Source organism: Emydura macquarii, unplaced genomic scaffold, assembly GCF_026122565.2.
Source record: "Emydura macquarii macquarii isolate MOO-44397 ecotype Brisbane River unplaced genomic scaffold, CSIRO-AGI_Emac_v2 contig_561, whole genome shotgun sequence".
In the NCBI taxonomy this organism is placed as follows: domain Eukaryota; kingdom Metazoa; phylum Chordata; order Testudines; family Chelidae; genus Emydura; species Emydura macquarii.
Genome location: NW_027130698.1, coordinates 15,797,562 through 15,921,781, shown reverse-complemented (window position 1 = coordinate 15,921,781; position 124,220 = coordinate 15,797,562). Strand labels below are relative to the sequence as shown.

At 44.8% G+C, this 124,220-nt stretch overlaps 2 protein-coding genes across 5 annotated transcripts; both read left to right on the top strand.

Moving 5' to 3' along the window:
* Nucleotides 1-3,156: 3,156 nt before the first annotated feature.
* CA5A (carbonic anhydrase 5A) lies at nucleotides 3,157-31,078 on the top strand. 2 transcript variants are annotated; one of them, XM_067540219.1, is made up of 7 exons: nucleotides 3,157-3,218; nucleotides 13,236-13,433; nucleotides 19,529-19,647; nucleotides 20,475-20,570; nucleotides 20,729-20,791; nucleotides 24,888-25,043; nucleotides 27,102-31,078. In XM_067540219.1, the coding sequence occupies exons 1-7, from the start codon at nucleotides 3,182-3,184 to the stop codon at nucleotides 27,279-27,281; spliced, it is 849 nt and encodes a 282-aa protein (XP_067396320.1). In that variant the 5' UTR covers nucleotides 3,157-3,181; the 3' UTR covers nucleotides 27,282-31,078. The 2 variants fall into 2 exon arrangements, with proteins under 2 accessions (XP_067396320.1, XP_067396319.1); XM_067540218.1 differs by lacking the exon at nucleotides 3,157-3,218 and adding an exon at nucleotides 9,190-10,024.
* A 5,184-nt stretch (nucleotides 31,079-36,262) lies between these two features.
* Nucleotides 36,263-96,126, top strand: SLC7A5 (solute carrier family 7 member 5). Of its 3 annotated transcripts, none has more exons than XR_010918366.1 (11): nucleotides 36,263-37,111; nucleotides 57,037-57,162; nucleotides 77,202-77,307; nucleotides 78,425-78,469; nucleotides 79,906-80,029; nucleotides 81,207-81,310; nucleotides 83,829-83,925; nucleotides 84,934-85,083; nucleotides 87,046-87,223; nucleotides 88,996-89,278; nucleotides 90,820-96,126. XR_010918366.1 is itself a non-coding variant. In XM_067540217.1 (10 exons), exons 1-10 carry the CDS (start codon nucleotides 36,517-36,519, stop codon nucleotides 89,049-89,051), a joined length of 1,581 nt encoding a protein of 526 aa, XP_067396318.1. In that variant the 5' UTR covers nucleotides 36,263-36,516; the 3' UTR covers nucleotides 89,052-96,126. The 3 variants fall into 3 exon arrangements, 1 of the variants encoding a protein (XP_067396318.1); XR_010918365.1 differs by having other exon boundaries at nucleotides 89,558-96,126; XM_067540217.1 differs by having other exon boundaries at nucleotides 88,996-96,126.
* Nucleotides 96,127-124,220: the final 28,094 nt, after the last annotated feature.

Below are 124,220 nucleotides of genomic sequence, written 5' to 3'. Positions count from 1 at the left end.
TTTCAAGTGTAGATAAGCCCTCATTTTGTATTTTCTGAGGTTTTCTTTGCTACCATAAAAGCTGGAGACTTCTTTTTCAGACGAAAGCTGAGATTCTGAAAAAAATATAGTAGCTTCAGAGAACTGCTGGTATGGTCAGTGGGTGGGCAACAGTTGTTCCCAAGAACTGGTACCTAAAGAAGTACATTCAGAACATTTCTTCCTCTTTCAAGCCAAAACCGAGTGGGAATGTTCCAAATCAATAGCATGAATGAAAATCCTAATTTGAGCAACATTTTTCTCTGAGTAATATCATGGGTTTGGAGCTGGCTGGGGCTTACATAATGGCAGTACGCTAGTGTATGTTGAAAGAAAGCAAATATTTAATTCATTGCATCAGCTTTGCCCAGTGCAATCTGAAAAGTACATCCAGCAAAAGTGAAATTGACAGTGACAAAAAATGGATGGATTTTTATTTTCCATGATGAGAAAGAATGTGTCTCTATTGCACACAGTTCAGGGAGACAGCAGGCATTCAAACACCCAGAACAATGAGTATGCCTAACAGCCTGATCTTGCAGTTTTTTTGCAGGCAGAATTCTCACTGACTTAATTTGGTCTGTAGGCCCCTTGATTCCAGGCTGGTAATCGATGTATTAACAGAGGGGTAGCCGTGTTAGTCTGTATACAGCAAAAACAACGAGAGTCCTGTAGCACTTTAAAGACTAACACATTTAATTTCTAGGCATAAGCTTTCGTGGGCTGATGAAGTAGGTTGCATTTTTCAAGCTTTATTTTTCAAGCTTTATTTTACAAGTGGGAAGGGTAGAAGCTTACTTTCTATTTAAATTAATGCTGAGTGTCTGATGTAGTCACCTGACTTTAAGGAGAAGCCCAAATCTTGAGACTAATCATAAAATAATGAGTGGGCAGTACTGACTAAAACATTTATTTTATGAGGTAAAAACTGCATGGAGTTTGCAAACAAGCATAAGAAAAAGCAAGTCCGATGTGTGCTTGTTCTTTTTGATAATATTCCTTTTTATAGAGAAAGTCTGTTTAAATGATTAATAGTAATAGTCCTTATGTAACATTTTCCATCTTCAAAGTGCTCTGAAGACATTAATTAATCTAACTCATTAATTGAGAAAGGGATAAAAATATGGTACTGGATGGAGAAGCCTCTGAAAAGACAGATCAGCAAATATTTTTTAAACCCACTTGCTAAACTAGATTCACTGCAGGAAGCGTAAATTGGAAACTCCGGTGCATTTAACCAAAGCCATATTTGGCTGAAACCAAAAATAAGCTTGCTTCGGCTTCAAAACTTTGTTGACCGGGTCTTGGGTCCAAGGACATTTTGGAGAGCAGCTCTAAGCTTAGAAGTAGATACCAACGTATTGGATTTTGCAAAACATCCAAACCGTATGGCCATTTGTGTTGTACAGCCATGCAAAATGCCAGATCTACCTCCATGCATCTGTGCAGTGGAATGATGTTGATTTTTCACTAGCTGAGGATCTGGCCTGTACCATGCCAGTCATTGGTTCTCTCACCAATTGGTTAGGTGCTATTGTGGGGGAAAAAAATTAGACAAAGGCAGATGCTTGGATTTATTTGGTACGTTAGTTTCACACATAGACAAGCTTAGGGGTCAGCACAACGCAGTAGCATTCAGGGGCTATAATCTCCTGTGTAGGTCCTCTTCATCGTTCCTCTAATGTACAGCAACACAGGGAAGACTGAGGGCTTGAGCAAAAACAAAATAAAGCAACCCACATTTGACCTCACAATTTAATCAATGTCTTACAGTTGCTACCAATTCATAAATGACTGTATTTACCCTGAGCTTTCCTCAGAAAATACCCTTTCTTCCTTAAACACAGTTACAAATACATTCTTCCTGAAACTCTCCCTTTGATGCGCACATAATCGGGCAACTTCTGTAAGCGCTTATTTGAGACCTGTGAAAGGTGCTATCAGATCTTTAATGGTTCCCAGCTTTGCTTCCTCCAGGCCTGGTTGCTACTTTATGAATAGCCATAACAGAGTGAAACACTTGCCCAACCTTGCATATGATATCTGGCCTGAATGAAACCCTGCTCCAGAAGCTACTTGTTGTATCAGTACCACCACAGAAATTCAAAAGCCAAGTGAGCCTTATGAGGGGGAAATGAAGGGATTTATATACAGTCATATCATATAAAGCAATAGAGTTATTGGAAAAATATGTGAAAGAATAACAAGTGGGGAACAGCATCTTTGTGCTTTAATTCCTAAAAAATGCAGGACTGGAAAAATCCTACATCTGTTCCCAAATGGAAACACTACATCCTGATATAGGATTGAACTGCTGTGGAAAGGACAGTGAGGGAGACTTCCTTGATTCTGGAGAAGTTCATCCTCATCTCTAGATACTATGAAACTTCTTCTCCCCTGGGATGTCTTATCTCAGATAATTCTGAAGAGCAAATGTTTAGCCTTTGAAATGGATCAGATTGCACTGCATGGCGTATATTATTAAAATATTTTCTCCATCTTTTCTCCTGCAAGGGCTTTATATCCCCCTGCCTCAGTTGCCTTCTATAAATTTCTCATCTTGAATAAGAAGCAATCTACATATTTGTGATTGTTATAAAAACAAAATTAAGATTAACATCCCAAAAGCAACAGAATATGAAGATTTTTTGAAGCAAGTGTAATATTTATTAATAAGAAACCTTTCCTTCCATATGACAAGTAGATTTCTCTGAGTCTGCGGTGGTTGCAGAGTCAGACAAAAAGAGGCATGGAAAGCACATACAGAATAAAATAATCATCAGCTGGCCCTCCCCCCCTCCGAAAATACTTACAACCAATGAAAAAGACAGACCAGGGATGGGTTGAACTTTAACTGTTTGTTTGAGGTGGTTGTTACTTTTCCCCCTAAAGGAAGGTGTGTACCATGCACTCAGAATGGCTTATAAAAAGGATCGGAGATCCCTTGGTTATCTTAAAGCTGTACTTGCATACCTTTTTAGCTCTGCTTTGTATTGATAAGTTGTCAGGCTCTTGAAAGCTGCTTTGGCTGTAAGTCTGATTGAAGATTTCAAATGCCAGGATGGTACTAATGAATAGCATGAAGGTAATTAGTTTTGCACATTTATGCAAGCAGCTGAAAACTATCTGGGGTCAGCGACTAGTGCCAGCAAGACCCTGCAGCATGGCCACCTGCACTCATAGAAACAGGACTGCTGCATGTGAGTATATTTCATTTTAATTAAAATAGCGCTCTGAACACCTGTATGAGTCAGCAACCGCGAGTGCTACCAGAGAGGCATAGAAAATAAGAATAGTAAGCTTTGCTCTCCCTGTCTTTCTCATATGTCAGTAGAGACCAACAAAGGGAACTTGAGACCTTGAAAAGAGATTGCAAAAAAAAAAAAAAAAAAAAAGGAGAATTTCAAAAGATAATACGAGAGAAACTAGAGACGGAAAAGCCTTATGTTATCTGGACTATTTCCCTCACTCCTGGTGGTGTGAGATTAAAACCTCATTCTTCAGGATATGTGCAGTGAGGGCCAGTGGGTGTCATTGGGCTGGCTATGATTCTAAATTTTAACCACGCAAAGGGTGCAAAAGAAGTGTTTTTCCTGTCTGATGTTCTGGCTGATTTCTATGAAAGCACTATTTGTAAGTATAACTGAAACCACATTTAGGGCCAGATCCAAAGCCCATCCAAGTCAATGGAAAGATTCCTATTGACTTCAAAGAGCTCTGGATCAGGCTCATACAGATTAAAGATTGAAATGATTAATTTAGTAAAACAGAGTTTGATAGAAATATAGACCATAAAGCCCCCAAATTAGTTGTATAGAAGATCCACATTAAATTCCTTATTGAAACGCAAAACAATACTGGGTAATACAAAGGGTTCAGTGATGTCCAATACTATTAACATAACATATCTACAAATATGACTTGTGGTTGGGCTATTCATGAGGTAGGCATATCTAATCACTTGTATGGAGATTATGTCACAGGCTAATAACAAATAATAAGATCCTACATAGAGGCCTGGTCTACACTGCCAGTGAAATTCGGCGGTAGTCAACGGGAGTTTGCATACAGTAACTTGCATATCTCCCGTCGACTTCCTAACGGCTACTTACTGCGGCGACTCCACTGTGCTGCACTGATGGGAAATGCCCGCCCGTTGATGCAGCGCTATGCATCTTGCTGTGTTGACTTCCGGGTTCGATTGAGCAAGTCTTCACTGCTGTTCAGTCGAACCCGCAAAATCGATCCTGCACTGCCGGTGGTGCCACCATCAGTGTAGACATACCTTTGGGGAGGTGGTTTTATTAAATCGCCTTCTGGATCAATTGAGTGTGTCTTCACTGCCCCTCAATCGAACCAGAAAAATTGATCTGATGACAGTGACTTTGCTGCCGTCAGTGTAGACATAGCCATAGAAAGTGCCTTTCATCCAGAATATTCTTTTCATTCCTGTAAATGGATTAGTTGAGCTTTCTCAAAAAGACGGTTATGTCCCTGTTTGAATACCGAGAAAGGTGATACCTTGCTCAATTGAATAATCAAACAGTACTCTTTATATCCACCTAGGTGATAACCAAACAGTTTTATTTTACTTGGGTGGCAGAAAACAAAGCAGGATGCAGATGTTTAATAGTTTCTCATTCATAAGTGCATTTTGGCAGGTGACACCATAGAATAAATCTGCCATTGATTGCCTGGCATTTCAATAAGCCAGTTATTGTGAGATTAGTCTCCAAATGCAGTGATGCGTTATTGTATTATAAATCTTCCAGAGCATGGAAGTCTTACATAACATATAACATGCAAGATTCCTTGTCACTGAGCAATTCCATAATAATTCATAATGTAATATTATAAGGATGTAAATTACATTTGCAATGTTACCCTAATGAGTTTGAATTAATTTCCGCCAAATCATTCTTTTGTCTTCCACAGAACAGAAAAGTAAAGTTGGTTTGTGGGGTTCTAAAAACTTCAGTGAATAAAGTTGCACTAAATCCTCTTAGAACAGACAGAATAAGTTATACAATCAAGTGGCTCAACTTGTAACTACTGTATAGGCCTTTCAACTTCATTTTAAAATGTCCTTTACTTCTTAATCTGGAAAAAAATGCATACTCTCTCCAGCACCAAGTTTAGCACCAGGCCTTGTTAACATTGAAACGGATCCATAAGAAATATATTTTAAGCAATTCATTTCTAGCGCACAGTTTGAATTAGTCAGATGACAATATTTTTTTCCCTTTTCTGACCTTTTCAGTTGTTTTCTTAGCACAAGATGAGTCTGTTTAAAAATTTTTTACTTGCTACCCTGCCAGTTTTATTTCTATTAAGGCATGTCCAGGAAGCTTGACTCATTCCATTTAAAAAAAAAATAAAGGCACTGTTCACCTGTTTGAAGAAGAGTGATACGGTTTTAAAATCAGAAAGATCAGACCCTATCAGTTATTAGCTCTTCAAAGAGTTTAAGTGAATTCATTGACTATATGTAGCATGTTCAGAAATGTTTGCATGAGAGAGGGGAGCAGGGGTTTGAGAATCAGTTTGTCTAAAACTGATCTAAAACCAGAGGCCAGAATCTATCCTAATTTATGGTAAACCCAAGCCAAGCCCATTTAGGTAGGTGGGGTTTCACAGATGTAACCCTGAGTAGATTTGGTTCCTGATTTAGAGTAAGAGAGCATTACACTTAAAGAAAAGAGAGCACCTGGGTCTCAGAAGCCCAATTACCCCTTCCTCTTCACAGAGGTATCTGCACAGCAAAAGCTGTGCACAGAAGAGCCTGTCTGAGCTAGCTTGAATCCAGTTAGCACAAGTAACATAGTAGTGAAGACAGTGCAGTGCAGGCTTCAGCACAGGTAGTACAAACCTGGCACAGACCGTGTGTATGTACTCTGCTTGCTAGCCTGCCCTGAAGCCCGTGCTACGTTGTCTTCACTGCTATTATTTCCCATGCTAGCTGGATTCAAGCTAGCTTGTGCAGAGTGCTAGCTCAGAAATGCTACCCTGTGTATGGCTTTTGGTGCGTAGACATACCCAAAGATACAAATAACTCCTATTGGCTTTACCATAGCCACATGGAGAGAATCAGATCCCAGGAGCGATGTCTGATTCTTTTAGGACTGAAGGTTGGAACCACTGAAGTGGTTGAGGCTACTGACCCATCTGGTTCAGGATCCTACTTCTAACAGCAGTCAATTCCTGAAGCTGCAGAGAATGGTGAATTTCCCCATCTCCAATTTCTCAATCCAGCCAGCTATGCAATGCATGGTGTGGAGGTGGAGCAAGTCCTCCCTTCCCCACTGCAGGCGATCAGGTGACATCCTGACATTCTGAAACATGAGACTGGATTAAGATAATAGGTGATTCAGTTTGAGAGGTATGTACAAGTTACCTTTTAAATATATATATATATCAGTTCTATTAATGTGCTTGATGAATCACTACAGACAAAGCAAGTACCAGGCTTTTGGTTTCATCTGAGTAAGAAAAATGACATGAGATGTACACACAAATCACTTCTTCAGAAGACAACGAGTGCCCATGATGGCTTATAAGTAAAAGCGCCTAAGCTGATCTCAGCTGTCACAACAGTGCTGAGGGAGAGAAGTGATCTCTGAGGTCTGTTGCTGCTGTTCAGGGGGCAAAGATGCAATGTGCGTTCACATCAACCCACTCAGCTAAATGAGTGAGCAACTGCATTCTGCAACTAGGTGGAACTTTTGAGTGGTCCTCAAGGATAACCCCAGAGGGGATGCCTTGCTGTAGCCCTAGATCTGACAAAGGTGTGGCTGACTATGACAAGGTTCAGATCAGCAAATAAAGACCACAGCTATCCTTGCGATCCCCTGTCACAGCTAAAGTCACTGGAGGCCCGGAGGTTAGATTCCTAACAGAGAAGAAGTGGCTGATAGTGTGTTCTCCATAAAGACCCCAGAGTTCTGGAATGTCCTCTCACCCTTGGTTCAAAATAGCCCAGAATTTATTACTTTCAGGGCGCACTGCAGGGCCCATGAACTTAATCGGTTCTTTAAAGAGGTGTAGGTGAGCTCAGGTATTGGCCAATGTATGGGGTGCAGGGTAGTGTTTGAGTCGGTGCTGCAGCTAGAGGAGAAAGCTCAGCTGATTGCCCTGCATTTTGTTTTTGTAATTGGCTGGGCACCCAGAGCTTGTGAATAGGTGCTTTTTATTTCATCTCAGTCCAAATAAATTCACTTCTTTACTAGTCACCTATGAAGACACGTTGAATGACCCATGCTAGTGTTAGTCAAAGGTCCAAAACCTCCCCAAGATTTTGATACTACTAGGTAAGAAGTGGTCACATTCCACCAAAAATAGAGCACTAGAAAAAAACTACCAACAAACCAAAGCCAAAATACTTTAGGGCTAGATTTTTAGAACTGCATATGTGCAGAAATACAGTCCCATAATCTGGGAAAGTGATTACCACAACTGCACACACACAATTGTGGTAACTGCACACAAATGGCCGGGGAGTGAGATGTCTACTCAGCCATTTCCATGCTCCATGACCACAGCTGCATGCACAATTTCAGTAACAGTGTATCTGCAGGAAAGATTAAGCCCATATTAGCTTTACCCTGCCAGTTGGAATAACCTGCTTTTTATCTGGGCTGAGCCTCAGCCGTCACATTCTCATTCAGATTCCTATCTTAACCACACACTTTGGAAGTAAGGAGAAGCTCATCCTTTAACAATCTGTTGCTGCTTTACTGACAAGCTTACAGAACAGTTACATGTCAGTTACATACCATTTGATAAAAGTAAAGGCATTAGACTGTTTACATCAATAAACGGGCCTACAGTATAATCCAACACTGACATGAACTCAACAGAACTTTCAACATCTTGTCATGATGGAACATAGCCAGGTCATCAATGCTATCACCCAGCAAATCTAGACATTTATTGTGTGAGCCATAAAAAGAAATCAACCCATTCTGGAATTCTCTATTAACATTCAATCCAAATGAATTGTTTCGTTAGGATTCTTACCTATGCCACAGTTTCGTAGGATTCTTTATTTTGTTTTAGTTATATGTTTATTTATGTATTTTGTCTATTTGGAAGGTGTTGTCATGGAAAATACACCAGCTCAACATCAATGGAAAAAAATTTCCTCTAGCTGGGTGTGGTTCTCAAAACATTTGGCATTCCAAAATGTTTGACTTCCTGTTCTCACTGTTTTGCTTCAGAGCTGGTTACAGTGTGTTCTAGGGATTCCATGTAGAAACAAACCAAGATTCTTTATTAAACAGATCTTTTTAAAATGCCATTTCAGTGGAGAACATTGATCAACCATAAATCTTAGAACCAATTGGAATAATCATTTTATCCCTCACTGACATATAAATAGATCATTTTAATGTTCCTTCTTCTAATTCATACCCAAAATTCTTATTGATTTTCTTTTTCACAGGAGTCTCTAAGGAAATTAACAATTGAATGCTATCTTGTCTCTGCCAGAAGCAGATTTTGGTATATCCTTGAAAAGATGTAGGCCCCGATCCTAATCACAATTGCGGCAGTGTAAATCTAGAGTAAATCCAGTGATTTAAGAATTTACATTGCTCTACTTGTTATTAGAATCCAGCTCTCAAATTCTTCTCTATGAAGTTTGTATAAGTTATAATAACCATCAGGTAGTACATATGGCTCTGCACAGTTCAAACTTCAACATACATAAACAACAAGAGTGTTCCAACTTTTCTACTTTCAATGTGTCAACCTAGAACCAACTAGATCTTACCAATGATTGATTCTTGATTCTAAAGTATGAATAGTATAAATACACCAGTCTCAATACCTACACTATAGATTGCAGCCCACCTCTTTAGTAAATTTTGAAGATACTAAACAGTGTCTGTAAATAGCTTTCCCTAAGGCTTTTGATTCTAATGTCAGCACCAAATGTATTTTTCAAGAGTGATTTCAAAGAATTCTGATAAAATCCCTGCAGCTGCAACTTATTACAATTCAAAGACATATGAAGCAATTCAGGTAGTCTTAATCTATCAATCTCAATGAGCAAAAGGTGAAAAAAAATTAGGGCATAATGATGCCAGAGAATAAAGATGCACGCACGCACTCACTTACTTACTTGCACGGTACTTAAGGCAGATAGACAAGAACCTTACTCAAGAAGCCGTGTTGGGTCTTACATTAGACATGACAAAGAGGTAACAAACAAAGCAAAGGGTGGAAGGAAAGGACAAAAGTTACAATAGCCAAAGATCTTGAGTTAGACTGTAGTTGTATACATGGCATCTCAATTCATTTTTAAGAGGGTTTTTTGGGTTTGTTTTTGTGAACTGTATTATGTCTTTTTAGATCTAGCATTTAGGTCTATTGTGTGTCGGTCCAGCAGCCCTAAGACCATTCATCCACTAGGCGAGTGGCTAGAAGATTTACCTACCTGCTCTCAGGGCTCAAAGGAGGGGGGATGGATGAAACCTGCCAGTCCCTGAACAGTGGTGAAGAGGTAGATTACCACAGAGGGGCAGTGGGGGTAGAGTGCCCCCTCTTCTTCCCCCTGCACGAAGAGAGTGTTTGATCCCCTGCTGACCAAGGTTTAACGGCCAGGGTACCAGAGCACAAACCTTGTTCAGGGCTGGATCTGAAAGCGGGCTTACACCCCAGTGTACCAGGCCCTGGGAGAGTCTAGGGCCGCGGCCAGGGCGCCAGGCCCCCATCTGAGGCCCGAGGGCTGCCAGCTCCTCCCCCGGCTCGGGCGGGCGGGCCCAGGCCCGGGAAAGGCGGGGCCGGCTGAAGCGAAGGCAGGGCCTGGGCCGGCCCTGAGGAGCCACGGGCGGGTGCGGGACGAGTGGGACAGGGCGGCCCCGGCCCGCGGAGATGCTGCTGCTGCTGGGGCGGGCGCTGCGAACGGCCCTGGCGGCCTCGAGCCAACGCCTCAGCCCGGCCGCGCCGCGCGGGGCCAGACCCTGCAGCCTGGGCGCCTGCTGCTCCTACCGGCTCCGCGACGCCCGTGAGTGCGGCCCGCCGGGCCCTGCGGCCCTGCCCCCCCCCTCCCCGGCATCTCACCCCCGGGCCCTGCCCCCGCTCCGCTGGGAGCGCCCAGGCCTCCTTGCAGCCGCTCCCCGGGTAACCTGCCGCGGCCTCCCCTCACTTGGGCAGCCTGCACTTCCCATCCCCTGGGCCTGGAAACCTCCAGGCATCCTGAACCGTCCCCCCCCCCCCCGGGCACCTTGCACCCCCTCCCCTGGACACCCGGCACCCCGCCCTCGGGAGCCCCAGCGCACCCAGCACAGGGACACCCGGAGCGGCTGTATTCCCCTCCCTGCTCTAGGTCTCTCACTCCCCCACACCAGGTCCTGGGCTGATGCAGCCGCAGGCTCAGTGGTGTGTAAAGACCCTTTTTCTCCTGGTTCAGAACTGGTCTGGCGTCATTCCTAAAAGCCCCTTGTTCTGCATAAGTGCTGCTTCCCACTCCTCTATCGGGCTGTTCACCTTTCTTCGAAAACAAAACCCCCTCAGTCTCCTAATGATTCTGCTTTCTCTTCTTTACACAAGATTGCTTCTCAGTCTGCTTGTTGCCAGAGGCCACTTTTGAGGGGGGGAAATGCCAGACCACCGATCTTCTATGAAGATGCAATTTTAATGTGTGCCAACAGTCTGTCACACTTCTCTGAACTATTGCCTCTGAAGTGTTAATGTAGATACACACTGATTTTGATATAAGAGTGGTCATGGTTTCATGTGACCAGTTTGGCACAAGAGATAATTTGACGGCAGAAGTCATACTCTTCAGCTGTACTGCAGCATAGTTTCAGAGCCCTTCCTAGTACTGACTGCCACATCATTTCTTGCCATTCCAAAGCAATGCAAAAAGAGCTTCTTTAATATCACCACGTTTTCTGGCTTGGTTTCATTTTAAATTCACATTTGCAGTTCCACATTTTTGATAGACTGACAGTTCTTCAAAAGTTACATACAGTGGCTGTGATTTATAGCAGTTTGTTAATGATACTTTCCTGATTATGTTAACAATAACACTGGCTGGTTTATAAGTGAGCTGCAGCATTGCAAACTTCCTGGGGAGTCACCTTTAGCTTTTTAGTAAGTTTGCCTCTTGTTGAGGTGCTGGAGGGAAAACAGTTTAGTCACGTGTCACGGGAATGGTCTCTTACAATATTTCACCTTTCCTTTCACGTAAAATAAAATGAGGCTGGTAAATTTGTACCAATTCTTTTAATAGAGTAGCAGAGACCATCTCACTTCCAAGATTTTTATGACTAATTTTCAGACAAATTGGTAGATCAACAGAAATTTGTCTGTGGACCTCCAGTAGTCCACCGACCATGAGAACCACTGCCTTATAGTCATTTAGCACCCCTTACTTCCCAGATCCCGGCAGGTTTTGTCAGCCTCCTGATTCTCATTTCCTTACATGAGTTGAATATGATTCTCTGGAAACTGAGTACAAATGCATGAGACCCAATCCTGCAAGTTGATCAGCCTAGACAGCTCCCTGACATTGCTAGGTCTGCCTTTTCATTTCACCTTGGAGTTCAGAGATATTGCTGTAATGGATGCTTTAGAACTGCTTAATAGGGATCCATTACCAGTCATGTGTAAACATAAACAGAGAAGGGTGATGGGAAAAGTTCCAATTTTTATGGAGCCCTCCAAAAAATATTCTTGCTCTGCATTTGTCTCTGGAATTGCACTAATATCAATTGGTAGTACTGGTACATAAGTAGGCTTGGCAGAATTCAACTTGAATTTTTTTCTAATTGTGATGAATTTTTATCAATTTTTGAAAGTTTTTTCCCCCTAATTTTAACTTTATTTTCACAGTTGTGTGGGGTAGGGTTAGGACATTGCTGACCGTGGGGCTACAGGGGGCTATGCAGCTCAGGGGCCCAAGACACTGAGGTGCAGAGTGTGAGGGAGGCTGCAGTCATCCTGGCCCAGCAGACCAGAGACCCTGGACAGGACTGTAAAGTGAATGATGAGCTACAGCTGCTGATGAGGGCAACTTGCTGCTGAACAGTTCCTGGCCAGAGTTGACTCCCACACTCGTGGCTGGTGACAGCGGACCTGCTGAAGGCGTCCCTGCATGGCCGCAGAACCGTGACACAAGATGCCTCCGGGTGCAAGGGAGGCTGTGGCCCTGGCAGGGTATAACAGAGACCTCCAGCCAGGGCCGCAAGGAGGAGGGTGATTCCCTAGCTGTGGGGGAAGCCAGCTTACTGTTCACTGGTTCCTGCCTCAGGATGGAGGCATTCAGCAGTGGGGTGGCCTCCCCCATGCCCAGGATGACAATGACTCCTCCTTGCAGTCCTGGCTGCGGGGGGGGGGGGGTGAATGCTCCAGAGGCCAGGACCACAGCCTTCCCCTCACCTTGTTCCTGCAAGGATTGGGTGTCATCGGCCCCACTCACTCACCCACCAGCCACAATGTGGGAGCCATTCCCTGGCTTCAGCAGCAGGACGGCCTTTCCCGCAGCTCTAGACTTGTCCTCAGTGCAATCCTGATCAGAGGTCTCTGCTCCACTGGACCAGGACAAATGCGGCATCCTCCACACCTTGTTCTGGCTCACTGACTCCTGTAACAGCAAGGCTACAGAGGGTTCCCTGCACAGCCGGTGATCCCTGATCCCTGCAGGTACACCGACTTACCAACTGATCTATTTATTTTTGGTCAATTTCAGCGTGTCAGCTGAAATCCATGTTTACTGATAATTTATCAATTAAAATCGAATCTTGCCATGCCTATCCATAAGCAAAGATAAAGTGGCATGGCATTCTATAAGTCAAATAGAATCATAGAAGGTTAGAGTTGGAAGGGACCTCAGGCGGTCACCTAGTCCAGCCTCATGCTCAAAGCCGGACCAACCCCGACTAAATCATCTGAAACAGTGAAACAGAAGCCAGGTGTTACTGAAAATTGAGGAAAAATCAATCCCTGACAGATGAGAGAAAACAAAATCACTTTGAATAGTTTTATTATTGTAACAGACACAGCTATAAAGCCAGTCACTATGCTTCCCTGGGTAAATCTGAGTCATACATGTGGAATTTACTGTTTTCTTTATTTTCTTGTAGACCAGCTGATGTGAATCTAGCCTTTGAAAATCATATTCTGAGGCACTTTCTGTTGCCAAAAAGATCTATTGTATTCTGTCAAAAATTCTGTACAACATATTAGAGACTGATTCTATGTTCTGCTTCTAGTGCATCCGCTTTGGCAGAGCGAGCTTTCAATTCCTGGGGGCACTCGACAGTCTCCAATCGACATCCAGTGGAGAGACAGCGTTTATGACCCTTACCTGAAGCCGCTGACAATCCACTATGACCCATCCACATGCCTCTGCATCTGGAACAATGGGTACTCGTTTCTGGTTGAATTTGAAGATTCCATGGACAAATCAGGTAAGGAAAGCTGCATCAAGATCAGGTTGATGTGTTATTTCTGTCTGCAGCTGAAAAATCCTGTCCATGCCACACTGTAAGCACACACGCACTCTCTCTCTCTCTCTCTCGCTAAGAATAAGAAAACAAAGGCTGAAAACAAACTTAGAGTATAACCCTCTTCTAAAGAAGGTGCCTTCCTCCCTTCCCCCCATTACGGAATAGCTTCTCTCTAAGCAAGGATTCACCGTAATCAGTACTGCAACACATTGGCTCTGCATGAGCCCCACTAAAGCCCTGTATTAAGGGCTTAAGTGGTGCTTTCTGCAAGCCTCTGCACTTATTGCACAAGCCTTTATGTCCTTCCTTTTGATTTTACCTCATTATCTTTTTTAGGTATTGCTTGCATGCATGCATGTATGTATTTGATATACAATTGCAATTCTGGAATTAAACATTGTGAAATAATGGGCTGTTTATCTCTGTGGCACTGTTATCATAAAAGTAATGCATTTGAAATAATGTTCCAGAAAGATGCACTTGCCTTTTGAAGAGGACATTCTTCTGTTAGAACTATTTAATCTGAGTAAAATAAATAATGCTGATTTGGTAATGTTGTAGGCAAATATATGTGATCTTGTTGCTTTAAAAGAACCTTCAGCCTCTACCAATAGATAATAGCTAAATGCTTTACCTCTACCAGATACATTTTTAAATTGGACTGCAAATTCAAGTGAGTTTAAATTGAAGATATTACTACTAAAGTCAAAGTTTTTCATCCACTGATCCTCTTAAAATCTACTTGACCAACGTGTATCAGTGCAGTTTTCTATTACAGTTAGGTATGAATAGAATATTTAACATCTGTTAAGTAGCAGCAATTAGTCACAGATATTGGATAGCATTTGATTCACTCTTGTTATCCAAATTGTCAGTGTGGAAAGAGAATATTTAGATGTTGGATGAGTTCAGACCTTCCTAGTTAGAATCACAGGTGGTCTAGGATGTGTATCCATTGATTTCAGGAAGGGCTTGACTCTTCTGTGGGGCAGGAGGAAAATGCTTCTGAACATCTCTAACTTAGGAGGTTCATAGTTTCAATACCTTATATCAGAAAAACTCTGGGGAAGATGTCCAAGTGCTATATTTGTAAGCATCTTATTTCTATGATACCAACACCTTTTTTGGGGCTGACGTTTGGAGAGGGGTTGAGAAAACCATCTTATGAAAAAGATCCATTACATAGTTCTTCAGAGGTTTGGTTTGCATAGAACGCTGGATTCCCCGGGTTAACAGGAAAAGCAAGATTAACAAGCCCTGAAGTTGCTCATAACACTTGCTACCAATAGTAGCATTTTTTACAGTGTTGGGATTCAAATATCAGAGTGGAGACTGTCCCTGTTCTCGCTTATTACAAGCACAGAAACAGATCTCCTCATGGAGGGAAGTGTGGGAATTCTATGTATCTAATCATTCTGAGCCATCATTTCTCCTCAGAATTTAGCATCAAGCATTTATCTGCCCCCTCCCTATTGTCTTAAACATTTGCTTGTTGCACTTCTGTTGCCACTAGTAGAGGTTTGCACGTGTTAATATCTCATGTCATTTGATGATTATCGCTATCTTTTTTCTGTCTTTGGGAACAGAAGATCCTAACGTCAATCCCAAACTGATTGTGCCTACTAGAACATCTCCTATTGGCCAAGTTGCAGCGTCTTTCGTGGAACTATTTTGTGTGCAAACCTCATTTGCTACATCTTCTGTCCACCATTTCTGAAACCCCCGTGTCTTTCCAGATTTCACTTTGACATTACACAACCCATGTCACTCACTATTTCACCAATTAAATATAGCTGTATATTAATCCATCATTCCAGGTCCATAATATAGAGCAAGGAAATCACAGTCGCACGTTCGTATTTTTACAGTGTAGTGTGTAATTTAATAGTGTGCTAGTTACAGTGGAGCAGTCTAGGATAATTGCACTACAGTATTTAGAAGCAGAACAAGTTCATTAGCCATCTTATTGTACTGTAGTTAGTGCATGAAAAGTTTAAGCCTGTTCTGCTTTTACTTTGACTGAGATTTTCTTTTATATACCTTTCAACTCTTTAAACACCTAACTTCTTCTCCCTTTCTTTCCCCCTCACAGTATGCTTTTCACTCTCTTCTTCCTCCTCTTTCTTTGGTTTGTCTTTCTGCTCTCTCTCCCGCTCAGTTTCTGTCATTCAACAGCAATAGCGAGAGGTCCATATAGAGAAGAGGAGAAAGCAACATGGATAAAAATGCAACATAATTGAAAAATAAGATAAAAAATATTGAAGAAAAGTGCAAAATGATGAAAAGAGAAGTACATATCCAAGGTAAACAACCACTGAACTCCTGAGCTGAGACAAAACCATAACTGACAAAAGAGGAGGCTAACCCTGACTTTGGGTGCTACAGGCAAGCAGAACAGGGGAATGAGGAGAACAAGGGGGGAAAAAAGGCCGTGGGGAAGATATGTAATGTACTGGTTATGCACTATTGCCATCTGCTGGATGGAAATGGACGTATAACATTAGTAGGTTTAAAGAAGAACTCTGTTTAAGCTTGAAAGCTTGTCTCTTTCTCCAACAGAAGTTACTCTAATTAAAGATATTACCCCACCCACCTTGTCTCTCTAGGTTTAAAAAAAAAAAATTTCAGACAAGCTGCTGCTTCATTTAAAAAAAGAAAAAAGAAAAAAGACTGAGTCCCTTTAAACTTCCCTTTGATATTGTGAAAACAATCAACATTGTGGTAAGGCATGAAAAACCAAAAAATGACAATGCCTGGAAAGGGATTGTAAACCCCTGTTTATTGTCTTCTCTCTCATGTCCATAATAAGGGTCTGATTTTGCAAACAGACATGCTTGTGAGTCACTTTATTCACATGAATAAACCTATGTAACGGAGTGGGGCTATTCATGTGAGTCTAATTTCTCACGGATGCACATGTACAAATAGAATCTGGTGTGGAGGTCATTACTGGAGTGGGGCCTTCATTCCCTTCCCACTCAGTGCTCTCTCATTATATTTGCTTTGCTTTACTGTCTCCTCTGAACTTATCTAAAAAAAAAATTAAGAAAGAAAGCTTTAATGTACCTTAAGACTAATGTTCAGTTTTTCACTGATGCAGAGAAATAGCTGCGAGAACTAGCCACGGGGTGTTAGATGAGTTAAATGTCAAGTAGGACAGCTTGGTGGTGTACTGCTCCTTTAACAAATAATTGGAATTTTACGGCGTGAGTGGAAGTTTGAGGCAAATGCATGACATTCTTCTAAAATGAGATGGGTCTATCAACTGTTTTCAGGTATCTTTCCTTTAGCCAGGAGGATGAACAAATCACGATCTCTGATAGGAACAGCACCCTTGTATTATAGGGTCTGATCCTGCTGCTGTTAGAATCAGTGACAAAATTCCCGTTGATTTCCTTGCTGGAGGATCAAGACCAGGGGCATGCACAAGGGGGGGGGGGGGGCAAGCAGGGGCATAAGCTCCCCAATAATCAGTGCAGGGTGAGGCAGTGCTCCTCTGGCCCCTGGACCCCAGCAAGAAGTGGGGCACAAAGCTCCTATGGGGCCCTGGTGGGGCAGGGGGACACATAGAATGTGTCCCTTAAAAAGCGCTGGAATTTAAATCCCTGTGCAAGGCCCTGATCAAGACCATAGTCCTCTTATTCCCCCCAAATCCCAGTGTTGTACAAAGGTGGGCAAGTATTGTTATCTCCGTTATGCACATGGAGAAACCGAGGAGCAGAAAGGACAAGTGATCATGTAGCCAGTCTTTGGCACAAATGAGTCATGGGACTCCTGGCCTGTACTCCGACGTCTAAACTTGCTTCCCCCTACCTATAGAAAGGTTGCTGAGGGAGTCTTGTGTAGGCAAGATTTTGCTCTATGTGAGTACACCTACTTTGGAAGGCCAAGGCCAAGATGTTAAGCCTGTTTTGCATTAGGAGGGGCATTGCTAGCAGGTCACGGGAAGTGATTATTCCCCTCTATTCGGCATTGGTGAGGCCGCATTTAGAATATTGTGTCCAGTTTTGGGCCCCCCAATACAAAAAGGATGTGGACAAGTTGGAGAGAGTCCAGCGGAGGGCAACAAAAATGATTAGGGGGCTGGAGCACAGGACTTATGAGGAGAGGCTGAGGGAACTGGGCTTGTTTAGTCTGCAAAAGAGAAGAGTGAGGGGGGATTTGATAGCGGCCTTTAACTACCTGAAAGGGGGTTCTAGGGAGGATGGGGCTAGGCTGTTCTCGGTGGTGGCAGATGACAGAACAAGGAGCAACGGTCTCAAGTTGCAGGGAGGGAGGTCTAGGTTGGACATTAGGAAAAAGTTTTTTACTAGGAGGGTGGTGAAGCACTGGAATGGGTTACCTAGGGAGGTGGTGGAATCTCCATCCTTAGAGGTTTTTAAGCTGCGGCTTGACAAAGCCCTGGTTGGGATGATATAGCAGAGGTTAGTCCTGCTTTGAGCAGGGGGTTGGACTAGATGACCTCCTGAGGTCCCTTCCAACTCTAATATTCTATGATTCTATGATTCTATGATTCTAACGACTGCTGGAAAAGTAACATTGTCTAGTGGATTGAACGTGAAACTGAAAGCCAATAGCAGCTGAGTTCTAACCCAAGCTCTGACGCTCAGCTGCTCTGTCTTTAGGCTAATTGCTGAAGACTTTTATGAGTCCAACTGAGGTCAGTGGATGATGTGAGGGTGTGGTACTTGTGAAAAGCAGGCCTGAGGTGTTACAAATTGGGCAGCCAAAATCATTTGTCACTTCTGAAAATTTGTGCCTTAATTTTTCTACCTTAATTTTCTCCTCATCTGGAAAGAATAAATTACCTTCCTTCCAAAAGTGAGGTGTGGATTAATTCCTTTACGCAGTAGTTTGATATAAAATGGTAATTAAGTACTATATGTTTGTGACATCAGTAAATCAGAGTGTAAAGCATACAATAATAGTAGTGAACAGTCCTTTAGATGTAATTGCTACCAGTCATTTAGCAGGTGCTGTGATCTAGTGACTAGCAGAAAGGGATTTAGAACCAGGAAGATCCTGTTTTAATCTGGATCATTCCCACCTGGAAAAAGGGTAAAAATCAGGAGTTCATTCAAAACCAGATACAGAATTAGAATTTTGTTGAGTATACCAATTATAAAAAATCTCACGCGTACTTAAACTAAATGACATGTTGCTGTTTTAATAGAGTAATAGATAGGCGGCTAGGAAGAACTACATTCAGTTGTGACCGAGGCCAATTCAAAATATCACTTGTAAATAATACATTCAAACTTCTACAAGCTTTCGATTTTTGCCCATATGCAGATAGTGTTTAGATACTTTCTGTTCAGCACCCAAATAGATTTCAACGTACAAAATGTCAGGCATTTTGGAAATAGTTTAATACTGGACTGATGCTCTAAAATGTGTTTGTCAGTCACAGTTCTTGCTGAGAAGCACTTTTTAAACTTCCGTAATGTTTAAAAAGATCTAAAATTGTATGTTTGCCATAATATACTAATTATATTGGTGCCATTAGAATAAGAACTTGGAGAATATTGATGGCAAGTATTATCACCCGAGAAATTCCAATTTCTCATGCAATTCCAAGTTTCCTTGGTCATGTGGTAGATACAGAGACTATTTTTATCTTTGAAACCCGATGATGTAAATATTCTGTGACAACCCAGTGAACCACTTCTGATGCACCTGCTCAGAGAAAGTGTTATGTATAGCCAGCATGACCCTGCCAGATAAACCCTGTTTGAACTTGTAAAGAGTCTTTCCTATGCAGGGAGTTGGGTGAGGAAGTTTTGTTTACTATATAAAATGTGAGGTCATAAATTAACTTTAGCTTGAGTTGGTCTGAACTAATTAACGTCACACATTTGCACCAGGCAGGTTTTGTTTAGATGCTTAACTAAATTTACAGCTCGATTCACTAAAGGGGAAAACATCATTGTAAAGCAGTTGCTGCATCTGAGCTTTCCTGGGTAAATACACTGCAAGGAGAGAAAAAAGCTGTTTTGTTTTCACCTGTCACTGAGGCAATTCTCTATAACATGTATCTTTTTTTTTTTTTTTTTTAGTAATTATGGGAGGACCCTTGGAAAACCATTACAGGCTAAAGCAGTTCCACTTCCACTGGGGAGCCATAAATGAATGGGGTTCAGAGCACACGGTTGACAGCAAATTCTACCCAGCAGAGGTATGGGGAGGAATGCTGAACAGTACTGCTTTCTGATATTTGCACAAGCAGGAGACTAGAGCTCTGTGTTTCCAGCCCTAATCCTGGCTAAAAAGCTAGTATGGAGCAGTGGTAGATGTATAGAACTGCTGCTACCAATAATTATAAAATCATAGAAGATTAGGGGTCATCTAGTTTAATCCCCTCAAAGCAGGACCAACCCCAACTAAATCATCCTAGCCAGGGCTTTGTCAAACCGTGCCTTAAAACAAGGGCACACTGATGACTCCTATCCAGCTTCTTGTCCGCTGTAACCCACAAGTCCTTTTCTGCTGAATTGCTGCTTAGCCAGTTGGTCCCCAGTCTGTAGCAGTGCATGGTCTTGTGCTGGGCTGGCTCTTCCTCTGGGATGGATCTAACCCTAGGAGAACTGTCCGCTCTATATCTCTTGTCTGTTTTTCATAATGATGGGAAATCTTCCATTTGATTTTTTTTAAAGGCACAAAGGGGAGCCTAAGGCACCTAGCTCCCTTCTGCACCTTTGAATAACACTCTTGTACTCAGTCATCCACAAACCAGATCTGTCTGTCTTCAATGAAATGCAGATTGTGGGGCTGAGATTAGAGGTGTTACTTTTTTTTTTAAAGCAGCTAAAGAAACACATATTTGTTTCAAGTATATTTTTTGTTTCCCATTGCATGCCTTTTGATTTTTAAGGTAGTTCCCATATTTTTCAAATTGTCAAGGGCCAAATGCAGGACGAAGACCAAGAGAAACTGCATTTGTTTTGATTATATTTGTCTGTCTCTCATATGTGTGTGTGAAACTGTCATTCTCTTGTATTTCAGTTGCATTTAGTACACTGGAATTCTGTCAAGTACGCAAGCTTTGAAGAAGCTATCATGGAGGATAATGGTTTGGTTGTCATAGGAGTATTTTTGAAGGTAAACTCTTACTGCAGTAATCTGTAGTGCTGCATTTTAAATATTTTTTTAAAATTAAAACAGATAAAATATATAGATTATTCTTATTAAACTTCCTGTGGTGGGTATTTGTGTAATGTTTTCTTGATGACTTATACATTTATATCTGTGTAATGCAGCTGGGAGCACATCACGCAGGACTACAGAAGTTAGTGGATGCGTTACCAGCAGTTAAACACAAGGTAATACATATTTTGTAATGGAATGTTCAAATATTCCGCTGCATGTCACTCGCTGTCCTCATGGTTCGTGACTTTATCAACATGCAGAATATTTTGATAATATCAAGACACTAATGAACTCTTTATTACTATCGTTGATGTGTGTGGGTTAGGGACTGGACTGAGGTTAGGGCATCCTCAAACGATAGAGAAAGTTGTTGGGTTCAAATGGAGAAAATCACTAACCTTTCAGATGTACTTTATGCAATCACATTCCTATCTGCTTGAGTCAAGAAACATAGAACATGCTTCAGCATGTAGACTGAATCTCTCCAGAGCGGCAGATGCATGTTTAGTATTTTCCTTATCTGAAGGAGGCGGAGGGCCTCTGATACAAAACCAAATTACTAAAATTTGTTTACATGGAAGTTAAGAGCCAATTTTTTCAGAGAATCACTCAGTGCTGTAAAAAGAGACAGTCAGTGGTTACTGTCGGTGATATTAGATTTTTCTGGTGTACGTTATTTTTCTACCATGGAAATTTGTTAATCAAAGCCTAAAGTCAGAATTTCTTATATGAACATGACTTTGAAGTTTCTGCAGGACCTCCTTTCACAGTCAGGAAGCAGATATTAAGGGTGATTTTATTAAGGATGTTTGTTTTAAGTGGGGTCCTGCTGGGATTGGTTCTTGGTCCTATGCTGTTCAACCATTTTATCAGTGACCTGGAAGAAAACATAAAATCATCACTGATTAGTTTGCAGATGACCCAAAAACTGGGAATGGTAAATAATGAAGAGAACAGGTAAACTGGGTGCAAGCAAACAATTTGCCTCTGAACATGGCTAAATGTAAATGTGTACATCTAGGAACAAGGAATGCAGACCATACTTGCATGATGGAGGGCTCTATCCTGGGAAGCAGTGACTTTGAAAAAGATTTGGGGGTTGTGGTGGATAATCAGCTGAACATGGCTTCAGTGTGATGCTGTGGCCACAACAGCTAGTGTGATCCTTGGATGCATAAACGGGGGAATTTTGAGTAGTAGAGAGGTTATTTTACCTCTATATTTGGCCCTGGTATGTTTGCTGCTGGTGCCCACGTTTCAAGAAGGATGTTGATAAATTGGAGAGGGTTTGGAGACGAGCCGTGAGATGATTAAAGGATTAGAAAATGGCTTATAGTTAAGGTTAAGATTTTGTCACAGGTATTTTTGGTAAAAGACGGGGACTGGTCACGGGCAATAAATAAAAATTCACAAAAGCCGTGATCCGTTCCTGACTGTTACTAAAAATACCCTGGGGGAGGGGGAAAACAATGCTGCCAGGGATTGCAGCTGCTCTAGCCCCACTGCTCCAGCAGGCTGGCCTGGGGGCTGGGGGGACCGATCAGCTGCTCGACGGCAGCCCAGGGGCTGACAGCTGCTCCAGCCCTGATCCAGAAGTCCCAGAGGTCCCGGAAAGTCATAGAATCCCTGACCTTCGTGACCAAATCGTATCCTTGCTTATAGTGATAGGTTCAAGGCGCTCAAAGAGAAGGTTAAGGGGTGACTTGATTCCAGTCTATACGTATCTACGTGGGGGACAAAATATTTAAAAATGGGCTGTTCAGTCAAGCAGAGAAAGGTCTAACATGCTTCAACTTCCAGACACTGAATCAAGACAAATTCAGACTGGAAATAAGGTGCAAATTTTCACCAGTGAGAGTAGTTAACCACTGGAACAATTTACCAATGGTTGTGGTGGATTCTCTGTCACTGACCATTTTTAAATCAAGACTGGATGTTGTACTAAAAAATATACTCTAGGAATTATTTTGAGGGAGTTCTCTGGCCTGTGCGGGAGGTCAGACTAGATGATCACAATGGTCCCTTCTGTTCCTGCAATCTATGAATTTTTAACTTTCCATTTCCTGACACTAGAGGGAACTAGTGCATCTTTTAGAAGCATCACATGCTCTTTCCAATGCTAGTTCCCGAACGAATGACTTGAATGGCACCATTGATCTCAAAAGAAGATGGTGTAAATGCCAAAGCAGTTCAGTTACTGTATGTCATGGTGCAGCACTGCTAGTGGTTAAAAAGTGCAATTCTTGAATGGCAGTCCTTGGTGCAGATAATGCATGCATGAGGCACAGGGCCAGAAGAAGAAGCTGGCGCCCTACTAGCTCTGGAGGTCTGCTGCACTTTCCTCTTTGCTCGCTTCACTTGCATCCTCCACTTTCTCTCTTAATCACCTCTTCAAACAATCTCTTTGACTCCCTGGTATAGCACTGCACTCTAGTGTAGCCTGTTGCTAGCTGTGCCTTTCCAGCTTGCAGCATCAACATGGAAAATTTTCCAGTCTCTCTTGCAACTGTCCTTGGTCTTGAGCCTATGTCGACCCATGCCTGACCTGCCTCCAAGAGAACTGAAAGAGATCAACCCAATGACTTGCAATCAAGTCCAGTTGCAATCGTTCTTCCTGTAATAGACCCTCTAAGAGAGAATTTTCTCCAGAGAAAACAAATATTTATGGCAATGCAGTGAAAGGCCCTCTAAATAAATCTTGAACAAACCTGCTCAGAGAGAACTTCTAGTGCATCAAAAAGAACATTCTGTAGAATATTCAACTATTATGAGAAAGGACCCGTAGAATGTATGTACATTCAGCATATGAAACTGAAGTAATCTTGGGCCAACATTTTTTTTCAAACAGGTGTTTATTTTTAGGTACCCTAGTAAGTGACCTGGTTTCCAAAAGTGCTAAGCCCTCAGCAGCTTTGAGTGACGTCAAAGCACGCTCAGGACTTTTGAAAGTAGACATCCATGCTTAACTTTAGTGGGGCCCCGCTTCTTCATGGGGGTGTGTGGAAGGGGCAGATTATCCCATTTTCTGCCTATTGTGGGGCAGAATCTTCACATCTTCCTCTGAAGCAGTTGGTACTGACTGCTGGCAGAAACAGAATACTGGACTCGATAGACCTTGGGTCTGATCTTACCTGGCAATTCCTAGGTAGGTTCATATGTTTGAAATATCTTGGCCTTAATGTTTCCTACATTGGCTAAAAGTGGATAAAACCCGTTGGTAGGTGCATTGCCAGCAGAACGAGGGATGTGATTATTCTCTTCTATTCAGCACTGGTGAGGCCTCATTTGGAGTACGGTGTCCAGGTTTGGGCCCCCCCACTACAGAAAGGATGTGGACAAATTGGAAAGCATCCAGCAGAGGGCAACAAAAATGATTAGGGAGCTGGAGCACATGATTTATGAGGAGAGGCTGAGAGAACTAGGCTTGTTTAGCCTGCAGAAGAGAAGAGTGAGGGGTTACCTAGGGGAGGTAGTGGTATCTCCATCCTTAGAGGTTTTTAAGGAGCGGCTTGACAAAGCCCTGGCTGGGATGGTTAGTTGGGTTGGTCCTGTTTTGAGCAGGAGGTTGGACTAGATGACCTCCTGAGGTTCCTTCCAATCCTAATCTTCTATGATTCTATGATAAAGCAAAATTGAGACTGTATTTAAAAAGAAAATACATGCTGAAAAATACCCTCAGTATAGTGTTTGTGTGTAGGGAGCCTGTGGACTCTGAAGCTCTCTCACATGCTACCTGGGGATGCAAGCTTTTGAGAAGCCAATTCTTGATATTGTTCAAATGAAACAATTTTTTTTCAAAACATTATTTTGGCTAAAAATGAACTCCAAACCTTAAATAAGTCAACCAATGACAGACTATGCCTCAACTTTGTTCCACCAGTCTTCCTGTTCCCTCTTTGTTGTCCTTCTCCAGCTATCCCTATCCAGAATTGGATTTTCTCACTCCCACACAACCACCCTCTGTTACATATCCACTCAAACGGGGGCTTTTCCTGCTTCTGCCAGTTCCTACTGGCTTGTGGGGTAATAGACCAAATCTGACACCTCCTATTTGCTAGCTGCCTTTAGTCCACAAAGCCAACTTTAACTCTTTTCAAATATTGTGAGTTTTAAGATTTTTTTTTACAGTTGATCATTAATAATATTGACCGCATTTAATAGATAACAATTGTATTGTTCTAGTCTTATCACTGTTCAGATTTTTCTGATATCCTCTAGATTTTTTTCAGAGGTTAAAATATTTAATACATGAATTTGCTTGGATTCTAGGACACAGTTGTTGAGTTTGACGTCTTTGATCCCTCCTGTTTGCTTCCATTATGCCCGGATTATTGGACCTATGCTGGATCTTTGACCACTCCACCACTTACAGAATCCGTCACCTGGATTATTAAGAAGGCACCAATAGAAGTTGATCAAGATCAGGTATTTATCATGCTAAGAATTTTGCTTTTTAATAAAGATGGTTTATTGCCTGATGAGATGGAAGGGAAATAAACATGCTGCAGAAAGAGAAGTTACTTACCAGTAAGGCGGAGGAAATAGACATTGCCACCAGGCCCAAGGTGTGTCTAGTCTAGTAACCTGTGTCTGACAGGGACCAGCATCAGATGTTTCAGGGGAAGGTGTAAGAACCCCACAGTAGCAGATGTGGGATAATCTGCCCCGAAATAGGTCTCATCCTGGTCTCTAATAGTAAGAGATTGGCATAAGGATGACATTTAATAGCCCTTCAAAAAAATTTGGTCATATTAACTGTAACTTGGGATATTCTTGGGTGTCCAGAAAAATGTCCAATCCTGTCTTCCTAAATTCTTGGCTGAGCATCTTCCTGTGGCAGTGAGTGTTGCCTCTGCAAGCTCCCACTTGTGGAGTCCAGGCACTTGGGTTATAAGCTTCCAGAACCTTCTAGAGAGCACTGGGGGGACACACCCTCACTTCCCTTCCCCTTGTGCCAGGGTTCCAAGGATATTTTTTAAAATAAAAAAAGAGGGGGGGGGTGTCTTCCCAACTGCTTTTTAGTTCCTTCTCACTGCTTGAAGGTGCAGCAAGCTCAGAGCTTCTTGATGCTTCCTTTATCAGCTTTTTTTTAATGCCCCTTGAGGGCTAGTTTTGTTTATAGTTGGTTAGATTGTCAGTCAGCTTTTCTTTTAAAGAAAAAAGAGGAAGGAAGGGTGCCCACAAGTGGAATAATTAGAGGCCACCTCAACTGAGAACTCAACTGAGAACCTCAACTGAGAGCAGTTCTACTTAGTACTCTAACATTCAGCTGGACCTTGTCTCTGTGTACTCCCTGCTGCTGTTAATTTTAGTCCCGCATGTTGCCAGTTTAATACGGCTCTTTGGCATGAAATAGAGGAGGAGAAGTTCCAAAGTGACCGAAGAGGCCCAGAGATTAGGAGCAGCAAGAGGCTACAATTACAACTTTTGCTGGCACTCTTCAGTATTCTCCATCCATCCAAGGAAACGTGCATGAAGAATGGCCAAATCATTGTGGCATTAAAGTGATTGTTTCAGATCTAGGGAAAATATAGCATTTGAGTGACACCACATCTGGCCTGACAGTTCCTTGTAGTTTAGGAGGCACTGAAGGCAAATTCATTCATTGTGACCAATGAATGTTATTGAGGCTCCAAGTTATAGGTCAAATGAAACGACATTGCAGATCTTTTTAAATTACATATGGCAAGACAGTAAAAACTCTTTGGGAAGTTAACATCCAAAAATAAATTCAGCAACTCCAAATTGTCAAGAACAGGAGTATATATGAGCATATGGCTTTATTTTCCACAAAGGGGAATGCAGAGTTACAGAGTGATTTGAAAGGAAGAGAAAGGTATAACAGAGCAAAGAAGGAAACTTTAATTTGAGGTGTAGTGTGTTTCCCTTTTCAATTCAGACTCTTCTGTACTGTCTCTTCCATTTACCTCCCTAAAAATCCCATCTCTTAGGACAGAGAACAGGTCATTGTAATTCCCTTGTGAGCTTTAGAGAAGCAATGCTAAAAGCCTCCTGCTGGACTCCTGGGTTTTGAGAGCTAACAGCAACACGTGTGACTGTTGCTGAAACTTATGTTTCCCATGCATCAACATGTGTGTGTCAAAATTAGCAGAACAGAAGTTGCAGGCAGAATGTAAAGTAAGAATGCTAAAGTGCAGAAAGATTTATATAAAGGTGGTGCGTATCTAACCCATGAATACTCAGGAGTTGGTGCTCTCTCGGGATTGAGGAGAAATTAATGGTGAATAAAGATGTAGTTCACCTGAAGATGGCAGATGATTGGCAGTTCGTATATTGCTTTGATATAGTTGAGAAGATGATCTTTACAAGCAGGTGGTGAAGATATGCCGCAACTTAATGCCAAAACCTCTCAGTGCTTGAGTTTAATGGGAGCTCTTATAGTTTCTAAACGTGAGTGATCTCATGTATCCAGTAGTTCTTCCAACAGCTACATCACTCATATGCACCATTTGTTATTCCCAGCTCGAGGAGTTTCGGATGCTGCTCTTTACCTCAGCTGGGGAGGAAGAAAAGAGGATGGTAGACAACTTCCGCCCGCTTCAGCCACTCATGAATCGGACCGTCCGTTCATCCTTCCGAAACCACCACCTATTGGACATCGAAACAAGACCCAGCGCACACGCACACCAGTCTAGCCCATAGGATAGCCTGAAAAGAGACAGTACATTTTCAATATCTAAAAGTTACTAACAGCCACTTTATTTTTAAAAATTCTGTATGTACTGTGTGTATACACTATAGAATTTCATGATCAGTCATTTAAAGGGATTTGGGGTTTACTGCTTGGCATTTGACCTTCAGCGGGTCACCTTTTCTGTAGAAGCACATGTTTATTTGTACCAAACTTCTAAGCAAGTAGCAAAAACTCATAGCATGTATCAGAAGCTATTTTGAGAATGTAAAGCAAAATAAGGGAGTGGGGTTTCACTGCCCCATGCAATGTCATGGTTAGTTTGTGCCTTGTGGAACACTTTTGTTTGAAGACTTCTTGTCAGACTAATAACCCCAACAGAGCAACTTTATTAGGTAGGGGACACAAAAAGAAGTCTCTCATCTATAACAGGTCATGTCCAGTGTAGGGTTATTTTGGGGGAGGAGGGAAAACAGCTTTCTCTAGGCAAAAAGAAAATGGATACACTTTGTAAAGATTGAAAACAGTTTCTTGAGGCATGTGGTGCTTATCCTAAAGTATGGTCCGGATGGCCTCTTTTTATCTACCTCTGCTCGCCATAATTTTCTCTGTATTCATCATGGTTCACTGCCTTTGTTTTACTGTGTTTAACAATGTCCATCATGTGGAAGAAAGTTATGTATAAATGGCTAAGTAGTTTTCTTCTGATGAAGTCTATTTTTAACTCATAGAAGAGTCATTTTGGAGGACAAATGAGGAATCTTGACCTTAGCTAGTAAATGGGAAAGACTTCAATAACTGGGGCGGGGTGGGGGAGTAACTCTGTTTATTTTGTGTGGGCTTTTGCCTAGCTCATTTGAGTGCCTTATTGTTGTCCCTGCTTCCTTCATTATTCCTTCCTTCATCATTCCTGCATTCCTTCCTTCATCAGCCTCTAGCTGATTGCCTTTTTGCCTTGAGAATGAGATTTCCCCATCTGCCTTAGTGTGGTTCTGTTCTGAAATGCAGTTGTGTGTAAATGGCTCTTCTTGCTCCCCTGTGTGTCGTCAGATCCGATCCACACACTGCAGCAATAAAAATTGGTTTTCACATCTGTTAGCTCTTCCGAGCTCCCACAGCTGGGTGGGATTGCTCTGGATTCCATTCCTTCTTGTGCATCATCAACGGAACTGTTCACTAACTTTCAGTCACTTGTAATTGAGAACAGTGGGTGACACAGATATAACTGGGGGCATCATCTAAATACCATGGGGCTGAAAGGTGTAACTTATGCCATCATTTGGTCTGTAGAACCACTTATTACTGGTGATGATGCATGAGAATGAAAGATCCCAGCATGACTCTTGGAGCTGAGGTGATGTTTGCTGGACTCACAGCTAGGAAAAGTGAGATAAAGTGGGTGAGGTAATCTCTTTCATTGGACAACAGAAGTTGGTCAAAGAGACATGCTTTCAAGGTACACAGAACTCTTCTTCAGGTCTGGGAAGGGCACTCATGAGTGTAGCTCGAAAGCTTGTCTCTTTCGCTAACATAAGTTGGTCCAATAAAATATATTACCTCACCCACCTTGTCTCTCTCATGTCCTAGGACCAACACTGCTACAGCAACACTACAAACAAACTAGGAACAGCATCATTTTACTCTTTAAACTGAGCATACTTGACTGGGAGTTATTGAAAGTGAACATGAAGTTCAGCAATGCCATTCCTACAACTATTTTTTCAGAGTGGAACCACACTTGAAGATGGCAGTAACTTTGAATCAGCCATTGAAAGGTATCTTTTATACCTTCCCAGATCACTGCTACTCTCCCAGTAGGGGAGTGATACTTAAACTGTTAAAATTTTTCATTATGGTATTCTGTGATCTTAATAATGCTGCTTTTACATTTAAGGGCTACTGATGACTAGAGTTCTATAAGTAAGTAAATCTTAAATGTAACTTAAATATTCACATGGGTATAGTGGGGAGAAGTGATTGCAAAATGGCTCCTTCTGGTAGAAAAACTGAGCAAATGTTACCATGAAATAAGTAGGAATCCCACAATCTTCTCTGTAAAATACTTTTCTGACTAGTTACTGGTTTACATTTTTTAAGCTGTCTCTCTGACAATGGAATGGACTTTTCAGGTTTTAGATCATTTCATACCCAGGACTTAAGCATTTTAGCTATCTTGATGAGTTGTCAGCAAGTTCTTTTTCTCTTCTGATTTGCAAAGATTATTTCGCTAGCTGATACAGCTTTCATGGTATACATAGATGCAAAATATGTTTTGTTCTTTGAGGGCTATCGTAAACATGTGCACACATGCCAGTTATGCAGATAATAAGCTCGAATCAGGAGGTACATTTCAGTTAGCTACTCTATCCTCTGATGAGGGTAAAATGTCTGAAAGCAGATTTCAGTATTGAAGACTCTCATGTTAATTTTCTGAGCACAGTAGACAAGTTTTTTTATATGGATGTTTCTGTTACAGTTTCACTACTACTTACCTCTGCATCTGTGTTTACATGTTCATATGGTTGTGTGTGTGTCTGGCAAAGAAAGAATATATATTTAAATTACAGGGTAAATTGTCGTATGTTCATGAAATTAGCAGAAGCTTGATTTTTATTTTTTACATGTATGGTGATGATATCAGCCTTGCAAAATTGTATTCACTCAGGAAGAGTTGTTCTTTTAGGAGTGGCAAGTGGGACTCCATCCTTTCCCCTCATTCCTCCAGCATGATGGTAAAAAGCAAATGTGGTTTGATGTGGTAGCTAATAGTGTGTATTTAAATTTCATGATGACTTTACAAGGCTCCATTAAGTCTGACAGATGCCCGCAGTAATCTTAAGGCTAACTTATTTTAGGCGAAGTGTAAACGGGCATGAATATACAATTCTGTTCTGACTTGAATGGTGACTGTTTTAGTTAATACAACTGTAATTAAAAAGTTTCCACATTTTTTGGAAAAGTGCAGCTTATCCTCTGGGAACTGGTGGAAGAGGGGACTTCTATGGAACTAATTTACTGCAAGGTAAAGATGGCCTTGCAGTTGGTAGTGTTGAGGTAGAGAAGGCTGAAACAAGGATTATAACTGCAGGGCAGAACATACCAGTCTTACTGTCAAACTTGTGCACAAGTAACAGAGCAAACTCAGCACAGGGAATATTATTGTGAGTTAAGTATCGCTCTGATAAGAACCTACTTGTTTGGTGGCTTCATAAAGTTAGAATGACTGTATTTGCAATGAAATACTTAATTCATTCCAGAATTCTCAGACTATTATCCAATGTGACTGACTTCTCTTATACTCGAGCTGCATTGTTTTTGACCCTGAGTCTTGGCGAAGAGAACCTTTCTTGCCTTGAAATGCATACCTATATGGGAGATGATCTTGATCTCCCAAAAATCCACTTGCTGCCTGAGTACTGGAATTTCGTCAGTCATGTTAAGGGACCTTTATTCCTGATAAACCTAGGTGTTGATAACGTACCTAACACTGTAGTGTTTTTCCTTATTTAATCTTCATATTTGCCTTCAAGTTTGAAAGCCTTCATTTTCAACTATATGTTACTCATTAGCTGTACTTATTTTCATGGCAGTTAATGCACTGTGTATTTTTAACATATGAATGAATATATCCTGTGCTCAGAATTATTATTTACTTATTGAATTGTCTAGTAACATAGAATGTTTTTGTCTGTTTTATTCTCCTGGGATATATGCTTTTATTTTTAGCTACCTGATATAAAGAAGTTCTTAGCTGCTGTATTTTTAGAAAACATTAAGCTCGTGCGTATATTCACAATAAAGTAATATGAGATAATCTGTGTCTCTTTGAGTATTTGAGTAACTGGTTTTTTTTTTCACTTCTGCAAAACCTTAGTGGCTTTTTCTTTCAAGAACATAATGTAATTGCTCCCGCACAATGAACTGGTTCATCATGTGTAGAGTGTAAGCAGATGTCAAACATTTTGTGATCTGTGAAAGACTCTACTGAACTGTATTGAAATTGGAATTGTGAAACAATGAACCTAACTGAGTAGAAGCAGTACTGACGGAAGAATATCTAATGGTTCATTGTCCCCTAGAGCTGTGTGAAATATGCCTGTACTAGGACTGTACATTTTGAATATCTATTTACTCAACAATTTCATTCAACACTTATCATTAGACATGACTTAAAGAAACGGTCAACTAAGCTCCTTTTTTTAACATTGCATATTTATTTGTCAACACTGAACATGCTTAAGTATTATTGGTACAGCTCATCATTTCCTGAGCTTCACATTTTGTGTTTTGCAGGTCATATACGCAGTGGTGTTGGGGCCATGTCGGTCCCAGGATATTAGAGACAAGGTGGGTGAGGTAATACCTTTTTATTGGACCAAATTCTGTTGGTGAGAGGAACAAGCTTTCGAGCTTACGCAACACTCTTCTTCAGGTCTGGCAAATGTACTCACAGTGTGGCAGCTAAATACAAGGGGGAACAGATTGTTTAGCATAAGCAATTAACACATATTTCAAGGGACCATTCAAGCCGAAGTGGCCTATTAATACCTCTCCAGCCATAAAGGAGTTGGGGGGTGGGGGGGTCTGTTATAACCCATAAATCCAGTGTCCCTGTTCAGTCCATGATTTTTAGTGTCTAGCAAAGTTATAAATGTAAGCTCCCAGGCTCGTCTTTTGAAGGTGTTGTGCGGTTTTCCTTTGAGGATGAGAACGGAGAGCTTGGGTATAATGTTTGCTTTAAGAAAAATGTTCACCCACAGGTGATGTGGTGTTTTTGTCTTTGATCACTTCCCTGTGTGTGTTCATTTGAGAGCATAGTGATAGTTTCATTCACATGGTTACTATAGGGGCATTTAGTGCACTTAGATGAGGCACACCACATGTTGTGATAGGCATGCATAGGACCCATGGAACTTGAAAGGTGTGTTGATCATCACTGTAGAAGTGGAGCTATAGTCTTAAGGTTTTGCATCTGTCGTTCTGGCAGGGTCTCTTGGTGCTTTGAGTTGGTGTGTCCTGGTCTGTGGGAAGCTTGCTTCTGATGATGAGCTTGGAGAGGTTAGAGGGTTGTGTGAAGGCCAGAAGAGGAGGTTCAGGAAAGATTTCTTTCAGGATGGGGTCCCCACTGATTTCAGGTTGTAATTGTTTGATATAGTCCGTATGAGCTCCAGTGTGGGATGGCAAGTGACAACTAGGATGTGCAAGCCCCAATCTGCTGGCCACTCACAGCATCTAGAATCCTAGAATATTAGGGTTGGAAGGGACCTCAGGAGGTCATCTAGTCCAACCCCCCTCTGCTGCTTCCAAAGAAACAGTACCTCCCAGCTTACCAGTTCCACCTCAGGTCGCTGCTCTGCTCAACACAGAGAGATGTTTACACTGAAATCAAGAATAGGTTTAACAAGACCTAGAGATACAAAACAATAGCCAGTAGAAGCATTGGAAACAAACGACTACATGTAAAATAAAATCATAGCACACATTCTAGACCCTAGACTTAATTAACAAGATACTCTTATAACTTGCTCACCCAAAGTCCTTTCACCATTTTAGTGCCATGCTGGCTGTGATCCTCTTTGCATAAGACAAACACGCTTTTAGCTTGTCCCCCCAGTGAAGGATCCAGGGTATCTCTTGATACTCCTAGATATGACTTAGCAACCCATTGTCCTTATTCATAAACAGGACACTTCCCTGCTGATTGTTTCTTCCTGTGGCTTTTCTCTTGCTGATTTTTTTTAATCTCTTGATTAGCCTCGGGCTCAGTGCGCAACTAGACATGTGTCATGAGGCGGACAACACATGTATGACCAAACAGGAGATAAACGTCTGTTCCACTTGCCTGAAAGGTACGTTCCTGAGGTGTGTATCCTGTTGGTGACCTGCTTTAATCCCAAATCCTTATGTATTCATGCTGAACATTTTGTTCTTCTTAAATATTATCCAAACATACAATTCATAAAGATTATGATGACCGGTGGGCTAATGGCTCGATAGAGACCTCTAACAATGGTCTCAAGTTGCAGTGGGGGAGGTCTAGGTTGGATATTAGAAAAAACTTTTTCAGTAGGAGGGTAGTGAAGCACTGGAATGGGTTGCCTAGGGAAGAGGTGGAATCTCCATCCTTAGAGATTTTTAAGGTGCGGCTTGACAAAGCCCTGGCTGGGATGATTTAGTTGTGGTTGGTCCTGCTTTGAGCAGGAGGTTGGACTAGATGATATAGTACAACCCTATGAACCACCACTGCCCTCTGCCAGTTGGCAGGTCCCAGAATTACATTCTGTCTAAATTTACACAAGAAATAATTTGCATTCAAAACCTATTGTTCAGTAGAGAAACTGTGTTCTATTTTTCCCAATGCCTACACAATCTATCTGGCTAATTTTAAATGAACTAGAAGGAGCTATATTTCATTTAAAGGAATGTGTGTCAATTCAGGTTTTGTTAAAAACAGTTTTTATGAACTTAATAATAGTATGAATATTTCCACTCTATTATTCAGAACAGTCAATTTTATTTTTAAAGAAATAATGTTTCTCTAGTATTTGCAATCCATTTTTTGCAGCATCCTGCTTCTGTATGAGAATTAGAAGGTGAAAATGTTTGTGTCTGTTATGATTATGGTGATACATACATAAAATTGTTTATAAACAAAACTGAAAAATAACTAGTTTAATTGTTCTAGTATAATGAAGTGCAAAAGTAAACAAACAACACCAAATAGTGAAAAGCATTAAACAAAACTTTAAAATAATATTTAATCTAGGGAAATGTTGGTCCAGATTTCTTTACCTTTTACTAACATTTTTTAAAATGGCTATTAAGTGCTTCATTTTTTTGGTACACAACTTGAAGGCACCTGATTTTCAGAAAGTACTGAACACCCTTTCCATGGAAATTTGACCCATTTAACGTGTTGCAGGTTGCAAGTCCAAAAACTGAATCACCCAAAATCACGAGTCACCTCTGAAAATCTTTGCCCTTCTTTTTAAAATAAATTGGTGTAACCGTTTTTTGAATGAAGTCAGCAAGTTGGGTGTTAATTGCACACATGATTACTGTAATTTCACAGCAAGTTGTGATATGTGCATTATAAATTAAATTATTCTAGAAGTCTGGCTGGTGCAGTGGTAATGTTTTTCTAAACGTGTATGATCAGAGATGTGGTGTATGCTTATTTAAATAATTTTAACTTTTAAAAAGTCATGGTTCAAAGACCACTAGATGGCACATTCTGATAGTACTTTGTTTCTTGTTCCCAATGAAAGAAACACTGGAAGAAAGTGACTGGGGAAACCATAACACAATTTGAGGGTGAGATCTTGCCAACACTTATGTAGGGGAGTAATTTAATACATGTGAGTTGTCCCAATAACAGTTACTCCCCTGCACGTGTTATGAGGCTCTGACATTAAAAGTTGGAAATTTTATTTAAGAGTTCAATCATCTCTCCAGGGAGATGTAGACTTACAGTGGTAGATAAACTCCGTCTCGTACAAACAAGCCCTGTGCCACAAGTGTCAACGCTTAAGCATGTGTGTAACTACACTTATGGGCGGAAGGATCGTCCAGTGTTTAAGGTACTATGGGACCAACTCCTGCTCTGCCCCAGACTTCTTGTGTGATCTTGCACAAGCCACTAAACCTCTCTGGGTACCTCTACACAGCCTGTGGTAGGGAGCCTGGTGCTTGCCCTAATACTCAAAAAGTAGCTGTGTGGACAGCTCTTTGAAGGTGGAGCGGAGGCTGGATCTTGGGTTCTGAAGCCCGCCCCAGCTCCCTCCAACCCAAGCTCCAACTTCAAAGAGCTGCTCGTTTTAGAGGCTTAGCGCAAGCCCTACAAACTCAAGGCTGTTGACCCAGGCTGTAGACGTCCCTTAAGCGTCTCAGTGCCCCATCTGCAAAAATAGGGATAATAGCATTGCCCACCCCGCCCAGGGATGGTGTGAGAACAAATCTGTTAAAGCAGTGTGTCGCTCACTCAGATGCTACAGTGATAGGGCCCAAATAAGAGAGTAGCACCATGTCCTCAGTGGGCCTAGTCAGTAAAGTTATGCACATGCTGAAGCAGGGGCAGGGTTAGTGCTTGGGAAACTGATGGAAAGCACTGACCCGCAGAACTAAGCCAGAAGGGATGGACTGATGTTCTAACTCCCGCCGAGAGGCACCAGTGGGGCCTTGGCCAGGGGCTAGATGAGGGTTATAAGGATCGGGAGAGGCCATAGATACTTTTAAAATCAGGGTGTAGGCGAGCTGAGCTGGGTGCCTGTTGTTTTCGGGTGGGTTTTCTATTCGCTTTAAGGCTCTGCCTGCTCTAATTTTTGTTAGTGTTTAAATGCCTGGAGCGGAATCCCAATCCATAAATGCAAGGGCAATGACTGTGGGGTCAGCTCCTGTCTGGGGAGGGGGCAGGGGCCAGTGATCCTCCTCAGCACCTCAAAATACTGCTCGCCGGATGCTGAATCGGCCGGGAGGAGTCTGTCCCCCCCGGCCTGGGGCTGGGGTCAGGTACCCGCGGGCGGTGCCTGCCGCTCTCAGCCCCGCGCTTTGGTTTCCTGCTCCACCTTCCTGCCCCCGTCCGCGTGTGCTCGCTGTCCCCGGCGTTGTGTGACCGCGGGCCGCAGGCAGGGAAGGAGGCGACGGGGCTAAACCGCGGCGGGCGGGGGCGCTGCAGCCGGACCCGGACCCAGACCCGGGCCCCGCCAGGGCTGCGGTGGGTGGAGGGTGGGGGGCCCTAGAGAGGCTCGCCCGCCCGGCCGGGGAAGGCAAAGCAAAGCACGTGCGCCGGAGCCCGCCCGCCGGCCGGCCGGCCCCTCCCTGCTCTCCGCCCCCCAGCGTGCGCTCCATGCCCGGCTCTTCCTTCCGCCTGCCCCCGGCGGAGATATAAGGGACGAGACAAAAGGGCGCTGCCGCCAGCCTGCTGCGGTGGGTGGCTGCGGTAAGCGCCGGGCCAAAGAGCCGCGTGTGTCCGGCTCCCGCTCCCCAGCCCGGCTCGGCTCGGCCCGCCCGGGGCTTGTTTACCTCAGCCCGGGCACCAGGAGCCCGCCTTCCCGCGCCCGGCCGGCAGCGGATCGGAACCGGCCTCTGCGGCGCCAGCCGGGCCCCTCAGCCGCATCCTCCCTCCCCGGGCCGGGCCGGGCGACTCTCTCCCTCCTTCCCTCCCTCAGCAGCATCCCTCCGCCCCGGGGTCCGTCCCCCCATTTCTGCGGCAGCCGCCTGGGCCCGAGCCGGCCTTTCTCTCTCCTCATGTCGGGCGGCGGCGGCGCGCTGAAGAAGCGGGGCTCGGCCGGCTCGTCCTCCCCGGCGCAGGCGGAGGAGGAGCGGCAGGCGATGGAGAAGATGCTGGAGCCGGCCAGGCGGGCCGGCGGGGCCCATGAGAACGGCTGCGTCGGGGCGCCTTCCTCCTCCTCCTCCCCGGGCGGCGGGGACGGCGTGGCGCTGAAGCGCTCCATCACCCTGGTCAACGGCGTGGCCATCATCATCGGCACCATCATCGGCTCGGGCATCTTTGTCACCCCCACCGGGGTGCTGAAGGAGGCCGGCTCGCCGGGGCTCTCGCTGGTGGTGTGGGCCGTCTGCGGCCTCTTCTCCATCGTGGGCGCCCTGTGCTACGCCGAGCTGGGCACCACCATCTCCAAGTCCGGCGGCGACTACGCCTACATGCTGGAGGTCTACGGCTCGCTGCCCGCCTTCCTCAAGCTCTGGGTGGAGCTGCTCATCATCCGGCCCTCGTCCCAGTACATCGTGGCCCTGGTCTTCGCCACCTACCTGCTCAAGCCCCTCTTCCCCAGCTGCCCGGTCCCCGACCAAGGGGCCAAGCTGGTGGCCTGCCTCTGTGTCCGTGAGTATCCGCAGCGCCCCTAGTCTGTGCCCCCTTGCCCTAGCTTCCCTCCTATTCTGCTGCCCCACCTGGCTTCTCTCTCTGTCTGCCACCCCTGGCTCTGTTACCTGCCCAGGTGGCTTCGCTAGACTGAATGGTGGCCTCTGCTGCGTGCCATTGCTCCTTGGGGGGACACGTTCCCTCCCAGCTCTCGCTTGTGCCCGTCGTCTTCCTTGGCATCCTGCTCACCTGCCCCGTGTTTGTTTGGCAGAGAGACCCCCCAACCCTCCCAGTCTGGTCTGAGCAGGAGGATCTAATCGAGAAGCTTGAACAGAAAAACTAACCGATCGGGGTTGTAACTGCCATCCCACAGGCCCCTTTTCTGAAATGACTTCCCCAAATGGCCTTGGGGAGTGTGGCATGTAACAGGTGCAGTGCACGTCCTGTCTGTGCCAAGGGGTGAGAAAATCTGGTCTCGTCATCTAGGAGTGCTGGAGGATAAAATCCATTCCTTATGGCCAGGGGTCCTCAGATGCCCAGGGTGATGGAGTGATATAAGCCCTGAGATGGTCTGTGCTAGGAGAGAGATCAGTTGGATTGAACTGGTTGTCGAACCGGTGCTGAAAGCGGTTTCACTGCAAATGTAGCCAAGAGCAAACTGTTTTCAGCACCATTTCTGAAAGAGTGGTTCAACTGCTTTCTGGCTTCCAGTAGGGCAGGCTTCAGCTGCATCCGACAGTGCCACAGGATGCTTTTTCCTCAGGTAGACAAGGCACATGGGGGTGAGGGAGGTGCCCTGCTAAATCAAGGGCCACTGCCATCTGCATCAGCAGCCTGAGGTTTGCCCTGCTGCTGAAATTGGGACAATTTCCGTCCCCGCTCCACTATCTTCAAGACTTCAACTTTGCCAAAATCTAGGAACATCCCTTTACTCCATACTGCTAAACTTAGGGTCATTCACCTCCTTAGTTCCAGTGCCACTTGAGTTTGGCACTGACTTTGGCCCTGTAGTTCTCTTCTAGATCCTCTGTTAATAATAATAGGAAGATTTGGGTTTATTTTGGAGTAGGGTTTTTTGTTTTTTGGGGTTTTTTTTGCATGTGGGTTTTTAAGGGTCTAATAATAGTACCTAGCTCCTATATGGGGCTTTTCATCAGTCGTTCTCCATGCTCTTTACAGAGGAAGGTGAGTGACTGACTGTCTTTACAAGTGGGTTACTGCTGTATTTTTTTTAAGGTTGTGGAGAGGATTCTAGTTATCTGAGATGTCTAAATGGACTATTTTTATACTAGACACCGGTACCATTTGGGGATTGCTGGCCATTGAAAGGTGCAGCTGGGCATAATGGGAAGGGACAGTCCCTGTGAATTCATTTGTGCACAAGCTGCCTTACTGTTTCAAAAACAACCTGCAAAACCGGCTTGACTGGAAACGGTAAGCCAGGTGGTCAATTATGCAAATCAGTTTTTCACATTGTCTGTACAAGGTTAGAAATTTCTCATCTAGTGGCTAGACTGTTAAGAGTCTGAAGGCGAATGGAAACCCCGGCTACATGCCCCTGTCTCATTTTGTAATAAACGAGACTGAAGTATGTAGGTTGTGGGTGATATAGGTAGAAGTGTTGCCTCACTAAGAATGGCCCTGATGTCAACATGCAATATGTTTTATGCTGCAAACGATATCATTGAGAGTCTGCGTGTATAGTGTTCCAGTTATTTGCTTGCCACGAAATGACAGATTTAGAGTAACTTAGATTCAGGTTTCTTGGTTACTGGTGCTGAATCATTACAGCGCAGAATTGAGTCTGAGGCCAGGTGTACGCTACAAGCGCTACAGCCGCGCATCTTGTGAAGACACTCTATGCTGATGGGAGAGTGTCTCCCGCCGACATAGCACTGGTGTGGACAGCGCTTCGGTTGCTGTAACTTGCGTCGCTCAGGGGGTGTCTTTTTCACACCCCTGAGCGACTTAAGTTAGATCACCTTAAGAGGTGGTGTAGATCTGCTCTGAGAGTTGAGCTCTGAGAATGTACCTTCTGTACAGGGTTCATTTTGAGGGGTTTATTAATTTCATTTTGAGGGGTTTATTTTTAGCAAATTTTTAATTTTATGTAGATGTCCCCAAATTACCACATGCAGTTGTTGCTAGTGTTGTTTTGGGTAGCAGCTAAGCCAAAGCACAGGTAAAGGTTATACCTGGTACGTTTTTTATTTTGACAACTGCCCCTGTACTTTTTTTATGTCTTGTAATGCTAGTGTATCAGATTTTCTATATTGAAAATTCCTGTTTATTCCAATCAGCTGTCACTTGTGTAACACATCTTTGATTTTTTTCCCCATATCTTTTCAAAAGCTTTATTAGAAAAAAATCGCAGGAATACAACATCAACACACCTAGCACACAGTGCAAGAATACAAAGGCACACAATTACCACAACACAATATTTGCACATTTATTACTTTCACTCAAAGTCTGCACATGTTTAAGTGCATAGAGGTCTTTTGTTGAAAATAATATGGAACTAGGCTGAATATCCCAAGAGGTAGAAAAAGCAAGCCAGTTTTTGAGGGGCTCTAACTCAGTCACAGAAAAGTTAGTTACTTCCCTAAGAGGATATAAGAAGGTGGCAGAGTGGGTGGTAGAATCCAGGGGTCCTGACTCCAACAGCCTGCCCTGATCAGAATCACCAACTGTAAACTTAGGATCACAACTGTTTTAAATGCTAGTTTAGCTTCCTCACAGAAATATTCCCAAACCCTTGTGTCTCCTACAAACTGCATTCCCAGTTTACAGGGCCAGCTGTATCTGCTTTATATACTGGCTGGTTGTATAAAACAACCTTGTAACTTCCACTGGAATGATTTGCAACAGAATACTTGAAATCACAGTTTTTTACTCTGCTTTTCGTTTGCTGCTTTTATACTGACTTTTATTATTGACCCAGGATGTCAAACCAGTGACTGTTGCTTTGGCTTTTAAATTATTTTGTCACTCATTAATTACATATGCTAATCTTCTTCTAATGACCCAGTGACAAACTCTGCTACTGCCAAAACTGTAGCACAGTAATCTTTTTGCAGACTTTTCAAACTACCTTCTCCCCCTGCAAATAACACTGTTGGCATCCCTTATGCAAGCGCATCTCTGCAGTTAAATGATCAGTTACTTTTTGTCTGTGGTTTTTCTGTAAAGAGTCTAATAGCTGAAGAATGTGCAGCAGTCGATGCAGAGCTGCACTGCATGGGGATGGCACATGGACTAGATGAGAGCTATGGACCTTACCAGCTGCCATCCTCACAGATGGGTTTAAGAACGGGCATTCTATTAAAAACCCTGATTCAGCAAAAAATTTAAACACCTGTTTGCTATAAGTGTTTTGCTGGATCATAGCCCAAGTCTAAGAAGGGAATATTCAGTGGCAGCATTTCAGCTGAAAACTGTACTTGCTGTGGAACAGGTATGTTTATATCATGCAAGTATGATGCTTCGTTAACTTCACTGTAAGCAGCTGGCCAATAACCAACTACTGGATTGCAAACTCATTTGGTATTCGCAGTGGACAGGCACAAAATAAATATTCCGCTGGTCCATCTTGGGTGGATTAATTCTGCACCCCTGATGTTCAGAATTAGCCTGCCCCTGCAAGACTGGCTTGAAGCTTTGATAAGATTCTTAGGAAAATGTTTCACTGGAGCCATGGCTACACAGCTAACGTTACACGACTTAGATTGCGTTTATAAAACCTTATTTAATTAGATAAAGTAATATTAGCCACTGACAGCGACAGAGCTGAGATTAACTGGGGATCACTACCAAAAAGGAAGGGTAGCACAACATCTCGCTATTGCACTTGTTAGCACTTCTGTCTTGGTTTCCACAAAAACAGCCCATTAAATATTATTGCATTTAAATGCTGTGTGTTTTCATCAGAGTCCTCCGAGATTTTTGTTTTCTAAACTCCTGTGAATTGGAAAGACTATTATGGAGAAACTCACCATGATCCCTCTCAGCGACTTTAACTGGGGGATTTCAGACATTCCACAAGTCCCATGGTCAAAGTGTCAAGTACAGGTGACAAATTGAGCATAATGGAGCAGAAAGCATACTGTTGCCAGCCAGCATATGGATCTGATTCCTGGCTCTCTGCAAGGCAGGCTAAGTAGCATGATTCTGGCTAAAACCTGCTTGGAATTTTTCATAAAGTCCATGACCCTGAATTTGTTGCTTGATGTTGCAATACAGTGATTGACTTTCCCAAGGATTTCTGCTGAAAATGAGAAATCAGAGACTGCATGAGAAGTAACCAAATCTTGGAGGTAAAGGTGACTTTATAGATATGGAAATAAAACTGGTGCTTCTAAAGAATGGGGTAAACATGAGGAAAGAATTCACTGTGGGTAAAACTTTCTGAAATCCTGAAGTTTCTCATTTTGCCTGGTTATTATTGGTTGTGTTCCCTCCTCTACCCTCTTTCTTTTATCCAAAATTCACCTGGCTGAATTTCCAAACCTGTCCAAAAATTCCCCTGGCATTAATGGACACATCACTACAAATCAAACGGTCATATGAGTGAGAAAAATATTTTTCTCTGAAATTGCATCCAAAGCTGCTATCTTGAATTCCTAATGGCAATAGTTCTACAGTTGCCAGCTAGGGAGTTACTACTTTGGCTCATCGATTAGAGAATCACCCTTTCTTTTTCCCCCCGTGTCCAAACTCTGCTGTGGACTCTCACAATGGGTGGTGATAGGTGAATGAGAGGTGACCATCTTTAAAGCTGACCCTCACATAACTTGAAAAAAGCAGATCTGATTTCAGTAAAACTTTCAAAAAAATTATTCGCCTTTTAAGTGGTAGATAATACAATTTAGCATTGTTAATACGATTTTATATGTACAAAGTGCTGTGTAGAGATTAGCTTCCTGATCCTCAACACACGTCAAGGTGGTGGGCGAAGCATCAGACATGCCAAAAAATTATATCTCATTTGGCACACAATTTTCTCATATTCCAGACTCTGATCCTTTTACAAGGACCAATCAGCTGTAATATTATGCTTCTATGATACTGCATTCTCTTTATTCTGTTCCTAGATGTTATGGTGATAGAGACATTTGTAAATGCATCTAAAATCAAACCTTCACTCCTGCAAGCTTTGTTGCATATACTGTAGAAACTCTTTATCACACTTGAGAAGTTTGTCATATGTTCACATTTTTCTCTCAGGCAGCACCAGTGCTGGCTGTTGCAGCATGAGCACTGTGCTGGTTTGCCCAGATCAGAAGATGCTGGAAATATTTGCTCGTTATTTTCACAGAATTATGAAATCTGTGAGTGCGCTGAGAAATTAGCAGCAGAGATAGCCAGTTACACAAGGCATGTGTGTTTGTGTAATAAATTCTTGAATAGTGAGTGAGCACGTGCAGCATGTGCAGGTTGGAAGCCAGCTCTCAGAGCTATTCTGTCCTCCGTTTTAGGATCCATCTCTTGTCAGTTGTGTAAAGTGTATTTAAATATACAGGGGTGACCCCTTTCCAGGTCTGACTAGATGGAAAGAACATTTTCAGGAGCTTCTTAACTGCCCCATCAGATCTGCAGCTCCAGGATGATGCGAAGAGTCCAGTGACCGCCCCTCAGTGAAATACTGAGAATCTTACTGTTGAGGAGGTTTGAAGCACAGCCTGTACGCTCAAGAATGGCCCTGCTGCTGGTATTTGCGTTATAGCTGCTGAGTTGATGATGCTCGGCCAAGATTCTGTCTTGGAGAGCTGACCCATGTTATCCTCAAAGTATGGCTTCTGGAGAAACTACTGATGACTGGTGCTGTGGGATTATTCTCCCTTTTTGGAAAGGAAGGGGTGATGCTCTGGTATGTTCCAGTCACCACAGCATCACTTTTTTTTCCATTCCAAGCTCATTGTTCATGCTGGCTCTTCTTGAGCATGGGAAACTTAGCATAAGGAGTCTACGCTGTCTACAGCAAGCCGGGTTTCTGCCCAGCCAATCAACCACAGAGCAGATTTTGGCCATTAGACAAATGATTGAAAAAGCCAAAGGGTTTCAGCACAAGATGGATGAGTGTTGACTCTGTTGATCCTCATACCCTTTGGTTCTGCTTGCAAGCTGCTGGTGTGCCTGGGAAGCTCCTCACCCTTGAAGAAATGCACCACCAAAGTGAGAGCTGTGTCTGCTTAGATACTAGGATATCCAGTTGGTTGGAGAAAACATTGGTGTCCCTCCTGGGTGCATGGCTGCTTTGATGTGTTCAACACCATTAGTGACTGAATGATGGAAGCTGTTACTAGTCGTATACCAGCAAATGGTACGGTGTGACTTCTGCATAACAGACCTGGAACATGCAGATGACACAGCTGTATTCACAACCTCACAATTTCATCAATGCCCTGTGAATATGTTTACGGAGGAAGGCAAGTAGGCTTGGTCTTCAAGTCAATTGGAAGAACACCCAACTGGTGAAAGTGGCTGATGGACCTCTACCTCTGCCCCTTGTAATCGATGGACAAGAAGTTGAATTTGTCAACTCATTTGAGTATCTTGGTTCCATTGTGACCAAGGAGGGAGGTTGCCTTGCTGACATAAAACATCAAATCATCATCTTCGCTCTTTGGAAGGCTCTGTAGTATCAACGCCACATGTCAACTCAGACTATGATGCAGTTCTGTGAGACAGCAGTGTCTTCTGTCTCTGAAATCTTGGGTCGCCTCAGAGATGCAGATGCGCCGGATGGCCACTTTCCACGTGAAAGAGCAACAACGTATAAAAGGCATATGGTGGTTTCATCACATTATGAACAAGGACTTCAGGTGTTGGACCAACCAGCTTCCAGTATCTTCTCGAGTGACTCACTGCCAGCTCAGGCGTTGTGGCCATCTGCTTCGTGTGCTGGAGTCCATACGAGCCTGCTAGCTTTATGCGTTCGAGCCAACAACAGCTGGATGGAAAAAACATCATGGATGGCCTTATACAACCCTGGAGGGATGCCGTGACTTCTGAGCATGTCCACCCCAGCCTTTACATAAAGCAGGCTTCAACAATGGCAGGGGACTGGGCTTTCTGGAAACGGGTGAGCTGAAGTCAGCACTCTATGCTCCACGAGCGGGGAAAATTAATGCGCAAATGACCACTTTCTGATGCCGGTAGCTTTTCTTCTATCCATTCTCTGTTGGCCAATGACGGTTACAATCATAAGCTTCCTTCCTTCTCATCTGTACTTCATATGCATCGTCTCCTTGCTTGCTTCCTCACCACCACAGATGAGAATATATGCCAAGGGCTGTACAGTTCAGGCTGGTGGAAACAGCCCTAGGAGCTGCACTTTGGTCTTTGACAAATAGGCTATTTCCCTAACTTGTAAGTAGCACGTGTGGGGGAATCATTTATCCTTCTTATATACGTTAACATGGCAATTGGGTTTTTAAGACTGCAGGAAAATGTTGCCTTTTTTTTTTTTTTTAAAGGAAGCCTGCATTTCTGTTTCTTTTAAATACCCTGTCCCTTCCCCCCCTCCACTTAAGTGTTGTGTGCAAACTAAACATTGGAATCATCCTGGTTTTAGGATGTACGTCTGTGGCCATTGCATTGATTATGATGTCACAAATCTGCTCCTATGAATTCACAGCAGGAGCAGCAACTGGATGAGAGAGAAGCCTGTTTTAAGCATCAGTCTGTTTAACAAGGAGGGGAAATGGTAAAGAACAATCAGTGATCCAATTCTGATATGAGTGGATCATCTCTGAACGGAAGTATCTGAAAATTGCTCTTTCCAGTGTACAGTGTTTGTCAATAATTTCCATAGGTTCCAGTTGTTTGAATCTCTGGGAATCCATTTCTTTTTTACACACAAGTCTGTTGGAGCTCTGTTTCCATGGATGCCATATCAGTGCCATATAGTATGTAAAAACAGAGGACAAATTCCTCTAATTTACAATTAATGGAGGGGGTAAGAAAAATCAAACTCAGTGAACCCCACTTAGCAATTGCCTGTTGATAGAATCACTTTTGTTTCCCGTTGCTAAACAGGGACTTTTTACAGCTAGCACCATGCCCCGCTTGCTGGTAGCGCATGCAAAACTGACCGGGTGAAAGAACAGAGTTTTAGCTCATGTTTTCAAATCCTCATAGAAAGAAATCCTCATATAAACAGGGTTAGTTGTTGTAACTGACTCTCCCCAAAGCAACAGAACCCTGGTGTCCCCTTGTGCAAGACTTAGCTTTGCTGAAGGCAGACCTTCTTATCTGTGGCTAAGCAGGAACAAAGACTGTTGATTGGGAAAGTGGGGTGTCTCTATCTCTCCGATCTGTGAGAGTTCTGGTCAAAGGTGCCAGCTAGTCCATTCTGGAGACTGAAACTCTTTGTCTAAAGAAGGGTAAGAGGACAATCATTGCCATGCTAGGTCAGACCAATGGTCCATCCAGCCCAGTATCCTGTCTGCCGACAGTGGCCCGTGCCTGTTGCTTCAGAGGGAATGAACGGAACAGGGCAATTATCCAGAGATCCATCCTCTGTCGTCCAGTCCAGTAAAATATATTACTTCCCCGACCGTGTCTCTGCAATCCCAGCTTCTGACAGCCAGAGGTTTAGGGACAAACAGATCATGGGGTTGCATGCCTGCGCATTGACGGACCTATCCTCCATAGACTTATCTAGTTCTTTTTTGAGCCCTGTTATACTTTTGGCCTTCATGACATACCCTGGCAACGAGTTCCACAGGTTGAATCTATGTTGTATCAAGAAGTACTTCCTTTTGTTTGTTTCAAGCCTGCTGCCTATTAGTTTTCATTGGGTGAGCCCTGGATCTTGTGTGATTGAAAAGATAAATAGCGTTTCTTTATTCACTTTCTGCACACCCCTATCATATCGCCCCTTAATCGTCTCTAGTCTAAGATGAACAGTCCCATATTGTTTTAATCTCTCCTTGCATGCAAGCTGTACCATACCCCTAATATTTTTTGTTGTCCTTCTCTCTGCGTTTTCCAATTCTAATACATCTTTTTTGTGTTGAGGTGATCAGAACTGCATGTAGTATTTAAGGAGTGGGCTTACCACAGATTTATCTAGTGGCATGATAGAGTAGTTTATATTCAAATTCCTTCTTATGACCCACTAATGGAGTATGAGAACCCCACACTGGGCCTGAAGGGGTTACAAGACAATACTGGACCAAGGCACTGCTACCCCTCTGGGCCTGCCTAGCGTGCTCTGATTGAAGGCGTGGGTTAAAAGGGGTTCAGAAGCCCAGGCAAAATGTAGTGGACAAGCTGCAGGAGAGAGGAATCCTCCTCCAGGAAGCCAGATGGATGCTTGAGCCCCAGGGGATCACGGAGCAGAAAAGGCCCACAGGCAGTGCCCACTGCCACCTCGGAGAACTTGCCGGTCTGACAGGGCCCTGGGCTGGGACACAAGTGAGAGAGAGGGCGCAGGTCCCCCTGCTATCCCTCCGTAAGGGCCTAGACCCAGATGTGGGTGGAAAGCTGAAGTTCCCTGACTTATGGTCAGGAACAGGTGCCTTTACCGCCCTGACGGAGGAGCACAGGGCCAGAAGTCGGGTGTGCTAACCACTAGACCATCCAGCCCTCAGAGCTCCCTGTCACGCCCACCCCTCCAAGAAATTATACCACCTTCCTGCGTGCTACCCTTCACCTGAGTAATCTCCTGTCCTTCAAGTCCTGTTTTCCCCATTCTTTCCCCACGGTCTGCTTTCATCGCTAGTCTTGTCGTCTTTTACACCAACCCCTGGTCGTGCTCCTACCCCTACCTACCCCTTAGTCTTGGACCCGACGAAGAATTCTGTTGTGCAGTTGCTGGAGGTGCTACAAGAAACCAGCGTCGGAGACGACTGGGCGGTTACATTCCTATCCTAGCCACACTACCGGTGTCTGAGGTCAGAGAGTAGCTCCTCTTGGGTATGTCGGGGGGCTCCGCAAGGTGATGCATCATGTTGCCAGGAGGAATAAATTGCATGTGATGGGTCACTATGTACCTAGCCTTGAGATGAAGCCTGCAGAGGAGAGTGGGTTGTTCTATACCTTCAGGGAGCGGTTCTGCAACTGAGTGCTGTGTGGAGTAAACTACTGCATGCTCTGTGTTTAGTGCCGAATGGAGAGGGGTCACCCAACCTCCCTTTCCATGCAGCGTCTGCTTTCCTCAGGGCTTACCAAGTGGCACTCTCCAGGCTGTGTTCTCTCTTTAAAGCGTCATGTCCCATTTCATGCCTGTGCCGTATCCTGTTGTCCGCTTCATCCTTCATCTCCTGATTATTGGTGAGTTCGACTCGTCTTCTCTCTCCTGCAAGTTTTGGAAAGTGGGTTCGTCGTTCTTTCCAGTAAAGCAGCTTTAGCCTCAATCAGCACTTCAGTAACCGCAGAAGGAGCAGCCTGTGCTGTAGGATGGGGCTGTGTATAAACAGGTTGAAACAGCTCCAGGAGTAAGTGTAGCATTCCGGCAGCAGGTGAATACAGGCACCTGATCGGGATGACCAAGTATGGTTTTCCAATTAACGCTCAGTATTCAAATAAAACACATTACAAAAATGAATCCTCACAACACCTTTGCATTATAATGCCCCTGTTACAGATTGGGCAGCTAAGATAGAGAGGCTGTGATTTGCCCTAGGTTCATCCCCACGTAAATCTGAAGTTGGCCCTTTGCTCCCAAAGCAGAACTGTATGATACCCCTTCCTGACCTGACAGACCTGTACATCTTACTCCTGTGCTCTTGGCGGGAAGGGACAGAATGTTACTTTCTGTAGCTCTAAAATAGGGATGCTTGTCTTGTCTACTGGCATAGAAGTGTCGGATTCAATACAGCTTCAAAGCAATGTATGGCTACTCTAAGTGTAGAGTTTTGTAGTAACCACAACAGTCCAGGAACGGAGACTCCTACAGGTAATGAAGCGTGAGGAGGAAAGAAGTCGCTGATCATGGCTCTTAAGACCCTCCTGTAGCTCCATATTGGGTTTTCTTTATAAGAAAACTGGTGCATCTCTGTCCCTAGACAGTCATTCTCTTCTAACTTCAGCAGTGACTGATGCACTCACTTTCTAGTTTCCATAAACTTTACTGGTCAGAGCAGGCCAGTAAGAATCAGGACTTTCTTCTCCCGCTCTCAGCTCTCCCATTGACTGGCTGTGTAACTGTGTCACTTACGCTGTGGTAATATTTACATACTGGCCCTACCTCACAGGATCTGGAGATTTGATTCATGTTGAAAAGAGTATTGTTTTCCTGACGTGAAAGGTGGGTGTGTTTGTATTAGTGCTGTATACTTCATGGACACATATTTAGCAAACCGCGTTCCCTTACAGCAGCTGTTCTGTGTACCGCCTGTGATCAGATCAGATTTTCTTTTTCCTTCTTTCCTATGAACAGGGCTAGTGTAACAGCCAAAGAGGGCTCTTGGTTTGCAGCTTGCTTGTTAGTTTTGAGTTTTTCACCTGTATTCCCTTGCAGTTGTCCTAACTGTTATGGATTTCTGGTCTGTGGCCCAGATCCAGTGCCCATATTTCCCTGCAACTTACTATGAATTTTCTTGGGTATGACTCCTCCACGCCCAAAGAGTTGTGTGTCAGTGCAGCTGATGTGCATTCAGGAAAGGCACTGGGACATGGTGTTTCTGATGCAATTACCCTCATTTGCCTGCAAGCCAGTGTAAGCGATGTCATGTTTGCTTTGGGTAGAACCACACCTCTGCAGGTTAAATGTACCCATTCTCTGCTCTGCAGACATCCAGAGCGTTTGACACGTGGGCTCTCCAGTGCTGACTACGCATTATCATACTCTTTAAGCCCTTTTTGAAGGAATTTATTCATGATGCTGTTATCTGGTGATCCTGTTTTTTTGTTTTTGTTTTTTTTTTAAATCCCTCTGGAATCTGTTTAAAGGAATTCATTAATAAAAGCTAGTTCCCAATGGGGTCAGCTCTGGCTAGGTGCTTGTGGGCCGCATCATTGTGTATCACACACATTAATGCATTTGTCCTCAGCCCTTCATGTGAGGTAAGAAAGTATTATCCCCATTGTACAGCTGGATAACGGAGGCACAGATTAAATGACTTGCCCAAGTTCATGCTGGGAGACTGGGGCAGAGATGGGAACGTAACCCATAGCCCCTGACTCTCAATCCTAATCACAGGATCGTTGTCTCTCTTCTTGAAATTCTTTGGCTCTAGGGTGTTCTGCCACTTGCCCTCCAGCTCTTGGGGGAATCTGCTGCCCTTAAGAACACTTGAGGTGACCATGTTGGTGCATGGATCCTTGTGAGCAGATCCTCTCCTCTGGGGGGTGGGAGGATTTTTAAAAGAAAATGCTTCTCTCCTCTCTTGAGATAAGTGCAGCATCTTGTTACCCCAGTTAAGTAAAGCTCTTGCAGAGAGATATGACTGATCAGCTCTCTCTATACGTTCAACATGGGCTGAAATTCTCCTTCTCAAAGCAGTGGCCAGCTAGGACTCTCTTTAATGGAGGGGCAGCCCCTTTGTTCAGATAGCGCGGTTAGCTTAATATTTGCTGAGTGGGGGATTAAAGGGAATGGAAGTTTCCCTGGGGGAATGTCTGCCACTCAAACCCTGCTTCAGATGCCTTGTGCCTCAGATCAAAGGAATAAACCTTTAGGCATTAAAGAATCCTGTCCCTTTCCACTTGTGATCTTCTAAGAAATTGAAAAAACAACGAGAGTCCTGTAGCACTTTAAAGACTGACAGATTTCTGCAGGCATAAGCTTTCGTGGGCTGCAACCCACTTTGTCAGATGCATGAAATAGAAATCAGATAGGAGGTATGTATATATATATATATACATGCAAGGGTAAGAAAAAACTATGGGGAGGGTAGGTGTAAATAAAGTCCATTCAGTTAGAGTAGATGAGGCCTATTCACAACCATTGATTAAAAGGTGAGAATGTGTGAACAGTGACAATTACTTATTGTAATGAGAGAACCATTCCAAGTCCCTGTTCAGACCCAGTCTGATTGTGTCATGTTTGCAGATCAGTTCCAGCTCTGCAGTTTCTTGCTGAAGTCTGTTTTTGAAGTTTTTTGGTAGAAGTATAGCAACTTTCAAGTCAGCTACAGAGTGTCCTGGGAGATTGAAGTGCTCTCCGACTAGTTTATGGATGTTACCATTTTTTATGTCTGATTTATGTCCATTTATTCTTTTGCGCAGTGATAGTCCGGTTTGGCCAATGTACATGGCAGAGGGGCATTGCTGGCACATGATGGCATGTATTACATTAGTAGATGTGCAGGTGAATGAGCTCCGTATGGTGTGGCTAATGTGGTTAGGACCTGCGATGGTGTCACTAGAGTCGATGTGTGGGCAGAGTTGGCAACAGAGTTTGTTGCAGGGATAGGTTCCTGGGTTAGTGTTCTTCTTGTATGGTGTACGGTTGCTGGTGAGTATTTGTTTCAGTTTGGGGGGCTGTCTGTAAGCAAGGATAGGTCTGTCTCCCACGGCTTGAGCGAGTGAGGCGTCATCTGCTAGGATAGGTTGTAGATCCTTAATGATGTGTTGGAGAGATTTTAGCTGGGGGCTGTAGGTGATGGCCAGTGGTGTTCTGTTGTTTTCTTTGTTGAGTCTGTCCTGTAGTAGGTAACTTCTGGGTACCCATCTGGCTCTATACATTTGTTTCTTCACCTCTCCAGGTCGGTATTGTAGTTTTAAGAATGTTTTATGGAGATCCTGTAGGTGTTTGTCTCTGTCTGAGGATTGTAGCAAATCCGGTTGTATCTTAGGGCTTGGCTGTAGACAATGGATCGTGTAATGTGTCCAGGATGGAAGCTGGAGGCATGAAGATATGTATTGCGGTCGGTTGGTTTTTAGCATAGGGTGGTATTAATGTGACCATCCTTTATTTGTATTGTAGTGTCCAGGAAGTGGATTTCTTGTGTGCATTTGTCCAGGTTGAGGTTGATTGTGGGGTGGAAATTATTGAAATCCCAGTGGAATTCTTCGAAGGATTCTTTCCTGTGGGTCCAGATGATGAAAATGTCATCAATGTAGCGTAGGTAAAGAAGAGGTGCTCGGGGACGAGTTTTGAGGAAGCGGTTTTCTAGGTCAGCCGTAAAAATGTTGGCATACTGTGGCCATGAGGGTGCCCATACCTGTGCCACTGACTTGAAGGTATAGATTGCCTCAAAATCTGAAGTAGTTGTGGGTCAGGACAAAGTCACAAAGTTCAGCTACCAGGTGAAATTGAACATCACTGAAATTTGTCCTCAAGACTCAGTGAAACTTATCCAGGTGCTGTTCTATTTAATGGTACGTCTACACTGCAGAAAAAATGCCACGGCAGCAAGTCTGAGACCAGGTCAGCTGACTTGCAGAGCTTGTGGTACGGGGCAGAAATAGCAATGCAGACGTTTCCCCTGGTGCTGGAGCCTGGCCTCTGAAACCCAGGGAGGGGAGCCCCAATGGGAACTTTTACATAGCTGTTTTTAGCACGGTAGTGCTAGCCCCATAAGCCTGTGTCAGTTGACCCAGGCTCTAAGACTCTCTGCCACAGATGTATGTGTATATATATATATATATATTTGTCGGTAGTGTAGACATATCCTTGTGTCTAAAATGTGTCGGTCTCTCTGGTAGATGAGACAGTGTTACTTAGCGCTTTGAATAGCACTTCTAACACTGAAAGCACTTTACATACATTAACTTTGGAGCATCCCTGTGCGGTGGGCAAGTATTATTATTCCTGTTTTACCGATGGGAAACTGAGGCATAAAGAAGTTGTGACTTACCCCAGCCCATAGAATGTGTGAGCTGGGTAGAATGCGAGATTTCTCAGTCTGGTGCACTGATGCAAATAATTTCTCTGTTAATGCCCAGGATCACAGGGTGACGCTTAAAGGCGAGTTTTAAAAACGTTAGCTTGTGTTTTCAAATCCTCACATAAACAGGGCTAGTGGTTGTACTTTAGCACATTTGCTAGGTGAGGTGAATGCTAGATTCTCCCCGGAATTCACTACGAGTTGTGTTTTAAAAGGTGGAAGCTATTGTGTGTTAATGATCTTGTTTAAACATTCCTTTTTCCCTAGTGTAGACACACCCTAAGAACCAACCCAGGCAGAGAGCTAGTTTATAAAATGGCTAATTTGACAGTGCCCCTTCTAAGAAAATATTTTGATGCAGAGGCTGTATGTTCATTTGTTGCATAACGATAGGAGCTCTGTCTGCTGGCCGTGTTCCTGCAGAGCTTTGATAGTGCTGCTTTTGCTACGGAATAGGCTCAAAGTCAGACCACGTGGTAGTTTTGTAATGAGGCACGGTGATATGTCCTATCTCCTTGAACAATATGTAGCAAAGGAGCCATGTGATACGGGATGTGGTTGGGAGGGACGGAGGAAGGGTTTTTCAGTTCACTACGGTGCATTCTGTTCCCAGTCATATGCTCTCTCCTACAAGTTAAAGCAGGTCAGCCAAAGTGCAGCCCATGTAGGATGCAGTGCAAAACGACATCTGCCCTCAAAGGAACCACTTGGGGAGACTTGAGGTCCCGCATGTGATGTTCCATCTTGACCCAAGCAGCTCTGGGTCAGGATGGAGCATTCCTGTCGTAAACCCCCACCAGTCAAACTCCTGAGTCGGGGCCCCCCAAAACCACCAGATTGACTTTAAAATGATGATATATACACATTTTGGGTTCTTGTAATGTGCCTTCTCAGGTTTGAGCCTTTAGGCTACATTGGTTCACGCTTACATACTTTTCTTTACAACCATGAGGGCCAGAATTGTGGGTTTTTTTCAGTGAAAGCTGAAATTCTTACTCACTCCCATGACTCCAGAAGCTGGAGTGTTTAAAAGAAACCCCTCTCATTGTCATGAGAGCTGCAGCAATGGGGATTTCATTTTAGGACCTGTTGTCGTTCATGGATTCCAAGGCCAGAAGGGGATCACGGTGATCATCAGCTCTGACCCTCTGTGTAGCACAGGCCAGAGAACTGCCCAGAATAACCCACCACGACCCTTGGTAAAAGGCTGCACAAGGGTGGCTGTGATCTGCTCTGTTTTACACGAATTTGGTTCAGCCTTCAAGCTCCTGGCAAACTTCTGTTGCTGTCCTTGGGTGGGTAGAGTTTGTGCATTAAAACTTCTAGTACTGACCAGTGTCCCGGAGAGGCTGTGGCTACAATGAGCTCTTCCTGCTGTCTGAATGAATTATGCAATCGTTGTCCCGTCTTGCTTGGCTGTGCTGTGAGTCACCAGGAAATCCACTCACTGTGGTGATTCATTCATTCATTCATTCATTCATTCATGTTGATGTCATATGCTGACTGAGGGCCCCTCCCTGCACCCAGAGATGTCCAGGAAACCTGAGTCAATTACTGGTTGTGCCTGGGGAAGCACCTCTACATTCACACAGCACCACAAGTTATATGCTTAGCTCTGGACGCATGGTACCCATGTAACACCTTGAACGTGCTTTCCACTGGGCATATGTTCTGAGCGTGATATTCGTAGGCAGAGTAATGCAATGGCTTTAACAGATGGCTGTTTAGACCCATCAAATGCAAGTCAGGAACTAACAAATTAGCTAACTAACTAACAAATTAAAAGCAAAATGTTAATTCTCTGTGTGTGGTGTGTGTGTGTGGTGTGTGTGTGTGGTGTGTGTGTGTGTGTGTTTTCTCCTCCCTCCCTGCCCCACTTAGATCAGCTTTTCCTCTCTTTATTGCCTTATAGGGTGTCTGCAAGGCTTAGCTAACTGTGGGAGACCCATGGCTGTAAGTCCTTAGGCAGAGGAAAATTACTACTAGCTGGCTTATAGACAATCACATAACACAGTTTGGAGGTTTCACGGGTGTGATTCTGCCTGTTTGGGGTACCTAGATACTGAGGTTCAGGTTTCCAGCTTGTTCAAACACTGGCTGGCACGCACGATTGCACGGTCTAATAGCCACTCCCTGCACAAATGTGTCTCGCAATTTGTGCGATCTCAGCAGTTGCTGTATGGCTAAACTTTCTGCACCCTCCCTGAGATGGCTATTTCAGATGACCAGAGGAGGAAAATCAGCTTTTTAATCACTTTAATGTACAGGCTGGAAGGCCATGGGTGACTCTGCTATTCAGGATCTCTGCCCTTATGACCCCTCCTCCTTCCCTCTCACAAAGAAAAGCAAACGAGCCTTCCCCCCAGTATTTGCAAATGGAAAGCCTCCTCCAACGCATGCAAGCATCAGGCCCATGCTGTGTCTGCTCTGCCTGGGGATGTAAACTCTGACCTGCTCTGGGAAGAAGGCTCAGTAAGACTGTTCACAGCACAAAGTAGCTGTGTGGAGAAGAGACCATCTTTGCCAAAGGTCTATAATGTCTAGCACATTGGGGCCCAGATCCCTTCTTGAGGGGTCTAGGCGCTACTGCGAAGCAATCCAGCTGCTGGTCGTGCTGCCTTCCTCCATTAGGGTTGTTGTTGTTAGATGGGATCTTGCCTCTCTGTGCTCTTGGGTGCCAGCCCCTATGGATTTCTCTGCCCGGGCTGAGTGCCGGGAGCTGACTGGGGTCGCTGACCAGTTAGGAGGCGAGGAAGGGGGAGGAGGTGAGCAGAATACTGACCTAAGAGAATAATCAAATCTTTCTTTTAAAAAGCTCTGCGGAAAATACCAACTTGCTCGCGGGTTTACCGTCTGCCCATCAAATCTCCCCACCTCTGAAATGGGACCGGGTGCTGAAGCCCATCATTGGGTGGGTGGAAGAAGAGCTGATCAACAAGACATTGAGTTGGAGGGGTCGGACCACCTGAGCCCTGAAAGCCATCCCAGCCACGTGGGGGAAGGCTTTGTCTGTGATTGGCTGTGTTGCCTTGAGTCCATCAAAGTGGACAGTGGAAAGAGGGGAAAAATGTGATGGTCTTCTGTGAACAATGAAATACAATTCTGCTTGGTGGTGCGAAAACATAATCCTGTGCTGAGCACCAGGGCTTTCCCTGGTTGCCTCCTATCTGTGTATAAGCACGTGCCCCTCCCTTCCTTTCCACAGCCTGGGAAAACCAGTGAGTGCCGCGTAGTGGTCAGGGCGCCAGCGTGCAGTGCTGTGTGTCTTAAGGGCTAGGACCTGGTGCTGACAGCCACTCCTGTTTGCGGTCTCTCCTTTTACTTTCTAATCGCACTGCAGGGAAAGCTGGTGTGTGTGTGTGAACCTGGAGCCCATACTCACTCTCTTCCACCCCCTGCCTCCAAAATCATGCCAGTCCTGCCCACAGCACTAGCGGGGTAACTGGGAAGTGAACAGACGAAGGGTATGTTGTATATCTTGGGGAAATGGTGGACGTTTGACTCTGGCTGAAGATTCTGTGAAACCAGGTTGTGCCGACAGTATTTGAGAGGGGACGTGTTTGCTTTGTGGTGGGTGGGCAGCTGCCTGTTGCAAAAAGTAAACCAGTGACAGCCCTGCATTGGAATGTACAGTAGGCTGGAGTCTATTCTGATCCGTCCTGGAATATATACCACCTCGCTTGGCGGACTTCCTCCTGTGTTGTCTTGTTAGAAAACTCGTCTGGCTTCTGAAGACTAAAAATATACACTGCAGCCCACACACGAGAGGATCAGAACTAACCCCCGTGCAAAATCATGGCTCAGGAAAACCATCAACAAGATCGGCTGCCCCAGAGACAACGCAGGGGCTGCCTAGATCCAGGCCTGCACCAAGCAGAAGGAGCCGTGGTGTCAGCATTATGTGTCTGTGAATTGGAGAGAGGTGATGTGCTTAGACGTGGGTTCAAACAGAGGAGTGTTCTATAGAATGGACAGTGGGCTGCTGCCTGGTATACAGCTCACCATTAACCTGGTTTCATCTGGTGCTACTTGTCCATCTCCCCAGCAGGAGGTGGGAGCTGGACAAGGAGCATGACCATGGGATGAAAACTGGTGGGATCTTCTGATCACTTACTGTCTTAAAAGGTTTTGTTAGCGAGCAGCCTCTTTGCACATTGATGGTGGCAAAACAGCTTGTGCTTTTAGATGGAGGCCGTGTGGTCTAGTGGTCAGTGCGCTGATCTGGGAGTCAGGAGGCCTGATTTCTCTTCTCAGCTCTGCCACTTACCTGCATTGCGACTCTGCACAAGTTGCTTCTCTGTTTTCTTACACCCTGCATTTGTCTTGTTTGTTTAGACTTCAAACACATCAGGGCAAGGGTTGTCTCTCTTCCTGTGGGGTTTGTACAGTGTCCAGCACAATGTGGCCTCAATTTCAGTTGAGTGCTGTTGTAATACAGGTAATATATCAACGCTAGAAATAGCTCCCGGAGTCTGTTTTTTCCGTGGTGATTCCCACTCTGGCTTGACCTTAGGAGTAATGGGGTTGATATTGGAGGTATTCAAGCCAATAGAAGTACAGTTAGTACTACTATTATTATGTAGCATATCCCCATGTAAGGGAGCATGTCCCTGCTCTAAAGAGTTGTAATCTGTAGAGACCACCTTCTTGAAGACATCAGACAAGAAACAGGAAGGGGAAGGAATTCAGCCCAAGACAATTGTATCTTATTATTAGTCCCTGTCCTGCACAGGTCAAAACATGTTAGTTAAAATATGGCAAACCTTTGACTTATACGGAATAATATACTCCAGGGAGTATGCATACCTGGGGTCAGGTAAGTATTCTCAGGGGCTAGAGATCTCTGACTTTGTAGATAATATGGAGGGATTATACTACATTAAATAACATAGGAATACTGCTTAATATAATATATACTGTAATAATAGAAGAGAGATTTTCTACCAAGTCTTTAGAAAGCAGAGGGTCCTAAGATGGTCACAGTTCAACTCTGTGTTTTCTTTCTTTCTTTTTTTCTTTCTTTCTTTCTTTCAAGAAGCAATTTGTGTTTATTACATTTTAACAGAAAGTGAAGGCCGGTGAGAAGTCCCACGGTATGTTTTGTGTTCTAAAGACTCGTTGCAGTGCAAACTGACTTGTCTCTTTTTATCTCTTTCTCTTTAGTGTTACTCACAGCAGTGAATTGTTACAGCGTGAAAGCAGCCACCCGCGTCCAGGATGCATTTGCAGCGGCAAAACTCTTGGCTCTTGCTTTGATCATCATCCTTGGTTTTGTGCAGCTTGGGAAAGGTGAGTATGTCTCCTATTTTTGCTGAGGGACAGAGTGCACGCTAGTGGTTAGAGCCAGGGGCTGGAAGTTGGGACTCCTGGGTTTTCTAAGTCCTGCCAATTATTTCTTGTTTGCCCCTGATGGGTTCTTTGGTTGGTTTTTTAATGTTAATAGATGTAATCAGCAATGCACATAACCACCTGTCTCAAAGAAGAGTTTTATCTGCTATGGTGCAACCTTAACTGAACTCCCTCCACTATCTTAAAAACAAACACCTCAACTCCTAGTGCTCATACTAAGCAGTGGTACCTTCACACCTAGATTTATATGATAAGGATGGGTTATTTCCTCCTCTGTCAGTCTTCATGCGACTAAATTAGTTTTTTTGCCAAATAACTGATAATGGAGTTGCTTACATCTCTTGCCTTGGGAAAGATCAGGGTTGACTTTCTGCCAGTTGTGGAACAACATTTTTGTCTTGTTGTTCCATCATGAAATCGCAGTCGCCATATTGTTTCGAAAAACACATGCTGATGATTCAGTTTGGGCTTTTTGTGACGCTAAAAATAAATTCAGGATTTTTTTTCATTGTCCTGAGGGTCAGGCTTATAGGCTGCAAGACTGTCTTGCAAATTTCAGGATGTATCTAGACAGTAGAGTAATACAAATAAATTAATATTGATACTAAGATCATAATCCAGTCTCCTTCCCCTCTGCCTCTCAGGGTATTATAGCTATTGGCTGAACAGCTTTCAGAATATCCTCTCACCTCCAGAATATTTTTATTTGTTTTTAAAAAACATAATATACTAAAGTGACCTTCAGATGATTCTATGGGCCCAGAAATATTAATTACTCTAGAGAATTTGTCTGTTCCTAGAAAAAATTATACAAGGTGTGTTTAGATTAGAAGCTATCACAAATGCAATACAAGAGTCTGCTCCCTTCCTGGGTGCTTGAGTGACATTTCCAGAAGTCTCTTTATTAAGGAGAGTGAGTGTGTGATGAGGTGTATATGGGTTTGTCTATGTATAAGCTGTCATATTTTACATCTATAAAGGGATTGCTGGAATTTATGTTAATGATACACATGAGTATTCCCCCATGCAAGGCATCTTCCACTTAATTCAGTCATTGGTTAATTTGTTTCCCTGTTTAATTTGACCAAAACTCCAAATAATGGCTATTACATAACAGTGCGTCCATCTTCTTATCTTGATCTCTTCAGCCAGGTGTTATTGGGTAACTTGAAAAGGGAAGGATGTAATTCTGAATGGAATCAGAGAGCCCAGGGGAGAGTCTGAATGATAAAAGATTGGAACATCTAAAGGCTAATGATATTTCTATAGCTCTGACTTGTTAGACAGTGTGTGAGAGACACCCTAGTGATCATGTGGATAATTGACCCTCTGCTTAGTTCAATGGAAGTGATAAGAACAGACTTTATTGGAATAAGAGGAAGAGAAAGTCCTAGTTAACTTACAGCTCCTATGTGAAATGGGGATTCTGGTCCGGGCAGGGACCTGCTGTAAGTCATTGTTGCACTGAATGCCAGCTTTCTGTCTCCAAGACTTTTAAAATATATATATTCAAATATTTAAAACCTCCCCAGAGCTAGTGTGGAGTCTGCTGTCGCCCAGATACATGTTTAGTTCAGAAGAGAGCAGAAATTCCCTTAAACGGGTTGTATAACTGTCACAGTTTCAGTTTAACTGCACCTTTGACCTCCCCCTCACCCCCCCACCTTCTGCAAGGATACCCACTTAAGTTTCAGGATCCCAGTCACCACTTCCCTTGGGCAGAGACCCGCGTCTCTCTCCTTCCAGACTGGGTGTTTAGGCCTACAGTCCCTTTGCACCTTACTGTGATTTCCCCATCAGCATCCAGCCCCTGTGGTTAACCTTTCTCCATGGTTTACAACAGCGTATAGCGCTTACCAGCCAGACTTCACAATACAAAACACATTCGTTTTTAGGGTAAAAGCATTACAGAGAAAGCATACAAAAACAATACATGATCCTGTATGCATGCTAAAAACTCACTAAGTGTCACCCATCAACTTTATGGAGCCCTAGCAGCCCCAAGTCTTTTAAATCCTTCCACCAGGTTGGTGCCCCACCATTGGACAGGTCGTTCTGTCCGTTTGCTGGGTCAGAAAGAAGGCCCCGAATCAGTTTAAGGTCAGCCTTTTTAATGACTAAGGTTGGTCTCTGGAAAACCCAGTCTGAACCAGTATATAAAAGCCTTCCCCGGGAGTGGTACCTCTCTGGAGAGGTTTACAAGCTGAGTGATTTGCCTTAATTGCCTTCCACTGTTTTTAGTTCCTGGCAGGGGCTGTGGTAACCCTCCCAGTTACCTAATGAACCGGCCCCTCCGAGTTGCATGTGATCCCTGGCCCACAGGGATACGTAAATCATTTGTAAACTTATTACAGTACGGTCACGCAAAGATAGTGCGTGTGGTTGCAATATCTGTCCCAAAAACCACCTGAGCACACCACTCCTCTAGCAGCCGGGACGCACCGTTTCCAATGGGGTTGTGTTCATTCATCAAGAACTAATGAAAGCCCTTATCTTTGTTTGCGGTCACGAACTGCACATTGCAGAAGCAAATGTGAACTGCAGGCTTTGCACTGAGATCTAAGCTGCCCCAGTTGTCTGTTGGCAATCGTCGGCCAGTCTGGGTATTCAGCATCCATGAAGGACAGAAATGGGCTACCCTGTTACATTGCTGGCTCCTACAGGTCTTCACAAACAGACGAACAATTGTAATTGATCAGATTGTTTCCCCTCTCGACCTTTGAAAGTAAACCAGAGGGTGAGCAATTGGGACCAGAGCTCTCCTAGGTGATGTAGCACGTTGCTCACACCATAGAGGGAGGAATGACTACCAGAAGAGAAGTCCTTTTCCAAAAGCAACTGAGCCTGTAGCTTCTGCAGTACTCTTGGGTCATGCTACAGGTAGCAAGGCATCCAGTCCCAATCCCAATGGCAGTACAGAGCATTATTGTTAAACCAGGTGCCCAGCTTTTCGTTCCTGGTGCTTGCATACAGTTTGCCTGCTTCCTGGAGAATCTCAAATCAAATGGGATTTTTTGGCAGGGGTATAGTGTGTGGGGGGAGATCTCGGGCAGCTCTGTAATCATTGATGCCAGATGTTGGCTGGTCACATCTAGGTTGCCGGGTTGAAAGCAGCCAAGGTCTGCAGTGATTGAGAATTGCTGCGTAATGACTCTGGTGTGTCCTTTATGTAACTGGTTGGTGGGTTCCCGTCCATTTCCTAGTAGACCAGCATCTGCATCAGCAAAAACATCCCCGTAATTGTCATTATCCTCCCACAACTGTCTGCACTTTTCTCTACCTCATCCTAGACTAGTCCATAAGGCCACTCCCCAATCCTCCTCCATATCCCTCCCCAAGACCCACTTCGATTGTGATGATTATAAGAAATTGGCTAACAAATAATAGCTAGATAGGCACACTTGGGGGTAGTTGATACTGATTTTTAAAAAGGCTCGGGCTGTATGTTTTAGCTGTCTTGCCCACCTGCCTCCTTTCATAGGTTGCTGGTGTGCTCAGACTGTGAGCTCATCATGGCTGAGACTGCGTCTTCCTGTGTGCATGGAAAGTGCCCAGCGCACCGTGGGCACTACCATAATACTATTCATAATCAGCCCTCTCACTGGCAGTCTCTGCAGAGAAGCCAAGAATTAAATGGGGCACAAAATAACTTTTCACCCCAGAGAGGGTCTTTCCAGGACTGGGTTGAAATATGTTGACAAGGCAGTCGGGGGAATAGGCGGCACTGGTGTTAATTACTGAATTATCAGATGAAGTTAGTCTCCAGTGCTGTCAGCTGACACTAATACTAAAATCTCTCTCAACTGAAATTTAAAAAAAAATCAGCTTTAAATAAAATGAAAGATTTCTGTTTGGGAAGATAAAGGAGTATTCTGCTTATTTTTTCTTTGTTTCCTTGTATAAATTATCCTTTATAACTTTATAATGTATAACTTTCTCAAAGATAGGGAAATGCTTTGCCTCAGATTTTACCCGTATAAAAGGCTTTTTCGTATGAATAGATAAAAGTGGATGAGAATTTTGAAATCTAGGTTTTATGAAAGGAAACTTCTTTCGGGCAGCTATACAGGCACTTTTTGTGTTGAGTGTGGATAAATAACGTATTTATAGCTGGCCCCTCCTCGCTTTGTCCTGGCAAATTCACTCCCTCCTGTCCCACTTTTTATTCCTGCCTGACCTTTGGGAGATACTGCTGTCTCTGCAGAATTCCTTGCTTTTTCAGAGGACTTTTTTTCTTCCTTCCAACTCAGTGCCTACAGCTGTGGAGGAACTTTGTTCAAGGCTTTGTTGCAAAATATCCTTCCCTCCCTCCCCCTTCCTGCTTCTCCAAACTGCTTTGCTGAACTTTATAATCTTTAGAAGAAGGAAAAAGCCACAAACAAACCATCTCCTTCATTTTCTTGATCATTATGTCAGTAAATGACTGTGAAATCCTGGATCCTTTATTTTTGTTTTCTGTTTATTATAGTAATAATAATACTGACATACATTTTTGGAGCATCTTTACTCCATACAGGTCTTACTCCTTACCCTCAAGTCTTTTACAGAGTAGGAGTCAGATTCGGCTCCCAGGAACATAGGTATAAAGTCCACATTAACACTACTGACTCACGGTCGTAACCAACAGTAGAATTTAGCCCTGTGCTTGTAGCAACCATCCTATATCTTTCTCCCTTATCAGCTCTCTACTCTGTCTCTCTTTTGCAATTTTACTTGATAACCTCCCTTCTTCCTTGTCTCTGTGTGTCTTTGTTTTTCTCTCCAGCATTAGTATATGCTCATGTCAGCAAGCAACATTTCTGCCAATACATGAGGGGTGTTTTATATCTCAATCCTGCTGGCAAATCCTTCCTGCTTAGAACTGGATGCTCCTTTTCTCCACCTCTTTAAGAGACCTACCTAGATGCCTCTGAGCTGCACAACAAGGCAGGGTGTGTGGGTCAGAGGTTGACCAGTTTATAAACACTCAGTTTGTTTTCTCATGAAAATGGGGGTTCGCTAATCAAAGAGTATCTTTGGTACTATTTACCTCTGTAAATCCATGCAAATGACATCCCAAAATGCAAGATGTTAAACATGGATTTCCAGTTTTTGGTGGTGCAAGGGTTCTCCGCCGCAGCCCCTCCATTTCAGCCACTCTCTAGCTCACAAAGGACTCAAAGACCCTCTGGTTTAGCGGGTCCCTTCTTCCGCTTCCCCTCCTCCCTCTACTGGAAGGGTCCCTACGGGGGATTCCCCCTTCCTCCTTCGGGTGACCCTCAGGTTCCCCAGTACAAGGTTCACTTATCCCCCACCCACAAAACCCACGCTGGGCGGTGCACCCCCATAGATCTGCCCCCACCCACAGGTCCTCGCATCACTCACAACCCCACGGCCGCCCCCCGTCATGCTCCCTCGTGCCTTCCGGCCAGGGATCCTGGTCGGCCCCTACCTCCTCCTGGGTCCATCAGGCGGGGTCTGGGGCTCTCCCCCTTGGGGTTGCTCTGGGCGGGGTTCCATTGGCTCTGTTAACTCCATTACATGGCCTGGGTTGGGCCCTCCCCCCGTACCTCTCTCTTTCCCCGCCCCAGGCTCTTGGGGGCTTTTCTTTCCTTCTTGACTCCGTTCTCGCTATCTAAGGGTTCTTTCTGAATTGGGGCCTTGTGCCCTAAGGGTTTCTACCCCCTCCGCATGGGATTCCCATGGATTTTCCCCTGAGGTGTTCCTCCCCCCATCCCCGTTCTGTTTTGGGGAGTTCCAGTCAGCACCCACCACTGCTGGGTAAGGCGGCCCCTCCACTACGCCGACCCGCTTCCACGGAAATGGGTGCCCCGAACCTCAAGGGGCACCTGGGCCATTGGGTGCTGTTTCGTGTCTCCATGCACACATTTCAGGTCCAGCTTCGGTCTGGGGACCACCCTCCGCAGCTTCACCAGTCCCTTTCGCACAAGAGAGCAGGTGGAGGCCATGTCCGCCCGACCCCTTCGGGGTTTCCTCCCCAACCTCACGGGGACGGTGGGCAGTCTCCTCACCTCCTCCCTCCCCTTTACATAAGTCCAGCCCCAGAACTTTGCCAGTCCACAGTCCATGTTCGGACAGTCTTGGTTTTTATGTCCTGTGTTGGCCACTTGGCCAACACACCATTGCTCGGGCCCCCGTGGGAGTTCGTGACTGCCCTCCCCTCTCTTCCCTGGTCCCCTTCTGGGCAGGGGCTCTTTAGGCCTCTCCCCAGCCTCTAGATAGGACCTGCTGTTTTTCTAGGGATATCCGCCTCCCTGTATTCTTCAGCCAGCTTCATGGCCGCCTCTACCATGCTAGGATGGTGTCGCCTAACACCCACCCGCACGTTCCTGGGGAGGCCCTGTAAAAACTGTTCTAGGACCACTGCGTCCATAATCTCCTCCACCATCTGGGTGGCAGGCCTCAGCCAGCGGGAGGCCCAATCCATCAACCTTTGGGCAAACGCCCCGTCCACCTCGTTGACCGAAACTTCTGGCGGTATCTCTCCGAGGACAGCCCGACCCAGTCCAGGATGGGGGACTTCACCGCCTCATAGTCTCGAGCCTATCCCTCCCTTAGGGCCCTATTGGCTGCTTGTGCTCCACCCACCAGGTAAAGAGCTAGTCGCAGGGCCCAGCTCGCCCTATCCCATCCTGCTGCTGTGGCTACCTGCTCAAAGGTGCCATATTGCATAATCCCAATGCCCGGGTGCTGTCCTCCATCACGGGACTCAACACTTTCTGCACAAGCTGCTGTTGGACACTGGCCTGTTCCCTTATCAAGTCCTGCAGGCTTTTTTGCTGGTCAGCCTGCCAGGGAAGCAAGGCCTGCCTTTCCATCTGGTCAGGCTTTGCCCAGCCTTCCCCATTTCCTTCTGCAGCTTCACCAGCCATTTCAGGGTCTCCTCCTCCATCTCCGGGCCACCAACGCTCGTGCTGGCTGGAACGGCCCCAGCCAAGCCCCCACATGTACGGGTTCTCCACCCAAGCCCCCACATGTACGGGTTCTCCACCCAAGCCCCTCCGCTTCGGCTACCCTCTAGTTCACAAAGGACTCGAAGACCCTCTGGTTTAGCAGTCACCGGTGCAGTTTGTTTACAGTGCCTTTACGCATCCACCATCTTCATGCAATGCCCAGCCTCTGGGACTTCTTTGCTCTCTGTGAGAGACATAAAACCTTTTCACACCCCTGAACTCCACCTTTCCTTCCCCTGGCCAACATCTAAGCCAGCCTTAGTCAGCCTGGCAGCTGCCTCCTATCCGCTAATCAGGTACAAGCAACTTTGCAGCCTGATTAGATGGACAGCTGTCTCCCATTCCCTAATCGGTATGGGTCCTCCTAACCAGCTCTAATGCACCTTAGTTAGCTGGGGCTGGCATGACAGAGGGATGGCTAGGGAGTTACCTCCCAGCACTCTGTCACAGGTGGGTTGATCGTCCCATGTCCCGCAAAACCCCAGATATGTCAGAATCAGTTGCATGGGATCTTGCATTTATAAGGCACTTCACAGGCTGCTCTGGTGTGGAATGCACTGAACATGTAACAGCTCTTGCTGAAGTTCATGACCGCTTAGAACAGAAAGTGAATCAATAAGACAATAAGCCCTTTAGAGCAGAGGCCATGTCTTCCTGTGTGTTCATACAGCACCCACTTAGGATTGGAACCTTTGGCTGTTACCACCGGGCAAATAATTAATAATAAAGCTATCCAATTAAAACTCCTGGTGCGGTTTGGGCAGGAGAATGTCATTACCCAGATGGGGGTTAGATAGGACGGCATGTGATCGTTCTGCTGGCGGTTTTGTTTAGAGGCCCTGTACCTGAAGTAGATAACTCCTCGCCAGTCATTCCATGTTTACAAGCCGGCCTAACTCAAAAGATCTACACTGCTTGCTTGTTTAGTTTTTTCTGTAACAAAACGCAGGGTAGAGTAATCTCCCTTGTCTAATACTTACTTTACCAGCCTCACAATGGAGGAAGCAAGTGGTCTCTCTCACTGATAGTCTCCGAGCTTTATTTATTCCTCTCCTGTGCCTTTTCTTAACTTCCTTTCATAGTTTAGTTTCCACCTTTCCGAAGCGATCACTTCTCCTTGAATCACAACAGAGACCTCTAAGCTTGCTACGGTAATGGTGCAACATAGGGATTATTTTTCTTCTTTCTCCAATAGTGGAAGTACACTAATATCACAGAAGGTTGAACATCTGGTTTCTGGATCTCTTGCAGGCTAATATCAATAGTCCTTTATATGTAAAGTGTTGGCCCTTTAAAATGGGTAATTTTTCTCAACGCCTGTTTAACTCTGAGTAGGTGGGTGACAATAAGTCCCATTTCCATGGGAAATATATTTTTCTTCTGTGTTCTTGTTTTCTCTTAGACCAATCACTGGACTCTTTGGACAAAAGGAACTCTGAGCGCTACCAGCTCTGTGAATTTGATCCTTGGCTGGCAATTGTTGTAGCAAAATACACACCAAGTTCAAAATATTTTTTGCAGCAACTTGGCTGGTTCTGAGGTCTGGGAGGTAGAAGGGTTGTTATGTTCCCATGACATTTCATTTTGTGTCTGAATGGAGTTAATTAATTTGTTTTCGTTATTATTGTCCCTGCCACTAAAGTTTTATATTTACATGATGAGTAACAGTGGAAAGTAACAATGTGGAAACTCTGGAGACTTTATAGCCTGTCTGTCTGCAATTCCCCCTCAGTCCTTGGCTCTGTCTTTTCTCTCTGTTGTCAAATGTTTTCATTACTTTAAGAATAGCAATTAAATTTTATGGCAAAGAAAACATGTGACCATATTACCCTGTGCAAAATAGCATTTTCTTATGAGTTTTCTGTTTACATCTCTAATATAGAGCCAAAAGGAGGGCAGAAGTTGGTTCCTACGCCTAGGACCTGGTTTATGCTTGAGAGTTGTACCAGTGTAACTATTATGGTGGAGAAAAGAGGGTTTTGTTTTGTTTTTTTTTCTAATCTGAATAGTTATATTGGTAAAAGTTAATGTGGATGCAGTTATACCAATATGATGGTATCTTATGCTGGTATAGTTATTCCTCTTCCTGTACATGTATAGGTCGGAAGTTCATCCACAGTGGGGCAGATTGTACTGTTTTAAACTATGTTCGTGTGGTTAAAAAGAGAGAACATGATCCTGTTTTCCCCTTCCCTGCTACTACTGACTATCCTTGTTCTCTCTCCTAGTGTTAGTGTTTACTTAGTACCTTCTGTCCAAACATGTCTAAGTGCTTTTTGGCCAGTGAAGATGCAGTGCGATCTAGCAATTAGAACAGGTGACTGGGAGTCTGGAGACCTGGGGCTAGATTCTGCAACTAGATTTGTTCAGCTGGAAGACTGCCTAGTCATCAGTGGGGCTCAGGGGTCCGACTGTACGGAACCAGTTGCAGCAGCTGGCTCCTGGGTTTGCCTCTAATTTGTTATGGTTTCAGTTAAAATTTGTGATGAGTATTTTGGAGCAAAATTGAAGAGAGAAACCAAGAAGACTGAGGTGGCCTTGACTACATAACGGTTTTCTGATCTTGGCTTTTGGAACTGGTCTGATCTAGCCACTGAGTTTTCTGAGGAACTGAACCACATAACCTATATGTGATTAATCCCATTCCAGTTCTGCAGTTTTCAATTTAGGCCAATAGTTCTGCTGAAGGCATACAATACAATAGCTTAAACAATCAGCTGATAAGGATTTGTTTAAAGAAAAACTGTGATAGTTTCACTGGGAGAGTTTTAAAGATGGTGCCTTTGATCTGTGGCACGACACAAGAATACATGGATATGTTTAGATGTGGAAAACATAAAGTGGATGCTCTAAAGTCAAAAACCAGATTTTAACATTTTTCTTAATTATTAAAACTGAACATTCTTAAAATCCTAACTTCCTTTTTTGTTGTTGAGGCTGGGTGATTTTTTTTTTTTTTTTTTTATGTTGAATTAATCTTGGAGAATGAAAATAGTCAAGTTCTTGTGCCCAGTGCTGCGATATTTGTGTTACAGCCACTGTTGTGGAATGCTTAAATATGAATCAAAAACTTGTTCTCACCAATTTTTTTTTTTGAGGGGGGGTGCATGTGAAGGGGAGGAATTTAATTCATATTTCTGTTAGGTTACAACTTTTAAAAAATTCTTGAATTCTGGTTTTAAATTATTTGCCTGTATGTCTCAAAGTGTCTGCCTTAAATCCACTGTGGTGGTAACAATAAAGCTTCTATTCTGTCCTTAACTTGCTTCACTGTGTTCTTCAGAGACCTAACAGAGAGAGCTGCATCTGCTCAACAGACACAAGGTGAACTAAGGACAGACGTAGTAAGCTGAATTTCAAACATTTGCCACGAAGGGTTTAGATGAGCCCACAAATCTTCTTTTAATGCTGTTTTTTCCTTTAATTATATACAGACTACATAATCCTGTACTTTTGGGTCCGCCACCTTCATGGACTGGTTCATTGTTCAGGGTAAAACAGTCTTTAAAAGAGCGATTGTGTCTGGCCAGTTTCCTGCTGTATGTGGGACTGTTTTTAAAATAAAAGCTAGCAACTGAGGAATCCAAATTTCAGAGACCTAAGCAAAAGAGCACAGAAGAAACCAATAAAAGCCCAGAAGAAATATTATCTACCTACTCTGGTTGCAAGGCAATATCTTGGCTTTGTGTTTGTGTGTGTATCTTTATTTTTAATTGAATCGCTTTCTCTTCTGCTAGGAAGTTCTCTTTTGATCTGCCTCCTTCAGTAAGGTTCATTTTGCTAATTCCTGGCTGGAGAAAAAGAAAATTGCCTTGTTTGTGACAAATCCCCTGATTAGAACGGACCTGGGGGAGGGAAGGTTTACTCTCTCCACTCTACTGGCAATAATGGCAGTTGAATACGCTGAAAATGCCTATTAGGACGAAGTAACGAGACCAAGGGACAGAGCGTAGAAACCCTTGTTAATAGCAAAAGATTGGTCAGTCTATAGAGATCGGGTTTGTTCTGGAGTCCCATGAAAGAGAAGCTAAGAAATATCCTGTTGAATTGACAGGGAAATTTGCAGTGCTTGGCCGGTAATTAACAAAATCTCAGGCTTGAAGGATCTCCGAACATAAACTGCGGACAGATCCCGACAATACATAGGGCCCCAGATTGAACAAGTGTTGTCATTGTCCATGTTCCCTGCACTTCATACCCAGAGTTAATTATACGTTACCATTCAGAAAGCAGCAGGCAATTAGCATCGTTACAGCTGTCAGTAGATTGTCTTCTAATGTCTGCTGGCTGGCTCCGGACTGGTAACAGGGTATAGAACTGTGGGCATGCAGCTCACTTGTTCAGATCTAATGGTGGCCAGCCCGTGCCGGCTTAGAGGGAGTGTGGGGGTCAGAGTGCAGGTAGCTAGTGGACAGCGGCCCACATGGCAGCACCCATCACCACAACTTCCTCCTGGCTCCTCCCCGCTTGCTGTTGACCTTTAGCAGAGAGGCCCAGAGCTATGGAGGGCGAGGTCCCCTTTTGTCCTTCGAATTCGTCCTTGCGGTCAGGGTTGAAGCACATACGGGAATGGGGTAAGGCAAGCTGTTGTCCAGGCCGTTCCTGTTGTGTGGGGCTGAGAAGAGAGGCTGTTTCCAGGGCTGTCGAGCCCGACACTGAGGTTTCAAGGAAAACCGCTGTTTTGGGATCGACTTCAGCGTTCCTCTATCTCATTGTGCGTGTGAAAAGTGGGTGAAGGTATCAAAAGGGCAAGTGAATGAGGAGCCTAGAAGAGCAGCCAGCGTTCTACAGCGCTCCAAATCATGTCCGGCTGGAGACTCAATCAGGCGTTTCACACTGGAGGGTCAGTAACACCGTTCTGCAGGATTGTTTTATGGGCTTGTTGCTCTCGAATCACCAATTTAATCTCAAGGAAAGGTGGATGCTAATGCCTGAGGCCAGGTGGGCATAGCTGATGCAGGCACAGGCCAGTTGCCGGAGGCCAGGTGGGAGTGGCAAGTGAGTGTGTTGCACAGTTTGCCTGCTCTAGTTTGAAAGGAGGCCTAATTCATTTTTACCCAGCCAGTTTGTTCTGTGTTAAAAAGCTCTTGGTGACCAAGGCCAACATGAGTGACGCCTAGCATTTGCACATGTGCAGTTGCCTGTGCAAAAAAAAAATTGTGTGGTCAAATGCCTATTTGTGTGTGTGGTGGTTGCACTCGTGCATGTTGCACATGGCAGTCTGATGCAGCAAAGACTGTCGACATTTTAATGTCGCATGAAGGGAGCGGTCATAGGCTGTGTAGCACACCCCGTCACATCCATCTTCTCTGCCAAGAGGCTACCCCATGTCTGCAAGCCCTAAATGGGCAAAACACTTGTGCCTGTGGCTCTCCGCCTCTCCAGGCTGACCCAGCTGTCTGTCTCCATTTGAAAAGCCGCGCAGCGCTCATTTTCAGGAACCCAAAACGAACTACTTTCTCCTAGCTGCATCCAAGTTGGTGCTTCAGCTCAGGGACCCACCAGTTCATCGCAAACTGGCCAGAGAAAAACTACGTTTGGTCCCTACCCATCTGAGCTAGATCCAAAAGAGCAAATCACCTTAAAGGCTCCATTTTAAAAATGCACTCATGCTAATGGTGTTAACTGGATTTCACTAAACACTTGCAGAGTTTGCTCTTTTTTTTCCTTCACATCAACCCTGAAAGCCTCTCTCTGTCTGCCTCCAAAGAGTCTTTGATTGCAGCAGCAGCAGGTTCCGCCACGGTTAAATCAATGCAGTCAATAGCTTTGCTTGGGTTTTACACTGTCTCTTCCCCACAGCTTCTTACTGAACTGGGGCTATGATTAAAGACTGTGGCCTCTGGTAATTTACAATCCTGGAAACGGAGTACCACCACCAGATAGGTGGCTATGCCATCCCCATGGGTTGTTGGCTCTGTTGCAAAACAAGCTGGTTGGCCTTAATCATCCTTATTCATGAGTTTACTTGTATGGCTTCTTTCCCCTCCCTCCCCCTCACCCCTCCGCCAGACATAAGTTTCTAAGGATGTGGATTAAACCTGCTGTGCTGAATAAAACGAGCATGTGGGAAATGACTGGAAATACGTGGGACAGCTTGGAGTTAGCATCTTGCCATTAGCCTGCCCTAATGGGGAAGGGGGGGGTGGGTATTTGTGAGTGACCCTTCTGCACCGAAGCTAAAATTGAAGAAACTTGATACATTCCCTAAAATCTCTGACCCCTAAATTTTGCTTTCTCTGATTCCCAGAGGAAGCTCGCTCTGTGACACACACCTTACCCCACTCCAAGCCTGCATGGCCTCCTAGGCATAGAGCCCATGGTTCTACGATTTTGAACAGCAACTTCCACGCCGGTGGATATAAAAGTTGCAAGAATCAGGAGCTGGTTGCACAGAGGGAAGGAGGTGATGATGCTGCCTTGGTAGCAGCAAAATGTAGAGACAAAGAATGCAGCAAAGGGCCGTGTGGTGTGTGTACACGGTGGTGCCGTGATAGTGTATGGAAGACGCTGTTGAAATAGATTTCTCGAGCTTGGTGGCTTTTGATAACCTATCAAGAAGGTTGTTTTCCGAGGCTCAGGGAATAAATACCATTTTGGTCCCGATCCAGCAGGATTCACACCCAAATGAGGGTTTGATGCCGTGGTTAGGAAGGCGGATTGTAGGCAACCTTTGCCCCTTCTAGCTGTGAGCCGACAGAAGAGCATAGCTGGAGTGGACAGTTCGTTCTTTGCTACTCTGGATTCCTCTGAGAGCCCTGAGCAATGTGATGAAGATAATGATGCACTTAGAAGGGAAGGAATTTGGCAACCAGAATGCCCTTTGTGTCTCCAGGTCTTAATTATTATCATTATTATAATAATTATAATTATAATAATAATAATAATAGCAGCACTTTATGAACATTAGCTAACTAACCTTCCCAGCACTCTGGGGCAGGATGTGTTTTACAGAAGGGGGAGCTGAGATGCAGAAATGTGCTCTGACTTGCCCCAGTGGCAGGCTCCATGGATGGAACCCAGGAGTCCTGATTGGCAAACTGCAGGGTGGTGCTGCCTCTTGCTGAACTCCCCAGGCCGGGCCTTTCTAGCCAGAAGCAGACTCGCTCAAGCTCAGTTGTCCCGAAGGAGGAGAGACGAGGACACTTCACCTGGAGCCGTTACACAGACCGCATGCAAAGCCAGACGTACGGCGGGAGCCCTGCGCACAGGCCGATGGTGGAAGTTAGGAGGCGGCAACACCGATGTGATTCCATCTAAATCATCGTCTTGAGGGTGAAGGGGGGCCAGTGTAGAATGGCTTTGCCCACAATAAGCCCTCTAGTGCTTCATCCTGTCTTGTTTCAAATTACTCAGTTGATAGGGCTCCCACCACTTTGCTCAAGAGACTGCTACAGCTGAGTAGATATCATCCCTGGGAGCTTTCCCTGCCATCCAGCATGTGTTCCTCTTCGCTCGGTTTCGCGACTGAGTTAGACCCGCTTGGAAAACCCTAAATAGCTCCCCTTCGCTCTTTGACTTAGCTGGTTGCCTCCCCCTCTCCTTGCAGTTCAGCCAAGCTACATATGTTTAATTACAATTAATTGCCTAGCTCAGTAGAAGATCCTGCATTATTAAATCCGCAATGGACATGACCTGAGAATAAATTAATGCTTTCAAAGAAGAGGTCTGAACATGCAGCGCATGGCGTGAAAGCGTCCTTCTGCACGAAGGCCCCAGATGAGAGGTTGCAGATACAATTACAGGCGTCTTGGAGGCTGGCAAGAGCTGTAAATAGGGTTTGTGTTGGAGCTTGTTACCTTAATGCGGTTAATTTGTGAGCAGAGTGTAATTGTACAGCCCATTTAAATCAGGGGGCAGGATGAAGCGAGGATATTGCTTATATAGCACTTATTGCTATCAGCTGGGCCCAGTGTTCTTAACAGACCATATTTAGAGCAGGGGGTATCAACTGGAGCGAAGGGCGGGTGGGTATAAATGGAGCACACCTTGCACTACAGCCAGCGTTCAGTCGGCACATGTCTACACAGTAACACCCTGCGCCGTGGGAGGCTTTGGAGATCACTGAGCATGTGTGGGCCCCGGCAGTCTGAGCTGCGAACGGGTACCTTTTCATAGGTCCCAGAGCGCGTACAGCGGCTCTAAATTTGAGCCATGCGGTAAGAGGGTGTGAGATGCTTTGCCTGTTGGTGCCAAACAGAATTGCCTGGATCTCCAGTTTAAATGCAGGGCCCTTGTCAGCAAGCGTTGTTCCCCTTTGTGTGCGGAGATGGGTGGATGAAGTCAGACAGGCTCATCTGCGAGACTTCTGGGGTGCAACCAAGGAGGGAGAAATAACTTTTAGACCTTTCTGGACTGACAACTGGGGCGTGACCTTTATTGTCCCAAAACCTGTAACTCGTTGGCTGCTGCATCTGTATAAATATCGCTTATGGGCACAGTTAAGCGTGTCCCTTGGGATGTGCTGCTCCTGCCTGATGCAGGGAGACAGAGCTGTGCTGCGAAGTGCCCTCCAGAACACGTCCGCTAATGAATGGGAAAGCGGACTCTGACGTTAAACCGCTCAGGGCATATCTACACAGCCCGCAGAATGGAGCTTCCAGCCTGGGTTGACAGACTTGAGCTCCCGGGGCTCGCACTACCGCGCTAAACACAGCTGTGTAGATGGTCCTTTGACGTTTGTGGCTCAGGTCTGAGTTTGGGCTCTGAAGACCACCCCATTCCCCCGGCTTCAGAGCCCGAAGTCCAGCACACGCCGCAACGTCTACACAGCTCTTTTTTGATTCCATCCCTGCTGACTAGCAACTAAGTTGCTGCAAAGGTATGAGCTAGGTACATGCTATGGCAAGTGCAGGGGTGTGTGTGCGTGTGTGTGTGCGTGTGTGTGTGCGTGTTTTGTCTCATCCATTCACACACACACAGTTGAACCAAAGAATAATGAAAAGTTATGCTTTATTTTTCCTGTTGTGCTTTAAACGCTGCTTCTGTAGCCCAACTTCTGTGGCTAATTTCACTTCTGTTTGATCATGTGCCCTGGCGGGGCGGCCTGTCTCCATGACACTGAGCCAAGGCATCTCTGCAGCCCAGCACGGCACCAAATCCGGATTAGAATTAAACAAACCCTCCTTTGCACAGAAGCAAACGCGTCCCTGTTTCCCCCACCTCCCAACCCCCTGGTTCCCGGGTGGGGGATGTTTCCTGCATTTGAGAGCACGGATTTCTGGCTGGCGACTCAGGGACGCTCTGCTTCTGGCCACCAGCTTGACAGTTGCATCTTTGCCCGGCCTCGGTAACAGACGTTGACTGTGTGCTGCAGCCAAGGGAAAGGCAGCGCGAGAGCTATGGACTGTTTGAAAAGAAGGAGGCCTAGACCCCTGAACAATCTGTTACCAGCATAACAGTCCTTTAGTGGTATCAACTCCGCATCCTTGGCAAGAGTCTGGTGTGGCGAGAGACACACACTTGAATAGGTTGCAGCTTGGTTTCCTTCATGCCCAGAGATAATCTGCTTGCCTGGTGGCAGTTCTGTTTGTGCAGGTATCTGATGTAGAGCCCCTTGGCTCTAGCTTCCTTAGCCAACTTTGCCTCCCTCCTGTAATTCAAAACTCTGTGTCTATCAAAGGAACAAGTAATGATAAGGACAGCACATACGAGGTGTCTGGGAAAACCCCCGTTAACCTTTCGAGGCCTGGGCTTCAAGCCACAAATGCCAGGAAATTCAGACTTCTAGTTTAAACTGGGGTGAACGTAACTGTATTGTGTGGAACTCCAGGCAGGCGTCTCCAAACTGGGGTGAATGTACCTGTGATGGGGTCTCACCTTCCTGAGATGTCCATTGCTGTTCGAGACATAAAGGCCAGAAGAGACTCGTCTGACTCCTTCCATAACGCAGGTTTAACCATCTCACCCAGTGACTCCTGCGTAGCTTCTGGCAAATCTTTTAGAAGAGACATTCTGGCTGCATTTTAAAGCCTTTGTGTGCTGGAGAATCCACAACATCCCCTGGTAAATTGTTCCAGTGATTAGTTACACTCACTGTTTAAACGTTTGCATCTGTTTCTAGTCCAGAACCTACATGGGACCTAGTTAGGACACATTAAGAACAGGTCCAGTCATTATAGAACTGAGTTTTCGTTATTTCTTTCGTTCTTTCTTTCTTCATTTTTTTTTTTTTTTAATTTAAAACCATTTAATGCAGTATTGAGATTGGACATTTTGCTTTTGTAATTCCTGGCTGGAATGTCTCAGGTTAAACACAATGTCTTAATGCATTTACGTCATTAATGCGAACACAACGTCTTTGCATTTCTGCATCTCCCTAAACTTTAGTTACCTGATCATATTGTCTGATGAGAAACAACATGTAGTCGTGAGTGGTGGCAGCTTAGTTCTATTTACAGATCTGCTGCCAACTTCCTGGGGGGCCTTGGGCAAGTCATTTCACCTCTCTGCGTCACGGTTCCCCATTTACACAATGAGGATGGTACTTAGGACCCTGTTATAATCCGATGTGTATAATTCATAGCCCTAGAATGTTGGGCCTTTTGTACTGGCGGTGTGGAGATGTGGCACAGGGGACCATAATTTTCATCTAGAAGCGGCACTCCTAGTTCAGAACTGGATGGGGAAAAAGATGCTGCAATGCCAAGAACAATTGCCTTTAGCACCAGCTCTGGTGCTGATCCTCGGTTTTGATTGTGCAGTGGGATTTGGACAAGGGGATGCTAGAGCAAAGGCTGGAAAATTTGATCGGTGGATGGGTGTGGTGGGAAGTTTAGGGCTTGATTTCCCCTTAAATCCTTGAAGCCAGGCTGGGGCTGTGGGCCCAACACCTCTGAATCTGATGCCGGCATGCCGGCGGCGGCACTGGACTACAGAGACGATGGAGAGCGGGGGCGCCGCTGGTCTGCTTTCACACACAGCTTTGGTGGAAAGAGGTTTTCACCTCATATTAGCAAGGGTAACATTTTGTAAATAACCTGAAGATAGTTGTCCTCACCTACCTCCAGACAGCAGCATCTTTGCCTTTGCGGTTGGGACGGGGCAACCCAAGACTAATTTGTTACTCAGCCCAAGATCTAGAGACCCTCTTTATCTCTCAGCTGCCTGTCCCTGGTCTCCCACATCTCGGCCTACCTGCTTCCATCCTCTTTCTAGCATGCCTTTGAGTACAGAATCTGACGTTCCCCATATTCATCCAACTTCTGACTGCCACAGCCCTTATGCCCTTCCAAGGAGCGGTATGCACATCTCCGTTGGTACCAGAACCCACGAGAGAGAGAGCAGGGTGAAGACAGGTCCTCGAATCCCCATGAAGAAATGAGTTTTTGCCTGTAAGGGCCTCTTGGCAGCCTGCAGGTGTCCATCTCTCAGGGTTGTGAGCTCTCCTTGCTGCTCTGGGTCCATGACTGAGGCTGTGTTTGTGAGACCTGATTAGAACATGGGTCTCAGCAGGAGCAGACTCAAGATAGCAGATAGCACAGTCCATCCCACGGGGAATAGTGGGGACACTCGCTGCTGGCACCAAGGGCCTGCTAAAGGCTTAATGGGTTTAAACTAGCTGCACACCAGAGCTAGCTGCATTTCAGCAGTGTCTGGACTGATTCCTGCATTACATAGTTTGCAAAACTCTTTGGGATTCTTCTGGCTGGAAGATGCTTAAAAGACTTTGCTATTATACCATCCTTCCACTGAAGGCTGCTTTTTCTCGATAAAGGTCCAGGATTTCCTTTAGTTCCATCGGTGACCCAGCAAACAGAAGCTTATGGTATCCCCTTTGAACTGTGGGAAGGGAAGTCAGCTACTTTAGGGTCTAAATATCAAAAGTTCCTGTTATTTATCCACTTTTGAATTAAAAAGCCATAAAAAAAAGATCTGATTGTAAATTTGTTGAAAGCCTTTCCAGCAGAGCCGCAGGGTTTATTTGTTTTGCTTTAAAGGTCTCTGCCATTGTTTTGTTTCATGCTGTTTGATCTGGAGCCTAAATCCAGGCCTGGGGTGGGGGAAGCCACCTCTCCTTCAATGAAACAAGTGCTCTCCTTTGTGAGGGAGGAAGACAGGGGAGCAGCACAGGATTTGGTGAGGCATGTTAGCATCTGACCAGCCCTGTTGCCTCCCATGTGATTCCTCTTACAGCAGAGATCTACACTAATCACACAAACAACCATTATCACATGGCAGTCAGCAACACTGGGGTTAACCCTGCCCCCTTCAGCGTGCTACATTCCATAGATTCGTATCAGAGAAGGAAGAAAAGAGGTATTAAGGCTAAGGCACCACTTTTATCCTTGCACTGCAAAATTTCAACTCCCCCGCACCACGGGCTTTCAGCAGCATCGCGTTTGCTGAAGAGAAAAAGAAACACACAAAATAAAACGGCACCAAGGAGGCTGCTAGGATCATGCACCTGTTCATCCAGTAGCTCTGAAGTTTCTATCAATGAGAAAGGGCAACTTTGCCCTGCAATACAATGGTCTGAACTTCCTCTCACGCATGGGCCAGTTAAGTTGACTGCGGCACAATCTGAGGAGGAGCCAGTGGGATTCACCCATCGAAGTGGCCTGCGTTGATGGGAGAATTGCACTTAATACTCGTCTCCTCCACCTGTCCCCACGCCTTCCATCTCACATGATCTCTCCTTGACCTGGTGTCTGTGCCCTGCTGCCTCTACTCGTCTTCTCCAGACACGCAGTGGTCCACACTATGGGAAGTTGGAGAACTCTTGCTGTAGTTAGTTGTTAATTGAACGTAGCCTGGTTTTACTGCTGTGGAATCCCGCAGTGTGAAACTGGAGTAAGACCATAGGAAACCAGCGCAATAGAAACCTGGCTACATCTCTTTAACACAGATCCAACCAGCTATGCATCAACAGAACAAATGCCCTATAAGCAGATTTTTTTTGTCCCAGGATGTTGCCAGACTATTTCCCTGCCTAAGCCTTGACCTGTGAAGGTCTCTGGAATTCAGCCTTTGTCCACTTCTCACATCTTGATACTTTGTCCTTGTCTGTTTTTTGTCCCTGTGTAGGTGATGTGTTAAACCTGAACCCTGAACACTCCTTCGAAGGCACAAAGTTGGATGTGGGGAACATAGTGCTGGCTTTGTATAGCGGTCTCTTTGCCTATGGAGGCTGGTAAGATGCTGGCATATTACTTTTTGCAGTGACCGTGTCGGTTAGTTATTTGTCTTCAGCTCTTTGAGAGAGTTGGCAGGGAGATCCTAGCCCAGAATTTCTCGTCTAGATCTCCTCGTCCTTAAGGTGACGGTGCAATCACTTCATTTTTGTCCAGTGTTATTCATGCTCAGGCCTTACAGTCCCTCCTCAATCTGTATGTGCAGGTACAAGCAAGTGGTGTCAGTTGCAGTATTTAAAAGGGAGCAAGTGTAGGGGCGACCTGGTAAAATGCCCGGGTAATCTGGGGAGTGAACACCAGGGAAACCAAGAGACACCAAATAAGGTGGGATTGTCTGGTTGGGGCCAGAATTGTCACAGATGGAGAAGGATATTTGATGAGTCGGAATGATTAAGTGCAGCAGGACTATTCCGGCTAACCAAGGCAGCATGGGAGACAGGATTCATCTGGGCTTGAGACTGATCCACTCCTCGTTCTGGGCAGGAGCCCAGACTGTACTAAACCGAGGTCATGTGCCTGTTGTGGGCCGTTGGTTCAAACGAAGTGGATTTTGGTAAGCTAGTGCTGGTGGCGTGAGCAGTAGCGAAGTTCAAAGCAGTCAGCAATTTGTTGGTAGACACAGTGGGCTATACAGCTGTGACCAGCCGCTGTCAGCACTGACACATCTCTCTGCCAGTTGACAACTCCAAGTCAAAGCTCCTAGAGGTTTCTTTGTTAAGCCCTTCACCCATGCTGACAGGAACCTAGGCCCTGTTTGATTTGCAATAAAAATAGAGGCGGATTTTAGCCCTCCGCTAGCAACACAGCGGCGCCGCTAGCTGACCGTGAGTCTCGGCATGCAGTGATCCATCTTGTCCCAAGCAGGCTAGCTGCATTGCATGCTGGGACCTGCAGGGAACACCTGTGTTTTTAAGGTTTCCTAGGGAGCCTCCGCCCTTGTGCCGTAGATCGAGAGACACGTTGGCTGCCCTCAGTTTTGCAGAGCATGCTTTGGTTTGTCTGTCCCTAGTGGGGTTTGCGTAGGCATGCATGTTGGGGTGAGGCTTAGGCCATTGGATTCTTTGCCTAACTTCACTGCTCTCTAACCAGAATGACCATTGTCTTTTTAAATTGCAGGAATTACTTGAATTTCGTCACTGAGGAGATGATAAACCCCTACAGGTATGTGTGCCACATGGCGACCTCTTGCTCACCCTCTAAACGCCACTTCCACCTGTTAACATAAAGCCACCCTTCGTGTGCAGCAAGTGTTGTCACCAGCCATCCCAGGGAACATAAAACAAAGTCTCATTTTGGGGGGGGAAACAAAATCTCTGCTGAAGGCAATGCATGCTAGATCATGAGACTGTTCCTGGTTAGTAAAGGGTGGGCTTTTCTGCAGGCAGGGGGAAAAGAAAACCTCTGTCTAGGAGAAGCCCTTATTAAATCACCTTCCCGCTGTGTTCAGATTTTAAAATCCCGTTTCCTCGTCATGGCTCAGCATCCGCTCCTTCAGAGTTGTGACTTGCTGGTTTTCTTTGCATTTGTTGCTTTATTGCAATTTCATAATCATATCTATTTTCACCAAAATACCTGGGGGCTTCCCAGGACATTGTGACATGCCCTCTTGACCCATATTTCTTTTCCCTCCCAAGGCATGGGCCTTTCTGTTCATTGCTTGTCCACATCCAAGTTATCAGAGGGGCTCTGGTAACATGGGATTGATCTTGCCAGAGCTAAACATTTCTGGCAAATGCTGATGCTTCCAAGGGAGGTGCCAACCTTCCGTGCGCTGTGCTTGAGACCAATTCCTGACCCCTGTGGCGATCAGCTCACACTGTGAAGCATGAGATTCAATTACCCTTTCCTTGACGTGTAATTACTAATGTTTTTGTGGATTGTAATTGTCCACCCCCTTTCCGAATGCAGCCATTCTATTTGACTTCCTGGCCTCCTGCTTTGAGCTCCACAGGCAGATTGTATGCTGCATTAAGAAAGGTTTCCCTTTTTAAATGAGTGTGGATAAACTAAACTAGCCTATCAGGAAGGGCAAATCTGCCATCACACCAGCTTCTCTTTGAGGATTTGTTTAGGTTAAAGCTGAGCCTGGTTCCCAGGAACTGCAGGGGGCCCAGGCAGATTTCTGGTGACTGCCAGCTACAGCCCTGACCTTCCTGTCTCCTTTCTAGACAGCCCCAAGCACAAGTGCTTCTCCTCTGGCCAGGAGACGACCGTGCACGTTCTAACACTGCTAGCTGGCAGGAGGCACCCGTGAGCTCTTTAAGTGAAACGTCTCTGTGTTGAACCAGAGCACCATTTGGTCAGGCAATCAAAGTCAGGCAATCTATCTTCTCCCCAAGAGTCCATCTCCCTCTGCCTTCCAGCCACCATGCTGGGCTACTTTTTTCTGCCCAACTTCTCCAAGGAGGATGGAGTCAAGATTGAAAACTGGGCCCTCTCTGCAAGACCAAAAAAAAGCAGTGCAAAAACCTATTCAAAAAAGGCTGGTCTCTGCAACAGCTGTGTCTCTCCCTAGCGTGTTGTCTCTTGAATTATGTCTCCTACTGAACTTCAGAGCCCCAGATGCTAATACATTATGATGTCTCTCTTCCTCACAGAAACCTGCCTCTAGCCATCATCATTTCACTCCCTATAGTCACCTTAGTTTACGTGTTGACGAACTTGGCTTACTTCACTACCCTGTCAACAGACCAAATGCTGTCATCTGAAGCCGTGGCCGTGGTAAGATGAATCATATAAAAAGCCGCTCTTATCTGTTTTTCTGCGCTACGTGAATCCGTCGTGTTCTCTGTAGTTGGATCTCTCAGTTCATTCAGCACTGATCACAGCTCCTTGCAAGAAGCTGATGTTTGACAGGAGATGGGAGGTGAGGAAGAGGTGCCCCACTTGACACTGAGCTGGATTTATCAGAGAGCTAAGCAAGGGTGGGCGTTAAATAAATGTTCTGGTTGTTCATAAATAACCACAGCTGCTACCTGTCCTGTACCTGAATGATCAGTTTCCAGTTTATGGAATACTGAATACTCAATACTGAACTGAATACTCAATACTGAACTGGGCTAGTCTCTCAAAGTATCAGTTTGCTTCATCTGCTCTTGAATTTAAAAAAAACAAAAACAAATAAGCACTATTCTAATAGTTCAAATTAAAGCTCAGATAGAAATCCTGCTCCCTGGCCCTATGGAGAGTGTGCAGCTTTGTGTGATCTCGGAAGCTAAGCACGACTGAGCCTGGTCAGTATTTGGGGGGAATCCTCCGATCCTGTATAAATTGGTGTTGGCGGTTCAGTGGGCAGCACACTCTCCTCTGAGTAACATCGAACCCATACACCAGCATGGGGCTATATGGTGCTGGGCTGCTAGAGATACCAGCTCTGGTTGCATTACTCCAGTTTTATTCTGAAGTGACTTCTTTGAAATAGTGGAATTGCAGTGGCATAAAACTGGAGCAATACAGGGATGAATCAGACTGAGATGTAAAACTGAGACTCCTTAAAAACTGATGGCGCTTCCTGCCAAAATAAGGCTGTCTGCTCCAGTGTCCTATACTACGTCATATACGTGTAATTGATATTTTGCATATTTGAATCCTCCTGCTGTTGCAGTTGGATCCAGTATTTTCCCAGACTTTCTGTCCTAAACCATTGGGTGCTGATGCTGTTCTAATGGATGTCACGTTCTGCCCCAGAGGTAGCTGCATGTCAGTGAAGTGCCTTCTGTCGGTTGTGTGCAATTCGGTAGAGCACTTTGGGGGTTTGGAAAAGGCAGTCACAAAGATCTTCAGTGGTCTGTGTGTATAGCCATCTAGAACTGGGCACTTAATATGTTAAAAACGTGTCTGGGTAGATTGGCATGAGTTCCCTTAGGCAAGTTGCTGACGGACTGTGGCTTCCCTCCAGGACTTCGGGAACTATCACCTTGGTGTAATGTCCTGGATCATACCCATCTTCGTTGGCTTATCGTGTTTCGGCTCTGTCAATGGATCCCTCTTCACTTCTTCTCGGTACGTTTTTTGCTCAATGCTGCAGATCCCATTTACAAGCACTCTACCTAACCCCTCTTCATTTGGAGCTGTCCTCACAGGAGCAGGGTCTCCGAGGTTATGCCTGTGGACAGATGCAGAGTAGGAAGGGCCGGCACACTATGTGAGGACGCCTTAAACCAGAGATACTCAGACCTCAGTACTTCAGGAGCCAAATTAGCAGTCAGCATTACCCAAAAGAGCCCCAATCATATGAATTCATTGTTTCATTTACTATAGTGCTATATATTCATATTTAAACAGTATGACGGGAAATATTTAGTTTTTATAGATAAAATATATATGTGTGTATATATATTTGTAGATATAAACTTCTCATAGCAAAAGGACTGACTAAGTACTATTAATTAATCAACTACGATTGGTTAATAACACAGTAAAGGCCTCCTGATTGGTTAATAACTTAGATGGGTTAATAATTAAATCAGACAGTGTTTTAACATGGTGTGCTGCAAAGAGCCGCAGGAGACATGTTAAAGAGCCACTTCCGGCTTGCGATCCTCAGTCTGAGTGTCACTGCCTTAAACAGTATCCAAATCCTGACGTCCTTGCAGAGGAGGAGAAGGACCTGGGCGTATTGGTCGATCACAGGATGACTATGAGCCACCAATGTGGTGTGGCCGTGAAAAAAGCTAATGCAGTCTTAGGGTGCATCAGACGAGGTATTTCCAGTAGAGATAGGGAGATGTTCGTACCATTATACAAGGTGCTGGTGAGACCTCATCTGGAAGACTGTGTGCAGTTTAAGAAAGATGAATTCAAACTGGAACAGGGGCAGAGAAGGGCTACTTGGATGTTCTGAGGAATGGAAAACCTGCCTTCTGAGAGGAGACTCAAAGAGCTTGGCTTGTTTAGCCTAACCAAAGAAGATTGAGGGGAGATATGATTGCTCTCTATAAATACATCAGAGGGATAAATGCCAGGGAGGGAGAGTTGTTATTTAAGTTCAGCGCCAATGTGGACACAAGAACTAATGGATATAAACTGGCCATCAGGAAGTTTAGACTTGAAATTAGATGCAGGTTTCTAACCATCAAAGGAGTGAAGTTCTGGAACAGCCTTCCAAGGGGAGCAGTGTGGGCAAAAAAGCTAGCTGGCTTCAAAACTGCGCTTGATAAATTTATGGAGGGGGATGGTATGATGGGACAGCCTAGTTTGGCAATTGACTGATCTTTGACTACTAGTGGTAGAGATGCCAATGGCCTGTGAAGAGACGTTGGATGGGTGGGTTCTGAGTTACTACAGAGAATTCTTTCTTGGGTGTCTGGCTGGTGAGTCTTGCCCACATGCTCAGGGTTTAACTGATCACCATATTTGGGGTCGGGAAGGAATTTCTCCCCAGGGCAGATTGGCAAAGGCTCTGGCGGGTTTTCACCTTCCTCTGTATCATGGGGCACGACTCATTTGCTGGTGGATTCTCTGTACCTTAAAGTCTTTAAACCATGGTTGAGGACTTCAATAACTCAGTCATAGGTCAGGGGTTTATTACAGGAGTGGGTGGGTGAGGTTCTGAGGCCTACGTTGTGCAGGAGGTCAGACGAGATGATCATGTTGGTCCCTTCTGACCTTAGAGTCTGAGTCTATGAGGTCTTGGTCTCACTTTGTTTGTTTGGACAAAATCCTGTTGAAGTTATTGGGTATCTTTGGCTGCGGACTAAATAAATACAAAGGTGACCAGAGGTCCTGCTTGTATAGGGAAAGTTCCACTATTCGGGACTTATATAGGTGCCTATCATCCCCCACCCCGCCCTAATTTTTCACACTTGCTCCCTGATCACCCTAATAAATACAGACTTGGACTTTAAGAGCAGTGCTCAAGAAAGCATTTTTAATGTAAACCCAGATGCTTATAAAGCCTTAGAAACCATAGGCTGAGGATTCCCCCCAAAAGAGGAGAGAGGATGTAAGTTCTTGGCTCTGCCACAGACTCCCTGTTGACTTGGAGTACGGCATTTAATTGCTCTGTTTTGGATCCCCATCTGTAAAATAGGGATACAAATACTTTCTTCCTCCCATCCTTTGCCTTCCCTGTGTAGAAAGCAAGCTACATATGTGCAGAACCCAGCCGGTAGAGGCCCTGATGTCAACTGGTGCCACTCTAATACAGATAATTAAAAAAACCAACAACAACGAGAGTTCTGTAGCACTTTAAAGACTAACAAATAAAGTGCTACAGAACTCTGGTTGTTTTTGCTGCATACAGACTAACACGGCTCCCCCTCTGGAAGAAATAATTAAGAGCAGTGGGGGGACCTTAGGGATCACAAGATTGCCACTCAGAGGGGCAGCGCATCACTCATGTGGAAATACCTATGTACAACAGGCTGGGCTCAGAGTTTCATTTCCGCTTGGCTCACTTCAAAACGCCTGTGCTGCTGTCACAGCGTTGTACCTTGTTTTATACTGAGTGTATACCTGGACTGAGTGAGGGACTGCCGAGCGCCTGTGCCCCGTGGTGTAATGGCTCTGTTGCCCTCAGGCTGTTCTTCGTGGGATCACGGGAGGGTCACCTACCCTCTGTCCTGTCCATGATTCACCCCAAGCTTCTCACTCCGGTGCCGTCTCTCATCTTCACAGTAAGTGTCATGCAGATTGAGATGAATACAGATTAAGGTAGTGCATGGCAGAAAGAACAGAACCAATCGAGAAGGTGGAGCAAGCTAAAGTCCATTGATGCCTGCTCTTCCTGGGGCTGCAGGAAAATGTCGGTGGGATACTCCATTGTGTCCAAACAAGCAATCTCTGTTTGTTGCTCCAGTGGGAGGTGAACCTTCCCCAAAGTGTCTGCAAATGTGCCCCAGGGAATATTCCTCCCAGACCCCACATGTCTTGCTAGGTTTAATCAAGTGCATGTGGATGAGGATGTCCTAATTAGACAGCAACACTACACCGAACGCAGAAATGCCAGGTGACATTGCTAAAGCTATTTGCCATTTCTTAGCATGTAAATCAGTGGCAGCTGTTACCACTGTACCTTAAGTCACAGTTCTAGGAACACGGGGGAGAGGGGAAGTTTTGCAGCAGAGGATCCAGACTGCCACTAGCCCCAATACATTGAAAAGTCCGGGTAGCCCACGGGAAAATGTGTGTCACTTAGTGCCACAATCCCTGCAGAATCTTCCCCTGGCTGATCTGCATTCTCCAGATGTTCCCTGTCACGCTCAGTGCTCCCACAGCTGTAAAACAATACCTGTAGTTAGTTGTTGTGGGGGAGAAGAACATACCGCTGCAGTTTCAGACAAAAACCTTTGAGAGGAAGCGTGGCTGGGTACAAGAGGAAGTGAAACGCGGATAGAATAGCATCCGGTTGTAGATTCAGTTAGATTAGTGGAGATCGCTGTTGCATCATCCAATCCATGTTTTAGCTCGAAAACCATGGTACCTCCCTGGCTTGCAAGTTTCACTTTCCATGCAGTGATCAGACTTGGTTAAATTAGTAAAAATTAAGCCCCAGATTCTGAGTACGCCTGGAAATCCTTCACTGTGCCGGAATGGTAGTCTGTTGCTCTGACATTTGTCTTTAGTAGCGTATGGTGCTCTCCCCTGCCTGTCCGTTTGCTCATGGCTTCCGTTTCCGTCTGCAGTGCCTCATGACCCTGCTCTACGCCTTCTCCAATGACATCTTCTCAGTCATCAACTTCTTCAGCTTCTTCAACTGGCTGTGCGTGGCTCTGGCCATCATCGGCATGATGTGGCTCCGTTACAAGAAGCCGGAGTTGGAAAGGCCCATCAAGGTGAGGATGGTGGAGGGAGTGGAGTGGGAAGCCCTGTGGATGGTGGGCTGTATGCTCCGGGTTTTGTGATGCTAGCAGGAAGGTGGCAGGTTTGGAGGTTTTGTGGTGGCGTTTCCGGGAGAGGGGCAGTTCTTTGGTATTCAAGGATGTGACTTCCACGTGGAGAAATCCCCCTTCCGCAATAACGGTGAGAAAATCTGTTGAGGGTGGAGTGGGAAAATGCAACTACTTTGCCACATGAAGGCAGAGCTTCAGTGCAACTTTATAGCAAGCCAAGTCAGGCGTGAATGAACTTTTGCTTGTATGAAATGAGTGGCTGGTGTCAGACCGACTCCTGGTAGTCAGGAATCCAGACTGCACAAAACTCCATCTCGGCTGGCGCTCGTTGACTCTCTCATCTAAGGCTGAGGCTCACGGGCCGTGGAAATTCCCTCCACCTCAGGGGTGAGAGACCTTGGCAAGGCCGCGCATAGGAACGCTCTCCGTGCCAAACCTGTTCTGGGGATTATTACTAGAGGACGTCAGCCTGGGTGACTCTCAATCGAATGCTTTGTGCCAGCATGAAATTGCCTTAAAAATATTTGTTTAAAAAAAAAACTACACGGAAGAGAACTTCATTTGGTTTGTCCTTCTCTGCCCTGGCAGCACAATGGGCCGTCTGGTTGGAGGCCAAGATCTTGTCAAGCACTGGAGTTGGCCAGTCTTTCTCAAAGGCAGGCTCCACCGTTCTCTTCAGAGCACACTCAAATCCCCACCAAGTCACAGATAGCCAAAGTCATACAGCTGTGTTCGGAGCTGTGCGTTGACACTCTACAGCTCTATGTATCGTGGATGGACTGAGTGTGGGACTGGGAGCTAGGAACTCCTGGGTTCCGCTCCCAGATATGTCAAGGATTTACTGTGCGGCCTTAGGCAAGTCGCTTCCTTTCTCTGTTTGTGGAGCAGAGAAATGTCACCCCAGCAGGAAAAGGGTTAAAGAGAGCCCAGCCTGCTGTACCTGCAGCTGGTGCCAGGAATGGAGGGGGGAAGAAAAGACTCAGTGTAGGGCTGACTGGCAAAGGGGCAGGAAGTAGCTCTGCCTCTCTGTATGAAGAGTGTGTCACTACAAGCCTGACGGCCGGGGGAGCAGCACTGCGTCCCTGACCGAGAGAGGCTGTTGAGTAGACTGGGGAGCACCCAGCATTGAGGAAACTGTACTGTTTGACTGAAAGGACATTGTCAGGCTAGACCCTGTCCATCCTTATATCTGCCCCCGCCCAGAGGGACCTGATGCCACAGCAAGAGGCTGCTGTAGGTCCAGGGGCGCTACTCCAGATGAGTCAGTACAGACTGTATGGGCTATAGGGACCGCACCCCAAACTGAAGGGACATGGGTAGGAAGTAGCTCAGGGCAGTGCACTTAGACTCTCGGTCTAGAGGAACCTGTCAGGGTGGCTTCACAGACGGCCCTGGGCTCGGAACCGATGAAGAAGGAGGGCCCGGGTTCCTCTACTATACCCCTTTAAGGGCTGAGACTTGGGTGTGAGTGGAGTCCAGAAAATCCCCCGTCTAAGGTTAGCAACCAGGCACCTATGGCAGGGAAAAAAGGGGCCAGAAGTCAGGTACACTAGCTGCTAGGCCGCCCAGCCCTCCGAATGCCATATTATAGCCTCATTTATGCGACCTGTAAAACGGGGGTGATCATACTTCTATCTCTTCAGGGTGCTTCCAGGATTGATTGATTGATTGATTGAAGAGCGTCATATCTTCCCAAGGGAAACTAAAAATCCACAACCTCTCATTCAAAGTTGTGAGCAGTCACGGGGAGCAAAGCGTCCATCTCAGAATCCAAACACTTCCCTTCCCAGGTCAAAACCAGGCACACACATTGTAGCGAGATAAACTTCAATTGTAAGTAACTGGCCCCTGTTTCCTATCCTCCTTGACTAACTTCCCACCCCTTTTCTTGTTTCCTGTGTCCAGGTTAACCTTTTGCTGCCCACTTTCTTCATCCTAGCCTGCTTATTCCTGATCGTGGTCTCTTTCTGGATGACGCCAGTGGAATGTGCTATAGGCTTTGCGATTATCCTCAGTGGGATTCCTGTTTACCTGTTTGGGGTTTGGTGGAAAAACAAACCCAAGTGGATCCTCCAAAGCATCTGTAAGTTATAGCCGTCAGCCTCTGCAGGGCGCACCTTTGGCTTTGGCTTCATAGATAATGTTTCATTTCTTACTGAGCAAGCTTTTTTCCCCCTCAAACAGGGAAAGGATGTGTTGGGACATAAATCCCTAGCGAGCTGTTGACGCTGCCTTTCTTATGCCACCTAAAGAGCTGCAGTGTCAAGGTTTTATTAGCAGAGGAAAATATCCTGCGGGAGTGAGGTGGGAAGGGGGATGGAGATATGGTGTAAAAATCGGAGCACTGTGAGGCTAATTCTAATGGAGGTGAGATCAGAATTAGCCCCAGCATATTGTATATTTCACTTAGCCAATAGAGACCGGTCCTGGTCCAATCAGTGCCCTCCCTGCCATCAGTGTGTGGCAGCAGAGCAAGGGAAGAGACAATATCCTGGTAGATTCTCTTGTGAGCTTTATTTGTAAGCTGTCCATGTAATATAGGTGTGTCTCAGCTGCCAAGGTCTATACCACAGTGAGTGTTCGGGGTGGAAAGCTCTCTGCCTGGCACCACATAATCTCCCTGTCTGAACAACTGATTCAAGAAAGTCAAGCTGTGTTGTCTAAGTAACTAAACTCCACCATCTGTCTCTAACTCTAATACAACAGGCTGACCTAGAAAAGCAGACAAGCAGAAATACCAAACTTTATCTATGTGGTTTTGTATGAACACAAAAAGAGCTTTTTAACAGTGCTCATGACTTTTTAATTCTAAGTATTAGGTTTAGTTCTTGGTAAAGCTATTTCCACAGCAACTGAGTAACAAATTAGCTTATTAATTCTGTTCCAGCGGGACAGGCTTTCAAGCAGAGAATATAGAAAATATTCCAGGAACACAGAATAAGAAATCTGACAAGTTTCTAATTAGGCACATGAGCTTTATGCCCGCCTTATGTATTAGTATACTGTAGATGATCTGATCACATTGAGCTAATCAGAATCCCTGTTAATTGTGTCTGCCAATATTGTCATGTGCAGAGAACACTCAATGTAATAGTGAGGGCACAGAACCATTTAAAACACACTTTAAAAAGACACTGTCAAGGTAACTTATTTAAAAAAAAATCTTACAGTTTATACCCCCCTTGTGAGTTTGCAGTTGAAATGTTTCCTCATTAAATTTCCTTCCCCCTCTATTGTGCATGTACCACCCTGTTTGTGAGCTGCACATACTGATTTTCTCTTGTGTTGGTTGCTTGTGACAGCGCAGTATGACTATTTTTACGGAAAACGTGTGCATGTACATGACTGATATTCAGAACCGTGCAAGCAAACATGCAATATCTCACAACATGTATGCTTCATTGCTAGGACGCCGCAGTAGCTGTATGGGCCGTTCTGAAATCTGGGTCTTAGTTATATGCATGTGTGTTAAATGGCATGTGCACATATGTACAGTAGTAAGCTGGTAATTCCCGTCAGCGTGTAGTTAATAAGACTGGATGTAGACATAGTCAACACACATCACCCGATGTAGGTGTCAGAGTAGTTTTTACCCTTGTCCTATGCACAAACTCCCGCTGCTATGGATGGGAGTTGTGGGCAAGGACTGAGTCAGCGTATGGCCTTGGTATTGGATTTGCAATGAAGACCTACGTAGTATTTGGACAGACTCCTTTGAAAGAAAAAAGTGGGATTGCCGACGAGTCAGGCCATTTGAGGCAGAGGATCATGAAACAAGCTACCAGGTCTCCAGGTTGAAATGAGTAAAGCTTGCATTCCAGTGCCCCTAACTTGCTCTTGTTTCCTCCCATTCAGTTTCCATCACAGTCCTGTGCCAGAAGCTGCTGGAAGTGGTTCCACAAGAGTCTTGAGGAGGAAAAGCGAAGACGTTCGGCTCGGGAAAATGCACAATGTTATTTTAAAACCACGCAAAAGAAAATGTTTCTGATCCCTCATAAATCCAGACACCTGGAGCAACTTGGCAGAGCTGCCACAGCCCTGAGACCCCACCACCTGGTCTGCCCCCTTACTCCTCCCCTGCCTCATCACCACTGACAAGCCAAGCAGCTGAACAACACTTTTAAGAAGAGTTCTTGGGGTACGAATTTAGTCTAGGAAGAGGCGTTCCTTATAGTAACTTCAAGAGGCTCCAGCACGTCTGGTTACAGGGAAGCTGATCAGGAACTCTGTGTGTGTCTGTGTCTGTGTGTGTGTGTGTGTGTGTGTGTGTGTGTTTGTGTGTGTGTGTGTGTGTGTGTGTGTGAGAGAGAGAGAGAGAGAGCGAGAGAGAGAGATTGATAGCTGGACTTCAGTTCTGTTTGTGCTTATTTGTTGTCTTGTTTTAATTTAAGGTTAGCATTTAGTTTCTCCATCACAGAGGCTGCAGCTGAATCTGCTAAAGGAAAGAGAAATTCCAATGCAATCGATGTTACACGTGTGCCTGTGTAAGGGACTGGGATTCCACACAGCCACAGGGGCTACGAAACAGTCCTCCAACTTACTCTGTTTCAAATGCAACAAACCCAGCCAATTTACCAAACGAGATCTTCGGAAGGCTAAACACTCCTGGGCACAAGTAGACAAAATAAATGGACTGAGATAGACATGATGCTGATATTAAACAAGGACTTGCACTGATTTCAACTGGATCCTCCCTGACCCTTCTTGGCTGCCCCCACATGAATATTTTTTCTTATTTTTAGTGATAGTAAAACTGTAGTCCATTAGATTATACTATGGTTTTGAGGGTTCCTCCCCCGCCCCCATCTCAGGGACTCCAAATGTTTCTGCTTTTTACTGACTTAAAATAAATATTGGTAACTTCTTAGAAATATTTGCAAAGCAAAGATTGTTCGAGAGACGTTGGTTGATAATTGTCACACGCGCACACACAAATATATTCTACTGGATGCTTTGGAGTCTGCCGATGAGACGTCACAACAGTGATATGCGAAAGCCAAGAGTGCAGCAGAATTAGTGTCTCAGAGAGCATGGGGCATGCGCATGTATTTTGATTTCATTTTGTTGTTGAAAAGAGCGATCTGGGTCACACCAAACTGGCTGTTTTCTACTGTTCAATCTTAGCCCTCTCTTGATTATTAGTCCCGTATGCCAGGCTACTTTCCTAGTTACTAATCCCATCATTATCCTTGAGTACCCCAAATGCATATCATCTACTCCTGTAGTAATTAGTACTGGGGTACAGGTGAGGGTCCAAATGGCAGGGTTTCATGGGAGGCTTAAACTGCCTTCTGAAAAATTAGCAGAAGGCCAGATTATGGGACGACTGCATTCTGCATTATCCTGGAGACTGGTTCTAGTCCAGCACATACAGAGCTCAGTGCCAAAGTGGCGCACTCCTGTAATTGATGCTTGCTCTTAAACCAGTCATACAGAGACTACTTAGAATGTATTCTCCTAGCTCAAACCCATAGACTTTGTCAGTGTATTGGCTGTTGTGATGTCTTTATTAATGCACTACTCACTACGTTTCTTCTAGAAGTATATACGAGAATATGGGACTAAGTATGTCTGGGGTGGAGGGAAATGTGTGTCCCCAAAACGGGGAGCTTCAATGATCACTCTGCTACCTGTACACCAGACGCTTGATTGATGCTTTGTTTCTCTCACTGTTCCTAGAAGCAATGCATTGGAAAAGTGCGTCTTCACATAAAACTGCAGCACCAGATTCTGGTTCATTGGCATTAGACCTTCTTTCCAGGACGTTCAGCCTTCCAGAGCGTTGGCACTGCTTTGGATGCTAACCAGGATTTGCAGTTCTAGTGAATGTCTCTCTGTTTTCTGGATGACTACGGGGAGCCAATTTGCCCATTACAACTTGAAAATAGACTCTTATGCTTGCATACAGAGTGGTGTCAACCTGCTATGTTCCCATGTTCTGGGTCTTTCTCTTAAGGACTGTCTTAAGCTTCCTTACCCAAAAGATCCATCTCTTTAGCAGGATACAGGGCCCCTAATTCTATAACAAATTGCTTTTCATCTGTGTGAAAGGTGGTGTTCTCTTTTAAAAGCAAAAGCATATTTTTCTTAAGTGAGCTGTGCTGGTCACTTCCAGAATCTCCTTTATGCTTTTGCCTGGTCACCCACTCCCTTAGAAAAAGGTCATTAAACCTGTTCCCTGCAGTATTGTTTTTTTGTTTTTTGTAAAGCAAGATGTTTTGATGCATTTTGCATTCTTTTGTCAGCATGGAAGATTTCTGGAAAGAGGCAATAAGCATATTAAAGCTTTTAGTCAGTGCACTGTCCTTTTATGAAACTATTTTGCCAGAAGGCTGGGGCAGCTTGTTGCAGTTCCAGACAGCAGCATCTCCTAAGACCATCTGGAGAAAATGACCAATGGTGGTGGTTAAATCAAAAAGTTACACAGACAGCACCGTTGCTGCCATTTCAAAAAAAAAAAAAAAAAAAGTATCCTTGTTCTTAGAAAGTATGATTGGAGGAGTGGCTGAGTCATTTGTCCTGTAAAACATTTTACTGCTAGGCCACCTGTTCCAATCCAACCGTGTCATTAGTGGCCCATCCCATAGCTGTTGAGGGGAACTATGTGCAATGAGTTGGTAGGTCTCAGACCATTCCTACATGAAGAATTCATGGACTAGGGAATCTGAGCTCCTCCAAATCAAGGTTGAAGTGCTTTGGCAGGACAATGAGGGGAGGTTTGGACTGCCGTTGCTTGTGCAGTCAGTACCTGCTCTGTGGTTAGAGCATCTCAGTCAATCTGACAGCTTTCACTAGCTATATTTTCTTTTCTGTTAGGCTTTAGTGTTCTTAGTGCCAGCCACATGGGGTACCATGCTTGAATTTCTTGACCTGGGACTTTGAGTGCCATGTAGACAACCGCAGAACTATCTGGGGTGAAGGGAGAGGGATTTTCATCCTTCACCTACTCCATGCTGAAGTAAATTAGTAGCCAAAGCCACAAAAAGTTCAGATCTAGCTCCAAAGTTTTGGGCTTGTTTGGTTTAGACCCATCTCTCTAAACTAGTTTTAGGGGTGAAGAGTAGATGAAAGTAGATTTCCTCTTGTGTAACCTTTAAGACCTATGTTTAAAGAGGGATTTTCACACTGGGGAGTTTGTTTGTTTTTTATTTTTTTAACTAGTCCTAATTAAAACCTTGACCTGCTTGCTTCTCTTTAATAACTTTCCTTCAGTACGTCCACTAACTGCAAAGAATTTTCTCTTGTTTCAGTCTGCTTGCTCCAGTGATGAAATCATAATGCTCCATTATGTCATCACCATTGTTTCTATGGCAATAACTGTGGTGACTGCTGTGGTCACCACTGGACGATGCAGGAGGAATATCTGGTAGGCCAAGGTTGAAATCTCATTCTGAGCTTTCCTAGTGTGGAAGTTCATCTTTCAAGGGCCACATTGATTGTCTCGGAAGGGAATCCCAGGTAGTCCTCTTCCACCATAGGATGGGATGCCTAGATGTATGTATTTCTTGGGTTGGGGAGGGAATGGGTAAAGCTGATTGAATTTTCTTTGGGGAGAAAAAAGGTTAAAAGCGATTTTGGCAAAGAGAAGAAACTGATGTTACAAATATAAATGCTGTTAGCAGACTCGACATCCCAGCTGAGCTTTCATTCAAAAGCTTAGCGATACCAGCTTTGAGGCTGGACTTGTTGAGCTAAAGTTTGGTGTGTATGGAGAGAGTACATCCGATGAAAGACGTCTGCTGCTTTTCTGATCAAAAGTAGGGTGAAATGTGTCCACTGATAGGGGGCATGAGGAGCTGAGAGTGGGTCTGTAGAGACTGTTTGTGTATAAGTTATCTAGACTAGACATGGTTTTGCCCATGATCATTCCTCCTAGTCTGTGTTCGGGGTGACCCAAGAGTGAGAGAGGAACCTTCTCCTCACACACACACACAAACCAAAGCAGAGTGAAAGTGTCATTGTTACTTGTAAAATACTAATGACTATTTGATGTTGTCATTTAGTAAATTTCCCCAATCAGTGACGTATCTTGTAAGCAAATTTTATATTACAATGTTGTGCAGTTGTGACCCCAAGAACTACAGCTTACTGTAGTGTTAATATAATAGAGTGTATGGGACCATGGCTGTAGAATACTATGGTGTGTCTAAATATATTTTTTATAAGTGGTCGCTGTGAATTAAGTAGCTCCCTTGGTGATGTACTAACACCGCATCGGTTATCAATATTATGATGCAACTAGTTTTTAGGATTAATTGCAAGGAAATTGTCACTGAATGTTAATGGGAACCCTCCCTTATTGATACCTGGAGGGGTAAGGAAGAGGTGTTCTTGATTCAATGGGTAGGTTCCCCAATGCGTTATAGGGCTTTTCCTCTTTCTCCTTCCCCCTAACCCATAAACACCCACCCTAACTGAAACCGAGACTATGCCCTTTGACATTTGACTCCAGGGTCCTACCCACAACCTCATGGCAAAACAATGCAAAGGTTACCACGCCAGCTGGGATTTCATAGAGATGATGTACGGGGTTTAATTGTGACTTCACTGTACATTCTGGAGGGCAGGTGATATGCAGTGGGTGGTGTTATTTAAAAAAAAAAAAAAAATGATCCCGGCGAGTTGTTAAACTTCCTGCAGTATTTGCAGCCTGTCCCATCCCAACTATCGCGTTGTGGTAAACAGGGTTTTATTTTCAGTGGCACCCACTGTAGATATACAGTCAAAAAGACCCTGGTGCTGTTAAGCAAACTTTACATATCATCCAGTTGATTGAAACCCATATTAAATGGCTCTGTTGTTCTTCACTGCTTCCTTGCTGACAGTGAGTATAACTGAAATTCCTCGGCATACCTTTCTTGAGGTCAGTTTGTCTCCAGTGCTGGATTGTGACATAAACAGAAAGACTGGGGCGCTGGAGAGGTGGAGCAGGTGCTAATTATTCATCAAAACTTCTGCCGATTCATAAATAACATGGCCATTGGCAGTGGCTGGAAGGAAGAAGGAACCTGATGATTTGAAGATGTTGCAAGAATGCATGTTTAGGGTTGTCTGAACACGACAGGGTCAATGTATTGGTGTCACCAGGAGGTCTTTTCTCTTTTGTCTGTGAAAATCCCTCAAACTTTAAACAGATGTTACAGTATTCTGTGGTAAGAATTCCAAACACTGCCATTTACAAAACACTACAGAGCCACTATGGCGGGACACAATAGCGTTTTCATGCAAAAGGGGTTGCATAACATCCCTTTCAGTGACATCAAAGGGAAGTCTAAAAGAACTGTTGAACCGCTAAGATATTTTTTAATTTAAAAAATATATCGAAACAGTGTTCTTAAAGTTTGAGTCTCCTATTAGAGCTGAAATGAGGCAAGCCAGAAGTGAGATGGCTTTAATTTCCTCCAGGACCTTTGCTGACGCTCATACACTGCGTTGTCTGACATTTTTAACAGCAGCAGGACACTCTGGAGTCAATTGCAGCTTTGTATTCACTCTGGGAGCCCACATAGTATTTGCTTTATCCAGCTGCAGGAAGTGGCATCCTACCGTGGGGACAATGAAGTTCAAGGCCAAACCTCAACACTCCTTCGGGTGAAACTCCCATGGAAGTTATAAAGCTCCCTGGGCCGCTGAATTTTTCCATGGAAGTTGCACCCCATTGTGGCAGTGATGAATTTGGTCTCTTGACTTTCATGGGAATTTTGCTTGCCTGAGAACAGTAGCAAGTGGGTCTGCTGATCATGACAGATGCTTAGCTCCTCTGAGTTTTCACTGACTGCGCTGGGTGTCAGGGATTAAACCTCACTCTGGCTCGGTCCGCATGAAGGGAGTTTCTCACCCTTCTCTCCACTGCAGCATTGGGAACGCTAGTGTAGATGGGCACTGGCAGCTGCCGGTGGTCTAAGCAAGATATCGATCAGACCTGCTTTAAACAGGGTGACCGCGCTCAAGGTATGGAGGCAACCGGCAGCCCATCAAATAGGGGTTTCAGTGTTGCTAGCACCAGTGGAACGGAACCATTGCTCTCAGCACTGAGGAATATTTTAAAAATGTCCCTCGTGTTAGATGACCCTTTAGAGACCCGCTGTTCACAGAAGGTCCTTTCCTTAGCTGCTCTTTATCGCTGTTGTTCCTTGCGTTAGAAAGGATATCACTCCCTTCAGTTGTAGTGTTTAATACAAAAAATATTTTTTTTAATCTTGAGTTAATTGTAGGACACTTTATACCTGACTTATTCCCTTTGGGTGACATTCACCCCCAATGCAGAGGTTCTGCACAATGTCCTGCATGACACTTTCAGTCCCATGTTGAGGGGCCGAGTGACGCAGGTGGCTTTGGGTCTTCTGCACTGTGGTGAATTTCATACATGGGGAGAACTTTGCCCTTGTTTGTTCAGAAGGACAGCATGAAGACTAAGTCCCGTTTAAGCCCTTAAAATAGGGAGTTTTAAGTGTTGCATAGGCCTCACACTGGCCCTCGGAACAAAAACAGGGTGAATTTTGCACCTAGTGAATAATCTGACTTTTCAGAAATGTCTTTCTTTTAATACAGGGTGTTTGTTGTTTGTTGTTTTAATTATCTTAACACAAGAAAATCTAGGTCTAAGTTACGATTTTGTTATACCTGGCTGCTTTTTTTAAAAAAAAAAAGAAAAATTACTCATTTTATGATTGCTTTAGGTGGTTTTCTGTTTATTTTAATGGGTAAATATCTTTAGTCTTAATATTTCTACAGTAAGTGCTGTCTATTTACAATGTTTGCATTCCTGTCAACATAGGTATGCCAAGATTGACCTAGAGTGCTGTTCTGTCAGTCAATAGTAACTTAATCAAATTGCCTTGTAAAATGAGATGTCTAATGCAATGTATTATTTTTCTCTGGTATTTTTCAATTCTTTTATTGTTTCTGCTTAACAAGTCTGTTATGTTAGAATGTTTTGGTTTTTATTTGAGCAAAGAAATCTGAATTATAACATTTGTTGCTGGTCTTTGCCTTGAAAACTTTTATTTTGCCTACTTTGTCTCTTTTTTTTTTTTTTTTAAATCATAAATCTAATAACATCATCCTCCGTGGATCTCTTAATTTCATTGTCTAGGGTTCTGCTTGCAACATAATGTAACAAAGATAATTTGCTCTTCCATACCAGCTTCATTTGGAGGATCTCAAAGCCCCTCAGAGACATGAGGCTTTTTCCTCTAATAACTCCCTTGTCACTTGTATTCTGAGCCCCATTTTACAGATGGGGAAATGAAGGCAGAGAGAAGCAACATGACATTGAATAAGTCAATTAAGTCTGTGCTGAAGCTGGGAAAAAGAACCCAGATGCCATAACTCCCAGTCTTTACCCACATGACTATCCTTCGTTTCCTTGTGTGCCGATAGATGGGACTGGACTTGTCAATGGGAGGAATCTGGAAAGTGGTAATGCTGAAAGATTCTGACAGTGAGACAGATTATCATGTGATAAAAGTACCCCACCCACCCCAAAAAACCCCTCTGTGTGTTTGGGCAGCATAAACAGAAGGATGGGGTCCAGTAGGGAAGTAATAGACCTTGGCATAATAGACCGTGGCAGAAATATTTCTGCAAACTGGACGGAAGTTCGGAGAAGAGCAGGAAAAAGAGTTAAGTTTGCTTGAAGATATGAGGTGAGATGAAAGGTGTGAAGTATGTATAGCTTGGCTAAGAGACAACAAAAGCAGGTCATGACACCAGCCAACAAATACTTGAAGGGTGTGAACACTGATGAGAAGGGGGAATTTGCTAGGGTGGGACTATTGCGTATAACACCAGAGTAGATGGAATAAATAAAGGGATAATTTAGGCTGAATAAATTAGTCAATTTCATCATCCCCATATTTCATTATCCTTGTAGTAAAGGGATATTAGAGGCTGGCAGACTTTCTGACTGTGCCATTGGGTTGTGGAGTAGTTCCCTCGAGAAGGGATGGAAGCTCCACTTATAGCTAAACTAGATGAAACTCTAAAGAAAAAAAAAAAAGTTATTTTCATGTCATCCATCTGTAGCGTGCAAGACACAAAATAAAGATGGTTCCTGCCCTGGAGCCCTTGGAAATACAAAGCAGATAACTATGCACTTCACAGTCCAGTTGCCTCTGGTTCTATTGGAGAACGGCTCGTGGGTCTCCATGGCTATGTGCTGTCGGCTCTTAATGAAAAAGCTGGGACTACTGAATCTTGAACAAAGGTACCCTTTCAACCCAGTGCTCACTAGGTGCTGAAACTAAATAGGTACAGGGAAAACAAAATAGGAACAGTTGTAGACAGTCCCACAAAACAAATTGCTTCTCAAATTTGTGCAGGTTTCACTTTTGTGATGGTCTCACGTTGCCCGTTCCCTATCAGCCTCGCCGTGTTCTGGGGTTCACAAGAGCTGCACTTCTAATGTAGACAACAATTGAGTAGGAAGGAATGGCCATAAACCTTGCAAGCCTTTTTCTGCATCATAAATCTAAAGAAGCATAAAAGGGCAGGGCCCAATTTATTTTTCCTTTTGCCGGTCACCTTTGACGTCTCCATTAGTGATTGTTTGTCCTAAGTAAGCATTGCTGAATGGTAGTGCTGGCTCTCAGAGCAGACATCATAGTCCTTCTGTGAATAGTCACCTCACAGTTTACGCCTCTTTCATATGAAGATATTGTATAACAGAATAATTAAGTGGGAGGTGTGGGAAGAGAAGGCAAGCTTTTTTTGGTATATGCTTAAGGCGAAATAACTCTGCACTAGCGTCTCTTGTCCATACATAGCGATTTTCAGTGTACCAACACAAGGAGTGTCTTGTATTTAATTTACAGTTAAATCTCTTGTCTTTATACTCCACCCCATAGAAACAAATCTCTTAAGAACATCTCCCTGTGCTTTTGTGGTGAGCAGGCTGCAGATGGACCATTATGTGAAAACGTTGCCAGTTGTTAATTTCTAAAACCCTTGTATTATAAATACAAGGAAAGTATCTGGAAAATTAGGTGCATTTTTAGATATTGGGAGTAACAGATGTAGGCATAACCTCTGAGAGGGAGGCAATGGGGTGTGGTGGGGTGCTTAGCACAGTTGCCGGGACTCCAGCAAGCTGAGTTCCATTCCTGCTACTCCTACTAACCTGCTGGGCAAGTCACTTCTCGTGTATAAATGAATACCTACCTCTTTTGTGTAAAAGCACTTTTGTCGTTATTTATTATTTGTATTACCATAGTGCCTAGGATTCCACTTCATGCGCCAGGACCTCATTGAACTAGGTGCTGTACAAACCTAAAGCAAAATAACCGACCATGCCCCAAGGGTCTTGCAGTCTGACATCTTTGAGCTTGATGGATGAAAACTTGCTATTTAAGAGCTGAATGTTGTTTGTTGTTGCTTTGACAACTTCGTCAAACTTTCACCTTGGATGTTACCAGATGAAATCCAGAGCTGCAGAGTCTGGTCTCAGTAAGCATCTTAACCCTTACATAATGGGGGTCGAGACCAGCACTGTGGGGAAAGTTTCCTCCCTCCCCTAATTTGTGTCTTTTTAGCTAGATGCCTCCCTTAGTGGACTGCCTTGGAAGGAACCTCGCTCCCACGTAAAATGCCAATGTGTTTTCCCTGCAAATCAAATTGGATTCACATTTTGCCCTGGGTTGTAAAACGACTTCTGTTGTCTTAGAGTCTTGCTCAAATATGCACGGCAGCCAGGGAAATTATTCCCACTCAATCCAATCCAATTACCCATCACTTCTTCCAAATTGTGTGCCCTGCAGATCCTTGAATGGCTGTATGGCTAATAAGAAGCTAGTTGGTAAAGGAGGGTGCATAAATAGCTAGGATATCTTACAAATAAGAGAGGGGGGGTATTTGCAAATGATTTCAAATAAAACAACCCACTTCTGCTTTGCATGAAGAACTCTTTTGCAGTCCACCCTTTTTAAACAAACTGCCTGCATCTGCTTTGAAGCCTTAGTCTCAGCAGGCATCAGACATGGGAGCTACACCGAAGCCTAGTTTTATCTGCTCTGGGGTAACTTTCTTATGACTCACAAGTTTTTCATTTGTTCTTTTTAAGGTGCTGTGAAATCTCTCCTACTGCATGCGGATTATAGGTGGGGTTTTCAAAATGCCTAGGGCACAAGTCCCATTACAAGTCACTGGTACAGATGCTTTTAACCCACTTAGAGCCCGATTTTCAAAGTTATTTAGAAGCCTAACGATGCAGATCGGTGTCTTGCAGGATTTTCAAACGTGCTTCAGGAGGCGACGTGCCTACCTCCATCTTTGGGCACCTCAATACCTTTGAAAATCCCACCTTATATGTGTATTGGTTTGCCTAGCGCAGTGGCTTGATCTGGCTGAGACACCCAGAGGCCTACTGAAATATAAGTGAGTAATAATGATTCTTCCTCATCCTAAGATCTATGCATCTGTTAAAGGGCCTGAACCAGTCCCGTCAATCTCTGGCAGCCGAGAAAATGTGTTCCCAGCAGTTGTGTGGTCCCTGGGGGGGGCAGCAGGCGGGCAGCTGACCGAGCCCTCCCTGCTGCAGAGTTTATCTGAGGAAAACTCCAACCTTCTGTTTCAAAATTCTGACTGATTAAGAATGACTAACAATCCGGCTCCATCAACCCCAGCTGCGTCCCAGGCCTGTGCTTGTACTTGGGGAAGTTTTCCCCTTCGGTCTGTTTCCCTGTCTGAGGCCTTGGCAGCGGTTGATGTCCCTGAGGGCTTCAGGGAGGGAGGGAAGCCCAACAGGTGTGAGGAAAGGGCTGTTTCCTGGTTCACCCTCCCCCCCCTTACTCAGGCCTTCACTTTGGACTGAATGTTGTATCCCCCCCCTCGCAGCTGAGTGTGGACAGGATTGTCTCAGCTCCCCTTCCCCTGTGCAGGTGAGGAGCCGGGGAGGAGTGGCGAAAGTGGCTGTGGTTGGCATCGTCTTAGCTGCGCAGCCTGGTCAGGAGTGACCTCAGCCCACATCCCCCAGGCAGGGGAGAAGGTGGGTAGTACTGGAAAAACTAGCGTCAGCAGCAAGTGGCTTTTCCGTCCCTCATCTCCACGGAGGGTGTGACAGCAGGACAGCAGAGCTCAGCCTACTCCACCTCCCCTCAGGCAGCCTGATGGAGGGCATTGGGCATTGCCAGAGGCTGCGGGCCTGTCAGACTCTGCCCTTCCTCCTGCTGCCACCTCTACAACTGTTCCCTCTGAGGGACTAGGCCTCCAGGGGAAACACAGACCCCTCTGGTTTGTGGGGTAGAGCCACGGGACCTCCCATCCTTGACAAGCCAGACCCTGGGCCTCAGGTTGTGTGGGAGTTCATTCCCAACCCCCAGAGAGCTCCCTGAGAGAAGGCGGGTGTGAGGGAAGACGATGAGTCCATATAACTATGTATCCCTCCGCCTGTGCCCTGGAACGACAGGAGAGAAACGGAGATTTCCAGGCACCCCTGATCTGCCCTGCCCTGATCTGCCGCTGTTTTCCTCCATCTGGGCTTGTGCCCTTCGGTCCATGTGGAAGAGAACAGATTAACAAACATTAACGTATTGTCAATCGTTGTTTCCATGCTCAGAGCACCTAAGGGCACAAGCTCCATATGGATTTAAGGCACAAGCCATTGTCAACAAATGGCGAACGTAGGCCTGTAGGCCCGTATGGCACAAATCCCATTATAAGTCACTGGTACAGATGCTTTTAACCCACTTAGGGCCAGATTTTCAAAGGTATTTAGGAGCCTAAAGATGCAGGTCGGTGCCTAGTGGGCTTTTCAAAAGTGCTGAAGCAGGTTAGGTGCTTATCTCCATCTTCGGGCACCTCAATACCTTTGAAAATCCCCCCTACCCGCTACACCAGAAACACCCACGTCCTGCTTTTGACACCCTTTGCTAATAGCTTTAGATCCAGAGGCCCTTGGATTCACTCCTCAAAAAGTACCCACCCAAGGGGTCAGCCAATGAGGTATGCTGTAAGGCGGGAGGAGTGAGGGGCCCTGTCATTTTTAACTTAGCTTGTCTAAAGGCAGAAGCTATTTTTATTTATTTGATATTTTAATGTGACGGTTCTGCCTGTCGCCTGCACTGGCTCCATTACACAGCTCAAATCAAAATTTAATCGCAGTCCCATCCAAGAGAACTTCAGTCAGAAAACGGACGTCTAAAAAATTATTCATCGACTGCAGTTGCCTTATCCTTTCTGAAGTTGCTAAACGGCTTGCCTGCGGGGTAGCCTACGACAGTGCACTTCATAGGGTACGAAATGTATAGGTGCTCCTACCACAAGGCCTCAAAACGTGCCATGACAAAATTATAAGACATTGGCCACGTGCCTATAAAAACCCTAAGAGCTTAATTCTATGTCAGTTAAACGAAAGCATTACCCACTTTGAGCGTGTTTTACTGCCGATTTGCTTTCTCAATTTAGCAGGCCAGGCTCCAGGTTTCAATGCTTTTATGAGGGCATTTAGGGTGTGAGGAAAATACTTTGTGTAGAGGTCTCCTGTCTGCTTACCAATGTCGTTTAATCAAAAAGCGTTAACTACTGCCTGATGGAATGGTAACAGGTCCTGCCTCTGAGGGTCTGTTGATAGCTCTTTCTTCCTAGACTTGGGCTAGCGAGAGCTCATAAATCAAGCGTGAGCATTTGAAGAATTCAGGAGGCTTGTCACTGTGAGGAGAAACATGAACGTGGTGGTGCATGTTAGCTCCACAGTGCAACTAAGCTGCAAACAGCGATGTCAGGCTGGTATCAAATATTCCTTTTCAAGAGCTGAGCGTGCCTCAGCCGGGTGCTGCAGAAAGGGGGAAGCTACTGCTAATTGTGAGTGACTCAATCCCCACAGTGTACTGCGTGGGCAGCGTGGTGGAACATAAGCAAAACAGGGACAGGCATGCAAGTACTTGAGATAAAGGCCATGGCTGGCTCTTTGCTTTCATTAAACAAATGTTGGCAAACTAAATACATATGAAAAAGAAGAGAAGACATCATCCAGGGACAGAAAACGGCGTGCAACTTTTATACAGGCAAGAGTTCGTCTCAAAGGAGACAATCAAGCTACATTTTTATATCTACAGGAGTTCATAGAAAAATCCTTCTGCCATGGCAAGGTCTGATCACAGATAAAGATGTGAAAGAAAGACTTGATTTGGAGGGAAAAGAAAGTTCAGCCTCTCTGATCCCCCTTGCTATTTATCCTCCCATTGACAACAAAGGGGTTAACAGCTAGTAGCAGTTGGACAAATACCCGGGACTCACAAATGCACAATAGGAACTGGTCAGGTCATTGCAAAAAAACTCCATGATCTCAGGGGAACATGGTGAGTTGACAGCAAGCTCCAGGGAATCAGGAGCAGTGCAAATTGCTTCTTGCACTTTGCAATATGGCAGAAGTAAGTGGCGCCGGGGGGAGGGGGAGAAGCAACATTTCATCCCCAAGCTGGCCCAACCCATAATAAGTCAGCAACAAATGCTGATTTTTGTCATGAAGCAAATCTCTCTAATGCTGCAAAATTGCAACTATTATAACTTTATTTTGTTTTCTCGCCTTTTTATCAGCTTTGTTAGAGGAACTGGGGACGAATGAGACTTTGGGCCTGTGTGCTGTCCTGGAGCCATATTCTGTCTCTTTGTCAGAAATCTCATGGCCATCCAAGTGCGTTCTGTCACCATTTGAGGGCATTATAATAAATAACAGGCCTGAATCTCCTCTCACTTACCAATATAATTCTGCTACTTCACTGGAGATACTAATTTCCACTCCCATAAAGGCTTGGCTAAATGTGGAAGTTATTTTGGAATAAGGCAGGGTGAGAAATTAAAGTGTTATAGCTAATAAGAGTGTTCACACGAGGAGCTATTCCAGAATAGCTATTCTGATTCAAAGCCCACTGAAGTCAATGGAAAAACGCCCAGTGACTTCAATGGGCTTTGGGTCAGGCCTTAAGTGAGAGCAGAATCAGGCCCAAAGACAATACTTTGCAATGAAGTTTCACAACTTCTCTGGGAAATGAGTAGTATTAGGCCCATTTTACAGTTGGGGAAACAAAGACATTTAGGAGCCAACCCACTTCCCACTGTAATCACTAGAAAGACTCACATTGAGTGTAAGGCGTGCTGGATCTGGCTCAAAGAGATTGAAGTCTCCATTTTCAAAAGTGGCCACTTCTTTTGAATACTCAATGTTTGAATGCTGAGCACTCAAACCTCCCATTGACTTCAAATGTGTCATAGCTGGTCCATGCCCAGGCACTGCTAGTGAAAAAACAATACAGGGAGGCACCTGTTGCAGGATGATGCAGGACTCAGAGTTAATACTGTAGTGACTGCACTAAAATATAATAGTGTTACCGCCCTTTGAACCGAGCAGTTATCCAAAAGTGGGGGCCTAGCAGGATGTTTCAGCTAGGACAAGAAACTGATTTTAAGTATTGCTTTGATGCAATTGCTTTTTTACAAAGAATATACAAAGTCCTTTCCCCCCGATCATGGCAGGAATCAAACAGCTCTCAGTTGTTCACAGTTCCAAGTCTCCCTTCAGCCAGCACTCAGCCCAAAATCTCCTTCTCACTAGGTTTTTTCCTCAGGCCCACATTCTCAGTGGCTGTTCTGGCTGTGTCCTGGACTTTCTGCTGCTTCTCTGCTGTTTTTCCTGATTCTCACTCTCTTGCACACAGACACACGGCCACGACACCCAGAGAAACCCTTCTGCCCACAAGGCTGAAGACTCAATTTCTCTGTGCTGGGTCTGGTTTTATTTTGGGTAGTGATATGAGCCTCTCTCTTGGATGGAGACTCCTATTGTTTCAGCTACCAGCTTCCATCAAGGAGTTTAACAACTTCTTACAACTATCTTAAAATGAAATGCAGTGGTTCTACCCACCCGTTTCAGTGAGGTTTGAAGCAGCCCATAACAAGAACATAAAACCCTCACGTACTAGTTACTTTAATGTGGGTTGGGAGTCGAGCAAAGAGCAATGGTGGGGGGGTTAATAGTAGGTGCTAAACATTTTTAATTAGCAGCGTAAGAGTCAAAATCCAGGCTAGGACGACACTACGGTGAAGGTCGATATAATTTATGTCGTTCAGGGATGTGAATAAGCCACCCCCCAAGCGATGTAAATTACACCGACCTAAGCACTGGTGTGGGCAGTGCTGTATCAGTGGGAGAGTTTCTTCTGCTGACATAGGCTAGTACCGCCGCTTGTTGGGGGTGGATTAATTAAGTCAATGGGAGAACTCTCTCCCATCAGAGCTGCATCGGTGCAGCTGTGCCACTGTACGCTCTTGAGTATAGCCATTGCCCCCAGAGGCATGGGAATGCCATGTAGCGGCAGAAAACCTTTAGAAATGATGACTCAGTGCTTTCTCCATTTTGTGTTTGTGTTTTCTCACAGGCCTAGCTGGAGGCGGATACAAGTTCAAACCGGTGCAATTCAGTTCCCATTCCTTTGTTTACAAACAGCCTCTGTTACCACCGCCTTTGCTGACTGAGCCAAGAGATGGTGCCTATACCTGTGTTGGGAAATGTACTCTTTCCTTTAATTGTGATATATTTAAATGGCTGTAATCCCCAAAGGATTAGAGACCCGTCATGCTAAGTGCTGTACAAACAGAGATCTCCATGAATACCTGTAAAATGCCCTCATATTGAATTAACATTCTGGAGCCTTTAGTCCTGTTGGAAATGCTTTGGAGTCAAATCACTTCTACTTTGTGGCCCGCTTAACCAGTTAGAGGATGTCTAGGGCTGCAAATCTGGCACTGTTCACTACTGCTAAATTCTAGTGCTTAGCTACTTTGGTGACGGAGCCCTTAGAAATATCTGAAAGTCATCTGAAACGTAAATAGCCCATGCAGTATTGCCAATCCCAAATGGCCGAAAATCATGAATCAGGCTCGCCAAAAATCATGAAATTGGCTTTAAAATCATGAGATGATGTACAAATAATAGATTTGCTGGTCTTTTTATTTGTCTTCTGCTTTCTGAGCCTTTAGGGTGCGCTGGTGGAGTCACATTTTGAAGCTTTCTCCACAGCCATGAGGGCTAGACGTTTCCTTTTTCTTTAAGAATGGAGGCGGAAATCATCACCTATCCACTTGACTCCAGGAACTGGGGCTTTAAGAAAAAAAAAATAATGATCATGATTCTCATGACAAAGAGTTGGCAAGACTGACTATGGCTTTTTAAAGTAGCTACACTTTAAGCTCTCACATGATGTGTTCTTTTGTGCCATGAACTCAAAAATCACCATTAGACAGAGTGATATGCTGCCCTCCTTAAGACCCAACATGAGAAAAGGAACCCAGGACACGCAGCTCACTGAGAAAGCTTGTGAGACTAACCAGTGGAAGATTCAGCTTTCAAATAAAATTGCCCAGTCCTACAAAACAGTCATTTAAAGTCCCAGTAGTCAAGGCATAGGAGATTTCTTGTGGCTTGTGGAAAATTACTAGTGCCAGTCAAAATTTTTCAGCTGAAAAAATAATTTGGGATGAAAAACCTCTCCCCCTCCCCACCTTTCCCTTTTATTTTGTAAAGAAAATCTCCGTGAAAAATGTTCATGTCCTTCCAATTTTTCTATTTTTTCAACAAAATACTGAGAACCCAAAGTTTTTCAAGTTTTTGAAAACTGAAAGCCACCCACCGCCCTCCATCCCCGCTCTTTACGTCTTTCAGTTGCTTTGGTTAACATTTTTTAAAAAGAAAAAAATGGAAAACACCAGCAACATTTGTTGAAAAAAACGGAAAACATTTCATTCTTTTCAAAATGTGTTATGGAAAATAGTTACCATTTTCTGACCAACTACACTAATTGCTAATCCCCAAGGAAGAGTCAACAAGTTTTGCCATTCTTTCAGTATTAAGCTAAATTTAAGGGAAAAAAATTGTAAAACACTGTATGTGGTATTTTCTTTTTATTACTTGGCTTTGGGGGCCAAATTCTCCCCTTAATCCTTTCCTGCACTGGGCACAGGAAAAGGAGGAATGGAAGTTCGCTTTGGGCCTCCCTAATTCTGGCCCACTGCTTGTTTGTAACAGCCCTTTACGGGCTATTACATTAGAAGAGCATAGTCAGAGTCATTTTATGGCTGTTACTGGGCAGCTTCATAGTGACAGCAGGGATTCAGTGCTGCTCCTCCTGCTCCAAAACACAGGCCTTCACCACTTCAGCGACATTTAATTAGGTGCTAGCAGTTGAAGATCTGATATACAACTGCGCCATTATGATTCCATCCAGGATGGAGAGGCAGTGAGTGCTCGCACTAGCCATTTCGTTATTGTCTAGTGTTCCCCACTACAGTTCTGCTTTACTATAGCTACAAAATAATTAATAGTCAGTGAGTCACAAATTACTCTTTGCCCAAGGGCTGGAGAAGAGAGTTGAGGGTTGTGAAAGAGTTTGTTCAGAATGGGCCAGTCTTGTTCATTGAGTTGATTAGAATAGCGGGGGAGGATGGATTAAGAAGATTTTATTGCCCTTATTAAGTTCACCCGGGCAGTTACATGAGAGTGGACTTCCTGGATCATATGCCATCGTTTCCTCAGGCACAAAAGTCTAGTACCAAGCTCTGTTCCACCAGTGCAAGTTGAGGCTGGGTGAATGATGCGTTCATGATTCATGTTTGCCACGCTCCAAGCGCCAACAGCTCTGGCATTAAGGACGGAGGCGTGTTCGAATTCCCACAAACTATCACTTTGGCTACCTGGTTGCATCAGAAACCACAGTTGGCCCATAGGACTTTAATTGGTAATCCAGAGGTGCTACATGTTGAAGCTTTGTTGAAAGTCAAACCACCAAGACAGGGAATCTTGTCTCTTGCCTCCTGCTGAGGGTAATTAGAGGAGATGAAAGCTGGATTTATGAGCAGTGGAGCACATCAAATATGGGTGACTCAGCAATAGTACAGGTGTCTGTGAGACACCGAGGCTGGAGAAAGGGAATGAGAAGAGCCGCGAATCGGAGATAATTCCGTCCTGTTGAATGGACAAGTTAATACAGCGTTAGCCCTTAGGAGGCATTGAAGAAAGAGTGGGCTAACCTGTGCAGCTGCACGAAAAGCAAAAGGCTTCTTGGGAAAAGCATCCCTGCAAGGTATATAGCTGGGCTGGTTTGGAACTAGAAAGAAGCGGTTATAGACAAGAAAATAGCAGTGTTTAGGTGAGATCTGGTGGTATATGCTTATATAACTAACCCCATCTGAGTTGACAGCAGGGTTTGAAGTCTGGACCCGGGGTGCTAAAAGCATAGGCTCTATTATTTGAGCTAATTCTATTACCTAGGAGCAATAGCAGATGTGACCCGTCCGTGTCTAGGGTAGCCACTTGAAAATGCCAGGGTCAGGGCAGGCTGTAAAAAGAGAGCAGATTCTCCCAGCACTGGCGGGTGACGCTGAAGTCAGACTTCCGAACCAGCCACAAACAGTGCTTCTGATTCCCCACACTGGTTATCAAGAAGCCAAACTAAAAATATACACAGCCCCCTTCACTGCATTTCAGTCTCTGGCTTCCAATCAGCCACTAGGTCCAATAAAGAGATCAGTTATTTAAAGCTCTATGCTCTATGCCAAAAAGATTTCTCCTGACCCCAAAGGGTCAGCCACAGTACCAGATCAATATAAGTTTAGATCTTACCCAAAACACCACGCTGCCAGCCAATCCTTTAGTAACTAAAACTAAAGGTTTATTATAAAAAGAAAGAAACAAACTATAAGAGAAATGTTAAAGGATTAAAGCAATCAGATACATACAAATGATTTGAAAGATATATCTGGTTTCTAGAAGAATTGTGGAGTTTGCAGGCTTGTATAGTCCCTCTGGTGTACATCCAGTACTTGGATGGGTCTCAGTCCTTTGTTTCACAGCTTCAGTTCAGTTGTAGATGAGTTGATCCAGAGGTAGACGGTAGACTGAAGACAGACTAAAGACAAAGACAGGCTAGAGACAAAATGGATGTCGGGCAGCTGCCTTTTATGTCCTTTGGTCTTCGCCATGCTGCTTGTGGAATTTTACAGGAATAAGATAGAGTCCAGAGTCACATGAGTAAGTTCTGCTGACTCATCAGGTATATCCCTGGCTTCACCCCCTGGGCTCCTTGTATCTGTGAATTTCTTAATGGGCCATCAAGCAGGCTAGTGCTGCAGCCATCCTGTCTGGGGTGTCGCCCAGACCAAGCACAATTTGAAATACAGATATATCAAACATATCCATAACTTCCATTACACATGAACATAAATATCATCGTCTTACTTAGCACATTATAGCCTGTCTAACAGTACCTGACATGGCATATCTCATATGAATTATTATGATTTTGACATATTGATGTTAAATAATATAATAAAGGCCCCCCCCTCCTCCCCCCCCCCCCAATCCAGCCAACATGACAACAGGTTTATAAACTTCTTATGTGAACCAGCTACTAGAAGAGGACAAAGATTTCTGTTCTCCTGTGTGCGTTACTCTTAAAAGGAAGGTGGAGATGGAGGATCCATGGGTGGCTACAGAATCAGACAGTACCCCTTCTTCATTTGCCAATCTAAGGGCACCTCTAGACAGGCATGAACTGGGACTGAATTCCCATGATCAATCCAGTTCTTGGTTTTTTTTTCAAGACTGCCATTGAGGCCTGGATATGATGATTTATTACTTGGCATCTGTGAGCATGATGGAGCCCACCACCTCATTTCATAGCCGCCACCAGCTGACGATGACTTTGAGCCACCATCAGCTCTGGACACATTTGTTCCAGGGCCCTACAGGTTAAGGACTCATGATCCCATGACCAGTTTTCAAGCTTTATTATGGCTTTTTTGTTTTGTTTTGAGACTGTTGGTCTTGTTTTGGAGAATGAACAAGGAGTTGCTGTCTTATGCAGCCTACTGAGAAATCATCAAGCCTCCACTAGGGATAGAGAAGGGTTGAATAAAGGATTCACATGATAACGGAGCAAGGTTTGTCAGGGAAGCATCGGCAGGTTGCACTTGGTTCCAACAGAGTTCTTTGCAAAGCAAATCGCTGCCTGAGGCCAGACGTCAGTCTCTCCTTGGAGCTATTGTGCACTTTAGAGCTACCACCTTTTTTTTTGTTTGCTTGTTTGCACCAATAAGAAGCCATAATAAAACTAATGTGAGCTAACATCTCTGTGTAGAAGAAATGACCTTCAAGGCAGATTGCTATGCTGGTAATTATATATCAACATGGTATTGCAAGAAGGGTAGAAGATAAGTGTCTTCTGATTTCAGTGAAGTCAGATGCACCCTGGGAACAAAGTTGAACGGGGGAAAGACGCTTCCTTTGCACTTCTGCCCTCTGTTTATTTTTCAGAAATGTGAAACCTATTCTGCTCTGATGAGTGGCAGCTGAGTCGAGATTGGCTCTTTACAACCACATCTCGGCATTAGCGCAGGTCATTCGGAGTCACAGTAACCCACAGTGGTTGCTCTCCATCTCAACTCTATTCCAGTGAAAGCTGGAGGGAGCAAACTAAGATGAAGGAGGTTTTTGTGATGACCCACTAACTCCGTATATAGATGTTTGTACTGCCATGCAAAGAAATGGGGTTCAACTCCCGAGAGAAGGCTCCTCTTTTCTAGACAAGCTTTCCTAGGGGCTGGGGGCACTGCAGAGTTGGGGCATTCAGCTCCAGGAGAGAATCCCTCACCTTGCGCAATAGTGAATCCCTCTGGCTGATTAAGATGAAGCATTGGTGGACTTTTCTCCAGCCCACATCAGCCAAAATGGAGGTCGCTGCACCGTGAGGCCTTCAGGGCATGGGCTCGTAGGCAGCCTTATTTCCAAAGGATCTCAGAGTGCTTCAGAAACTATTGTATTCAGACTGTACGAAGCACAGCGCTTTGTACTCACTCAGACTTCACTCAGTGTTGCAAGCCTGGGGGCTCCTTCTCAGCGGGCATGAATCTGAGGCAGTAGCTGAACTGCAGTCGCTTCAGTGAGCGCCATGTTTTTGTTTAGAAACTGGACCCTAGTTCCATCTGAATGGTCTGCCGGGACTTGCTACTGCTCTAGTGTAGATGAGGAAGGCAGATGAGGAGGAGGAGGAGGTTTTCTATGCCCCGTCACACACATCCCTACCTCCTCCCCCTGGCACCTGTCAAGATTCCCTGTGTTGTGTTCAAGGACGGGGTGAAGGTGACATTAGCCCTCAGCCAAAACAAACCTGTCATCATGTATGGAAGGGGTTGATTTTTATTTCCAGTGCGGAATATGGGCTATAATTCCAGATGGTTGATGTATGGGAAGGGGGAAACCTTGGGAAAGGGAATAATTCATTAGTATTTAAGGTCAGAAGGGGCCATTAGATCATATAGTCTGACTTCCTATATATTGGCGTGGTTTGTTTAGCCTAATCAAAAGAAGGCTGAGGGGAGATGTGATTGCTCACTATAAATACATCAGAGGGATAAATACCAGGGAGGGAGAGGAGTTAATTAAGTTAAGTGCCAACATGGACACAAGTGCCGATGTGGACATACGGTTAAGCACTGGAATAAATTGCCTAGGAAGGTTGTGGAATCTCCATCATTGGAGATACTTTAGATCAGGTTAGACAAACACCTGTCAGGGATGGTCTAGATAGTGCTTGGTCCTACCATAAGTGCAGGGGACTGGTCTAGATGACCTCTTGAGGTCCCTTCCTGTCCTATGATGCTATGATTCTAAGAACTAATGGATATAAACTGACCGTCAACAAGTTTAGGCTTGAAATCAGGTGAAGGTTTCTAACCATCAGAGGCATGAAGTTCTGGAACAGCCTTCCAAAAGGGCGCTGCAGTAAGGCGCTGCGGCCTTCCTCGGAGACTGGGCCTGAGGAAAGGTCGCTCTGCCCCCGCTGGACAGAACCAGGCCCTGCAGGCCCAGCCACCCGGAAGCAAGGGGGTGGAGCCAGGGCCAGGGGAGGAAGTATAAAAGGCAGGCCCAGCAGCTCAGGAGGGGGGAAGCTGTTGCTGGAGGTTGATGTGCCTTCCCAGAGGCTACAGCCTAGGCCTGACCCAGGCCCTGCGGCTGTTTGGTGCAGCCGCCCCGCTGACCGGAGCCTGCCCAAATTGCCGGGCCTGAGCGACTGGAGAGGGTCCCTGGACCCAAACGACTGGGTAGGGCTGCCGGATCCTAGTGACAGGATAGGGCCGCCGGACCCTAGTATCTGGGAACAGCTACCCGAGCCTGCTGGGTGGGAGAAACCCCCTGAGGCTGGCCCTGACTTGGAGGAGCTACCTGACGCAGAGGACCCACCGGCGTGGCCTGAACCTTGTGGACCGGAAGAACTCCTGGGGCCTTGAGACCTGGAGGAGCTACCTGACGCAGATGACCCAGAGAAACTCCCAGACCTGCCACCGGTCGATGATGAGGGACTTGCCAGAAGCCTGCTCATTACCTCCCAGAGCGACCCGGAGGGAGCTACGTGGCTGCAGGTACCCCGGGATTGGATGGGAGGAAGTGGCCTAGGGACAGCCAACTAGCCAATGGCTGAGTCAGGGGCGAAACCCCCATCAATGTGTTGCGGTGGGAGCCCCGCTGACTCAGTGGCAAACGCCTTTGGGGGCCCGGCGCTGGGACGCAGTGGAGTCGGGTGGGCCTGCGTCCCCCTCCCCACTTTTCCTAACCACCCCGGGAGCGCTTGACGTCCTCTACACTGCTGGCCCGAGGACCCCAAGCTTGCCTGCCCCACCCTGCCTGAGGGATAGGGGGCCATAGACTGCTGGAAGAGCCCACCCCGCCTGGGGGTTGGGGCTGCGGACTCATAAACTAGGAGCTTATTCCTTGGAGCCTGGGCCCAAGGGAGGGTCACGCCGCTGCAGGCTGGACCGTGCCACCAGCCTACAGGTGCAATGGGTGCAAAACACCTAATGGCTTCAAGACTGAGCTTGATAAATGTATGGAGGGGATGGCATGATGGGACTGTCTAGAATGGTGTGTAGCTGATCTGTGACTGCTAGCAGCAAGTATCTCCAACGGCCGGTGATGGGACAGTAGATGGGGAGAACTCTAAGTCACTACAGAGAATTCTTTCCCAGGTATCTGGTTGGTGGGGCTTGCCCACATGTTCAGGGTCTAACTGATTTGCCATATTTGGGGTCAGGAAGGAATTTTCCCCTGTGTCAGATTGGCAGAGACCCAGGGAGGTTTTTGCCTTCCTCTACAGCATGGAGCACGGGTAACTTGCATGTTTAAACTAGAGCAAATGGTGCATCCTCTGTAACTTGACATCTTTAAACCATGATCTGAGGACGTCAGTAACTCAGCCAGAGGTTAGGCGTCTATTACAGGAGTGGCATTATAGTTTATGAGTCTATATTACAGGTCATTAAATTTCACCCAGTTACCCCTGGGTTGAACCCAGTAACTTCCAGATTGTTTTCTGCTAACCCTCCGTGTCTTTTTAACCTACGTAATAGGCTTTGTGTCCAGACAAGGTAGGCTGGACACGAGCTCTTTGGTTCTGCTATTTAAAAGGTACCCTGTCCCCACTCTGCCAGGCCTCCTGTTGGGCAGCATGCAGCCTGCGGGGACGGTCTTTAGCCAGGAGAATAGGTGCTGGCACTGTAACTGTTCATTGTGGGGGCTGTGCTCAGGATAGAGTTATTTGGCAAAATGGAGGAAATGGGTGATGATCTTGTCCTCAATTAGCTAGAGGCCCGAACAGCTGATAAGCACCTGAGTACCAGAGTAATTATCTGAGTACCAGAATGGGAGCCGGGAACTCCTGAGTACGAATTACCGCTCTGACACTGACTCCTTCGGTAAGCACGGGGAAATCATAGAACCTCTGTGCCTCAGTTTCCCAATCTGTAAGTCCGGGATAAACATGCTTGCATACACTGTCTCAAAAGGGTAAATCCTGTGTGGAAAATGCCAAAAAAGGTTTCTAGTGCTTCCAAGGTGAAAAGTACTAAGAATTATTGTCCTACAGTTCAAGTGGCCATGGTACAGCTGCCATCCTCAGTTGCTATGAAAGCGAGGATGTTTTCTGACAGCCACACCGCAACATAATAATTTTTCTCATGGGAAATTGAGAAGCTGTGTTGAATCTGTATGGCCACTATGGAAAGCTGATTTCATACAGCCTGCTCACTGGTACGCAATGTAACACAACAAACGGTAGGTAGCCGAGCAAATATTTGTTTCTGAATGCAATGTAATTCCCAACTCTTTCACCAGTAAAATAGACAATTTGTGTGGCGTGTGTGACTGGGTCTCATGTGGTTGCCTTAATAATGAAGCAATGCTTATTTCAGTTCCACTGACAGTTGTTTGTAATTAGCCAGAGGCGGATTAGAAAGAGCTGTGACATTATCACCAAGATCTGCCTACGTACTTACTGTGTTGCTGCCTTTCCAATAAGGCGAATGAGATCACAGGTCAGAAACACGAGATAACCAGCATTTCTGAAAAGGACAACGTGTTTTATGGTGTGGAAAATCTGTTGCTGGACATCAGTTCAATACGGCTGCAGCCAGGTTGCAGCTTGGAGCTTTAAAACAAAGCCCTTCCAAACTAAAGATAAATTAGGGGCTGATACACAGATATGGTGCATCATCTCTGTACAGACACTCTGAGACAGAGAAAAAAGAGTGTGTTCTAGAGAGGGGATGCTGTGATTTTAGAGATGAGTTAAAGTAACAAGTAGCCCCCGTTAGCTGGAGTCCATGTCTTTGCATATGCCCTGATAGGGGCAGAAGCACCAAAAACATGGACTGCTGTACCAGAGGGGAGAGGAGAAAACAGGGTCCATCTGTGGCCACCCCTCCCCACAGCACCTCACACTCTGGGGGCCAGAGCCGTCCCTAGGGTACGGTGAGTCGGGGCAACCATCCTGGGCCTCACGCTTTGCACCAGGATTGGGCAGGGAGTGGGTACTGGGTGGGAGGCGGCGGTTGCAGCCCTGCGTTGAGACCCAGCAGGAGGCGGGTGGTTGCCGCCAGGGTCCTGGCTTCGCCCTGGGCCCCACACCCACCTGGGACAGCCCTGCTGGGGGCACTAGTATCCAGAAGATGTCTCCCTCCCCCTGTACCCTGTGAGTTTGGGAGAAGGCTACAGAGACCATAGCCAGTAGGAACAGAAACAGCCCAAGCAGGGACCTTTGGATAATTTTCTGCAGCATTGACTGGACTTTCTCCACTCTGTGTTGTGCTAATTGGCTGTTTGCTTCTACCCTCCCTCACAATCTCTTCACCGCAGCCTCACTCCTCTTCCCTGTCCTCCGTCCCTTCAATGTCCCTTCCCTTTAGCTGAGCCCCTCCGACCCAAAACCACCAAAACAGGAAAAAAAGTGGAACTGCCATGATTTTGCTACCATCATAGCGTTCACTCTGCTTGGCTGTGATGCCCCTCCCCCCATCCGCTGTCTGCCTTGTCTAGTGAGATTGTAAGCTCTTCGGGGCAGGGACTGTCATTTTGTTCTGTGTTTTGTACAGCACCCAGCACAATGGGGTCCTGGTGCATGACTGGCGCTCCTAGGCTCTCCCATAATGCAACTAATAATAATTCATCAAGCGGTACAGTATTACGGTAAACTAGCAAGTGTAAGTTTGTGCGACACGCTTTACTGGATGAAATAAGAACTTTCCAACAATGTGTCATACACGCTCCGTTGTTAATAGCTAATGGCGAAAATCCTTTAGCTAGAATTAGATATGCCATCTAAGCAAAAGGAGCCCAATTGCTAATGATCATCACCAAGAGTCAGAAAATGATGGGCTCAGATTCATCATTAACCAGTTCCATTCACCATTAAACAAGCATCTCATATGCAAGCTGGTCTGTGGCATGTTTCTTACCCCTACCATTAACCAGTATGAGCCAAATTTAGCCTTCACATAGGTGCATTAAGAGAGAGATGCAAATATACAAATCCCTAGGATAAATTCCTTCTCCCCACTCAAATATTCTAATACTCTAGAAAAACACAAATCAGAAGTGCATGGTACACACCACTCCACCTATTGAGATTTATAAGAATAAATAAGTAATTAATGGTTGTCTTTTTTGTATGTGTGTGCAAAGACACAGGAAATCTTGCAGGGCTAATCATTCCATTGGGGATAAAGGTTTATGGTCTGCAGCGTGATAAGGGCATATAGGGGGTTATCATCCTATTCTTTGTAGAGCCTAAGAGAACAAGATTGAACTTGTTTGTGCACCAGACTAAATCCCTCAGTAATTTATTGCACAGACTAGTAACCTTGTTCAAACCATGCTGACCGAAACAGAGAAGGATTAACTGGATAATCTTACACTCATATCTGTCATATTGTCACCCACCAGGAAAAAGGCGAGTAATTCAACCTACTCAATTAGGGCCAGTAATTTTTTGTACAGACAAGTAAAATACCATTAGTTTTTTATTTAAAAAATGCTATTTTTATTGTGGTAGCATGCAAAATGAGCTCGTTTCCAGACAAACAAATGTAAAGAGACTGTCCTAAATGGCTCACACCGCAAAAGTGGGCGAGTAGATTTTGTGTCTGGGCTAGTAAATGTTCATGATTGAGCTTTGCAAGGCTAAAGTATCTGTCAGTTATCTAAATACACAACAAATTAGACCTCAGTAGCTCAAGGAACTGGTAATGAGATTAAGGTCCCCTTTTTAGGCTACCAGTTTGGATTTGTTCCAGATGGGTATTGACCAAAATCCGCTTCCAGCTGATGGCTGTTTGGTGGCCTATGTGTAATGAGTTCATGGACTTTGTCCATTTTCCAGTGTGCAAGTATTCAAATGACGAAACCACCTTCACAGCTGGTACTAACTGAGGCCCTTACGGACAGTCTCTGCAGAGCATAGTAACGGGCTTTCTTGTGGGGGAAGTTTGCCCAGGCTGTATCTCTTCTGTGGATGAGAAAACATGGTAACTTACAATTCCAACAGTGAATCCCAAATAAGCATTCTTGTTAGGTTTTTTGTGCAGCTGTTAACTAAGTTGTGAATAAGAAGGCTATTAGGAGCAGAGAGGTAGATAGTTTTTCTTGGCGCAGAGCTACGTGGGAAACAGAAAACATTTTCACTACCATTTTTGCAAAAACTAAGTTTAGTTTTTGATTGAAAATCTGAAATTTCAATGTTCTGTCCAGCACTAGAACAGAAGGGAGGAGATCTTTGCAGCTGACATAGCATGTAGACTGAGTTTGAGAGCAAGCTGGGTAAGATACCAGTTTCAGCACGCCCTCTTCCTGTAGGTACTATCAAAATATTCAGTCCTTTAATGAAGTTTGGAGAACCTGAAAGAGTTAAAATGGATTTTTTTTAATTTACACAATCTCTTATTCACTTTGATTCATAATCTTGCTCCTGATCTTTTAACACAGAGGAAAAATAAAACCCCCAGCTCTGCAACATGATGCAATGCCTCAGCATTTGTTGCACCATGGCAGGGGTTTCTAAAGGGGATGTGGATGTGGTTTGTGGTTCTCTGCTGAAGTGCTGACATCTGGTGAGCTCCGAAGGCCACTGCAGGTTGCATGTCTCGCTTCATTCCAGTCTTGATTGCATCAGCCTAAGAACCTACCTGAATAATAGGGAGAAATCTGGCAGTGCTTTGTTAGGTACTTCTGGATGTTGTGTTGTCATGAGCAACATGTCCTTTTCTTTCCATTGTTCATTTCTCAGACAGGTCTCCCTTCAGTCAGCCTTGAAATTGAGGGTTGTTTTCTAACTGGTGTACCTACATTTTTTACAGTTTTCTTTATAAATGACAAAGTGGATTTGAAGACAGCGTATAAATTAGAAATGGGACCAAGCCCAAGCATCTGAATCTGGATCTAAAGTCCGGATTTAGGGGTTTTTGTACAGTGGATTGTAGAGCTGTGAATTGGACGTGAAGCTCAGATCCAGATCTGAAAGCCGCCAGAACGTCAGAGGTGTTTTGTTGCAGGCCCATCTCTAATAAAAACATGCAGCTTACAAAGCCTACCTGTGTCCCCATTGTGCGCTGTTATGGGCTAGGAACGCCTGTGTTTCTCAAACCATTCTGCAGAGACACATGGTGTAAATGTTACCTAATGGGTTGGACAGTGCTTTTGCAAAGGAAACTAAGGGTTGTTTAATATTTCCCAGCAGGGCTGTTTGCAACTCCCCCCCATACCGGCAATCGCTGGTTTTTAATTAATTATTGGAATCCAAGGAAGCTAGTCACAAACACTCATGTTAATTAAGAAAGACAGGCTCATTCAGTCTGATTGTAGGCTATTGCCACTGTTACAATATGTTGCCCAGACCAGCGTGGTTTGCATGCCTCATGCATTTTAAATTTTCCAAGTAGTGCGTTTGTCCCCCAACACACACATCTGATGATAAACCATGGAATGACTTTGCCAAAACATGTGTATAGGGAGGAAGGCAGAAGGAGATGAAATCAAGCATATCAAAAGAGGAAAGACGGCAACTGCTTGTTTATTTCATTTATCTCAGACCCTGTCCACACTGTGGTTGAACTGTGCTGGTAAACCCCAAGTTTAAGCATGGTTCTTGCTAGTGGGCTTCTGTCAGGGTCTTGTTCATCTTTTGGACAAATATGTTGTTAGCTTATAACCTGCCAAGGGAAGTCACATGGTTTGAGTCGCACTTGGCACAGAGATAAAGGAAAGAGTCAGAAAGAAGATATCATTTTGCCACTAGTTACTACGATACAGTATAAAATCCTGGAGAGATCTGCTCTGTTTCATAGCCAGACATGGAACAATCGAGGCGGAGATAGATAAACACATTTGTTAGGGGCTCAGTCTCAACATATACTGGCTAGAACCATTGGGAAGTTTTGCTAGTTCCAAATATACAGCAATGTATCCAGTGTATCCAATATTTAGCAATGTATCCAACAAATCTGATAATTCTTTGCCGTAATGCCTAGTTTAATGTGTTACTTCCTAGGACACAGCATACAAGTGTATATCGTGGGCCAAATTCATCCAGGGTGCTCTGATAATTATAGAGTTGCATCAGGTGTTAATTAATCTAACTAGAGACAGACCTGAGCCCAAACCTCAGACTCACACTTTGGGAAAGCCTGGATCCAGCTATGAACTTCATGTGCAGCCCTGTGATATATAACAGACCGGTATCAGACCCCTGCTGTTGAATGTCCAGATCCAAATGTTGCAGGTTCGGCCCATCCCTAATGCCATCCCTTACAAAAGAGCATCACTGAACCCAGGAGTTCATGTTAGGACAAGCAGGCATGAAGCAGCCATTGACAACAGCCCCACTGCCCCCACAGCGCTAGAATCTGGATATAGAGCCCATTAATGAAGCCCCACGTAATCCGTATTTACAAGTGGCAGGACCACCTGCTTCAGTTTAGAAGCAAGAATTTTCTACCAGCATTTTGCAGCCCTGAATTAATTGAGTCGGTCGGGCGGATGCAATAGGACAGTGAAGTATGTCCCCACCTCTCTTTGGCAAAATGAAAGGAGAGGGCTTCAGACGATTCCCGGGGCTTAGACACCACTAATGTTAATGGTTTCCACTAGCAACGAGATCAAGACACTCACATCTTGTAAAGGCCTGTGGGGAATTTGCTATGCCAGACCCTTGCAAATGGCTTCTTTTACGGGCTGTCGTTTCATACGCCGGAGCAATAAAACTGGAAACATGCCTAGTTGTACGTGCCATCATATTAGCAGCGTGCAGTGTCATTGTGGTGTATTGGTCCCAGGATATTAGGGAGACAAGGAGGGTGAGGTAATATCTTTTATTTGGATCAACTTCTGTTGCTGAAAGAGACAAGCTTTCAGGATTACCCCAGAGCTCTTCTTCAGGTCTGTGTACACTCGACAGCTTGTGTCTTTCAACCTTTTCAGAATTATGTTTTGCTTACAAATGTAGCTGATTTTAAAAGAAAAACAAAAACAAAAATCAAACAAAGGGTGAAAAACATCCCCAAAATGACCTGAAACAAAAAACTTCAGCTTAAGGTTGAATTGAATTAATTTTTTTATGTGTGTATATATTTTCCCTAAATTATATGCTCAGTTCTAATTATAAGGACTTTACTGCAAGATGGGCCCTAAAATTACTCCCTCCTTCAGCCATGCACTAGAGTTAAATGAAATTGCACAGATATTTTGGGTTAAATACAGGCCTAGTTTTCAAAATGCTTAAACCCTCTCTCCCCACCCCACGCCTTATCATCTCCAGGTGTCTGGCAAATAATGACCTGGTCTCAGTTATTCACATCATAATCACTTCTTGCCTAGACTTCAACAGTGCAATATACCTGGTCCTGAAGCCTTCAGCATTTAGACTCATAGACTCTAAGGGACCAATATGATCATCTAGTCTGACCTCCTGCACAACGCAGGCCACAGAACCTCACTCATCCACGCCTCTAAAGACCCCTGACCTATGACTGAGTTATTAAAGTCCTCAAATCATGGTTTAAAGACTTTAAGGTACAGAGAATCCACCAGCAAGTGAGCCATGCCCCCTGCTACAGAGGAAGACGAAAAACCCGCAGAGCCTTTGCCAATCTGCCCTGGGGGAAAATTCCATCCTGACCCCAAATACGGTGATCAGTTAAACCCTGAGCATGTGGGCAAGACTCACCAGCCAGACATCCAAGAACGAATTCACTGTAGTAACTCAGAACTCACCCATCTAACATCCCTTCACAGGCCATTGGCATATCTACCACCAGTAGTCAAAGATCAGTCAATTGCCAAACTAGGCTGTCCCATCAGACCATCCCAGCCAGAAATTTATCAAGCGTAGTTTTGAAGCCAGCTAGGTTTTTTGCCTGCGCTGCACCCCTTGGAAGGCTGTTCCAGAACTTCACTCCTCTGATGGTTAGAAACCTGCATCTAATTTCAAGTCTAAACTTCCCGATGGCCAGTTTATATCCATTAGTTCTTGTGTCCACATTGGCGCTGAACTTAAATAACAACTCTCCCTCCCTGGCATTTATCCCTCTGATGTATTTAGAGAGAGCAATCGTATCTCACCCTCAGCCTTCTTTTGGTCAGGCTAAACAAGCCAAGCTCTTCGGATCTCCTCTCATAAGGCAGGTTTTCCATTCCTCAGATCATCCTAGTAGCCCTTCTCTACACCCGTTCCAGTTTGAGTTCATCTTTCTTAAACATGGGGGACGAGAACGGCACACAGTCTTCCAGATGAGGTCTCACCAGCACCTTGTATAACGGTACTAACACCTTCCTATCTCTACTGGAATAGCTAGTTCAGAACATTGCAGCACTTTGCTTCAGCAACACAAGCTACTGCAAACGCACCAAACCTTTCCTCCATGCCCTGCACTGGTTTCCCATAGAATATCGAGTCAAGGTCTCAGTCCTTATTTTCAAGGTGTTCAATGGCTTTAGCCCAGGATACCTAAAAGAACACCTAAAGCTCCAGGATGAAGACCATGGTTGACATGTCACCCTACTAGCACAATGGCGCTTGCTATCACATGCATAAAGTGACAGCAGGAGCTTTTTCAGAGGGCTGTTATGCCAGTGGAACCAATGCACCAAAATAAATGAGAACAGAATTTGGCCCTTTGTGGTTTAGAAACCATATAACATGTAGCATTGTGCACAGCCATCCCCCATACACTAGGAACATTAAGGGAAACTGTAGCATTTTAGACCTTTGGCCCAAGATTTTCAAAGCCAGAAGCCTAAGGCTAAGCTCTTCAACCCTGATTTAAACTCCTCAATAAATGGGCTGGTTTTCAAAAGTGCTAAGCACCCAGAGAAAGTGCGGAGCCCCCACTGGGAAACTGATGTCAGTAGGAACTAATGAATTCTCCGCACTCTTGAAATTCAGGCCACCTACATATGGATTTAGGAATCTAACTTCAGGCACCCATTTCTGACAATCTTGCCCACAGTATATTTTTAAAAAGGTGCCTCTGATTCATTTCTTTTTCATTTTGTAAATAAAATGTGCATCTGCAAGAACAACAACAAAAACCCAGCCAATTTTTAAAAACGAAAATGCCTTTCATTTGATATCAGTCTGGCTTTGTCCCATGATATTCTGAACCTTAATACTTTATACAGTGAAGATTAAATGCCTCTAAAGAAGCTTAGGTAGCCTAATTAGTGGCTCACTAGCCTGATTAATGAAGAAGTCAGAGCGATTTCTCTAGGGACATATGCATGAGTTTGTACTTCAATACCTCGTCCTTTCTTTAAGGTGTGATAGAAGGTGCATTACAAATATGAGTCTTTAAAATATCTGGTGTCTCCCTCTCATTCTGGGAGCTGGTGTACAGTGGCACCTGACAATTGTTCATTAGAAGATGTTGTAATGTGAAGACTTACAGACAGAAATTGTGTGGTTGCTCAGATGAACTACATAATTTATTTTGTAATCAGCAGGGGTTTTAAAGCTGAACTGACAAACATCAGTGTGGCTCAGTAACAGTGGGCCCTGACAGACTGAAACAGTGTGAACATGGCAGCTGTCATGCAGATATTCACCCCAGGCAGAGATAAATGCACAACTGCAGTCTTTGTGGCAGTTCTTGGATTGCAAACTTTGAAAGGGAACAGGCAACCAATGGCTTAGCAAGGCAGTGGCACTACAATATTTTTGACTACTCTCTAATGAAACCTGTAGTTGTTGACTTCTGGAATATTAATAACTACAGATATTATTACGTAGCACACTTGCATAGCGTTAAAACCATGCCTCTTCTGAAAGTCTCTCTCTATATATAGGTGAGCTCACTTTAAGATAGTAATGCTTTCCTTTCACTAGAATTGCTGGATTCAATTGCCTATCACCTTGGAGCCAATTCAAATATCTGTGCAGTCAGCAAAGATGAAAAGTCAGCTGGGTTTAATTGCTCATCTGAAATAAGATGGTGGCCTCATCCCACTTTTTAGAGCAGAGGGTGTCTGCTTCATTAAAACTACCCTGACACGACCTCTTTATTCGTAGCCTCAGCAGAAAGGTTAAGGATTAAAAGGGCTATGGAAACCCAGGCTGGATGGAAGAGTTTTGTTGCCTTAGAAAAATCTAAAGACATGTAACTCTGTCTGCAGTCCCCCTCACAAACAATTACCAAACCTTTTGTTGTCCCTAATACTTTGCTACCCTGAGTGACCAGCTTTTCTACCTTCTATGCTAGAGATGGTACCGATAGAAAATGAAATTCCCGTCTCAGCCCGAGAGATGGTGGTCTTTTCAGATTGGTGAGGATAAGGTGGGGGCAGCAGAGGGAAATTTGTATTGGTGTTGCCTATGCAGTACCTGTTCTGTGGCTAAAGAAAACACTTCAGACTCCAGCACTTTCCACAGGCAATACATTAATTTTAAAATTAACGAAGTATGGCCATTTTGAGGCAGATTAGTTTTTTCAGAATGATAGAAATTAGAGACTCAATTTTTAAATTTTGATGCCAAAAAACATTTAAATCCCTTTTTAAGCACCTGTTTAACACCTATACTGAAACATCCAAATCTGAAAACTAGGCCTGTTGAGTCTTTAGAGATGGAAAAGACTGAGTTATTTTGTCCGTCTCTGTATGTTATAGGCTAGTGCGGAGTTCAGCTGGGATTTTATTCCACTGTATCTACTGTGTATTTCCAAGTGTCTTGGTCCATCGGTCCTCCTAAACCACTACATTCTCAGCTACCACCTCTTAAAATTTCTGCCACATTGCTAGCAACCATAAATGTGTGTGTTAAAAGCACTTTGTTTGACTCCTTTTCTTGCATTTCAATCTCTGGCGTTTAATTAGCTTGCAAAGCACTAAAGAAACAGTGAAATTACGTTGAAATTGAGAATTAAGGGGCTTTTGCTGAGTCATTAAAGAAGACCTGTGAGCCTAGACACTGACAAATTTGCCAACGGACCTAAATGGAGGACTCTGTGAGGTCTCTGTCTGGATTAAAGTCATGTCTGTGGAAAGGTTCATGCTTTTCTCAGTGAAAGGGTCCCCGATGCTTTAAAACTACTAAAACTTGATTTCAAAGTGCAGACAGTGTGAGGTAAATGAAATGGCAGCTGTAACGTTGGTGTGAGATGTTAGCCACCAACTGTATAAATCAGTTGGAATGAAACAAACTGCTGTCATTGAATTAGGAGCTGGCTAGCTTGTTGAACTGAGTCCAATCTCATTCTGGCTGTCCTGGTCAGCTGGCACAGGGGTCCCCTACCGGATTGTGGGTATATGGGGACAAATCCTGTAGGCTTTGTGTAAGCAAAACTCCCGTGGAAGATTTGCCTAAGTAAGGAATTTTTAGAAAGTGCCTGGAGGGTACACGTTCCGTTGACTTTCAGTGGAACTTGGCCTCATAACGCAGGCACTTCTGAAAATCCTGCCCTATGGGCTGGATTCTGCCAAGTGTGGTCACTATAAGCTAAGGGCACTTGGCAACCTGTTGGATCAAGCACTAATTAAGGACTGCTGGGTCCAGATGGGGTAAAAGTGAGGCATGGACTGGGAAAATTACACAGTGAGTCTGTGGTAGAGTCAGGACTAGCGCCCTTGACTCCTGATTCCCCGTTGCCTCTCTTAACCCTAAGACTGCCCTCCTTCCCTGAGGGATAGGGGACTTGAGATGTTAGAAAAAAGCATCTAGTGTTATGTGACTTCACCGGCATTTCACAATGCAAATATCATAATTAGAGCTGAGCCCTTAGTGGAACCCGAAGTCCGGCCCTAAGCTACCTGAACAATAAGGACCTTCGCCAGCCACATCAGAATATTGCGGTATTGATCTGCAGAGACTTTGTTTTTCTCTGCAGCTCCGCTCACTGGTTCTCTGGCTCTGCAAGGACACTGTTCTAAGTGTAGACCAAAATAAATAACTTGATACTGGTTCCTAAAAAAATAAAAAAAAATCTAAACTTCCCCCACTCCTCAGCCCTCCATTTGCCCCTATTTGTAGACTTTATTCCCAGCTTTCCCTAAAATAAAGAGGAAACCCTGATTAGAATTTATTTCTCTTCTCTCCACCCATTCTAGTGTGGCAATATATTGTGGGGTTGGTTTTGTTACTCTTTTTGCATCGCTCTGTTTTCAATCATAAATGACTTTACAATCCTTCTGTTTCCTTTGTGACATTAATTTCTTCCTTGCGACAGGCTTTAGGAAGCATTAACAAAGGAAAATAAGCCAAGTGTTAGCACACAAAGGTGAC

Excerpts from the sequence above, each read along its gene's own strand:
- SLC7A5 (XM_067540217.1), top strand. The coding sequence starts at position 36,517 with ATGTCGGGCGGCGGCGGCGCGCTGAAGAAGCGGGGCTCGGCCGGCTCG. Across the intron at positions 77,308-78,424 it reads CTCTTTGCCTATGGAGGCTG|GAATTACTTGAATTTCGTCA; the intron begins GTAAGATGCTGG and ends TTTAAATTGCAG. Across the intron at positions 83,926-84,933 it reads TGCCGTCTCTCATCTTCACA|TGCCTCATGACCCTGCTCTA; the intron begins GTAAGTGTCATG and ends TTCCGTCTGCAG.
- CA5A (XM_067540218.1), top strand. The coding sequence starts at position 9,892 with ATGCTGCTGCTGCTGGGGCGGGCGCTGCGAACGGCCCTGGCGGCCTCG. Across the intron at positions 20,792-24,887 it reads TACCAGCAGTTAAACACAAG|GACACAGTTGTTGAGTTTGA; the intron begins GTAATACATATT and ends CTTGGATTCTAG. Across the intron at positions 25,044-27,101 it reads TAGAAGTTGATCAAGATCAG|CTCGAGGAGTTTCGGATGCT; the intron begins GTATTTATCATG and ends TGTTATTCCCAG.